This window comes from Rana temporaria, chromosome 8 (assembly GCF_905171775.1).
Source record: "Rana temporaria chromosome 8, aRanTem1.1, whole genome shotgun sequence".
In the NCBI taxonomy this organism is placed as follows: domain Eukaryota; kingdom Metazoa; phylum Chordata; class Amphibia; order Anura; family Ranidae; genus Rana; species Rana temporaria.
This window is the reverse complement of record NC_053496.1, coordinates 11828786-11972964: the sequence shown is the minus strand read 5'-3', so window position 1 is coordinate 11972964 and position 144179 is coordinate 11828786. Positions and strand designations below refer to the sequence as shown.

Sequence of the window (144179 nt, the reverse complement as noted above, 5' to 3'; positions counted from 1 at the left end):
TTTTAAGTGTTTAAACTTTTTTCAGAAATCTGAAATAAAGTTTCATGGATGGAAAAAATATTTAGAAAGGTATTACTAACTAAAAGTAATTGTTTAAAAAAAAAAAAAAACACGTGGATTCTGCACCATTTGTTTTAAAGAACTAAGGTGTTATTTTTAAACATGAGGGTGTCTACACAAGGCTTTGATTAAGCTTTTGTCTATAGTGACAACTGGATGTAAAAAGTAAGGTCAGTTGAAGCTAAAATTATGCAGTGTAATAAGCCACAATTATGCAAGTTAATTATGCAAAAGTTACTTTATCAATTTTTCAGTGGATATTTATTGGGAAGAATCCATTTAGATCTATATACAGTATATTTATGTATATTTATATTGGCACAGATGAAACTTTCTGAGTATCTGTCTACACTGAAAAAATGATCTTAAGACTTGTTTGTTTAGCAGTCAGAGTGACAGGGCATGTGGTTAAATTAACCATACTGTGTAAGTTGGTTCAGAAAAAATACTTAAACATGATTTAAGTTTCTTTCTGAAAAAAGATATTTAGGATACCCAACCTAAATGTTCTTTTGCAAAATTAAAGCTATTATAAGTAAAGTATAGTAAAGAAAAATACAATAATCTGATAAAAATATTACTTTTACAAAATATAATTAGTCACAGAATAAAAAGGGGGACGATGAAAATGTTGTCTCAGTACAGACTGATAATGAAGATAAAATTCATTGTAAAAATAATTGATTCCAACAAAAATGGATAGAATTATTTTTAAATGAAAATATTTATTTTTGCATATCCAGATACCTGACAGATTGACTTGACAAATTGATTAATTGATTTTTTGTTTGAGCTAATGAAAGAAATTTTGAACTACTCATTATTAGAGCATTTTTGTCATCAAACTTCTTGAATATTGCTTTATTATGTTTATAGAGCAATTCAAAGGCAAAGAGTGATCTGATACTATAAAGTATTGAGAGATTTGCAATCTATGTAGATTGAGTATATTAGATTTTTTTCACCTGCTGAAGGAGTATACAAGTATGTTTTTTCCTTTTTAGTTAATTTTTTTGATAAAAAATAATTGAGGTAATTCTAGGAAAAAATAATATATTTTTAATGAAAGCTAAGTTATGAACTTTGTCACATTCCATTGGGGATTGTTTTCAAACCATGGAATCAGATAATGATTTTTTTCATTTTTATAGGACAGATGATGGACATGTATGCAATTTTAGTATTTGATAAAGTTATTGTTTCTTATCATCTTTAGTACCCAGATATTATAGAATGCTACAATAGTATTTTAAAGTCTAAATAGGGTAAGATATTTAAGAAAAGGTAAATACTAAGTGACTTATTTACCTGTTGTATTTTTGGTTTTAATACCTTTTCTAAAGTAAGGATTGGTTACATTTTTTGAGTTAATGACAGGATGAAGAATGTCTGTTCTTCTATGTTTTTTTAAAATTAGCATATGTAGTTATTTGCAATCTGTTGAATAGGACAAAGTACAAGTATAGGAATTTCAGAAGTTTGTTCACAAAATATGGCTAGGCCTTTGCTAAATTTGAACAGAAATTATGTTTTGAATAAGATTTCTACTTTTTATGAGGATGTTTCATAATTTATTCCAGTAGCAAAAGTTATGGTTAGGAATCATAGATTTAAAGGTACCACGGATTCCAATAGGAATGCCAACTGAAATATCAGATTTCAATTGGGAAGGTAATTTTATTTTTTGGATACTTTCATGACCATGAAACAAGCACAACTTTTTCAAAATCATGTTATCAAGGATCATCATTTTTGGATGAACTTCAATGATTTATTCATATGGACTTACATCAAAAGTGACATATTGATCGATTGATCATTATGTAAGGGGGAGTTGGAATGTAGTTCTAATATAGGAATTTTTGAATTTTTTGAAATATGGAAAAATAGTTGTTATATTTTGGTTTCTAAATCTTTTATAAGAATACATATTGATACACATAGAATAATTAATTTTTATTCATTTTTACAGAACACATAGTTTGGGAATATTGGATGGATAGTTTGTTATTACAAGAATGTATAACAAAGTATACATTTGAAGTAATAATATAGTTAAAAAAAACATACAAATTTGTGTGGAAGAAAAGGATTTTAAAGTATGTAAACAGAATTATAGTTGAATTAAATAATATGGAACATTGAAAAATAAATAAAAGAAAGAGTTGCTTGCTGGTCATGGATAGATAAATAAATTATATAGATGGATAAATAAATAAATAAAATATAAATAAATAGATTAAAAAGATAGAAATATAAATAGAAAGAAAGATAGAATATATAAAAATATGACAATCAAATAATGGGAAAGTTATGTTTTTATGTATCCACAAACAAATAGATTACGTATTATGTTTATAATTGTTCAGTGTCTAGGATAGTGTATAAAAAACTTATACTGAAGAAATTTGGTTATTGAAATTTCAAAAGAAATGAAAAAAATTGTATTTATTAATTATTAATTAATATTATAGAGTAATATAATTTGATACATCAAATATATTTTTTTCTTCTTTATGATAAAATAGTTATATGATATGGTTGAAGTTATAAGAAGTAAAATTTATGAAGGTAAAGGAAGAAACATTTTAATATTACATCATTTAGATGGAGAATAAATTAAAAATTAACTAATAATATAATAATTTATAATTTCTTAAAGGAATGAAATGGTTAAATATTTCACAGGAATATCTCCGAATTTTGGAAAAAGTTTATGTACAATATCTGAAATGTTAAATTGTATTGTTTGTATTGGAAAAAAGTGAATCAGAAACCTTTATTTAAGATGAATGCACTTATTTTATTTGTTAATTACAGTGCATTAAGGGGGAATTGTTAGATTTTAAATGTATTGATATTATGTTTTAAAGGTCTCTGAATCATTTTGGTTTAGACATGGTAGCTTTGAGGGCAAACAAGGTCAGTTACATCTGTTGTAGGCCATATCTATTCTTAAAAGTCCTATGTCAAGGATATGGGAGGAGATGTTACTTAAATATACATAGTGGGCGTTAAAGCTCATCGCGACCTTGTTTGGAAACGAGCCAATTGTGCTTAGTTAGCTGTTAAACTTGTATAAGCATGTGTATAACATGCTGAGCATAGTAAGTTGGGATCTCCAGGGTCACCCCTGGACGGAAGCCTCAGGGTCTTCGGACTGATGAGAGATGGGGGAGAGAGGACCCTCTCCCAAGGGAGATCAAATCATCTTAACATCTATTTCCTCCTTCTGTAACTTTGTGATGCCTACCTGCCATGATGTTTGACTAAGCTGTAACAACGTAAGCATTAATCTGTTTGCTGTCATATCGTTGGAAGAATAAAACATCGTAATAATGAAGTAATCCAATGTCTGAATATTTTGGAAGCAACGCCTGGATAGGAAGAGGTTTTTGACACTTTGCATGACACATGTTAGAGGCATATGTCCTATGTCCTATCTGTTCTATCTCTGTCACCTCTTCCCCGTGCCCCCCGGCATCTAACAAGCGGAAGATGTTTGCTGTTTAGGGTATTAGTGGAAATGAACTCTATCAACGGTGAGAGAAGCTGCGATTTTGGACCCGGTGGTCTATAGCAGAGTAGAATATGGACGGTTTCCTGGGAATTGGTTTGCAGTTGCAGAGTGAGAGTTTCCATGAATGGAAGAGGGTTTTGAAGGACTGGTTTAGTGATCGTGAGGTATGTCTTGTGGATCACCGCCAGGCCGCCTCCTCTTTGCCCCACTCTGTTTTCAGTTATAATACGATAGTTTTCAGGCACCAGTTCTCCCAGAATGGTGTTACAGTCGGCTGTAAGCCAGCTTTCTGTGATAAAGAGGCAGTCTAAATCGTATTGTATGATGAAATCATGGATTTCTAGTCGGTGTTTTACTGCCGATCTTGTGTTGATCAAAGCACATGATATGTACTTAGGCTGGGGTAAGTGGCTGCAATTTTTGACAGTTGATCGTCGATCGATTCTCAACAGTTGCTCAATTCTTAGGCCCCGTACACACGGCCGAGGAACTCGACGTGCCAAACACATCGAGTTCCTCGGCCAGTTCAGTCCTGGAGCCGCCGAGGACCTCGGCGGGCCGAGTTCTCCCATAGAACAACGAGGAAATAGAGAACATGTTCTCTATTTCCTCGCCGAGGTCCTCGTCGGCTTCCTCGGCCGAAAGTGTACACACGGACGGGTTTCTCGGCAGAATTCAGCCAGAAACTCGGTCGGAAGCTGAATTCTGCCGAGGAAACTGGTCGTGTGTACGGGGCCTTAGAGCTTTTTTGGTGACGGCTGGCAAATTTTGCGGCAAATGGCTTTAGACCCCAAATGATTTCTGCAGAGTATCTCAGATTAATCATGGTCGCCAAACGCCGAGGGGGGGGGGGCAGATGCTTTATTGGGGGGGGTCTTTACTGGCGATGGAAAGGAAGATTAGCTAATCCTCTCTCCCTGGTTGATCCAGAGGAGGGCATCCCAGGTGTTGTGTATATATATTTATACACTGTATTCAGTTTAGCTAGATCCGTTCCTGTATGCTCTGATATTCTTTTTAATTGTTTTTTGTATGCCCCCCCTCAGTCTTCATCTCGTTGATGAATATGATTTGACTAGGTGTCTCCCTTGATCCCTCCTACCTTGAGTGGATATTATTTTGGAAAGAGGGAGTTAGTAGGACATGTGTAAATTGAATGCATTCATTTCTATCTGGTGATATATAGAATATGAGGATATGCTTATTTTATGTGGTCGATTTATTCCCTCGGATCCCTATATGATGTTGTTATTTGGCTCTCTGTATAAATGTATAAATAAAAAAAGTGGAAAAAAGATTTAATATAGCCGCCCAGGTGATCAGAGTGCAGTCTGATCACCTGGGCGGCTCTCCTATTCCTCTCCTCGGCAGCACAGGACGATTTCCATACATCAAACCCCAACGACTTCACCTGTAATGTGATTTTGCTACCTGTATCTCCAGACAACAATGAACAGGTGTGTTGACACTTTCCTAATGACTCCAGATAACAGAGGCCAGCAAAATTTCACTGAGATTATCTAGACGGACAGGGTATTGGGAGACCATACTTCCCACAGGCTCCATGAGACTGATGCAAAGCAGTCTTCTCCTTCGGTAAGCAGGCAATCCTATCACACGGGTGTACTGTTGAAATCGATCTCACTAACAGCAACCAGGAGTTCATCACATTGTTTGAATAGCAGCCTTTTTTCACAAGAAATGATGCTGGACTAAGTCACTTGATTCTTTTACTTCACGGCTTTTGAGGACTTATTTCTTTAATACACCAAATTTTCTCTTATCCTTCTTGCTTTCAATTTTCATTCCAGAACGAACTTTTTATTTATTAATTTCATTTAATTTTTATGAATCCTACATTTATCATTTATTAGCGCTGCACTGTTCTCCGTTTTTACTGTTTATTTAAGAGATAATTCCCATACCCTTTGGTGGTGTGTCAGCATACCCGAGTTATACCGTGCGGTGGAACCGGGTGATCTTTTCCCGTGAAGGATGGCCAGGACGGGTGTATACGCCGGGTGTCCCGGTTTGTCACAAATCAAGGATCTATAGCGCTGCATTCCCGACATGTGGAAGTGATACATGTGGGATTTTGTCAGGGTTTTTTACCACCCCGTTGTCATGTAACCTAAAAAAAACGGCCCACTAGCATGAAAAGCACCACTAAAGCCCTGCAAAAATGACCGGAACCTTAGGACTGTTTTAGCGGTGCTGCAGTGTGAAAGGGGTCTGTATGAGCCCAAAATGTTACTTACCAAGAATGGTATAACTAAGTATCATAAGGGGGGGGGGGGGGCCTGGATCCTGCAAATGCTGGTCTGAGAGACTACCCTAAAATACAAATAAAGCAAGTGATATAGGTATTCCTATAAACAAAAGAGACATTACCAATCAACTGACAACCCCTGTAGATGTTTATTATGTACCTCCGGTAACGAAATACATTAGAGGTACACCATATGTTAAACCAATAACAACCGCTAAACACAATGATAAATGGCAAACCCTCTTATCAAAAAATCCAGTTACAGCTGACAGGAAAAAAACCTCCATGCTCAGGCGTCCAATTACTGCAGTGAAATGGCCACCACTCCCCTTCCTGTTATGTACCCCTCTCACCCCGTTCGCACGTGACATTATTTCTGGGATGTGGACCCATGCTACTGTGCATGTGAAAAACACTTCTTCTAGGACGGCTTCTAAGATGTTGCCCGGTGTGTTGTCACATTTCGGTCCCTATCACAGATTGCTCCGGAAGTGACGTTTTGTCGCCGCCATCTTGTTACACCTGCTACACACTCCTGCACAGTAATGATAGCGTGAGAAAGGGGCAAGCGGACATCTTGTTACACCCACCGGAGTTTTAGATTTCAGTTATTTTCAACACAAAACGGAGCTTATATGCTTACATACAGTGTTTGGAAATCCGACGGACTGTTTAAATGTTAAATTTTAAAAGCAGCAGCAAACCTGCTGACCTTACATGGTTGCTAATGTGACAGAACATCCCAAACACAGGGACAAACTGCTGGGGAAGGGATCACCGCTCCAGGTGGATGTGTGTAAATGGCACTCTCCTCAAGGTGGAAGCAACAGGTGCAGGCTAAGCATATAGCAATTAGAAGAGGGAAGGTCTGGACAGTCGCACTCCAATAAAAAGGCCTTTATTGTGCAAAATAACAAAGGTACAAACCACAGTAGAGTACAGGATAAAAAAACTGACGTGTTTCACACTCTCAAAAGTGCTTAGTCGTAGCTATACAACCACAAAACTTTGCTACAAATATATACTAGTGCATATTAAACATGTGATCAATTGTGTAATTAATTGAAACTAATCAATTATTTAAATGAAATTTGGTTAATAACAAACATGTGTGGTTGGGTGTGGGGCACATATGTGTATCCAGGTGAAGAAAATTAAAGTGAACCTTAAACTTATAAATAAAATTATGGTGAACCAAAAGAGGAAATAGCTCACAGTGAAAAAACATAAAAACATCACACCAAAGACTTACATATACTAGTGTCACAGCTGACACTGGCAAAGCGCACTCTCTTGTCTTACCAGACCATCTCCAGCCCCATCATCAGACCGTGAGTTTGGCATGCATGATGACATCACGACCACTGCCCCTCCCTACGCATTTCATCATCCAATGTCGTCCAAGGGTTGCCCTTGAAAAACAACCTACATCCCTGCGGGGAGTCTCCCGTGCCTGTGAACGTACAGAGCGTCTTCCCGCAGGGATGTAGTCACAAGGGAGGGGGCGAGCACGCTGACTAACCCCCAGCAAGAATGGCACGGATGATGGGGTATTTTTTTTGTTATTGCCTTGTAAATGGTGTGGTTTTCCTCTGAAGTGCTTCTTTTCCAGGCGGCTTCCGCTCTTATGCGCTCTTGCTTCAGCAACGACAGCTGGTCGTTAAACCAGCTGACGTTGTTTTTCCGGATGCAGGTTTTGCGTTTTGGCGCTACTAAGTCGGATGATTGTAGTAGAGCTGTGTTGATGGCATCCAGAGTTTCTGTGGCGGTTTGATGTAGTTGGATTGTTTTTATTTTTTCCCTAATGTGGTTTTGAAGAGTTGTGAATGGAGCTTCTTCAGAGATCTGGTCCAGTGCGTTGTCACCGGTTTTAATCTTTTAGTTAAGGGGGCGTTTTTGGTAATTATGAATTTAATTACATGGTGGTCAGTCCATGGTAACGGCTCATTTTTCAGATTGTTTATTTCCAGATCTTGTCTGAAAATAAGATCGAACGTATGCCCTGACGCATGTGTGGGCCCACTTACTAGTTGTTGCAGCCCTAATCGTTCCAAATGGTCCATTCAGGCGTCGGCAACGGGATCCTGTGAGGAGTTGGCCCAGAGGTTGAAATCCTCGAGCAGCGGAAGATGTTTGCTGTTTAGGGTATTAGTGGAAATGAACTCTATCAACGGTGAGAGAAGCTGCGATTTTGGACCCGGTGGTCTATAGCAGAGTAGAATATGGACGGTTTCCTGGGGATTGGTTTGCAGTTGCAGAGTGAGAGTTTCCATGAATGGAAGAGGGTTTTGAAGGACTGGTTTAGTGATCGCGAGGTGAGTCTTGTGGATCACCGCCAGGCCGCCTCCTCTTTGCCCCACTCTGTTTTCAGTTATAATACGATAGTTTTCAGGCACCAGTTCTCCCAGAATGGTGTTACAGTCGGCTGTAAGCCAGCTTTCTGTGATAAAGAGGCAGTCTAAATCGTATTGTATGATGAAATCATGGATTTCTAGTCGGTGTTTTACTGCCGATCTTGTGTTGATCAAAGCACATGATATGTGCTTAGGCTGGGGTAAGTGGCTGCAATTTTTGACAGTTGATCGTCGATCGATTCTCAACAGTTGCTCAATTCTTAGGCCCCGTACACACGGCCGAGGAACTCGACGTGCCAAACACATCGAGTTCCTCGGCCAGTTCAGTCCTGGAGCCGCCGAGGACCTCGGCGGGCCGAGTTCTCCCGTAGAACAACGAGGAAATAGAGAACATGTTCTCTATTTCCTCGCCGAGGTCCTCGTCGGCTTCCTCGGCCGAAAGTGTACACACGGCCGGGTTTCTCGGCAGAATTCAGCCAGAAACTCGGTCGGAAGCTGAATTCTGCCGAGGAAACTGGTCGTGTGTACGGGGCCTTAGAGCTTTTTTGGTGACGGCTGGCAAATTTTGCGGCAAATGGCTTTAGACCCCAAATGATTTCTGCAGAGTATCTCAGATTAATCATGGTCGCCAAACGCCGAGGGGGGGGCAGATGCTTTATTGGGGGGGGGGGTCTTTACTGGCGATGGGAAGGAAGATTAGCTAATCCTCTCTCCCTGGTTGATCCAGAGGAAGGCATCCCAGGTGTTGTGTATATATATTTATACACTGTATTCAGTTTAGCTAGATCCGTTCCTGTATGCTCTGATATTCTTTTTAATTGTTTTTTGTATGCCCCCCCTCAGTCTTCATCTCGTTGATGAATATGATTTGACTAGGTGTCTCCCTTGATCCCTCCTACCTTGAGTGGATATTATTTTGGAAAGAGGGAGTTAGTAGGACATGTGTAAATTGAATGCATTCATTTCTATCTGGTGATATATAGAATATGAGGATATGCTTATTTTATGTGGTCGATTTATTCCCTCGGATCCCTATATGATGTTGTTATTTGGCTCTCTCTATAAATGTATAAATAAAAAAAGTGGAAAAAAGATTTAATATAGCCGCCCAGGTGATCAGAGTGCAGTCTGATCACCTGGGCGGCTCTCCTATTCCTCTCCTCGGCAGCACAGGACGATTTCCATACATCAAACCCCAACAACTTCACCTGTAATGTGATTTTACTACCTGTATCTCCAGACAACAATGAACAGGTGTGTTGACACTTTCCTAATGACTCCAGATAACAGAGGCCAGCAAAATTTCACTGAGATTATCTAGACGGAAGGGTATTGGGAGACCATACTTCCCACAGGCTCCATGAGACTGATGCAAAGCAGTCTTCTCCTTCGGTAAGCAGGCAATCCTATCACACGGGTGTACTGTTGAAATCGATCTCACTAACAGCAACCAGGAGTTCATCACATTGTTTGAATAGCAGCCTTTTTTCACAAGAAATGATGCTGGACTAAGTCACTTGATTCTTTTACTTCACGGCTTTTGAGGACTTATTTCTTTAATACACCAATTTTTCTCTTATCCTTCTGGCTTTCAATTTTCATTCCAGAACGAACTTTTTATTTATTAATTTCATTTAATTTTTATGAATCCTACATTTATCATTTATTAGCGCTGCACTGTTCTCCGTTTTTACTGTTTATTTAAGAGATAATTCCCATACCCTTTGGTGGTGTGTCAGCATACCCGAGTTATACCGTGCGGTGGAACCGGGTGATCTTTTCCCGTGAAGGATGGCCAGGACGGGTGTATACGCCGGGTGTCCCGGTTTGTCACAAATCAAGGATCTATAGCGCTGCATTCCCGACATGTGGAAGTGATACATGTGGGATTTTGTCAGGGTTTTTTACCACCCCGTTGTCATGTAACCTAAAAAAAACAGCCCACTAGCATGAAAAGCACCACTAAAGCCCTGCAAAAATGACCGGAACCTTAGGACTGTTTTAGCGGTGCTGCAGTGTGAAAGGGGTCTGTATGAGCCCAAAATGTTACTTACCAAGAATGGTATAACTAAGTATCATAAGGGGGGGGGGGCGCCTGGATCCTGCAAATGCTGGTCTGAGAGACTACCCTAAAATACAAATAAAGCAAGTGATATAGGTATTCCTATAAACAAAAGAGACATTACCAATCAACTGACAACCCCTGTAGATGTTTATTATGTACCTCCGGTAACGAAATACATTAGAGGTACACCATATGTTAAACCAATAACAACCGCTAAACACAATGATAAATGGCAAACCCTCTTATCAAAAAATCCAGTTACAGCTGACAGGAAAAAAACCTCCATACTCAGGCGTCCAATTACTCCAGTAAAATGGCCACCACTCCCCTTCCTGTTATGTACCCCTCTCACCCCATTCGCACGTGACATTATTTTTGGGATGTGGACCCATGCTACTGTGCATGTGAAAAACACTTCTTCTAGGACGGCTTCTAAGATGTTTCCCGGTGTGTTGTCACATTTCGGTCCCTATCACAGATTGCTCCGGAAGTGACGTTTTGTCGCCGCCATCTTGTTACACCTGCTACACACTCCTGCACAGTAATGATAGCGTGAGAAAGGGGCAAGCGGACATCATGTTACACCCACCAGAGTTTTAGATTTCAGTTATTTTCAACACAAAACGGAGCTTATATGCTTACATACAGTGTTTGGAAATCCGACGGACTGTTTAAATGTTAAATTTTAAAAGCAGCAGCAAACCTGCTGACCTTACATGGTTGCTAATGTGACAGAACATCCCAAACACAGGGACAAATTGCTGGGGAAGGGATCACCGCTCCAGGTGGAAGTGTGTAAATGGCACTCTCCTCAAGGTGGAAGCAACAGGTGCAGGTTAAGCATATAGCAATTAGAAGAGGGAAGGTCTGGACAGTCGCACTCCAATAAAAAGGCCTTTATTGTGCAAAATAACAAAGGTACAAACCACAGTAGAGTACAGGATAAAAAAACTGACGTGTTTCACACTCTCAAAAGTGCTTAGTCGTAGCTATACAACCACAAAACTTTGCTACAAATATATACTAGTGCATATTAAACATGTGATCAATTGTGTAATTAATTGAAACTAATCAATTATTTAAATGAAATTTGGTTAATAACAAACATGTGTGGTTGGGTGTGGGGCACATATGTGTATCCAGGTGAAGAAACTTAAACTGAACCTTAAACTTATAAAAAAAATTATGGTGAACCAAAAGAGGAAATAGCTCACAGTGAAAAACCATAAAAACATCACACCAAAGACTTACATATACTAGTGTCACAGCTGACACTGGCAAAGCGCACTCTCTTGTCTTACCAGACCATCTCCAGCCCCATCATCAGACCGTGAGTTTGGCATGCATGATGACATCACGACCACTGCCCCTCCCTACGCATTTCATCATCCAATGTCGTCCAAGGGTTGCCCTTGAAAAACAACCTACATCCCTGCGGGGAGTCTCCCGTGCCTGTGAACGTACAGAGCGTCTTCCCGCAAGGATGTAGTCCCAAGGGAGGGGGCGAGCACGCTGACTAACCCCCAGCAAGAACGGCACGGATGATGGGGGCAAACTTAGGAACAGGAAGTGAGAAATTCAGACAAAGAAAAAAACATTTTGAAGGGAAATTAAAGGAAAGATTAAGTGAACCAACAATGCACTAGATTAATGGAACCTATTTAGAAAATAAAAAACCTTTACAACCCCTTGAACTCCTTCGCGCCTAAGGGTAAAACAAAATTTTCCAACTTTGGCATGTGTTAGTAAGCCGTACATATCATCACAAATACTTTGTGCATCCAGGTGGATTATACCGCATTGTTTTCAGGACAAACTGGGATTTCATTGGGTGGTAAATGGTAATGGAAATCTGCTAATTCTTTTTTTATTATCAAAGGAAAACTGTCCCAAAATAGTAAAAAAATAAAAAAATGTTAAATGTAGCTGTATATTTATTGATACTACCATAACCTTTCTCCAAAGAACAGCACAAAATAAATTCTCCTATGTAATGCCTTGTACACACGATCGGAGTTTCCGATTTCCGATCGAATATTCCGACCGTGTGTGGGCCCCATCGGACTTTTTTCCATCGGAATTTAGGAAGAGAACATGTTCTCTTTTTTTCTCGATGGATAAAATCCCTTTCGGAAATTACGTTCGTCTGTAGGGAACTCCGACGGAGAAAAAAACACGCATGCTCAGAATCAAGTCGACGCATGCTCGGAAGCATTGAACTTAATTTTTCTCGGCTGGTCATAGTGTTGTACGTCACCGCGTTATTGGCGGTCGGAATTTGGTGTGACAGTGTATGCAAGACAGCTTGAATGGAATTCCGTCGGAAAAATCCATTGGAGTTTATCCAGACGGAAAATCCTACCTAAAACACATTGGGGTTGATTTACTAAAGGAATATAGACTGTACACTTTGCAAAGTGCAATTGCTTCAGAGCTTAGTAAATAAGCAGAAGCTCTGCTGACTTCCATCATCCAATCATGTGTAAGTAAAAATGTTATTTTTTTTTTTTCCTTGCATGTGATTGGGTATTTTTTGCAAATTAAAGCTTTACCTCATTTACTAATTTACTAAGCTCTGGAGCAACTGCAAACTGCACTGTCTAGTTGCCTTTAGTAAATCAACCCCATTGACACTAACTGACCCTGATACTAATAAAAAAAAAATCCTGTCCAAAAAAATCCTGACCCTGATCTTTGACCCAAACACTAACCCTGGCACTGACCTAGATCAAGCCTTATGCTGGCCATACACTATACGAAAAATCGGCCCAAATTCGGTCGTTCAGACAGTTTGTTCGTTTTTCGAACAGTTAATGGGCACAAAATCGATAATCGTTGGGACATTTTTGAGCCAAAAAACGAAGGACAAGTTTGGAAATTTTCTGCCGAACGAACGATAAATCGGAAGGTTAATGTGTTTCCCGTCCGAACTTTCTGCACTAGGTATATGTAAAAAAAAAGAGGAACCAATTTTTTTTATTTATGTCCACTGTACGATTCATCGGTCATTACATGATGGCAATATCGTTTGCGCTCACGGCCGAACGTTCGTTTCTCAAAAGTTTGTTCGGTTGATTTTTCGTAGAGTGTATGGCCAGCATTAATCTACAGTAGGTATTTTTTTGTTGTTTTGTTTATTTATTTATTTTTTATTATTATTTATTTTTATTTTATTTTTCTCTGCAAGGAGAGATAGAGAGAGATACGATGTATCTCTCTCCTCCGTTTACAGAGAGAGAAAGCATGGGGGTGGGCTTGACAGTGACTGATCACTATAATAGCCAATCAGAGGATATCACAGAGATCAGGTGACCTGGAACAGGGAGTTCTGGGTCCCGATCATTAGTAAAGGGCCCGAGACTCTCTGTGAGACCTGGTCTCTGTGCTGGGAGCGTGTTGTGCTCAGGGCCGTTATTAAGACAGGAAAAAAGGGGGCCCAGTCATTGTTGTGGGGCCCAAAGCAGCTGTCCTTTGAGCCCACACTGCCCATAAATAGTTGATAATTGGAATCAGGAGGGCCCAAAAAAATGTTTGGCCAGGGTCCAATCAATATTAAAGATGGCCCTGGCTGTGCAAACCCACAGACAAAGGCCCAGTGCAGTGGGGCCGCATATTTGGGTACAGTCGGCACCAAGGGGTAAAGAAAGATGGTGTTCGTCTTCTCTATGCACTTTTCTTTTCCATAGGCCAGATACAAGATACGACAGCGTATCTCCTGATACGCCGTCGTATCTCTAAGTGCGGGAGGTCGTATCTATGCGCCTGATTCAGAGAATCGGTTACGCATAGATTCCCCTAAGATCTGACAGGTGTAAGTGTCTTACACCGTCGTATCTTAGGCTGCATTTTCAGGCTGGCCGCTAGCTGGCACTTCTGTATGTTTACGCAAGGAATATGCTAATTGGGTAGATACAGCGATTCAGAAACGTACGTCCCGCCGGCGCATTTTTTTACGCAGTTTACGTTCGGCTTTTTTCGGCGTAAAGTTACCCCTGCTATATGAGGCGTAGCTAATGTTAAGTATGGCCGTCGTTCCCGTGCCGAGTTTTGCGAATACGGCTTTGAGTCATTTACGTTCACGTCGAATCCAATACGTCCTTGCAGCGTATTTTGGAGCAATGCACACTGGGATATTTTACGGACGGCGCATGCGCCGTTCAAAAAATACGTCAAAAACGCGGGGTCAAGTACAATTTAAATAAAACACGCCCCCAATTAGGCGGCCTTACGCCGCAACACATACGTTACGCCGCCGTAACTAAGGGCGCAAGTTCTTTCTGAATACAGAACTTGCGCCCAAAGTTACAGCGGCGTAACGTATCTGAGATACGTTACGCCCGACGCAAAGATACTCCAATTTATCTGAATCCGGGCCCATGTCTTTTTGGGTGTGTTTTTGTTGCTCTGCTTTAAAATCTAATAAAGTCTACATAAATATTAACATTTTAAGGACCACCCCATGTACATTTACTGCGGCAGGGCAGCCCTTAAGCACAAAATCACATACCTGTACATTATTTTTTTCCAGGGCTCTGGGGCACCCCCGCTCCTGCTGTGATTGGACACAGCAGGAGCCAATCAACAGGTCCGGCAGACCTGATGTCCTCTGGAAATCTGGCGATCATTCGGAGAGAGGAGGAACGGTGGTCTGCTTGTAAGGAAGATGGAGATTTAGGGCTAGATTCAGGTAGGGGCGCGCATTGTTACGGCGGCGCAGCGTATCGTATTTACGCTACGCCGCCGCAAGTTAGAGAGGCAAGTGCTGTATTCACAAAGCACTTGCCTCCTAAGTTACGGCGACGTAGTGTAAATGGGGCCGGCGTAAGCGCGCGTAATTCAAATGAGGATGAGGGGCGTGTTTTATGTTAATTCTTGGTGACCCGACGTGATTGACGTTTTTCCCGAACGGCGCATGCGCCGTCCGTGGAATTTCCCAGTGTGCATTGCTCCAAAGTACGCCGCGAGGATGTCATTGGTTTCGACGTGAACGTAAATTACTTAACATTGCGTGCGCCTCATAGAAGCAGGAGCAACGTTACGCCGGGAAAGCCTTACGCAAACGACGTAAAAAATTTCGTCGGGAGCACGCACGTTTGTGAATCGGCGTATCTAGGTAATTTGCATATTCTACGCCGAAAACGACGGAAGCGCCACCTAGCGGCCAGCGTAAAATACGACGGTGTAAGAGACTTACGCCAGTCGGATCTTAGCCTAATTCCGGCGTATCTTGCTTTCTGAATACAGAAAGAAGATACGCCGGCGCAGTTTTGAATTTACGTGGCGTATCTATAGATACGCTGGCGTAATTCAAAGCTGAATCTAGCCCCTTGTGTTTTTGCTAAGCAGGAACACAGATCTCTGTCTTCCTACAGTGCAACCATCCCCCACATAGTTAGCATGCACTCCCAGGGAACACATTTATCCATTTGATCGCCCCTGATGTTAACCCCTTCCCTGCCAGTGTCATTAGTACAGTGACAGTGCATTTTTTTAGCACTGATCACTATATTGGTGTCACTGGTCCCCAAAAAGTGTCATTGAGGGGGTTATTTATGAAAGGCAAATCCACTTTGCACTACAAGTGCAAAATTCAAGTGCAAGGGGCACTTGAAATTGCACAGTAAGTGCATTTGGAAGTGCAGTCGCTGTAAATCTGATGGGTAGATCTAAAATGAGGGGAAGCTCTGCTGATTTTATCATCCAACCATGTGCAAGCTAAAATGCTGTTTTTTATTTTCCTTGCATGTCCCCCTTGGATCTACAGCGACTGCACTTCCAAGTGCACTTGTAGTGCAAAGTGGATTTACCTTTAGTAAATAACCCCCTTAGTGTCAGATTTGTCTGCCACAATGTCGCAGTCACAGGGAAAAAAAACGCTGATTGCCGCCATTACCAGTAAAAATAAATACAAAATAAATATAAAAGTCCATAAATCTATCCCATAGTTTGTAGACGCTATAACTATTGTGTAAACCAATCCATATACGCTTATTGGGATTTTTTTTTTTTACCAAAAATATGTAGCTGAATATGAATTGGCCTAAATTAATAAAGAAATTCGATTTTTTTTACATTTTTTTATTGGATATGTTTTTTTAGCAGAAAGTAAAAAATGTATTTATTTTTTTCAAAATTGACTGTCTTTGATTTTTTTGTTTATAGCACAAAAATGTAAAACTGCAGAGATGATTAAATACCACCAGAAGAAAGCTCTACATGTCAGGAAGGGGTAAAACCTTCCAGAGCTGAAGTGGTTAATCTGTTTAGATGACTGTAGCTGCTTACATAGGAAGAGCGTTCTTCTCTTCCTCTCAATCTTCTGTTTTCAGCATTTCATTTCAAAACTCATTGGAGGAAAAGCAAACGGATCTGTCCTGGCGTTGTTCCAAGTTTCGTTTTACAAGAAATCAGTGTGAAGGGAGGAATCAGTAAGCGAAACTAGAATTACAGGGAGTGAGAATAGATTATAACTTAAAAGGAGGAGATGGATCACTATGGGACGATAGTTAATAAGGCGGGCGAGTCAGTTAGCTTCAGTTACAGTGTGTAGAGGATATATATGAGTGAGTGAAAAACGTATATAGCGCTGCACATGTGAACTAAATCGCCTCTGGGCGCTCGTTTGTCCATTTCTCCTTTGAATTCAAAAGAGATGGGTTTTGATCTTTCTCCTAAAGGTCAAGTGATTCTCCTCCAACCGAATGCTGGTTGGTAAAGCGTTCCATAGACTGGGGCCCTGGAGCGCAAATCTTCGTTCTTCTTTGGACTTGTATCTGGTTGTTGGTATTTGGAGTAGATTTTGATTGGTGGATCGCAGAACGCGATTGGAGTTGTAAGCTTTTCGTTTTTCGCATAGATATTGGGGGGCATTTCCTTGAACACATTTGTGCGTCAGACAGAGTGCTTTGAAAGTGATTCTGTCTTTTACTGGCAAACAATGGAGGGTTCTCAGCGAAGGAGAGATTGATTCCCAAGGTTTTTTCCCAGTCACCAGTCTAGCAGCCGTATTTTGAACGACTTGCAGGCGGGTGATTTGGTACTTTGGGAGTCCAAGATAGAGGGCATTTGCATAGTCCAGACTGGAGTTAACAATTGTTCCCACCACGACTGCTATGTCCTCTTTGGGAATAAATGGAATAAGTCTGCGTAGTAGGCGCAGCAGATGGTGCGATCCGCTGACTACTGACCCTATTTGTCCATCCATTGTCATGTAGGTGTCGAAGATGACTCCGAGACTTTTGACTTTGGTGCTAGGGGTGATGATTTGGCCCAGAATGGGCGGGGGGGTCCAAGTTGTTGCCAGTTGATTCTTTCGAAGTTCTGTTTTCGATCCGTTGAGTTTAAGATAACTCTTTGTCATCCAGTTTTCTATCAAAGAGGGGGATTTCTCTAGCCCTAGATGATGATCCTTTTTGTTGCAGATGCGAAAGTACAGTTGTGTGTCATCAGCATACGAGTGGTAGAGTAGCTCTTGGCTGCTGATGATTTCAAAGAGAGGGCGGAGGTAGATGTTGAACAGAACCGGCGACAGGGGGGATCCTTGCGGGACCCCTCATGACACCGTGCATTTTTCAGAAGTGAAAGGTCCCAATTTCACTATTTGTGATCGGTTTTCCAAAAAGGAGGAGAACCAGGATAGATCACATTTGGCGACCCTGGCTACTTCAGCTAGCCGAGTTAGTAGTATTTTGTAGTCTACCGTGTCGAATGCTGCGCTTAGGTCCAACAGTACCAGAAGACAAGATTCTCCTTCGTCTGTGGCCTCGAGAACATCATCCCATATTTTAAGCAGTGCTGTTTCTGTCCCGTGACCGGGCCGGAAACCCGATTGAAAGGGATCGAGCAAATTATGGGTATCTAGATGCTGTTGCAGCTGTTGTGCCACTACTTTCTCCATTACCTTGGAGAAGACGTTTAGGCCTGTTATGGGACGACGATGTTTTGGGTCTTTGGGGTCAAGGGTGGGTTTCTTTAAGATGGGTTTTATTATGCCCTGTTTCAATTGGGAGGGCACCCTGCCTTCCTTGAAGGACTGGTTTATAAGCTGCGTGATAGGAGGTGCTAGGATATTGGCACATTCCTTCAGCAGTTTGGTGGGGATGATATCATTAGGCGCTGTGCTGTCTCGCAGAGTACCGATGATATTGTTGGTGGCCTCAATGGGGATGATTTTAAGCGTGAACTTTGTTGATTGCGGCGAGTTTATGTGGGTATTGGGCGAGTGATTGAGGGGGGGGGTTAAAGGGAGTACTGTTTCGCTGAATGCTTTCACCGATTTCTTCAATTTTGTTAACGAAGTAATCCGATAATTCATTGCAAAATTCTTGGGAATCAGAATTGGGGGCTTCAAGTGACCAGGGTGACCAATTGGGTGACCAGCTTGAAGAGTTCAAGGGGTCAGTTTAGGGCGTTGGTGAAGTCATTGGAAAAATGCATTTTTTTGGCTTTAAAGATTTCTTTGTGATATTTTTTTGTTATTGCCTTGTAAATGGTGTGGTTTTCCTCTGAAGTGCTTCTTTTCCAGGCGGCTTCTGCTCTTATGCGCTCTTGCTTCAGCAACGACAGCTGGTCGTTAAACCAGCTGGCATTGTTTTTCCGGATGCAGGTTTTGCGTTTTGGCGCTACTAAGTCGGATGACTGTAGTAGAGCTGTGTTGATGGCATCCAGAGGTTCTGTGGCGGTTTGATGTAGTTGGATTGTTTTTATTTTTTTCCCTAATGTGGTTTTGAAGAGTTCTGAATGGAGCTTCTTCAGACATCTGGTCCAGTGCGTTGTCACCGGTTTTAGGGGGCATTTTTGGTAATTATGAATTTAATTACATGGTGGTCAGTCCATGGTAACGGCTCATTTTTCAGATTGTTTATTTCCAGATCTTGTCTGAAAATAAGATCGAACGTATGCCCAGACGCATGTGTGGGCCCACTTACTAGTTGTTGCAGCCCTAATCGTTCCAAATGGTCGATTCAGGCGTCGGCAACGGGATCCTGTGAGGAGTTGGCCCAGAGGTTGAAATCCCCGAGCAGAAGATGTTTGCTGTTTAGGGTATAAGTGGAAATGAACTCTGTCAACGGTGAGAGAAGCTGCGATTTTGGACCCGGTGGTCTATAGCAGAGTAGACTATGGACGGTTTCCTGGGGATTGGTTTGCAGTTGCAGAGTGAGAGTTTCCATGAATGGAAGAGGGTTTTGAAGGACTGGTTTAGTGATCGCGAGGTGAGTCTTGTGGATCACCGCCAGGCCGCCTCCTCTTTGCCCCACTCTGTTTTCAGTTATAATACGATAGTTTTCAGGCCCCAGTTCTCCCAGAATGGTGTTACAGTCGGCTGTAAGCCAGATTTCTGTGATAAAGAGGCAGTCTAAATCGTATTGTAGGATGAAATCATGGATTTCTAGTCAGTGTTTTACTGCCGATCTTGTGTTGATCAAAGCACATGATATGTGCTTAGGCTGGGGTAAGTGGCTACAATTTTTGACAGTTGATCGTCGATCGATTCTCAACAGTTGCTTAATTCTTAGAGCTTTTTTGGTGACGGCTGGCAATATTGTGGCAAATGGCTTTAGACCCCAAATGATTTCTGCAGAGTATCTCAGATTAATCATGGTCGCCAAACGCCAAGGGGGGGGGGAAAGATGCTTTATTGGGGGGGTCTTTACTGGCGATGGGAAGGAAGATTAGCTAATCCTCTCTCCCTGGTTGATCCAGAGGAAGGCATCCCAGGTGTTGTGTATATATATTTATACACTGTATTCAGTTTAGCTAGATCCGTTCCTGTATGCTCTGATATCCTTTTAATTGTTTTCTGTATGCCCCCCCTCAGTCTTCATCTCGTTGATGAATATGATTTGACTAGGTGTCTCACTTGATCCCTCCTACCTTAAGTGGATATTATTTTGGAAAGAGGGAGTTAGTAGGACATGTGTGAATTGAATGCATTCATTTCTATCTGGTGATATATAGAATATGAGGATATGCTTATTTTATGTGGTTGATTTATTCCCTCGGATCCCAATATGATGTTGTTATTTGGCTCTCTGTATAAATGTATAAATGGAAAAGTGGAAATAAAAAGATTTAATTTAGTCTGTAAGACAAAATAGAGCATATATGGGTCTATTAGGGATGAGCCGAACACCCCCCGTTCGTTTCGCACCAGAACCTTCGAAAAGACCGAACGTTCGCGCAAACTTTAGAACCCCATTGAAGTCTATGGGACTCGAACGTTCGAAATCAAAAGTGCTAATTTTAAAGGCTAATATGCAAGTTATTGTTCTAAAACGGGTTTGGGGACCCGGGTCTTGCCCCAGGGAACATGTATCAATGCAAAAAAAGTTTTAAAAACTAACGTTGTTTTGGGAGCAGTAATTTTAATGATGCTTAAAGTGAAAAATAAATATTTGAAATATTCTTTTAAATATCGTACCTGCTGGGTGTCTATAGTATGCCTGAGAAGTGGCACATGTTTAGAACTGTCCCTGCACAAAATGACATTACTATAGGAAAAATGTCATTTTAAACTGTCTTGGTTCCCTCTAGAATCTCATCCCTGTCAGCATTATCTATAGGGCCTACGTCCAGCTCCCACACAGTTTTGGCCCTGTGGGTAATAGCAACTACCCTCTTTTAGTGGGGTCGTCCTCCAGAACTATATTCAGTACTGGGGGGATTCCAGCCCTATATCTAGATTTAGTAGCTGGGTTCTGAGTGCGTGACGGAGCTGCAGGTATTTGAAAGTCAGTTGGTGTGGAAGGGAGAACTCCTCTTTAAGGGCCTGAAACTGCTTGAGCTTGGAATTAGTCAGGACCTGGTGTAGATACAGAATTCCATATCTAGCCCAGACTACTGAATCTGGAATTGTTTCCAGTTCCGGCATATGGTTAAGCCAGAGTGGGGTGTGGGAGTGAAATTTACCCACATTCTGTTTTTTTAAGAGATAATTCCCATACCCTACCATATGGTGTGTCAGCATACCCGAGTTATACCGTGCGGTGGAACCGGGTGATCTTTTCCCGCGAAGGATGGCCACGATGGGTGTATACGCCGGGTGTCCCGGTTTGTCACAAATCAAGGATCTATAGCGGCAAACCCTCTGATCAAACAATCCACTTACAGCTCACAGGAAAAAAACCTCCATGCTCAGGCGTCCAATTACTCCAGTGAAATGGCCACCACTCCCCTTCCTGTTATGTACCCCTCTCACCCCATTCGCACGTGACATTTTTTTTGGGATGTGGACCCATGCTACTGTGCATGTGAAAAACACTTCTTCTAGGACGGCTTCTAAGATGTTGCCCGGAAATGATAGGCGGACCTCTGGCTGATCACCAAGCAACTCCCCTCACACTCAGCACTAGCAAGGCCGAGGGGGGGAGAATTATCCTAAATACACAAATGTACTAATTCCCCCCCTAGTGGGGAACCAGGAGGAGACAGGCTCCAAGGAGTCCCATAGGGCAAACCCTCCCTCGCCAGGCATCCCAAACACAGGGACAAACTGCTGGGGAAAGGATCACCGCTCCAAGTGGATGTGTGTAAATGGCACTCTCCTCAAGGTGGAAGCAACAGGTGCAGGCTAAGCATATAGCAATTAGAAGAGGGAAGGTCTGGACAGCCGCACTCCAATAAAAAGGCCTTTATTGTGCAAAAAAACAAAAGTACAAACCACAGTAGAGTACAGGATAAAAACTGACGCGTTTCACACTCTCAAAAGTGCTTAGTCATAGCTATACAACCACAAAACTTTGCTACAAAAATATACTAGTGCATATTAAACATGTGATCAATTGTGTAATTAATTGAAACTAATCAATTATTTAAATGAAATTTGGTTTATAACAAACATGTGTGGTTGGGTGTGGGGCACACATGTGTATCCAGGTGAAGAAAATTAAAGTGAACCTTAAACTTATAAATACAATTAAAGTGAACCTTAAACTTATAAATAAAATTAAGGTGAACCTTAAACTTATAAATAAAATTATGGTGAACCAAAAGAGGAAATAGCTCACAGTGAAAAAACATAAAAACATCACACCAAACACTTACATATACTAGTGTCACAGCTGACACTGGCAAAGCGCACTCTCTTGTCTTACCAGACCATCTCCAGCCCCATCATCAGACCGCGAGTTTGGCATGCATGATGACATCACGACCACTGCCCCTCCCTACGCATTTCATCATCCAATGTCGTCCAAGGGTTGCCCTTGAAAAACAACCTACATCCCTGCGGGGAGTCTTCCGTGCCTGTGAACGTACAGAGCGTCTTCCCGCAGGGATGTAGTCCCAAGGGAGGGGGCGAGCACGCTGACTAACCCCCAGCAAGAACGTCTTGGATGATGGGGGCAAATTTACTGAGGAGGAACAGGAAGTGAGAAATTCAGACAAAGAAAAAAAAAATTTAGAAGGGAAATTGAAGGAAAAGATAAGTGAACCAACAATGTACTAGCTTAAAGGAACCTATTTAGAAAATAAAAAAACAAACCTTTACAACCCCTTTAACTACTTTGCGCCTAAGGGTAAAACAAAGCAATGCCTAAGCACAATTTTCCAACTTTGGCATGTGTTAGTAAGCCGTAGGCCCCGTACACACGACCAGTTTCCTCGGCAGAATTCAGCTTCCGACCGAGTTTCTGGCTGAATTCTGCCGAGGAAACTGGTCGTGTGTACACTTTCGGCCGAGGAAGCCGACGAGGAGCTCGGCGAGGAAATAGAGAACATGTTCTCTATTTCCTCGTTGTTCTATGGGAGCTCTCGTCCCGCCGAGCTCCTCGGCGGCTTCAGTGCTGAACTGGCCGAGGAACTCGATGTGTTTGGCACGTCGAGTTCCTCGGCCGTGTGTACGAGGCCGTACATATCATTACAACTACTTTGTGCATCCAGGTGGATTATACCGCATTGTTTTCAGGACAAACTGGGCTTTCATTGGGTGGTAAATGGTGATGGAAATCTACTGATTCTTTTTTTATTATCAAAGGAAAACTGTCCCAAAATAGTAAAAAAAAATTTTTTAATGAAGCTGTATATTTCTTGCTACTACCATATCCTTTCTCCAAAGAACAGCACAAAATAAATTCTCCTGCGCCTAACGATCGCAGCGATACCACATACGTGTATGTTAGTTGTTTTATGTACCTGTAGTACAGCCCAGAAACAATAGTGCGCATTTAGATTTTTTTTTTTATCCTACCTAAAAACATGGGGGTTGATTTACTAAAGGGAAATAGTCTGTGCACTTTGCAAAGTGCAATTGCTTCAGAGCTTAGTAAATGAGCAGACGCTCTGCTGACTTCCATCATCCAATCATGTGTAAGCAAAAATGCTATTTTTTTTCCTTGCATGTGATTGGGTATTTTTTGCATATTAAAGCTTTACCTCATTTACTAAGCTCTGGAGCAACGGCAAACTGCACTGTCTAGTTGCCTTTAGTAAATCAACCCCATTGACACTAACTGACCCTGATACTAATAAAAAAAAAATCCTGTCCAAAAAAATACTGACCCTGACCTTTGACCCGAACACTAACCCTGGCACTGACCTAGATCAAACTTTGATTTATGTATTTTTTTGTTTTGTTTTTTATTTTTATTATTATTATTATTATTATTTTTCTCTGCAAGGAGAGAGACATATGATGTATCTCTCTCCTCCATTTACAGAGAGAAAGCATGGGGGTTGCTTGACAGTGACTGATCACTATAATAGCCAATCAGAGGATATCACAGAGATCAGGTGACCTGGAATAGGGAGTTCTGGGTCCTGATCATTAGTAAAGGGCCTGAGACTCTCTGTGAGACCTCGGACTCTGTGCTGGGAGCATTCTGTGCGCAGGGCTGTTATTAACACAGGGGAGAAGGAGGCGCTGCCCCAGTCATTGTTGTGGGGCCCAAAGCAGCTGTCCTTTGAGCCCACACTGCCCATGAATAGTTGATAAGTGGAATCAGGAGGGCCCAAGAAAATGTTTTCCCAGGGTCCAATCAATATTAAAGATGCTTGTTGTGCGGCATGCTCCCTGCACAAAGGGAGATTAGAGAATATCTGGACCCACAGAAAAAGGCCCAGTGCAGTGGGGTCGCATATTTGGGTACAGTCGGCGCCAAGGGGATAAACAAAGATGGTGTTCGTCTTCTCTATGCAATTTTCTTCTCCATGTCTTTTGTGGGTGTATTTTTGTTGCTCTGCTTTAAAATCTAATAAAGTCTACATAAATATTAATATTTTAAGGACCACCCCATGAACATTTACTGCGGCAAAATCACATACCTGTACATAATTTTTTTCCAGGGCTCTGGGGCACCCCAACTCCTGCTGTGATTGGACCCAGCGGGAGCCAATGAACAAGTCCGGCAGACCTGATGTCCTCTGGAAATCTGGCGATCATTGGGAACGGCGGTCTGCTTGTAAGGAAGATGGAGATCTTGTGTTTTTGCTAGGCAGGAACACAGATCTCTGTCTTCCTACAGTGCAACCATCCCCCACATAGTTGGTAAGCACTCCCAGGGAACACATTTATCCATTTGATAGCCCCTGATGTTAACCCCTTCCCTGCCAGTGTCATTAGTACAGTGACAGTGCATTTTTTTAGCACTGATCACTATATTGGTGTCACTGGTCCCCAAAAAGTGTCATTGAGGGGGTTATTTATGAAAGGCAAATCCACTTTGCACTACAAGTGCAAAATACAAGTGCAAAGGGCACTTGCAATTGCACAGTATGTGCACTTGGAAGTACAGTCGCTGTAAATCTGAGGGGTAGATCTGAAATGAGGGGAAGCTCTGCTGATTTTATCATCTAATCACGTGCAAGCTAAAATACTGTTTTTTATTTTCCTTGCATGTCCCCCTCGGATCTACAGCGACTGCACTTCCAAGTGCACTTGTAGTGCAAAGTGGAGTTACCTTTAGTAAATAACCCCCTTAGTGTCAAATTTGTCTGGCACAATGTCGCAGTCCCGGAAAAAAACAAAACCGCTGATTGCCGCCATTACCAGTAAAAATAAATAAAAAATAAATAAATAAAAAGTCCATAAATCTATCCCATAATTTGTAGACGCTATGGGCTAGATTCACATAGAATTGCCCAGGCGCAGCGTATCAGAGATACGCTACGCCGCCGTATCTTACCTGGCTCTAAGTCGAATCCAGGAAGATTTTGCGCTGTAAGTTACGGCGGCGTAGTGTATCTCTCGGCACGTAATTCAAATCAACGGGTAGGGGGCGTGATTCATTTAAATGAAGCGCGTCCCCGCGCCGATTGAACTGCGCACTGACGTCATTTTTTTAACTTAGACGTGAGTTACGTCCTTTCCTATTCACGGACGACTTACGCAAAAAAATAAATAAATTTAAATTAGACGCGGGAACGACGGCCATACTTTAGCATGGCAAGTCTATCTATACGCCCCAAAATAGCAGCTTTAACTATACGCCGGGAAAAGCCGACTAGCGACTAGCGACGATGTAAGAGAATGCGACGGCCGCGCGTACGTTCGTGGATCGACGGAAAAAGCTAATTAGCATACCCGACTCGGAAAACGACGCAAACTCCACCCAGCGGGCGCTGAAGTATTGCACCTGCGATCCGAATTTTTTTTTACCAAAAATATGTAGCTGAATATGAATTGGCCTAAATTGATAAAGAAATTTGATTTTTTAAATTTTTTTATTGGATATGTTTTTTTAGTAGAAAGTAAAAAATGTATTTATTTTTTTCAAAATTGACGGTCTTTTATTTTTTGTTTATAGCACAAAAATGTAAAACCGCAGAGATGATTAAATACCACCAGAAGAAAGCTCTACTTGTCAGGAAGGGGTAAAACCTTCCAGAGCTGAAGTGGTTAATCTGTTTACATGACTGTAGCTGCTTACATAGGAAGAGCGTTCTTCTCTTCTCAATCTTCTGTTTTCAGTATTTCATTTCAAAACCTCATTGAGCCAAAGGAAGGTAAGCATCATGGTAAATGTCATGGCATTGTTCCAAGTTTCGTTTTACAAGAAATAACTGTGAAGGGAAACTAGAAAATTAGGGTTTGAGGGGGAGGAGGGGTAAAGTACGGGGAGTGAAAATGGATTATAACTTAAAGGGGTTGTAAAGGTTCATTTTTTATTTTCTAAACAGGTTCCTTTAAGCTAGTGCATTGTTGGTTCACTTACCTTTTCCTTCCATTTCCCTTCTAAATGTTTTTTTCTTTGTTTTCTTAGTCTGAATTTCTCACTTCCTGTTCCTCCTCAGTAAGCTGTTCAGTAAGCTGTTCTAAATGACTTTCCACCAATCGGATGATGGTGGAAAGCTTACTGAGGAGAAACAGGAAGTGAGAAATTCAAGAAAAAAAAACATTTAGAAGGGAAATCGAAGGAAGAGGTAAGTGAACCAACAATGCACAAGCTTAAAGGAACCTATTTAGAACATAAAAGACGAACCTTTATAACCCCTTTAAAAGGAGGAGATGGATCACTATGGGACAATAGTCAATAAGAAGGGCTATGGGGTAGCGTTGTCTTTATCTCAAATATGGGGGAAAGATACAAGGGGGGGAGGGGGGAGACATGAGGGGAGGGATATTCTATTCTTAGTTATTATTTTTAATTGTTTTCTGTATGCCCCCCCCCCCCTCAGTCTTCATCTCGTTGATGAATATGATTTGACTAGGTGTCTCACTTGATCCCTCCTACCTTAACCTCCCTGGCGGTGTGATTCTTTCTGAAAAAACATGATGAAAGCGGTACCATTATTTGCAAGGAAATTTGGCGTTTTATACTGTAGGCCTGTGATTTTTAGGAATAACTCACTTAAATCTGACCAAACAAGAGTCTAATAGGCATCCCGGGTATGACATTTTTTTAAAAACAAAATTTTAAATTATAATATAATAAATAATTATAAATAATTATAACAAATAATAATATAATTATAATAAAAATTATTCAATAATGTAATCAACTCAAAATCACTGAAATTTCCTCAGTTGCAGAATTGTTGCTGTCATTATTTTTTTTTTTTTTATGACGAATTTCCCCACAAATCGCTATCGCACAATTCTGCAAGTGATTATAATTTATTATCGCTGTTTTCTAGCTGCTCTAAAACCATTTTTGACATAAAGGGACACTTTTGGTTGCTATGGACAATATACAGTTTGCAGGGAGAAAGAAACGTTTTTATTATATAAAAGTACATGTAGGGCACAGGACAGACCACTAGGGACAAGGGGGGGGGGTGTTTTTTACATACAGTACTGTAATCTATAAGATTACAGTATACTGTATGTATAGTGTTTGTTTACTTTTTTGAATTTGGCGCCGATCTCCGCTCCCGTGCGTCGTAACGTCGCAGGGAACGGAGATCGGCGGCACAGGAGGACGCTGTGTGAATCGAGCGAGGTCCCGCTCGCTCACACAGCGCGGTGACATCGCTGGATCCAGGAGAAGGTAAGCCAGCGCACGCTGCAGGCTCTGCATAGCTACCCCGAGCGTGACTCGGGGTTACCGATTTTGGTAGAAAAAATCAACCCCGAGTCACGCTCGGGGATACCGCCAGGAGGGTTAAGTGGATATTATTTTGGAAATAGGGAGTTAGTAGGACATGTGTAAATTGAATGCATTCATTTCTATCTGGTGATATATAGAATATGAGGATATGCTTATTTTATGTGGTTGATTTATTCCCTCGGATATGATGTTGTTATTTGGCTCTCTGTATAAATGGAAAAGTGAAAAATAAAGAAATTGGAAAAAATAAATAAAAAGATTTAATATATAGTCTGTAAGACAAAATAGAGCATATATGTGTCTATAGTATAGGGAGCCCAAAAGAAAAAACAGCTGCAGGAGACGCTCCTTATGGTGTGTGGTCCAGTCGACATATATAGCAGCTCTGGGTCTCCCGAGGATCCTGCTCCTCAGCATGTCCACCCAAAGCAGATCCTCCCCTATATAACCAGTTTAGACAGGGGAGAATCCACAGGGTACTGGGCGGGTCCTCTCTCATTAGGTCAGGCTGTATCAGCAGACAACAACGGCGCCAAAATTTGCAATAATAGGCATTCAGTGGCGCTGCATTCATCTACAGTGCAAGCCCCCCAAAAAAGCCACAAGATGTCTACTGCACATGGAGAAATCCACATGCATAAGAATATTTAGGTATTATAATGATGTAAGCAATTTTCCAGCAGCAACCCGATTCTTCCAGAGAGAGAACTTTATTTTGACTTCCAACACAGAACAAAGTCCAATACTTGCAACAGATGACAAAAATCCAACAGAGTAAATATGACAATGAATACCCGCCTTCAGAGTCCCATCTTTTCCTGAACTCCAGATTGAATGTCCTCTCAAATACCGGTCTGAAACTGAGTGGGGGGGTTTCTGCCAGGTCAACCAAACGTTTCCCATGAATACCCCCTCAAATCGAATTACCATCGATAAATACTTCTTCTATGGTCCTTGTAACGGAACGTCATACACTCCGCTTGAGTGCTTTCGTCATATACCACTTCCTATCAGTCTGGAGATAGATATCAGATATTCCAGCTGCTCTCAACACACAACGAGACGATACTTGTTTGTCTGCTGAACATGGAGGGGCAGATCCACAGAGATCTGCACCGGCGCAGCTTATGGGAGATACGCTACGCCGCTGTAACTTACTTTGCCAGACTTTGAATCCTCTAAGATTTCACGCCGTAAGTTACGGCGGCGTAGTCTATCTCTGGCGGCGTAACGGCGCGATTAGGGAGCGTGTTTCATTTAAATGAAGCGCGTCCCTACGCCAAATTAACTGTGCATGCGCCGTCCCGAAATTTCCCGCCGTGCATTGCGCTAAATGACGTCGCTAGGACGTCATTTTTTTTAACATAGACGTGAATTACATCCATCCCGATTCACGGACGACTTGCGCAAAAAAAAAAAAAAATCTAATTAAACGCGGGAACGACGGCCATACTTAACATGGCAAATCTAACTATACGCCGCAAAATAGCAGCTTTAACTATACGCCGGGAAAAGCCGACTAGAGACGACGTAAAAGAATGCGACGGCCACGCGTACGTTTGTGGATCGTCGGAAATAGCTAATTTGCATACCCAACGCAGAAAACTTTGCGAACTCCACCCAGCGGACGCTGAAGTATTGCATCTACGATCCGAAGCCGTATGCCTGTCGGATCTAACCCAGATGCCGTCGTATCTTGTTTTGAGAATTCAAACTAAAGATACGACGCGGGTAATTTGAAAGTACGCCGGCGTATTAGTAGATACGCCGGCGTACTCGCTCTGTGGATCTGCCCCGGAGTGTTTATTAGAACCAAAATTAAGTCTTATATACAGTAACAGAGGAGGTAACCAGAACATAAATTAACATGAGCTAATTAAATAAATAATTTAGACAGCCGAGGTGACTTATAGATATGACCTTTCAGGGTAGGCATCACGTCTCTTCGCTCACCTGCTATACAATACACATTATCATTAGACATGTACATTTTGTTTCGTTACGAATTTGAATTCGGACAAATTTTTCATTATTCGGAAATTCGTATGCATCCGAATTTCCGAATTACAAAATTAACGAATTTAAACAAATTTGAAAAAACGCGAACGAAATTCGAATTCGAATCGAATTTGAATTGAATTCGAAAACAAATTCGAATCGAATTAGAAAAAATAGAAATCGATTTTCTAAAAACTACAATAAAATAGAATATAAAAACAATAAAGCAATAGAATCAAAAAGAATAGAATAGAAGTTAATAGAATGTAATAAAATAGAACATGACAGTCTTCCGAAATTCGAATAGTATAAATTTGAATTCTATGGAAACTAAAATATAAAAGAATAGAAAAACAATAGAACAGAATAGAATCAATTATAATATATACTAGCTGAATACCCTTTGTTAAAGGGGTCTTCCAGATTCTGATAAGCCCCCCGCCCGCAGACCCCCACAACCACCGGGCAAGGGTTGTGGGGATGAGGCCCTTGTCCTCATCAACATGGGGACATCCTCCCCATGTTGAGGGCATGTGGCCTGGTGCGGTTCAGGAGAGGGGGGGCCGCACTCTGTCCCCCCCTCTTTTCTGCGGCCGGCCAGGTTAACGTGCTCGGATAAGGGTCTGGTGTGGATATTTGGGGGGAACTCCACGTCATTTTTTTTTAAGTTGACGGCGGGGTTTCCCTTAATATCCATATCAGACGTGAAGGGCCTGTTAATGGAATTTGGGGGGACCCCCAGCTTTTTTATTTTTATTTTTTATGAATGAATCATCTCTGTAATTGCCAGAGCCCACAATTCATTAGAGCCGCAAAGCCGGTTTTAAATGCCTTTTTTCCTTTCAGAAATGACACTTTGTGCAGGGACAGTTCTATGTACGGGAAACATGTGCTTTTTCACATGCTGACTTTACACCCCCCCTAGGTATGAAATTTAAAGTAATATTACACTTTTATTGTTTCACTTTTAGCATTATTAAATTTACTGCTCCTGAAAAAACTTCAGTTTTTAACCACTTGCTTACTGGGCACATAAACCCCCTTCATTCCCAGGCGAAATTTCAGCTTCCGGCACTGCGTCGCTTTAACTGACAATTGCGTGGTCGTGCGACATGGCTCCCGAACAAAATTGGCGTCCTTTTTTCCCCACAAATAGAGCTTTATTTTGGTGGTATTTGATCACCTCTGCGGTTTTTATTTTTTGCGCTATAAACAAAAAAAGAGCGACAATTTAAAAAAATATATATATTTTTTTACTTGTTGCTATAATAAATATCCCATTTTTTTTTAAAAAAAACTATTTTTTTTCTCAGTTTAGGCCGATACGTATTTTTGTAAAAAATAAAAAAAAATCGCAATAAGCGACTGGTTTGCGCAAAAGTTATAGTGCCTACGAAATGGGGGATAGATTTATGTTTTTTTTTGTTTTGTTTTTTTTACTAGTAATGGCGGCGATTTGCGATTTTTTTGTCAGGGCTGCGATATTGTGACGGACGTATCGGACACTTTTGACACAATTTTGGGACCATTCACATTTATACAGCGATCAGTGCTATAAAAATGCACTAATTACTGTATAAATGTGACTGGCAGTGAAGGGGTTAACACTAGGGGGTGAGGAAGGGGTTAAATGTATTCCCTACATAGTGTTCTTACTGTGTGGGGGGAGGGGGGTGACCGATGCTGTGTCCCTATGTAAAGGGACACAGATCGGTCTCCTCTCTCCCTGACAGCACGTGGAGCTCTGTGTTTACACACAGAGCTCCACGTCCTGCTGTGTTACCGGCTGTGTTCCCGACGATCGCGAGTGTCTGGCGGACATCGCGGCCGCCAGGCACTCGCAACGGCTCCCGAGCGATGCGCCGGGCACGTTGTTTCCCCGCTGCGCACCCCCAGCGGCGCGCACAGGGAACAACAACAGCAGGACGTCTATGGACGTCCACCCGGCACTTGAGAGCCACGCTGTGGACGTCTTTCGACCATAGCGCGGATCTCAAGTGGTTGAAACTTTTTTATGTGTATGTGTAATGGGCTCATCCGGTCTGATTTCCGCTGTGCTCGGTGTTGTGGCTGATGATGGATCGGTGATCTGTGCACAAATCTGACAGGTGCTCCATGTATATAACCAGCTATGATAGATATTAAAGGAATAGTCCACCCGAAATAAACAATGGACACAATGTACTGGGGGAGGTCAGATCTGGAGTGGATGGGGGCATCAAATCTGGAGTGGAAGGAGGTTGGGAGTGTCAGATCTGGAGTGGAGGGGGGTCAGTGATTGTGTATGTAGGTCAGTGTAGTGAGGTCACAGGTCAGTGTAGTGAGGTCACAGGTCAGTGTAGTCAGGTCACAGGTCAGTGTAGTCAGGTCACAGGTCAGTGTAGTCAGGTCACTGGTCAGTGTAGTCAGGTCACTGTAGTCAGGTTACTGGTCAGTGTAGTCAGGTCACTGTAGTCAGGTCACTGGTCACTGTAGTCAGGTCACAGGTCAGTGTAGTCAGGTTACAGGTCAGTGTAGTCAGGTCACTGTAGTCAGGTCACTGATCAGTGTAGTCAGGTCACTGGTCAGTGTAGCCAGGTCACTGGTCAGTGTAGTCAGGTCACTGGTCAGTGTAGTCAGGTCAGTGGCCAGTGTAGTCAGGTCACAGGTTAGTGTATGCAGGTTATGTCAGTGTGTGTGACACACTCATGTAGGTCACCCTGCGCCGCGCCACTCCACCAACCGTGCGTGCGCACCCCCCCCCCCCCGGGTTCCTGGCTCGGCTTCGGGCTGAAGCCCCAGGTCTTCTTGGCACCTAGCAACGCCCCTGGAGGTGGGACAGTAGAAAAGACAGGGGTAGTTAAATGTAGTGCCCCCTTTAAGGAAAGGGGGTGTCCAGGGCTAGGGAAGTTTTTGTGTGGAGGAGGAAGCGAAGAGGAGTCAGTCGGGAGCTGGGAGAGAGTAGCTTCCCACCTACAGCCTACTGTAGGCTGTCAGGACAGCCTGGCAGTGGTGGGTGTCTGGGGGAGGAGAAAAAAGGCTGGAATATATTAAAATAGTTGGGACCCATCTGTGGTATGGGTAAAATGTAGGTCACTGTGGATTATGTGTATTGTATCTGAGTCTGTGTCTTGCGACTGGAGGCCTAAGTTCAAAAGAAGTTTGTCCCAGGGACCAAGTTGTGTGTTGTTGCCCTCCAAGACCACCAAGGTATAAAAAGTTTGGCTGATGTTATTTAAAATTGTTGTTTATTTTAAGCTTCGTACTTGTTAAATAAAAGGCCGCAAGGGATTGATATCGCGGGCGCCTAGGACAGGTAAGTGTGCTTATTAAAAGTCAGCAGCTACAGTGTTTGTAGCTGCTGACTTAAAAAAATAAAAAAATTAGGTAGGAATCTGCAACAAAGTTTGGTAAAATCCCTGCAATATACATAGATCACCTGGGGGGGGTTACACTTTAACGTGGTTCTAAAGATTCCACCAAAAAAAATAATAATAGAACAAAAAGTGTAGCGGCTAACTCTTAAAGGAACACTAAAGGCAGAAATATTTTTTTTTTTTTAAATAACAAATATGTTACACTTAGACCTTAGACGCCTGACAAGTCGCGTCCCATTCTAGTGAATAGAACCGTTCTAATAGGAGCGACGCAAGTCGCACCGACTTAGAAAAAGGTTCTTGTACTACTTCGGGGGCGACTCGGGGCGACCTGTATTTACTTCTATACAGAAGTCATTTTGCAAGTTGCCTTAGATGTCGTCTTCATGTCGCCTGGCCGAGTCGCCCCCGAAGTCGTGCCGCCCCTGTGTGAACCAGCTCTTACCTCCACTGTGCAGCTCGTTTTGCACAGAGTGACCCGGATCCGTGTCTTCTGGGGTCCCTCGGCGGCTGTCTCGGCTCCTCCTTGCAAAAGCTTTCCACGTTCATGCGAGCTCCCTCACATGATGGAAAGCTTTTGCGAGCGCGCTCCCGTGATACATCGGCGTCCATAGCCGCCGACTGTATCACTCGGCCCCGCCCCCCGCGTCATCCGCTGTGATTGACAGCAGCGCCAGCCAATGGCTGCGCTGCTATCAATCCGCCCAGCCTAGCCAATCAACGGCCAGGCTGGGAACCGAACAAGTTGACAAGCAAACGCCCGGGACTTTCGAACGGTGAACTCCTCCCCACAGACCCTCCCATTTTTTTACTTGAGCCCAATCCGATCCAGCGATGTGCTGGAGTGCAGCGGCTCCAGCTGCTGTCTCTTTCCTCAATGGGCAGATTGGACAGGAGACAGCGTTGGGGTAAGATCATCCAGTGCCCAGGGAAAATATGGCAAATTGTGCCTCCCCCTTCACTTCATGATGTATGATAATCTTATAAGGAGGAGGGGGAGAGAGAGCACAGCCTGCACCTCCTCCCGGATCTCTCCTGCTCTCCTTGCTTCTTCCAGGGCTGGGATGACAGAAGTAGTAATACCGCTGTCACTACTCCTATCAGTCTTATAGGAATTGGCAGCGCCCCCATCACTACAATACACGCTGCACCCAGTGCAGCAGCTCCCTTCTGTCCACCCCTTGTCCTGGCTCTGGCAGGAGCCATTGGCTCCCGCTGCTGTCAATAAAATCCTATGACACTGGAGCGGGGCCGAGTACTGCTGTCTCATTGACACACTTGCCCCAATGGGAAGCGTCTTTCCCTGGGGCATGCAATGAAGAAGAGGGGCCTGGAGTCCCGACGTGGGGACCCCAGAAGAAGAGGATCGAGGCTTCTCTGTGCAAAACCTTTACACAAAGCAGGTAAGTATAACATGTTTGTTATTTTTATTTAAAAAAATGAATGGTTTATAATCACTTTAAATTAAATAACTACCCTAACTACATACTCAGAAAAAAAAAAGAAAAAAAATATTTACCAGTTCTGCAAAGAAAATTGAGAGTTTATGCTTTGGCAACATGTTTCTCACATTTTTCTATTTTAATTCAAGGTGTGAAATTGAATCTTGGGAGAAAGCTGTGTGAAAGAAAAAAAAAAGAGCTCTTTTTTTCTCTTTTTGTTTCCCTTTGCACTCACTTTGCTGTGTTTTTAGTATATTTCTCTCCATTTCTATGACACTCCTACAGGGTGGAGTTTGTTTCACCAACTCCTATTACACAGACACACTGTGCCTCAGAGACCGACTACATTCTGTACGCTGTACATCAACCATTAAGATGGGATTTGGAAAACACCAGCCAAAGTCTGATGACCAGGCAGAAGAGAAGGGTAAGCAACAAAGTACCAATTCTAATACATTACATTGCACTGAGCTGAAGCAGAATCCGAATACAAATGCTCCAACATAAAAAATAGGTTTACACGGTCTTAACTGGACTAGTGCAAACAACAGTGCAGTTCATTTTTTCATTTAGTGTTCTTTGTATTTGATCATTATTTGTTCTGTTATACATTTTTGTATTTTTTTTAGTGTTCCTTGTATATACCGTCACATGTTCCCCCCCTTTGTGTAGTTGATCGCTATTTGTGTTCTGCTGCATACCTTCCAAATCTCCGAAATGGAAAAACCTAATACACTTAACAGCCAAAAGTATGCAGTTGAGAGCTATATTGTAGCTATATTTTGATTTTATTTTATTTTTTTTATGCAAAAACAAACATCATTTTTTTTTTAACTGGATTCTTAGTGTAGTTTGTTTTGCGTCCTGTTGCTATATAATTATTATTATTTTATTTTTTTTAAACTAAATTATCAGTTTCGTTAATTTTTTACATTTGTGTTGTTTTTTTGTTTCACAAAAGATGTATTGAATTTTTCCAAGTAACGAACTTGCACATGTACTGTGAAATACTGTGAGCATATGGTTAATATAAAGAACACAAGGTACAATCCATTAGCCACAGAGCTTTTTTTCTCAGAAAATAGGTGCAGGAACTCAACCATGACCCGTTCAGATTTCACAAACCATAGGGTCTTAAAGGGGCATTAAATACCAGAATTGCATTACATACAGAGTGCAGAGTTCAGGGGGTTACAAAGCTGTCACTTGTAAACACAGAAACCAGACTTCTGTATTTACAAGTGATTGTGGTGAGCAGGCACCAAAGGGTCTGAGCCAAAGGTGGTGGAACTGAGTTCCCCCAAGTTCCTCCTGAAAAAAAGCCCTGATTAGCCATGTATTTAAAAAGAGTGTAAATGCAAAGGCAAATAATGCTCACAGTTTAGTGTGCTGACATGCACACTGGACTAAAAATCGGGGCTTTGACATGAGTTTAGTGTTCTGCCTGTAGAAGCAACTCAATGTTATCCTATGTGTCCATGCAAATTAGGACGATTAGAGACATATTTTAAGGCAGAAAAAAAATAGATTTGGAGCTTTCTGGCATAAAACATGCTCTCCTAAACTTTTCTAAACTATGTACAAAAAAACGGGGGGAACTGTCATCTTTTTGTAAGCCCAGTGGAGCCTAATGCCGCGTACAGACGGTCGTTTTTTGTGATGAAAAAAAACAACGTTTTTGAAAACATCATTTAAAATGACCGTGTGTGGGGAAAACGTCGTTTTATGTCTTCTGAAAAACGACAAAAAAAATAAAATTCGAACATGCTCGAATTTTTTGTGTCGTTTTTCAAAACGTCATTTTTTGTGTCAACGAAATTGATAGTGTGTGGGCAAAACAACGTTTCAAAACGACGTTTTTTGAACCCGCGCATGCTCAGAAGCAAGTTATGAAGCTAGCTTCAATGGAAAAGAGTGCTGAACGTAACAGCGCTTTGCTAGAGCATTTTGAAAAAACGATGGTGTGTATGAATACAGTTTCAAAAAACGTTGTTTTATTTCATGATTCAAAACTTCATTTTTTTTTCATCACAAAAAACGACCGTTTGTACGCGGCATAAGGCTTCATGTACATGGGACGTTTTTACAACCTCGCCTGAACTATTTAACGTGACTGCTAGTAAACCACGTTTAAAATGTTTTTTTCCCGCGTTTGCGTTTAGAAGTGTTATAAAACGCCTATACACGAAACGCAGCTAAATGCGATTGGCGTCTGAAACTTCGGAAACTTCGGCGTCTGTACTCATTTTTTTTGCCTTAAAAAAAAGGCCTATAAACGCAACTGCCTAAAAACGATAGTAAACAAACCTGTATACATGTACACATAAGATAACATTGAATGAGTTCATGGGCAGTTGAAAAAAGTGTCCAACTGCCCCTGAACATCTGTTTAGCAGCAGCAGTGTACATGGGGCCTAACGACCGTTTTTCTTGTTCTAGAAAAAAATACATTTTTCTGAACGTGATTCTTATCTAGCCTGCCTTGCCCACACACGATCGAGAAAAAAAAATGCTCGAGCAAAGCGCGGTGACGTACAACACGTACGACGGCACTATAAAGGGGAAGTTCCATTCGGATGGCGCCACCCTTGGGGCTGCTTTTGCTGATTTCGTGTTAGTAAAAGTTTGGTGAGAGACGATTCGCGCTTTTCAGTCTTCGTGCTTTTCAGTCTGTTACAGTGTGATGAATGTGCTATCTCCATTACAAACGCTACTTTTACCAGAACAAGTTCTCCTGTCTCATAACTTGCTTCTGAGCATGCGTGTTTTTTTCCCGTTGTTAATGCCTACACACGATCATTTTTTACGACGTGAAAAACGACAATGTGAAAAACGATGCGAAAATTTAGAGCATGTTCTAAATTTTTAATGGCCGTTTTTCACGTCGCGAAAAATACTCTGGAGCCCACACACGATCGTTTTTAATGACATAAAAATAAAAAGATGTTTTTCACGTCATGAAAAACGGTCGTGTGTACGCGGCATAATAGTTTGCATGTAAAAGGCATGGGTGGTGAGTTTCTAGTCCTTTGGGTATTCTGTAGTCCAATAAATATTACTATGTGGTTGGAGGGAATGTGTAGTTAGGCAGATCATTGAGGTGGTATCAACATAACAAAACGGAGAAAGTTGATCAAAGGACATTGGCGAAGAGGGAAAAGAGTAGGTACTAGGAAGATAAGAGTGGAAAGGGCTAGGGGAATGAGGGGGAAAGGATAAGGGCCCTTTCACACGTACGGACAAACGGTCTGTTTTTTACAAGTCCGTAAACGGACTTGTAATGCTTCCCTATAGGATTGCAGACGTTAGCGGATGATGAATCCGCTAACGTCGGCAAAGATCCGCGTCCGCAAAGATTCGCTTTTGCGGACGGAAGAAAACCCTATTTTTCTTCCGTCTGGCGGAACAGATCGGATGAATACGGACACACGGTCCGTATTCATCCGATTCCCCATAGGGGAGAGCGGAGGAAAGACGGGCGGTCTCTGCACAGTGTGCGGGGACCGCCCTGTCCGCCGACAGCTCAGCGGGGATTTACGGATGATCCCCGCTGAGCCGACGGACACACATGGGATGGATCAATACGGATCCGCTCCGCGTGAAAGGGCCCTACGTGTTGGAGATCCCACAAGGCCCAGCCTATATCAGCATCAGTGTAGCTCCCAGTTGGAGCTCTCTAGGTGCACGTGCCCATTGTAGTCCAACCATGACCTTCAAATCTTACAGTATTTTGCACGAGTATCAGTGAGTATGGAGGTTAGCTTGTGTGTGTGTGTGTGTGTGTTGTTGTTTTTTTGTTTGTTTTTTTATTTCCTTTTTTTTTATTTGACTGTCATCTGTGTTCAGTTGCTTTTAACTTAACCTTTTTAGCACAGAGGAACCCTTATAATACCTTTTCGAGCTCAGGGAACCATTACTAACAATCGCTATACGTTCAAACAAGTGCTGATCAGGGGCGTTGCTAGGTGGCAAAAAGACCAGGGGCTTTAGCCCGAGGTCGAAGACCAGAAGCGAGACCAGTGGGACGTCCATCATAGGCGTTGCCCAGGCTCCAGAGGGCGGGACCTGCTTTGAAACTCATCGAGTCGGCAGGACTCGGCCACATTCGGCTCGGGTCTGGTCCGGTTTCAGCTTGGTCCCGGCGATACGGCCGAGTGCGGCGCTCGGGATCAGATCGGTCCCGGCATTCGCCGCTCGGGGCTAATTATGGAGACCTAAATGCCGGATACTCTGGGCTTTTCAGGGACCCATTTGGGGCTCCAACCTCCCAAGCCCGGGTCTCCTGACGCCCCTGGTGCTGATAGTCAAATGTTGTTCTTAAAATTGTCCATAAAGTGTTCCCTCAACGCATTGTACAATAGCCTTGATGTCCATAGACTTTAATTGCTTCCAAGGTTTTGTTGTCTAGAGCTAGGAAATAAGAGACCAGTGATAAGGGCCACTGATAAGCCAGTACAACTGGCCCTGTTGTACCGGGCCTGTCCAGCAGGGGGGTCCGGTAATATAAACAGTGAATTAAGGAATGCAAAGTAATAAAAAAAAAAAAAGTGTAGCCCTCCCCTTCTCCAGCCCGCTCACATTTGACTGTAAACAGTGCTGAAGTGGGGCAGAATGGGGGAGCCAGGAGGGAGATGCAAAAAGGTATGACTACAACAAGTTCTGCAGGAAACAACAGGAAGCACAGTAACATGTTGCTGCCGACTGCAGTGTCTTCCAGATATCAATGTCGGTGCGCAGGTTAAGATCAGCCTCCCCTCTCTTTTGTCTCCCTGGTTACTTTTTTTTTTTTTATCTGCCTAACCTGACCTGTACATTGCCTGATTACACTGATACGATCTCTGGAAGACTCTACAGCAGCTGTTAAAGTGGTTGTAAACCCCTTTGGACTACTTGTACCTATAGGTAAACCTAGAATAAGGCTTACCTATAGGTAGTGGAAACATCTCCTAAACATGCGCCGTTTAGGAGATATTTCACTTGTAGTCCGCCAAAAATCCCAACGGTGCATGCGCAGGGAAGAAACAAAACTAAGTGCAGTTTCTTCCCCAGCCTGTGCCATGAATGACGGCTCCCGTGCGCGGCTCAGGTGAATACAGTGTAGGAGTCAGCGGCCCAGAAGGGACTCTTATCTTATCTTCTGTGATTTATATTTCAACCACTGTCAGATGGTTCCCCGTCTAATTAGTGAACTTACAATGAACTATCTTAATACATTTTCGAGAACACCTGTGTACACTTGTTATGAAGCAGAGGTCATCTAAACTTCAACACTTAAAATGAACACGTTCCAAACAATAACTATGAATTAGAAGACAACAGACAAAATGGAGTTACAGTTGATCATATACTCTATAACAATTATAATCAAAAATAACAAAAATATGTTTTTTTACCTTAATATCTACATTAAATCACATTGCTATTTGCCTAGCGTACTTGTTTGTAGCCTAAATACTAAAATTTGCACCTAAAAATTTCATTTAGTAACTTTTCTGAAATGCCAGTAAAAACGTGGCTGCGCCAGAGGCGTTGCTAGGGGGGTGCGGTCCGCACCGTGTGACACCCGCTAGAGGGGTGACCCCATCCCGTTGCTGACATGCCCAGCCTGCCCTGTGCAATCTCAGCCTGCCCTGTACCACCCCAGCCTGCTCTGTGCCACCCCAGCCTGCCCTGTACTACCCCAGCCTGCCCTGTATCACCCAGCCTGCCCTGTACCATCCCAGCCTGCCCTGTACCACCCCAAACAGCCCTATACCACCCCAGCCTGCCCTGTACCACCCCAGCCTGCCCTGTACCACCCCAAACTTTCCCATGCCACCCTAACTTGCCCTGTGCCACCCTAACTTGCCCTGTACCACCCCAATCTGCCCTATGCCACCATAACTTGCCCTATACCACCCCAACCTGCCCAATGCCACCCTAACTTGCCCTGTACCACCCCAACCTTTCCCATGCCATCCCAACTTGTCCTATGCCACCATAACTTGCACTATACCACCCCAACCTGCCCTGTACCACCCTAACTTGCCCTATACCACCCCAACCTGCCCTATGCAACCCTAACTTGCCCTATACCACCCCAAACTACCCTATATCACCCCAACATGCCCTATACCACCTTAACCTGCCCTATACCACCCCACTACACCAACCTGCCACTATACCACTCTATACCACCCTAACCTGCCACTATACTGCCCTATACTATCATTTACAGGAGCTGGTTTGGGGTGCGCCCCTGTGCCCGTGCGCTGCCTGCTTGGTGCTGGGCAGCCTAGACAGAGGGGGGGGTGACACCATGTTTTACCGCACCGGGTGACACCAACCCTAGTGACGCCACTGGAGCCTCTGCGCCAGTAAATTTCAGGTGTTGTGCCAGTAAATGTCAATCTGGTAGGTTGGCAACACTGCTTTCAGCGATTATTTAAATAGAGGGGATAAGCCCTGTAATACTATATACCGTATTTATCGGTGTATAACACGCACAAAATCTTGGGGAAATCCTGGGTGCGTGTTATACACCGATCCCAACTGTCTCTGGGAGCAAGAGGAGCGCCGCCGACATTGACTGAGCTGAGCTGAGTGTACTGTGTACTCGGCTAAGTTCGGCTCCACTCGCAGCGTTTACATCCCGCCATTGGACCGGTGTTGTGTCCATCATAGGAGCTGGGCCAAGGGACAGGGCAGGACTGCGAGACGAGACGAGAGGAGACGAATACCCAGGACATCCGGCGGCGCTAAATTTAAAAACACACATCATGCTGCAATTTTGGGCAAGGCTGCAGATGGACACTGATAAGGCTGCATTGATGGGCATTTCAAATTTAAGTTTTTTTCCTCAAACTTCCCTCCTAAACTTGGGGTGCGTGTTATACGTCGATAAATATGGTACTTGTACACTGGGTTCAGCTATAAACGCAGTCTCCGACCATGTGAATCAAGTCTGGGATCTCTGTACTATGTACCCTGTACTATGTCTGCAGTCTCTGACCATCTCCCGCACCATGTCTGCAGTCTCTGACCGTCTCCTGTACTGTGTCTGCAGTCTCTGACCGTCTCCTGTACTGTGTCTGCAGTCTCTGACCAGGGGTGGGGCTGAAGGAGGGACAATGGGCATGGCCAGGGGTGGGGCTGAAGGAGGGACCAGGGGTTGGGCTGAAGGAGGGGCCAGGGAGGACCAGGGTGAGGCTGAAGGGGCCCCCGTCGGGTAGGCTATACGGGTCGCCATGATTTCTATCAGCGGCCCTGCCAGTGATACCATATGGTGTATTATTATTTTGCTAAGAGTAATGTCATAGAAAAAAAACACTCTTGTTTCTTCCTTGCATTGTCTCTTCTACCCTGTATGCCAAAATGTGTCACATGCCTGCTGACAAAGTTTAAAGCTGAACCCCAGCAACAAAGTTTTCCTTTCAGTTAATTTCTTAATAACCAGAAAAGGATATAAATCCACTTTGTGTGCATCTAATGTCTTTACACATCCAGATATTACTTTGTAAAAGTAGCAGTGATATTATTTCTGTGCTGTACGTGGCCTAGAGAGCAGAACGTTGATGATCTCCTTATACTAGTTACAGTTGTAATTATAACCAGAAATTTCAAAAGTTCTCTGGTCATAATCTGGTTTTAGATGTTAAAAGTTATTTTTATGATGGAGTCCTTTTGTAAATAAGAGGACTTGTCTTGTGATTTGTCAGCACGGCATACTAGACATCCTATTCATTACTCACAAAACTTCCCCAGGGCGCGATGGTTGTTATTCACCATTCAGCCTCTTGGGTGTGCTGTAGAGCTCTATTGAACAACAGTTTCAATGTTGACCAGTGGTCTCCAAACTGTGACCCGGGAGCCAGATGTGGCCCTTTGCTTTACTTTATCCGGCCCTTGGGGCACTACTTCTCCAACTGAGACCAATGATGGGACACTATTCCTCCCACTTACACCAATGATGGAGCACTATTCCTCCCACCGACACCAATGATGGGACACTATTCCTCCCACCGACACCAATGATTGGGCACTATTCCTTCCACTGATACCAATGATGGGGCACTATTCCTCCTACCGACACCAATGATGGGGCACTATTCCTCCCACTGATACCAATGATGGGACACTATTGATCTTTTATTGAAAAGAATCAAGCAACCAATTTTATACAAAAGTAAAAAACATAACTATAGTACAAAACTTCAAACATAAATCCAAGGAATACACATCCGGGTTCAGAATATATACAATATATACAATATATACACCACCACCAAAACATTACTACAAAACTATTTACACAAAGCAGCAGAGAGGGCCTAAGAGGCACAACCCGTCACCTATGTACGCAGCCATTTATCAAAAATGTATCAAAAATAATAATCTAGGGTGATAAGAGACAGACAGCCACACCCGGGAAAGAGACTCCTGGCAGTCAGGGAGGCTTGAAACCCCTCCACGCCTTCAGCCAAGCCCCCTGACCCCGCTTGTCTCTCTCAAGCCCCCGAATCTTCCCCACCTCATGCACAATGTCATACACCACCACCTCAACAGGAAGGATTTTTTGCCGAATGCTGACCTGACACCGTGCGTTCCAGGTGAAATAACGGACCACTAGGCTAACTAAAAAAAGTGTATCCAAACAAAAACCTCCACCGGTACTGAATGCTCCGTACACCCACTCGGCATAACCCAGCCTGGAGAGGAAAGGAACACCGAGCGCCCGCCCCACCTGTTTGTACACTTCTATGTTAAAAGGGCAACGAAGCAGAAAATGGTCCATAGTCTCCTCCTCACCTGCACACTCCTCCCGAGGACAGCTACGATCCACCCCACTGCGGAATTTCAAATTGCCCCGAACATAGAGCCTCCCATGGAAGCACAACCAGGCCAGATCCCTAAATTTAGGAGGTATTCTATCCAAATTAATTAGTCTCAACCCCGCCCTCAAAACTGGGCCTGGGCAATCCCTTAAGGCCAGTGGGTCATGAAAGACTTCGCTCAAGACTCGACTCATAAGGTCTTTCCTCGGAACCGATCTGAGATCTTCAGCCGACAATCGCCACTGCCGCAGTAACTTCAGGCACGGAGCTACATAGGCTGGTAGCTGACCACGATGACCCCTGCGATTCTTCACTTGGCCACCTTCTTCCCAAAGTCGCAGAAAAGGACTAAACCAAGATCTAAATATGCCTGCCCATCCAGGAGGTTCCACTGCAAGCATACTACCAATGTTAAACTTGAGAAAAAGCAGTGAAAAGAAAAGAACTGGGTTGACCATACCTAAGCCACCCTCCCTCCTGGATAGGTAGGTGACATTCCTCTTGATGGGGTTCAGTCTGTTCCCCCACAGCATCTGGAAGAACACACTACTGACCCTAGCATAGAGAGACACTGGCAAGATGCAGACAAAGCTGACATACAAGAAGATCGGAATCAGGTAGGTCTTAATCAGATCAACCCTTTCCCTCATAGATAACTTCCATCTCTTCCAGTTGACCACCTTAGCATTGGCAATTTCCAGTCTGCCTTCCCAGTTTTTGAGGCCATAATCGCCGGGTCCAAATTCAATGCCTAGTATCTTAATTCTTTCCCGGGGCACTGGAAAGGTGTCCGGGAGATCAAACCCCTCACCTTCCTTTCCCATCCAGAAAACTTCGCTCTTTTCCTGATTGATCTTGGAGCCTGATGCTTCAGAATACCGTGATGTCAGAGAGACCACCTCCTCCGCCTCATCCGTCCCAGTGACAATCACCGATACATCGTCCGCATAAGCAACAACCCTCAATGGCGGCTCACCCGGGAGACCCACTGGTACCCCACACAACATGCCGCTCTCTAGCCTCCTGATGAAGGGGTCGATTGCAAACACATAGAGCAGGGGACTCAGGGGACAACCCTGGCGCACCCCGGAGCCAACCTCAAAGGACTGCCCAACCCAACCATTAACAAGAGGGAAGCTTTCTGCCCCCTTATACAAGACTTTCAGCCAATCAACAAAACCACCCGGCAGACCGTACTTACTAAGGAGCAACCACAGGTACTCATGGTTAACACGATCAAAAGCCTTTGCCTGATCCAATGTCAGCAAGTACTTTCCCCAGCCTGCAGCCCTGCACCGCTCCAAGGCCTCCCGGACAGCTAACACCGCTGTGAAGGTGCTCCTACCCTGGACCGAACAGTGCTGATGGCGAGAAAGCAAAGACTCTGCTACTGACGACAGGCGCCAGAAAAATATCTTCGCCAGTATCTTTCTATCGACATTAAGAAGGCTGATGGGGCGCCAATTCTCAATCATCGAAGGATCTTTACCCTTTGACAGAAGAATCACAGCCGAATGCCTCATGGAAGGGGATAGCACCCCCTCAGCAAGACAACTGTTAAAAACCTCTACCAAATGTGGGGCCAGAATAGACTTAAAGGCTTTGTAGAACTCAGCCGTCAAGCCATCCGGTCCGGGTGACTTTTTGATGGCAAGCTGTTCAATTGCCCTCATCACCTCTTCAACTGTGATCTCCTCTGTCAAATTCATCAATGGAACATCTCCACCATTTAGACCTGGAGTAGAGTCCAAAAAGCTTTCCATCTTGTCACGGTCAAGCTCTTTCCTTCCAAGAAGGTCAGCATAAAAGGACCTCACGACCTCCAGAATCCCTGACCTGGACTTTGTCACGGAACCTGTACTGTCCTTAAGGCCAACGACCGCTTTAACAGCTACACCTTGTTTGCAGTTCTGGTAAGGGTCAGGCGAGTGGTACTTCCCATAGTCCCTCTCCAGAACCAAAGAGGCATGCCGGTCATATTGACACTTCCTGAGAAGGAGTTTCACTTCAGAGATTGCCCCAGGATCTCCTCCTCTCGAGACAAGAATATCCAGCTTCCTCCGCAAACGTTGGTAGGTCATGTATTTATTAAACTGTGTTCTATTGGCTAGGCCCCTGAAGAATCCAGCGATCCTCTTTTTGGTCAGCTCCCACCACTCAGCCTTGCTGCTACAAAAGTCCAGGAGGGTCACCTGTGCCTGAAAGAATTCCTCAAAGGATTGTCTAACATGTTCTTCCTTGAGTAGAGTCGAATTCAATCTCCAGATGCCCTTTCCTCTCTGAGGGGCGTCTGAAGCATTCAGGGCCACAGATAGCATACAGTGATCAGAGAACTCTACTGCCTGCACCACTGGGGGTGAGAAAGCAGAGGCCTCCTTCAAAAAAAACCTGTCTATCCTACTCTGACTATTACCACGATGAAAGGTGAACCCGGTGTCATCCGGGAGGTGCGCAATGTGCACATCCACAAGACCAGCATCCCTAACCATACTATTTAAAAAAACGCTATCATATCCCAGCCTGTCCTTGAAGTCCTTCCTGTCCTTGGGCCTAGTTACTGTATTAAAGTCACCTCCAAAGACCACTTGCCGGGATGTAAAAAGAAATGGCTTGATCCTTGTAAAAAGGCATTTCCTGTCCCACTTTGTGTGCGGCCCATAGATATTAATTAGGCGCAGGTCCTGCCCTCCCACAAGGACGTCTAAGACCATACATCTCCCAATCTCCACCTCAATAACCCGCCGGACAGTTACCATGCCGGTTTTAAACAACACCGCCACACCGCCGTAAGGCTCGGCCGCAAGAGACCAGTAAGATGGACCATACCTCCACTCTCTCTTGGCCATATGAATATCTGCCAAGGAGGTGAGCCTAGTCTCTTGCAAAAATAAAATTTCAGCATCTAATTGGCTGAACAAAAAGAAGGCCATAGAACGAGCTCTCACTGACTTAATGCTGGCGACATTTATTGTCGCCACTTTTAACGGAGGGGGAACCGCCATTTGGGTTATTGGGTGGATTGCTTCTTAGCTCCCCTCTGCTGCTCATCACCAGAAGCCTCCCTCTTTCTTGAGGCCGCCTCCAACTCCATCTCTGAATCAGAGCTCAGCTCTGAAGAAGCGCCAGATGAGGAAATGTCCCACCTAGCGGACCTACGACGGGTGGAGACAGGCACCAGAGCTTCCCGCCCCCGTTCCGTCCTCACCGCCTGCTTCTTCCGCCGCCCAACCTTCCTTCTCTCTTCCAGGTACTTGAGGTCAGCCTCAGAGATGCCCTCATCCCTTGTTTTTTTCTTTGAAGCGACCTTTTTAGTACCCGCAACCACTCCTGATGGGGGGGGTAAATCCGACTTAGGAGGGATAGACTTCTGGGGGGTAACTGACTCAGGGGGCACAGACTTGGAAGGTTCTGACACAAGAGGAGCGGGTACAGTAGGCTGGGGGGACACAGATACAGAAGGAGTACTTACAGACACAGAAGGGGTGGTCACAGGAACTGGGGAGGAAACTGGGGAGGGATCCTGAGCAGGACCAGGGGGGTCGGTCACCGCAGCGGAGGATGGTACACCAGGGGCCTCCCCCTCCATCCTGTCCAGCCTTGACATCTCATCCACTACCTCCTTCTCCATATTGTGCCAGGCCTCAGGGCATCTGCTATAAGGGTGGCCAAGTCGCAGGCACAGGTTGCACCTGATCTTCTGGGTGCAGTCCTTGGCCATATGACCCTGACCCCGACACACTGAGCATATCAAGGCCGAACAGGAGGAGCTAAGGTGCCCCCTCTCTCCACAGCGGTGGCACAGCTTCGGCTGACCAGGGTAGAAGACGGTCATCCTATCCCTCCCTATGAAAGCCGAGGAGGGCAGGTGACGGACAACATTTCCATCCCTGGCCAGCCTGACTGTCACCGACCATCCCCCAGTCCAGATGTTACGCTCATCTAATATTTTAACGGGTTTGGTCAAAACTTCCCCGTAGTTCCTCAACCAGACCTCCAGATCCCTGGCAGGGACGCTCTCATTGGTGAGGATGATAGTGATCTTTTTTACTGTTGACTGCTGCGAAATCGCAACTGGGGCCAGACTTTCCCATTCGGGTCTTGACCTGCACCGGGCCTCATATCGTTCCCAGAACAGGTCAAGACCCTCTGGCTTGGTGAAACTGACTGTATAATCCCGCGTCCCTGACACATGAATAAAAGCGTAGAGATCGTTAACCCCAAAACCCATTTCTAGAATTAAATCCACCACTGCACGCCTTGCAGGGGGGATTGCACCACCTTCCCATTTCAAGATGACAACATTACGTCTTGGGCCCCCAGCAGAAGCCAGAGACCCAAGACCAAATCCTGGGGGGCTCGAGGTGGTAGCTCGCAGGGGAAAACCCTGCTTGGGGGCGGAGCTACCAGGGGCAGAACGCACCACCTGAGCGAAAGTGGGTTTATTGGGGCCAAGACCCCACACTGAAGTCACTTTATCTGCATGAACAGAGTTAGTATTGTCCATGCCACCTGAAATGGGACCATTGTCCATCCCACCTGAAATGGGACCATTGTCCATCCCACCTGAACTGGGATGATTATTATCAGTCACACACACATTCCCATCAGGTATAATTATAGTTTCTGTTGCAGTACCGGCCGTCGCCTGATGCTGCGCTGTGGAGTCCTGAGCAGCAGTGGGGCAATCAGCTCTGGTCTCAGCATCAGGAGGGTTAATGGGTTCTGCTGGGACTTGCAGTTCCTTCACAGAAATGTCATTTTCTGAACGTGTCTCTTGCTGCATTGCAGCCTCAGCAGGCACATTATTACTGCATACAGGACTGGCAGTCTTATTATTAGGCACATTATCAGTCATTGATGGTACATACACAGTCTTATTCACAACATGGGGCTTAGCTGGCTTCACTTTATCAGGTACACCATCTGCAATATCTTCATCATTAAAGACCATCTGATCCCCCCGCACAGGAGACTCCATTACCTGGATCACCCTCAGCATGCCTCCTGAGTCCTGGGAAGGCATTGGGGTGCTTACCTCTCCCTGGGGGGGCAGGGGGTCAGAACTGGGGGTCTCCTCCTCCTCCACCTCCATCTTTGTCACCTTTGCAAACCTCCTTTCGTTGGAGAACTTTTCCTTGAAAGGACCATCCCTTCCTTCCATCATGGCCACGATGGTCTCCTGGTGGTCCACACGGACCTTGGCCAATTGGATCTCTGGATCCATGGATCCGCGTTTCAGACTATGCAAGCCTTCACGTTGCCTTCGCAGGCGCTTCAGCTCCGCACGTAGCTTATACAGCTTATCCCTCTCCCGGTTTAGGACTTTTATGCCGGCCACCACTCGCTCCCGAATGGCCTCCGAGCCTTCATCCACACCAGGGGCAGAGAGATCACCAGCTGAGGCTTGTAGAGGGGCAGACATGTCAGCAGATGGCCCAGGAGATGGCTGAGAGCCTCCAGCAGGAGAGGCCCCACTGCCCTCCATGGCTTCCCCAGAAAGGGGCCAGGAGAGCTGGGAGAGATTTCCAGGCAACTCCCTTCTCACACAGCAGCTTCTCACACACCTTCCTCCTCACACACCTGTGCTCCAATGGTGGATGAGACACTATTCCTCCCACTGACACCAATGATTGGGCACTATTCCTTCCACTGATACCAATGATGGGGCACTATTCCTCCTACCGACACCAATGATGGGGCACTATTCCTCCCACTGATACCAATGATGGGGCACTATTCCTCCCACTGATACCAATGATGGGACACTATTCCTCCCACTGACACCAATGATGGGGCACTATTCCTCCCACTGATACCAATGATGGGGCACTATTCCTCCCACGGATACCAATGATGGGACACTATTCCTCCCACTGACACCAATGATGGGGCACTATTCCTCCCACTGATACCAATGATGGGGCACTATTCCTCCCACGGATACCAATGATGGGACACTATTCCTCCCAATGATACCAATGATGGGGCACTATTCCTCCCACTGATACCAATGATGGGGCACTATTCCTTCCACTGACACCAATGATGGGACACTATTCCTCCCACTGATACCAATGATGGGGCACTATTCCTCCCACTAATACCAATGATGGGGCACTATTCCTCCCACTGGCACCAATGAAGGGACACTATTCCTCCCACTGATACCAATGATGGGGCACTATTCCTTCCACTGACACCAATGATGGGGCACTATTCCTCCCACTGACACCAATGATGGGGCACTATTCCTCCCACTGATACCAATGATGGGGCACTATTCCTTCCACTGACACCAATGATGGGGCACTATTCCTCCCACTGGCACCAATGAAGGGACACTATTCCTCCCACTGATACCAATGATGGGGCACTATTCCTTCCACTGACACCAATGATGGGGCACTATTCCTCCCACTGGCACCAATGAAGGGACAATATTCCTCCCACTGATACCAATGATGGGACACTATTCCTTCCACTGATACCAATGATGGGGCACTATTCCTTCCACTGATACCAATGATGGGACACTATTCCTCCCACTGACACCAATGATTGGGCACTATTCCTTCCACTGATACCAATGATGTTCTTCTCTGTGGCAGTGACACTGATCGTCTGTTCCCTGATATAGGGAACGACAATAAGTGACGTCACGCCTACAGCCACGCCCCCCACACAGTAAAAATCACTCCCTTAGGACACACTTAACCCCTTAGCGCCCCCTAGTGGTTAACCCCTTCACTGCCAGTGTCATTTTCACAGTAATCAGTGCATATTTATAGCACTGATCGCTGTATAAATGACAATGGTCCCAAAAATGTGTCTAAAGTGTCCGATGTGTCCACCATAATGTCGCAGTCACGAAAAACAAAACAAATCGCTGATTGCCGCCATTACTAGTAACAAAAAAATATTAATAAAAATGCAATAAACTATCTCCTATTTTTTAAACGCTATACATTTTGTGCAAACTGATCAATAAACACTTATTGTGAATTTTTACCCAAAAATAGGTAGAAGAATACGTATCGGCTTAAACTGAGGAATAAATATGTTTTTTTTATATATTTTTGGGGGATATTTATTATAACAAAAAGTAAAAAATATTAAAAAATTTTCAAAATTGTCGCTCTATTTTTGTTTATAGAGCAAAAAATAAAAACCGCAGAGGTGATCAAATACCAGCAAAAGAAAGCTCTATTTGTGAGGGAAAAAGGGCGCCAAATTTTGTTTGGGAGCCACGTCGCACGGCCGCGCAATTGTCATTTAAAGCGACGCAGTGCGGAATCGCAAAAGGAGCAAGGTCCTTAACCTGCATATTGGTCTGGGTCTTAAGTGGTTAATCCCTGCACCCGGCAGATGGCAAGATTATACTCTGAGGGAGACATTTACTAAAACTGGATCACTCAGAATCTGGTGCAGCTGTGCATGGGAGCCAATCAGCTTCTAACTTCAACTTGTTCAGTTAAGCTTTGACAATAAAGCCTGGAAGCTGATTGGTTTCTATGCAGAGCTGCACCAGATTCCACACTCTCCAGGTTTAGTAAATAACCCCATCGTGGATCTATAGCACAGAGTACACAAAAGGAGGAGATAGAAAACAGGAAGGTAAAACGTTTTTATTGCAGAAGACATGTGATTCAGTAATAACAAACGTCCTGGTTACAATTTAAAAAAAAAAAACACAGCTAGCATTGGGCTACAAAAGAATGAACTTTGAATCACCCCGGCGCTGTTTTTGTTCAAGTGTATGAAGAAGATCCGGCTTGTGTGGTTTGTAACATGAAATTCAGAAACAGACACAGAATGAGTAAACAGAAAACTGAAGAGCTGCCGTAACCACTTCCTTACTGGTCACATACACCCCCTTCCTGCCCAGGCGAAATTCCAGCTTTCGGCACTGTCACTATTTAACTGACAATTGCGCGGTCGTGCGACGTGGCTCCCAAACAAAATTGGCGTCCTTTCTTCCCCACAAATAGAACTTTCTTTTGGTGGTATTTGATCACCTCTGCAGGTTTTTATTTTTTGCGCTATAAACAAAAATAGAGCGACAATTTTGAAAGAAAAAACACAATATTTTTCACTTTTTGCTATAATAAATATCCCATTTTTTTTATTATTTTTTTATTTTTCTCAGTTTAGGCCGATACGTATTCTTTTACATATTTTTGGTAAAAAAAAAAATCGCAATAAGCGTATAGTGATTGGTTTGCGCAAAAGTTATAGCGCCTACAAAATAGGGGATAGAATTCTGACATTTTTGTTTTTATTATTATTATTTTTTTACTAGTAATGGTGGCTATCTGCGATTTTTGTCAGGACTGTGATATTGCGGCGTACACATCGGACACTTTTGACACATTTTTGGGACCATTCACAATTATACAGCGAACAGTGCTATAAAATGCACTGATTATTGTATAAATGTGACTGGCAGGGGAGGGGTTAACACTAGGGGGCGAGGAAGGGGTTAAATGTGTACCCTGGGAGTGAATCCTACTGTGGGGGGAGGGGACTGACTGGGGGGAGGTGACCGATCAGTGTCCCTATGTACAAGGGTTGTACAGTGGTGTTGTGGGCATTGTAGTCTATGTCCCACCTACAGCAATAGAGTTTCTGTCTCTCCGTACTACAATGTCCATCATGCATTGTTCCTGTTATAGCTTTACCTTAACAAATTGCAGCAGTACAAGATAACGGACTCCAAAGGAGGTTAAAGCGGGATTCCACCCGCAAATTTAATTTTTTTTAAAGTTAGCAGCTACTAACACTTTTAATAAGGACACTTACCTGTCCTACTCACCCACGCTGATGGCCCCTCCAATCCCAATCCCTCGATCGGTGCAGGTCCCGCGCCGCCATCCACACAAAAGGAAACGGGCAGTGAAGCCTTACCTATTGCGCATGCACGAGTCTCGCGCCGACTTGTGAATGGGCGGCTGCTCTCTGGGATTACACACAGTTCCCAGAAAGCAGCGCGCCCCATTCACTAGAAGAGGATGAAGAAGAAGACAGACCGCGGTTACAGAAGAGGCAGATTACGGACTTCCGCATAGCAACAGGTATTTCGGGTGAGTATAAAAAAATATATATATATACATTTTTTTAGGATTTTTTGGCAAAAAAAAAATTCTGGGTGGAACTCCACTTTACAGTTTGTGCCTAATAAGAACTTAGGGCCAGATTCACAAAGGACTTACGCTAAGGTGACCAGATTTTTTAAATGAAATCCGGGGACATATTTTTTTTGTTTTACTAGTAATGGCAGCAATCAGCGACTCTCTGCCCATCGCTGCCCGCCTCACAACCTGTCAAGTCTTACTTTTGGGACCCCGGGTAGATCACTTCGCCAGGGATGTTAAAGGGTCACTAAAGGAAAAAAAATGTTTTGCTGAAATGACTGTTTACAGGGTATAGAGACATAAACGTTAACTGATTCCTTTTAAAAATGATTAAAAATAGATTAAATTCTATCATATAATGTACCTGGAGTTTCACTTTCGGTTTTAAACTGGTTTCATGTTTCTGTGAAGTAAAGAGACCCACAGAACAAAAAACAAACAAATCCAGGGCAGTGTTTTGTTTTTAAAATGAATCTGATTGGTTCTGAGGAGTTTTAGACACACAGCTTAGACCACAGTGAGGCCTCGTACACACGACAGAGTTTCTCGGCAGAATTCGGCGAGAAACTCGGTCAGAGCCGGATTCTGCCGAGAAACTCTGTCGTGTGTACACTTTCGGCCCGATGGAGCCGCCGAGGAACTCGTCGAGAAAATAGAGAACATGTTCTCTATTTTCTCGTTGTTCTATGGGAGCTCTCGGCCCGCCGAGCTCCTCGGCGGCTTCAGGGCTGAACTGGCCGAGGAACTCGATGTGTTTGGCACTTCGAGTTCCTCGGCCGTGTGTACGGGGCCTGAGAAGCTCCCATGAGTTTTTTCATAAGGAGCCAGACAAGCAGGAAGTGTGGAGATCAGAGCAGAATTACAGCAACTTCAAAGCAAAAACGAACAATAAGGACATGAATCCAGGACTGCAGTAAGGTAAAGGAAGCTATTTAGATAAAAAAAAAATGTCCTTTAGTGATCCTTTAAGGAAATAAGCAGGCAGGCGGCTGGCCGGGACTTGAGCGAAGGCAGAAGAACATGCGAGCGGAGATGAATGGGCACCCGAAACTGAAGAAATATTCCCTCCACTCTGACCAGCACATGATTATTGGAGAGGGGCACAGATAATGGGAAAAAATACAACCCCCTAAGCTAGTAGGAGCGGGGGGGTGTAATTCAGATTTTTTTTATTTTTTATTCTGCACTGATTGTCTTTGAAATTGCCCCAGCCTCTGTTCAAATCCAATCCGGGGACAAAACTGGGGACAGATTTGGGGTGGGGACAGTGTCCTCAATCCGGGGACTGTCCCCTGAAACCGGGGATGTCTGGTCAACCTACCCTAGTGGTCTGCCCAGTGCCCTACATGTACTTTTATATAATAAAAACTGTTCTTTCTGCCTGGAAACTGTAGATTGTCCATAGCAACCAAAAAGTGTCCCTTTATGTCAAAAGTGGTTTTAGAGCAGCTAAAAAACAGCGATAATAAATTATAATCACTTGCAGAATTGAGCGATAGCGATTTGTGGGGAAATTCGTCATAAAAAAATAAAAGTAATGACAGCGACAATTCTGCAACTGAGCAAATTTCAGTGATTTTGATTTGATTAGATTATTGAATAATTTTTATTATAATTATATTATTATTTGTAATAATTATTTATAGTTATTTATTATATTATAATTTATGATTTTGTTTTTCAAACTTTATCATACCCGGTAGTGAGTTATTCCTAAGAATTACAGGCCTACAATGTAAAACGCCAAGTTTCCATGCAAAATAATGGTACCACTTTCAGCACCTAAAATCTGAAATAATCATACCGCCAGGGAGGTTAAACTTCATGGAAGCAAAGGACATATATAATACAAATATGAGTGAGGCACAGTGGAGATCTGGAAGGGGCATGCCAGGGAGATCTGGGAGGGAATCTGTCCTGAAATGGTCATGGAAAGGTTTCCTGGAACAGGAGCTGGGTGTAGAGCCAGAGGAGGGACTGTGAAGTTTATGTCAAATCGATGCTGGGCGCAGGATTTGCAAGGCGGGACCGCTGGAAAAGGTAGTCCATCATCAAATATTTTCCTCAAGTAATATCCATGGCCACAAAAAGGGGTACTGCAGGCCCCTGGCCTATTCAGGATCATCAATTGAAACTACTAGGACTTATCCAGAGTGAGGCCTAGTGGGCTGAAGATGGCGGGACAGGAGTGCTAATCTGTGACAGGAAAGTGATGTACAGGAGAAGTGTCCTGAGGTAAAGATCTGCAGGGAGAGTGCAGAGGCGGGAAAGTTCTGAGGTGAAAAGTCTGTAAGGATTAGGGTCCGCCATTTTATCCCATCTAAGGTAGGGTGACCAGACATCCCCAGTTTCAGGGGACAATCCCCTGATTGAGGACACTGTCCCCGGACCAAGTCTGTCCCTGTCCCCAGATTGGGTTTAATAGGGGGCAGGGGCAACTTCAAAAACAGTCGGTGCAGAATTAAAGTAAAAAAATTTGAATTACACACCCCGCTCCGCTGTGCCTTCTAGCATAGGGGGGTTGTATTTTCCCCATTATCTGTGCCCCTTTCTGATGATCATGTGCTGGTCGGAGCGGAGGGAATATTTCTTTAGTTTCAGGCGCATGCCCATTCAGCTCCATGTTCTTCTGCCCTGGCTCAAATCCTGGCCAGCCGCCTGCCTATCTCCTTTCCTTCCTTGGTGGAGTGATCTTCCTCCGCTCCCCATCCAGTAGTAGCCGGGGCCCGAAGAGTAAGACTTGAGAGGCTGTGAGGCGGGCAGCGACGGGCAGAGAGTCGCTGATTGTTGCCATTACTAGTAAAGAGAAATCTAGTCACCTTAAAGCGGGGGTTCACCCTATTAATATTTTTTTTTTTACTACCATTACATTCGGCATCGTAGCGCGAGCTACAGTATGCCGGTCTTAAATTTTGTATCCCCGTACTCACTGTGCTATGGATCATTGAAGATTCCGGGGAATGGGCGTTCCTATGGTGAGAGAAGGTGATTGACGGCCGGCCCTGGCACGTCACGCTTCTCCGGAAATAGCCGAAATAGGCTTGGCTCTTCACGGCGCCTGCGCATAGCCTGTGAGCAGGCGCCGTGAAGAGCCGAGACCTACTCCGGCTGTCTTCGGGGAGCGTGACGTGCCAGAGCCGGCCGTCAATCATCCTCCCTCTCCATAGGCACGCCCATTCCCCGCGGGAGTCGGATTCTTCAATGATCCATAGCACAGTGAGTACAGGGATTAAAAATTTAAGACCGGCATACTGTAGCTCGCGCTACGATGCCGAATTTAATGCTATAATCATGTTAAGGAGGGTGAACCACCGCTTTAATCTAAGGGGTGTAAAGTATAATTCGCTATATTGTTTGTAAAGATAATGAGAAAATCATTTGTCCATGTAAAGCTGGATCCGCTCTAACATGGCAAATACCAATTTGTTCTATGGATATCCCATATCCCTTTCCCCATACCAAGTTCAATCCCCCAAATAAAACAACAAAACAAAGCAAAAGACTTTTCATTGTCTACAAGTGTGACATATGGACGTCTGACAGCAGGGTGAATATGCGTGGATGTTAGTAACTCGTAGCAACACACGGCTACATTAGTATAATACGTAGCCACTGACATCAATAATCATATTAGCAATCTGTAAGGAGCGATTTTAGTTACTGACCACAAATGTAAAGGGGGATTTATCCTACTGACCATCACACTTTTGTACCATGAGCTGTAGATAAGGTAGTTATTAGCAGGGGTTACCAGAGACCAAAAGGTGATTTCAAGGGTCCCCCTGTTTTAAAGAGGTTAATAAAGGGTCCTCTAGATAAACTAAAGCCTCATACACACGATCAGTCCATCCAATGAAAACGGTCTGATGGACCGTTTTCATCGGTCAAAACCGATCGTGTGTAGGCCCCATCGGTTATTTAACCACTTATTTATTTAGCCCCGGACCAAAAATGCAGCTAAAGGACCAGGCCCCTTTTTGCGATTCGGCACGGCGTCACTTTATCTGACAATTGCGCGGTCGTGCGACGTGGCTCCCAAACAAAATTAGCGTCCTTTTTTCCCCACAAATAGAGCTTTCTTTTGGTGGTATTTGATCACCTCTGCGGTTTTTATTTTTTGTGCTATAAACAAAAATAGAGCGTCAATTTTGAAAAAAATGCAATATTTTTTACTTTTTGCTATAATAAATATCCCCCAAAAATATATAAAAAAAAATTGTTTTCCTCAGTTTAGGCCGATACGTATTCTTCTACATATTTTTGGTAAAAAAAAAATCACAATAAGCGTTTATCGGTTGGTTTGCACAAAATTTATAGCGTTTACAAATAGGGGATAGTTTTATGCATTTTTTTTTTTTTTTTTTTTACTACTAGTGGCGGCGATCAGCGATTTTTTTTTTCGTGACTGCGACATTATGGTGGACCCTTCAGACAATTTTGACACATTTTTGGGACCATTGTCATTTTCACAGCAAAAAATGCATTTAAAATGCATTGTTTATTGTGGAAATGACAGTTGCAGTTTGGGAATTAACCACAGGGGGCGCTGAAGGGATTATGTTTCACCTAGTGTGTGTTTACAACTGTAGGGGGGTGTGACTGTAGGAGTGACATCATCGATTGTGTCTCCCTATAAAGGGGATTGATGATCGATGCAGCCACCACAGTGAAGCACGGGGAAGCCATGTTTACACGCGGCTCTCCCCGTTTTTCAGTTATGGGGACCGATCGCGGGACCCTAGCGGTGATCGGGGTCCGCGGGTCCCGCGCGCCCGCGACCCACGGCTGGGTAGATGTACAGGACGTGCCAGTACGTCCATCTGCCCAGCCGTGCCATTCTGCCGACGTATATGTACAGGCGGCGGTCCTTAAGTGGTTAACCTTCGGTCAAAAAAATAGGAACTTGCTTTAAAATTGAACCAATAGATGCCTAACCGATAGGTCAAAACCGATCGTTGGTATGCAAAAGCATCGGTTAAAAACCCGCACATGCTCAGAATCAAGTCGACGCATGATTGGAAGCATTGAACTTCGTTTTTTTCAGCACGTCGTTGTGTTTTACATCACCGCGTTCTGACACGATCGGTTATTTAAAGCGGAAGTAAACCCATCGATTTAACAGTTTCAAAAAGCAGTTACATTTCCGGCATGCCGGGATTGCTAACTGTCCCATTGGTTGTGCTCTCAACCAAACGGTCAAACCATCCAATGGCTGGTGTCATAACTGATCACATGTGCAGCACCATGGCAGTTGAAGATTAAATATAGGCCAAGATGGCAGCTTCCTTGGCTGAAAATGATAGGTGGGTTTACTTACACTTTAACCTATGGTGTGTAGACACATCAGACCATCAGTCAGCTTCATTGGTTAACCGATGACAATGGTCCTTCGGACCATTCTCATCGGATGGACTGATCGTGTGTACGAGGCCTAAATGACCAGATGACTGTGGACACCCGACCATCATTCCTGTATGAGCTTGTTGGAAATCCCATGGGATTTAAGGCAGGATGCCTGGACATACTAAAATAAAACACCATCAAACCATATTCCTTAAATAAAATTATTTTATTTATTAATACATACATATAACCAGAATTCCATAAATATATATATTTTATTATTATTATTATTTTTTTTTTGGATAAAATTTGGCCGCGGCATATACTATTGGTTTACTAACATCATCATAACTTATTAAAATATATTTATAACTCCACCAAAATATGACAATAAGGGCCCTTTTACACTGGTGCGTTTTTGCCGCGTTTTTGCGGTAAAAATAGCGCTATTAAAATGCTCATAAAACGCTCCCCATGCCCCATCCATTGAAATTAATTAAAAACCGCTGTAAAAACGCAGTAAAAACACGGTAAAAACGGAGCGTTAAAATCGCGTTAAAACACAGCGATTTTACCGCGATTTTACAGCATTTTTACTGCGTTTTTTAATTCATTTCAATGGAGAGGGGCATGGGGAGCGTTTTAATAGCGCTAATTTTACCGCGAAAAAAGCAGCAAAAACGCACCAGTGTGAAAGGGCCCTAAATCCAGCTCAGCCACTACGACTCGAGCTGACAATAAACTGATTTTAAATGTAAATCATACCAAAACTGTCCCCCTTTGCCAAATGACAAAATGGACTTCCCCACATAGTATAGCCGTGACAAAGGGAAGGGGGGGGGGGGTGGGAAGTTCCGCTGAATGATCCTCTTCAGGACGACTGGCCCCGGACTACCTGAACTGACCCCTTAAATAGGGACCCCTCAAAGTTCTGGAAGGTTCTATGGGGTCAGCTGACCCCAATTGACCTATCACATGGCCAGGAGACCCTAAAATTTTGCACAGTAACCAAATCAGAACAACCAATCCCCAGCTTTCCCGCTTGAATAACCTAAATGACCTATCCTAAGATCAGGAAATGTTCCCTAGCAACTACCTAACCCACCAATCCCAGATCTTCATGCTTTTTTAAACTAAAGGGGAGCGTGGAAACTGCTCCTGCCAACAATCCCATAAGGAAAATGGGGCAAAAAAAAATGTTATCCTTTAGTGACCCTTTAACCACTTCACTAAAAAGACCAGAACGCAATCATTTATAGGGGTGTCCACAAACATTTGGCCATATTGTGTAGCTGTACACTTTATGTGCTGCTCCTATACTGTACATTGATATATTGGTGTCCAAATAATAGATGTATAAAAAGTTATGTTTTTTCTCTCTGTACAGAACATTTAACACCCCTCACAGACTCGGACTCTGAAAAGACTGCAGATAATCCTAAAGAACATATGAAAAAACATAAAGGTATGAAAAAACATATGTATGTAGGACTGTGTACTGTACTGAGCTGTATTGCTGTTCCTTTATTGTATGTTTTACAGCTTGAGTTGGTGTTTGAACTCGCCCAGGTATTTGCATTGACAGCTTGTAATTTAGAAATCAAATTTTACCGGTATAAACCCGTCCCAGAGACATGTAAAGCAATATATCGCGTGATCGCATCTCTCTCCGTGATAATGAAAAAAAAGCAATTGCCAAATAATTAGCATTTTAAGTTATGGCTCATCACATCACTTAGTACTGTAAATTTCTGCCTGGCCATTGGAAACGTCTGTACTACAGCTCAGCCTGAGCCTCAGAAAGTGCATCAACAGGTTGGAATGGAGGGCTTGTATGTGGAATAATTCAGCTATGGTGTCTGATGCACTTTTGCACAGTAGACTACTCATGGTAGTTTTGCTTTTACATGCGCTGCTCAAGAAGCATGAGCATTTTGGATTGCAGTGAACATAATGAGCCGAGCACAAAAAGATGTCAGCAATAGGGATGAGCCGAACATACACGGGTTCCGTTCGCACCAGAACGTTCGAACAGACCGCGAGTTCGCGCGAACATTTAGAACCCCATTGAAGTCTATGGGACTCGAACGTTCAAATTCAAAAACGCTCATTTTAAAGACCAATATTCAATTTAATGTTGGAAAAAGTCTTTCAGAACCCGGGTCTTGCCCCAGGGAACATGTATCAATGGAAAAAAATGTTTTAAAAACTGACGTTTTTCCGGAGCAGCGATTTTAATGATGCTTAAAGTGAAAAAAAAAAAGAAAAATTCCTTTAAATATTACACCTGGTGTGTGTCTCTAGTAGTGGCACGTGTTTAGAAATGTCCCTGCACAACATGAAATTATTATAAGAACAAATTAATTTAATACTGCTTGCGCACGTGCTGTGTGGCAACAATACCTCGATTATTTTAGGGGTGGTGGGGGTGGGCATTATTTTTTTGTGAAAGCAAAATTGTAGAAAAAAGGGCGCCCCTCAAACATACTGTAATTGGAGCGCAACAAAGAGCCACGTGCAAAGTATTGCATCAAAAATTGTTATTAGGCGCCCCTGTTACACAGGGGCACAAAAATTTGTCCGTAGGCACAACACTGCAACCCCTCCCAATATCTTTAATTGGAGTGCAACAAGGAGCCACGTGCAAAGTATTGCATCAAAATGTTTTATTAGGCGCCCCTGTTAAACATGGGCAGAAAAATTAGGCCTTAGGCACTGGTGGCGGAGCACAGAAACACAAAATTTCTTACTAGCTATCAGCAAGAAAAGTGAGGAGGAGAAGGATATTCCATCAGCAGCACAACAGGACAGTCACTCAGCATCAGCAGTCTGAAAGGGATCTGACATTTCAACAAAAAATTCTTATTCAGTAACATCAGCATCAGGTGCTTGGTATAATGAAAGAAACAACAAGAAGCAGGCGCCACTTAGTAAACTGTAAAACTTTTACTTATATGTGTAATAAAAGCACTCACATGTTGTTTTGAAGATTCAGGCATATGGATGTTGTCCTGCGATTCGTCTTAGCCCAGCCAGTAGATGTGGATGTCCCTTTGGTCTCTGTCACATCGCTTGTGTTGTGCTGTGTAGCGGATGTTGTCTTGCTTGGTCCATGCGGTGTGGTGTGAAGATGGAGGCGCACAGATGTGCTAGCAGAGATGCCGGAGCACACGTTGGAGCGCACGCTTAGGGACGCTATGGTTGCGGTGGAGGAGATGACGTCATCGCCGGGGACAGCAATTGTGCGACGCGTTTCCGTGCATGTGCTGTGGTTCGATGGGAAAACAAACTCACAGCGCGCACCTTTGTCAAGCTGGCTGTAGGGGTCACTACAGCTCGTTTTTATATGCCTCTCCTAGGTTGCCATCTTATGGCCAAATAGTATAATGTCCTCTATGTTGAGGAATTAATACTATAAGAGATTTTTATTTTACCAATGGAAAAAAGGGGAGGGGAGGGACAAGGGAAATGCCGGACTCATTGGCTATACAATACATACATAAATAAATAGCGCGCCCAAAATACACAAAATTCAATACATCTTATAATAAAAAAAGGAGGAAAGGGTAAATTTTAATATGTGGGTCGATTAAAAATGGAACTAGCTATAATCTTTAATTTTAAAAAAGGTGGGACATAAAATAAAAAGGAAAATTAAATCTGAAGATAAAAGTAAAAATAAAAATAAATATAAAAATAAAAATAAAATAAAGATAAAAATAAAAATAAAAGTAGATGTAAAAACATGATTGGTGTAAAAAGGTGTAAAAAAAGGTGATTCAGAAGAAAAGTAGTATATATATAAATATGTAAATATGCTTTTGTATGTTGGTGCACATGTATTTATGTTGGGGCATTAGTACTGTATATACATTGAGCTTATGTATATATGTTATTTTAGTACACGTGGTGGTCCAATATTCACAGAAAAAACAGCAATAATATATGGTGGAATATTATGTAAAAAAATAAATCATGGTGAATTTTATATAAAAAAATATATATAAAAAAATGGAAGGAATAAGACTGAAAATTCAATCTATAAAATTGTGGAGACTTCTAAATCTTCATTTAGGCCTCCTGGCCTAAGGGCATCGAGGGAGTATATCCAAAAGTTTCTCTTTCGCATAGGCGATGGAATCTTTCAGCCTCAGTTAATTTATTAGATATTTTCTCTATTATCCACACTTTCAGACCCTCAGAGGATTTGTTGTGGCATTCTAAAAAGTGGCGTGGGACGCTATGTTTGTCCCTACCTGCCTCAATTTTCCTTCTGTGTTCGCCAAAACGTTGGCGCAATGGCCGTATGGTTCGACCAACATAAAGGATTTCGCAAGGACAGGTCAAAGCATAGACCACAAATTCTGACCCGCAGTTGTAGAATTCTTTAGATGTATATGTTTTTCCCTTACTGGAAAACATTTTTTGCCCATGATTGACAAATTTGCAAGTTTTGCAAGTGGGCTTTTTGCATTGGTACATCCCTAGTAAAGAGATCATAGGGATGAATTATTGTGCAGGTGTTTTCTTCAATTTACTCGGAGCAATTTTGTTTTTTATATTTGTGGCCCGTCGGTAGGTGGTGGTAGGAACATCTGATAATACCGTTTTCAAATGCACATCCTCTAATAAAATAGGCCAGTGCCTCTTGAGGATTGCTTCCATGTCTTCGTGACTTGTATGGAATTTGGTTATGAACCGGGTGTGTTGTATTGGTGCTTTTTTTTGGAGGGCTGTGGATGGTTTAGGATCACGATAATAATCGCATGCTTGGTTAACAAGGGAAGCTGGGTATTTTTTGTCAAATAATTTTTTCTTCATAAAAACACTCTGTTCAACGTAGTCTTTGTGTTGTGTGCAATTGCACCTAAGACGACAGAATTGGCCCTTTGGAATGTTGTCAATCCATTTCTTGAAATGACAGCTGTTGTAATGGAGCAGTGAGTTGCCTGCAGTTGGTTTAAAATGTGTTTTAGCCTCGATTTTTCCATTTTGGTGGTATAGTTCGAGATCTAATAAGAACACAAAAAAACTAGAGGGCGATCTAATTTTTAGCAAACTTGGTAAATTTAGACGTGACATCAAGGACTATACAAGCAATAGAGTTTTTAGTTGGATGGACAAACATTCCAATACCATTACCCCAACTTCTCAACAACACCCAGCCCAAGTTTTATCACAACCCAGCAGCCCTCCCACCACAACATCATGTCCACCTTATCCACCACCTTTAAGGTCGTTAAATCTTAGGTGTCCAACTCACTCCATACAAAATTCCAAATCAATACCCAAACAAATACCCATCCCTCCAAAAACACCTTCGTCTAAAAAACTTTTGAATACCAAGTCATCTCAAAATCAATTGATAGCAAAACTGGGTTATTTTTACAATCGTGACCAAGCCAAATGCACACAGAGAAAATGCAAGGTTCCAAGACAGATTGTGACAATGTCCAACCTTGTCACATGATCATGGGTTCCCCCAACACAAACGATCCCATAAGCATTGACCCAGCTCATAATACACCATTGAGCACCAATAATATAGCCCCCCATATCCCTTGCTTTGTAACATCTCCTATTCCATCCACATCCGATTCCACCTCAGGCATGACCAACGCACCGATGGTTTTTGGTGGGGACAATCTCCCAACTGTTTCTGTTCCTCTCCTGCCTCAAAAAGCAAAAGAAAGTTTGCAGAAGAGGCTGCAGAGGGGGCCGAAATAGACACAGAGGAGAAACTACCCAAATATCCAAAAACGGTCAAAATCTTCAATTTGTCTAAACACAACCTCACCACAGCTGAAACCTCCTTACTCAATCGAGGATTAAACTTTGCACCGTCCAACAAGCCTGACCCTTTCATATTATTCAAAGACCTCAACAGATTTGTGCGCAACCTCACTCTTAAGAGATTCTTCTTGATCAAAAAACTCCAAAGACACAGTGGCTGAAGATGAACGTCTATTTTTGGGTCTATCTGACACATCTACCGAAAGTGTGGACATAGATTTTGACCTCGATCTCATAGATCAACTAGAAGTTTTAACTCAGCATGATTCCGAAAACACGTTGGACCTTTTTACTCAACATTTTCACCCTTCGCCACCCATCATTCACACCACTCTAAAACCCAGATCGAACTTCTATCCTTACCACTCCAAAGGACCTCACCTGACCACATTTTACAATATGGTGTTCTCAGATATCAAAAAAATGTGCACCAACTCTTCCCTCCAATCTTCACACCTGGGTCACCTCACAGCCCAAAAGACCAGAGCTTTACAATCTCTTTCAAAAAACGACAGTATAATCATCAAGACCGCCGATAAAGGCGGAGGTATAGTTATACAGGACCGCGCTGATTACATATCGGAAGCTGTACGCTTGTTAGATGACGCATCTACATACAAAAAACTCAACCAAGATCCCCTCCCACTGTTCTGTATCATTAAGGACGAGTTAGTAAAAACTGCCTTAAGGGACAATATCATTTCAAAAAAGGAGGCCTCCTTTATGATTAAAGATTTTTATAACACACCCTATTTTTATCACATCCCCAAAATACATAAAAATACCACACACCCCCCTGGCAGACCCATAATTGCCGCCATAGACACTATAACTTCAGGCCTCTCACAATACATAGATTGCCACCTACAGCCTCTGGCGCAGGGCTTGCGTTCTTATATTCGAGATGGTGCACACCTTTTGGAGTCACTAAAAACGTATGTTTGGGAGAAAAAGTATACATGGATGTCGCTAGACGTAGCGTCGTTATATACTTCGATCCCCCATGAGTTTGGCCTAGCGGCCACCTACCATTTCCTAGCAGAGAATCCTTATATGAGCAATGCTCAAGCAAGATTTATTATGGATGCACCCAGTTCTGCTTAACCCACAACTACTTTTCATTCAATGAAGATTTTTACCTACAGATCATGGGTACAGCTCCCTTCATACGCCAATCTGGCCATGGGTATGTGGGAGGAAGGTTATATTTGGTCCAACAATCCCCACCTGCAACATCTAATATACTATGGCAGGTTCATAGATGATATCATCATCATTTGGGACGGTGACACAGAAGATATCCAAACATTTGTAGACCATTGCAATAACAACCCACACGGCCTATCATTCTCATCCGTCTACGATCAAGATAAATTAACATTCTTAGATCTCGAACTATACCACCAAAATGGAAAAATCGAGGCTAAAACCCATTTTAAACCAACTGCTCCATTACAACAGCTGTCATTACAAGAAATGGATTGACAACATTCCAAAGGGCCAATTCTGTCGTCTTAGGCGCAATTGCACACAACACAAAGACTACGTTGAACAGAGTGTTTTTATGAAGAAAAAATTATTTGACAAAAAATACCCAGCTTCCCTTGTTAACCAAGCATGTGATTATTATTGTGATCCTAAACCATCCACAGCCCTCCAAAAAAAAGCACCAATACAAGACACCCGTTTCATAACCAAATTCCATACAAGTCACAAAGACATGGAAGCAATCCTCAAGAGGCACTGGCCTATTTTATTAGAGGATGTGCATTTGAAAACGGTATTATCAGATGTTCCTACCACCACCTACCGACGGGCCACAAATATAAAAAACAAAATTGCTCCGAGTAAATTGAAGAAAACACCTGCACAATAATTCATCCCTATGATCTCTTTACTAGGGATGTACCAATGCAAAAAGCCCACTTGCAAAACTTGCAAATTTGTCAATCATGGGCAAAAAATGTTTTCCAGTAAGGGAAAAACATATACATCTAAATAATTCTACAACTGCGGGTCAGAATTTGTGGTCTATGCCTTGACCTGTCCTTGCAAACTCCTTTATGTTGGTCGAACCATACGGCCATTGCGCCAACGTTTTGGCGAACACAGAAGGAAAATTGAGGCAGGTAGGGACAAACATAGCGTCCCACGCCACTTTTTAGAATGCCACAACAAATCCACTGAGGGTCTGAAAGTGTGGATAATAGAGCAAATATCTAATAAATTAACTGAGGCTGAAAGATTCCATCGCCTATGCGAAAGAGAAACTTTTTGGATATACTCCCTCGATGCCCTTAGGCCAGGAGGCCTAAATGAAGATTTAGAAGTCTCCACAATTTTATAGATTGAATTTTCAGTCTTATTCCTTCCATTTTTTTATATATATTTTTTTTTATATAAAATTCACCATGATTAATTTTTTTACATAATATTCCACCATATATCATCGCTGTTTTTTCTGTGAATATTGGACCACCACGTGTACTAAAATAACCTATATACATAAGCTCAATGTATATACTAATGCCCCAACATAAATACATGTGCACCAACATACAAAAGCATATTTACATATTTATATATATACTACTTTTCTTCTGAATCACCTTTTTTTACAACTTTTTACACCAATCATGTTTTTACATCTACTTTTATTTTTATTTTTATCTTTATTTTATTTTTATTTTTATTTTTATTTTTATTTTTACTTTTATCTTCAGATTTAATTTTCCTTTTTATTTTATGTCCCACCTTTTTTAAAATTAAAGATTATAGCTAGTTCCATTTTTAATCGACCCACATATTAAAATTTACCCTTTCCTCCTTTTTTTATTATAAGATGTATCGAATTTTGTGTATTTTGGGCGCACTATTTATGTATGTATTGTATAGCCAATGAGTCCGGCATTTCCCTTGTCCCTCCCCTCCCCTTTTTTTCATTGGTAAAATAAAAATCTCTTATAGGTGTCCGTTTATGAAGCAGTGAAGAGCGGTGATCCCAGCCCATAAACAGTTTATGAAACAGTGATAATCGGGGGGAGAAGTGTTTGAACTTGTTCTCCCGCAGATTATCTCTACACACAGTGAAGTCTCATAGACTGACACAGAAACGGCCAGTTTATGAAGCTGTGATCTGAGCTCTTCACTGGCGATCTGTGTCAGAATTCACACTCCCCGATTCACCATCTCAGAGCTGGTGAAGCGGGGAGTGAAGAGGGAATCCCGGGGGTTCTGAGGAGGAAGGAGGAAGATTTTTAACTTCCTTCTACCTCGTTCAGACCCCCCAACACTGTAACCATGTCCCCCTGTAATATTTATGTGTATACATATATATACATAAATATATATAATGTATACATGTACATATATATATATAATGTGTGTGTATATACATGTATATACAATGTGTGTGTGTGTATACATATATATATTATGCAGGGAGACTTGTTATTTTAATTACATTAACCACGTGTCTTTCAGTGAACTGAGCGGTGATAATTTATCACTGCTCAATAAACTGACATCTCTGTATTTCTGTGAATTTCTGGTCCGTTCTCCACTGTTTGAAGCATTGGAAGATCACTTCACTTCTCCAAGGGTGAAGCGATCTTCTCCGCTTCATAAACAGGCACACAGAGGAGAAAAATCTTCACCGTGAATGCCGGAGAAAGAAGCAGTGAATAGATTTCACTGCTTCATAAACGGACACCATAGTATTAATTCCTCAACATAGAGGACATTATAATATTTGGCCATAAGATGGCAACCTAGGAGAGGCATATAAAAACGAGCTGTAGTGACCCCTACAGCCAGCTTGACAAAGGTGCGCGCTGTGAGTTTGTTTTCCCATCGAACCACAGCACATGCACGGAAACGCGTCGCACAATTGCTGTCCCCGGCGATGACGTCATCTCCTCCACCGCAACCATAGCGTCCCTAAGCGTGCGCTCCAACGTGCGCTCCGGCATCTCTGCTAGCACATCTGTGCGCCTCCATCTTCACACCACACCGCATGGACCAAGCAAGACAACATCCGCTACACAGCACAACACAAGCGCTGTGACAGAGACCAAAGGGACATCCACATCTACTGGCTGGGCTAAGACGAATCGCAGGACAACATCCATATGCCTGAATCTTCAAAACAACATGTGAGTGCTTTTATTACACATTTAAGTAAAAGTTTTACAGTTTACTAAGTGGCGCCTGCTTCTTGTTGTTTCTTTCATTATATGTACCTGGAGTGCCGCTTCAGCTCCCTTTGCATGGCTGCCCGGAACCACAAACTGTAACTCATGTTTAAAGCTCACTTAGCTTACAGGACTTCTATTGAGGACTCTTTTTTTATCCACACGGTACACCACATGCGCTTTATTGCATATATTTGTCTTCAGGTGCTTGGTAGCTGGTGTTGATCCAAGCCTGATTCATTTTGATGAAGGTCAGTCGATCAACAGAGTCGGTGGAGAGGCGCACCCTGTGATCGGTCACAAAGCCTCCAGCAGCACTGAATGTGCGTTCTGAAAGAATGCTGGATGAAGGGCAAGCTAGTAGCTCAATTGCGTACTGTGCAAGCTCTGGCCAGTGATCCATCCTCAAGACCCAGTAAGCCAGAGGATTTTCCGTGGGGATGGTGTCCAAGTCAGATCTTGCCGCTAGGTATTTCCGGACCATGTAAACCAGACGCTGGCGATGGTTGCTGGAACCGGTCAGACCTTGGGGCGGCGGACTAAAAAAATGTCTGAACGCATCGGTCAGACGGCCACCTTCTCCACCGCTCCTTCTCTGACTCACCGAAGCCTCAGCAAGACGTTGGCCAGGTTTTGGTAATCCCCCTGGTTCTAGGAACGCATTGCACAGACCCTTCTGCAAGGCCTCCCGCAGAAGTTTCATCTTCTGCTCCCTCTGCGATGGCAACATAAGGTCCGCTACCTTACTCTTGTAACGTGGATCAAGGAGAGTTGCCAGCCAGTAATGATCCCTCTCCTTGATAGCACGTACACGAGGATCCTTACGCAGGCTTTGCAGGATCAGGGAGGCCATGCAGCGTAGGTTTGCAGAGGCATTCGGGGCAGAGTCCTCTGGGTCACTGAGGACGACAGGATCCGCAGCCACCTCATCCCAGCCACGTAAAAGTCCACGTGTTCCTTGGGACTGTAAATGATCCCTTGAAGACTGCTGCTGTTGATGCTGTGTGCTATGCTCCACCTCCATGCTGCCGATACAATCATCATCCTCCTCCTCTTCCTCCTCCTCTTCCTGTGTTCTAGGTGGGCAAGCAGGAACAGTGTCTGGATAAAGGGGGCCTTGAGAGGTAAGGAAGTCCTCCTCTTCCTCCCTCTGTTCTGCCTCAAGGGCCCTGTCCATTATTCCACGTAGGGTGTGCTCCAACATGTGAATAAGCGGGACAGTCTCACTGATGCATGCACTGTCACTGCTCACCATCCTTGTGGCCTCCTCAAATGGTGACAGGACAGTGCATGCATCCCTGATCAAGGCCCACTGGCGTGGTGAAAAAAACCCAAGCTCCCCTGAGCCAGTTCTGCTGCCATATTGGCACAGGTACTCATTGATGGCCCTCTGCTGCGTGTGCAGCCGCTGCAGCATGGCCAACGTAGAGTTCCATCTTGTGGGCATGTCACAGATTAGGCGGTTCTTGGGCAGGTTGTATTCCCTCTGGAGGTCTGTCAGCCGAGCAGTGGCATTATATGACCTCCGGAAATGCACACAGACTTTCCTGGCCTGCTTCAGGACATCCTGTAAGCCCGGGTACCTGCCCAAGAACCGCTGCACCACCAAATTGAGAACATGCGCAAAACAGGGCACATGGGTGAGTTTTCCCTGTCGCAGGGCAGAGAGGAGGTTGGTGCCATTATCGCTGACCACCATTCCAGGCTTCAGCTGGCGTGGCGTCAACCACCTCTGATCCTGCCCCTGCAAAGCTGAAAGAACCTCTTCCCCAGTGTGGCTCCTGTCTCCCAAGCACACCAGCTCTAGCACCGCATGGCATCTCTTGGCCTGCATTCCTGCGTAGCCCCTCGTACGCCTACGGAGCACGGCTGGTTCTGAGGAAACATCACCACAGGAAGAGGCCACAGAGGAAGAAGAAGAGGAGGGGGTGGAGGAGAGAGGTGTGTCACAAGCAGTAGTAGTGTTTTGGAGGCGTGGTGGCGGAACAACCTCCAAAACTACTGTACCTTGCCCTGCGTCCTTCCCAGCTGCCAGCAGAGTCACCCAATGGGCCGTAAAAGACAGGTAACGTCCCTGTCCATGCCTGCTGGACCATGAGTCAGCGGTAAGATGCAACTTACCACTGACCGCCCTGTCCAGCAAAGCATGGACATTGCCTTCCACATGCCGGTAGAGAGCCGGAATCGCCTTCCGTGAGAAAAAGTGGCGTTTGGGTACTTGCCACTGAGGTACTGCACATTCCACAAACTCACGGAAGGGGGCAGAATCTACCAACTGAAAAGGTAACAGTTGAAGTGCTAGTAATTTTGCTAAGCTAGCATTCAACCACTGGGCATGAGGATGGCTGGGAGTGTACTTTTTTCAGCGCTGCAGCAGCTGGGGCAGGGAAATTTGTCTGGTACTATCAGTAGATTGCCCGCATGTACTACCACTACTAGGTTGTGACACACCTATTTCTACAACTTCAGTGCAGGCTTCAGAGAGGACTGGGGGTCTAGTGGGGTTGGAGGTCACAGAAGGGCAAGGGGAGGTACGCTTTGGCGTGGGTCTTTCTGGTATGCTTGCCAACGAGCTGCATGGCAGCTCGACATATGTCTGGACAAGCATGTGGTGCCCAAGCGGGTGATGTTTTGGCCACGCGAGATACGCTTGAGACATATGTTGCAAACAGCAAAGGTACGATCTGATGGACATGTTTCAAAAAAGGCCCACACCAAAGAACTTTTGCTGTACCGTTGAGACACAGCAGTGCCACGTAATGCAGTTGGTGTGTTGCCCTTAAGCTGACCCCTGGAGGGCATCCTGCCTCTTTGGAGATGTGCCTCGTCCTCCTCGTCCTCCTCCTCCTCCTCCTCTCTCCTATCAGGCACCCAGGTAGAGTCAGTGACCTCATTATCCCCTCCCTCCTCATCATCACTGTCGACAACCTGGCAGTATGCTCCAGCTAGGGGAACATCACTCCCAGATTGTTGTCCCTCTCGGCCACCCCCTCTCCCTGGGCTCACATCAATGCCTTCCTATATCTGTGTTCCGTCATCGGAGTCTTCAAAACGCTGCGCATCTTCATGCAGCATGTACCCAACACTGTGTTGGAACAGTTCGGGGGACTCCTCAGGAGGACACGGTGGGACTAGGGAAGGATTGTGTGATGCCATTGTGCAGAGGGTAGAGGACGCCTTGGCAGCTGCTTTCCCAGACAAACTATGATCAGTCTGTGTGAGAGAGGATGAGGAGGATGAGGACGGCTTGGTCATCCACTCCACTAATTTCTCTGCATGTTGAGGCTCAACACGGCCAGCTCCCGAAAAGAAGGACGAGCGGCCACGTGCTGAATAGGATGCACCACATCCACCACCAGCGTTACCTCTAGATGCAGAGCCTGGTTGCCCTCGTGACTCTCTGCCTCTCTTTGTCCTTCCAGCCATATTTATGCGTTCAGGTGCTATGTAACAAAATAGACGCAGTCACACCAACTGCGTTCAGGTGTTAGTAAACTGCACACACGCAGTAAGAGCGACTGCGTTCAGGTGCTATGTAACAAAATAGTAACAAAATAGTCGCAGTGACACCGACTACGTTCAGGTGTTAGTAAACTGCACACACGCAGTAAGAGCGGCTGCGTTCAGGTGCTATGTAACAAAATAGTCGCAGTCCCACCGACTGCGTTCAGGTGTTTAGTAAACTGCACACACGCAGTAGGAGCGACTGCGTTCAGGTGCTATGTAACAAAATAGTCGCAGTCACACCAACTGCGTTCAGGTGTTAGTAGACTGCACACATGCAGTAAGAGCGACTGCGTTCAGGTGCTATGTAACAAAATAGTCGCAGTCACACCGACTGCGTTCAGGTGTTAGTAAACTGCACACAAGTAGTAAGAGCGACTGCGTTCAGGTGCTATGTAACAAAACAGGCGCAGTCACACCAACTGCGTTCAGGTGTTAGTAAACTGCACACACGCAGTAAGAGTGACTGCGTTCAGGTGCTATATAACAAAATAGTCGCAGTCACACCGACTGCGTTCAGGTGTTAGTAAACTGCACACACGCAGTAAGAGCGACTGCGTTCAGGTGCTATGTAACAAAATAGTCGCAGTGACACCGACTACGTTCAGGTGTTAGTAAACTGCACACACGCAGTAAGAGCGACTGCGTTTAGGTGCTATGTAACAAAATAGTCGCAGTCCCACCGACTGCGTTCAGGTGTTTAGTAAACTGCACACACGCAGTAAGAGCGACTGCGTTCAGGTGCTATGTAACAAAATAGTCGCAGTGACACCGACTACGTTCAGGTGTTAGTAAACTGCACACATGCAGTAAGAGCGACTGCGTTCAGGTGCTATGTAACAAAATAGTCGCAGTCACACCGACTGCGTTCAGGTGTTGGTAAACTAAACACATGCAGTAAGAGCGACTGCGTTCAGGTGCTATGTAACAAAATAGTCGCAGTCACACCAACTGCGTTCAGGTGTTAGTAGACTGCACACATGCAGTAAGAGCAACTGCGTTCAGGTGCTATGTAACAAAATAGTCGCAGTCACACCGACTGCATTCAGGTGTTAGTAAACTGCACACAAGTAGTAAGAGCGACTGCGTTCAGGTGCTATGTAACAAAACAGGCGCAGTCACACCAACTGCGTTCAGGTGTTAGTAAACTGCACACACGCAGTAAGAGCGACTGCGTTCAGGTGCTATATAACAAAATAGTCGCAGTCACACCGACTGCGTTCAGGTGTTAGTAAACTGCACACACGCAGTAAGAGCGACTGCGTTCAGGTGCTATGTAACAAAACAGGCGCAGTCACACCAACTGCGTTCAGGTGTTAGTAAACTGCACACACGCAGTAAGAGCGACTGCGTTCAGGTTTTATGTAACAAAATAGTCGCAGTCACACCGACTGCGTTCAGGTGTTAGTAAACTGCACACAAGCAGTAAGAGCGACTGCGTTCAGGTGCTATGTAACAAAACAGGCGCAGTCACACCAACTGCGTTCAGGTGTTAGTAAACTGCACACACCCAGTAAGAGCGACTGCGTTCAGGTGCTATATAACAAAATAGTCGCAGTCACACCGACTGCCTTCAGGTGTTAGTAAACTGCACACACGCAGTAAGAGCGACTGCGTTCAGGTGCTATGTAACAAAATAGTCGCAGTCACACCGACTGCGTTCAGGTGTTGATAAACTGCACACACGCAGTAAGAGCGACTGCGTTCAGGTGCTATGTAACAAAACAGGCGCAGTCACACCAACTGCGTTCAGGTGTTAGTAAACGGCAGACACGCAGTAAGAGCGACTGCGTTCAGGTGCTATGTAACAAAATAGTCGCAGTCCCACCGACTGCGTTCAGGTGTTAGTAAACTGCACACACGCAGTAAGAGCGACTGCGTTCAGGTGCTATGTAACAGCACACACGCAGTGACACCAACTGCGTTTAGTTGCTATTAAACAGCACACACGCAGTAAGAGCGACTGCGTTTCTGTGCAATTCAATAGTCCACTTGCATTAACAACGACTGCGTTTCTGTGCAAATAAATTGCACACGTGCAGTAACAGGTAATGCGTGTATGTGCAATTAACTAGCACACCTTGAATAACATGGAGTTCTACGTTTAAGCTAATCCCTAATGCAGGCAATACAACACGTTAGAGCGTTGCATGAAGAACAATCTCCTGCCTGACAGATACTAATAGCAGATTTAGCTGAGCTATACAGTTTATAAATATATTGACAACTCCATGGGAAGGCTCCGCAATATCTTTGCGACAAGATAGAACCTCACAATTCGAATCGCGTTCTGCGATCCACCGACCAAAATCTGGTCAGGGTACCAAAAACCAAATACAAGTCCAAAGGAGAAAGAAGGTTTGCTTTTCAGGGTCCTAGACTATGGAACGCTTTACCAACCAGCATTCGGTTGGAGGAAAACCACCTGACTTTCAGAAGACAGATCAAAACTCTGCTCTTTTGATGTCATGAGACACGAACAACTAGCGCCCAGAAGCGATTCAGTTCGCATGCGCCGCGCTTTATAAGTTTTTCATTCATTCAATATATGCTCTACAAACTGTAGATTAAACTATACTGACTAGCTTTCCTGCTCTATCTATCTATCTGGTAGAAAAGACACTGTGGGGCTGATTTACTATGCTCTGTGCGCTGCGCTGGTTCATGCCTTAATTAGTGCGCCGGGTGGAGGCTTAATTAGGCGCATGAACCAGCGTAGCAGCCGGCGCATTGAAAGTAATATGTAAAGCCGCGCCCTGAACTCCCTATAGAAGTCTATGGGAGAAATCAAAAGTGTTCATTTTAAAGGCTAATCTGCAAGTTTTGTCCTAAAAAGTGTTTGGGGACCTCAGTCCTGTCCCAGGGAACATGTATCAATGTTTTTTTTATTTTTTAAAACGGCCGTTTTTTCGGGAGCAGTGAAATGAATAATTCTTAAAGTGAAACAATAAAAGTGAAATATTCCTTTAAATTTCGTACCTGGGGGGGTGTAATGTCAGCATGTGAAATAGCGCATTTTTCCCGCACTTAGAACTGCCCCTGCACAAAATGACATTCAGAAGGAAAAAAGTCATTTAAAAATTCACACGCAGCAATAATGAATTGTCGGCTCTGACAATTCTAAAGGGATTCATTCATAAAACAAACAACAAAATGTGTAGGGGTTCCCCCAAATTAAATTACCAGGCCCTTCAGGTCTGGAATGGATATTAAGGGGAACCCCGCCGTAAAAACCCCCAAAAAAAAGACGTGCGGTTCCCGTCAAATATCCATTCCAGGCCCTTCAGGTCTGGTGTGGATTTTAAGGGGAACTCCACCCCAAATTTAAAAAAAAAATGGCGTGGAGTCCCCCTAAAAATCCACACCAGACCCTTATCCGAGCACGTTGACCTGGCCGGCCGCAGAAAAGAGGGGGGGACAGAGTGCGGCCCCCCCCTCTCCTGAACCGCACCAGGCCACATGCCCTCAACATGGGGAGGATGTCCCCATGTTGATGGGGACAAGGGCCTCATCCCCACAACCCTTGCCCGGTGGTTGTGGGGGTCTGCGGGAAGGGGGCTTATCAGAATCTGGAAGACCCCTTTAACAAAGGGGACCCCCAGATCCTGCCCCCCCCCTATGTGAAATGGTAATGGAGTACATTGTACCTCTACCATTTCACCCCAAAAAAAATGTCAAAAGTGTTAAAAATTACAGTATGGATCTATAATTTAATTATATGCATTTCTCATGAGATATATCTTTACTTGTATACAATGTATAATGTAAATGACTCTCACTTGTTCATTTTTTTTACCACTGGTAAATACTTATACTATGACCTTATTCATCAATAAAAACGTTTGTAAACAAAAAAAAAAAATGACAGTAGCCGGTTTTTGACAAATCTTTTAATAAAATCTTCTTTTCTTCTTTCCTTCGGGTTTCTTCCGCTGCTTCTTTCTTGGGTCTTCTCGTCCACATCTTGCCCGACGTGTTCTTCTATCTTCTCCGTCCGTCCTTCAGCCTTCTGGTCCCGCATCTTGCCCGTTGTCTTCTCCTGTCTTCTTCTCCGTCCGTCCGCCAGCCTTCTCGTCCACCTCTTAATTCTTCCCCGGACGCCGCGCTTGAATTTGATTTGGCCGCCGCGTTGCGCTCCTGGGACCCGCCCCCCTCTGACGCCACAAGTAAACTCCTTAGAAGGTCATGTGCGTCAGAGGGGGGCGGGGTCACAGAGCGTCACACGGCGGGGGAATTCAATTTCAAGCGCGCCGCCCGGAGAAGAAGATGCCGCCGCTTCCAATTGAAGTTCCCGCCGTGTCACACTCATGACTCTTGACAGAAAGTTCTCCGAATGGGTGAAATTAGATATCCAGATGATTTTGTGAATCTGTATAGCAGATGACAGAATCCTCCACCACTTATGTTCTAACTGCTTACCAAAGCAAGAAATTAGTCAGGCATATAAACATATAAGCCACTTTAAGGGATCCGGGATATGCTGTCAATCTCTCTCCAATTTCACCAGTCTTCTACATCAGACTCATCTCTCTCCATAAATATGACCCAGAGGAGAAAAACACTAATATAGCGTAATAACGTTTTAAAAGGTTTTAATGATAAAAGGTATTGCACTCACATGTATGCAGATTAAAAAGTGCGTGTATCGATAATAGCCGGCCGGCTCTACTGTCCGCTCGTCCTTCCGGGTAGACAGCGTGGTACGAATCGTGGTGACGTCAGCACGTCGCTCCTCCCTACGCCGTTTCGTCACAACAATGACTTCTTCCAGGGGCAGTTAGAACATAAGTGGTGGAGGATTCTGTCATCTGCTATACAGATTCACAAAATCATCTGGATATCTAATTTCACCCATTCGGAGAACTTTCTGTCACATTTGTGAATTTTCTGCGATACATCCTTCTTATGGACTTTTGCACATATTTTTTCACTTGCTTTTTCATATTGCACTGGTGTTTTGTGTGCATCACATACAGCATAATTGATATTTATGTTGATTCATGTTACAGCGCAGCTTTACCTTTTTTATTTACTATTTTATGTTTATCTGACATATGAGCTGCAGCAGTGTTTTTATTATTTTTATTATTTCTTTATTTTTTTAGCATTATTATAGTCTCATCACTATTCACTTGTCTTTGGACCTGCGCAGTATTTTCTTGTATACAATTGCGCGGTCATACAACACTGTACCCAAACAAAATTGGCGTCCTTTTCCCCCCACAAATAGAGCTTTCTTTTGGTGGTATTTGATCACCTCTGCGATTTTTTTTTCCGCAACAACTAAAAAAAGACTGCAAATTTTGAAAAAAAAAAGTTTTTATTTTTTTCTGTTAATTTTTTTGTAAATAAGTTTTTCTCTTTCAATTACGGGCACTGATATGGCGGCACTGATGGGCACCGATGAGATGGCACTGATGGACATCGATGAGGTAGTACTGACGGGCACAGATGAGGTGGCATTGATTGGCGGCGCTGGTATGCGGCACTGATAGGCACTCATAGGCGGCACTGATGGGCACTCATGGGCGGCACAGATGGGCACTCATGGGCGGCACTTATGGGTGGCACTGATGGATACTTATGGGTGGCACAGGTGGGCACTGATAGGTGGGCACTGTGCATGGATGGGCACTGTGGGGTGGCACTGATGGACACTTTGGGGTGGCACTGATGGACACTGTGGGGTGGCACTGATTTTCCCAGGTTGCCAGTCAGTGCCCATTTGTGGGCACTGATTGGCATCTTTTTTCTTTTTTTTTAATGCTTTTTTTTTTTTGCCCACCCTGGTGGTCCAGGGTGGGCATCCCTGGTGGTCCAGTGTGGTGATCTGAGGGGGGGCTGCGCTGATAAACAATCAGCGTGAACCCCCCCTGTCAGGAGAGCCGCCGATCGGCTCTCCTATACTCGCGTCTGACGCGAGTGAGGAAGAGCAATCGATGGCTCTTCCTGTTTACATCGTGATCAGCCGTGATTGGACACGGCTGATCACGTGGTAAAGAGTCTCCGTCTCCGTGAGAGACTCTTTACCGAGATCGGAGATGCAGGGTGTCAGACTGACACCCCGCATCACCGATCGCCGCGCTGCGTGCCCCCACAGGCGCGCGCGGCATGAAATCCTGCAGGACGTCCTGTCAGGATTGTGTAACCACTTCCCGGACGTAAATCGGCCATAGGCTGGGCGGGAAGTGGTTAATTTGCATAGTTTTTCTCTCCCTTCCTGTTTGGCTATGGGGCAGGAAGTGAAGGCAAATCTCCCCAATTGGACACAGATAATACAAAATAAACTGACAGGGCCTATAACCCTCCCTCACTCTATCCAAAATTAAAGAAAATAAAACGTGTTGATTATAGTTCTAGTCAGGGGCGGACTGACCATTGAGTCACTCGGGCACTGCCCGAGGGTCCCATGCCACTAGGGGGCCCCATCCGGGTTGCCAGGCTCAGTAAAACCAGGGACAGTATGTAAAAATCTGTGTTTTTTTTAGATCTGTCCCTGATATGTCCGAAAATGACATGCTTTTAATGTGAATATCCCAAGATTTTAGCTGCCCTGCCTCTGCACTACCTCCTGGCGTGGTGGCCATCTGTAAGCCAGAGGGGCCCCATACTCTTCTATTGCCCGGGGGCCCCATGAGTTGTCAGTCCGCCCCTGGTTCTAGTTTAAGCACAAATTTCATAGAGTTTTATTGAGAGGCCTAAGAAAATATAGCCATGCCAATAGGCCAGGATACAGCGTGGCTAATATGTATGAATGTGTGTGTTAGAGCACCCCACCCAATGTTAACTAAAAAATTATTAATTTGCAAATAAGTATTATCTGCTCATTTTTTTGGGGATGTCTGCACCCCCGATAGTGAGAACATTTGTGAGGTGTCTTCACCCTTTATAATTCAAATTCATTCACTTCCTGTCACATAGCCAAACAGGAAGTGAGGGTAAAACCTTACTAATATCTTTTCTTGGGGACACAGAGATCAATCTAAATAGTTTCCCATTATGTAAATTGCACTCTAGTATTTTGCTGTGTACACCCCACATTATTAGGGATCTTGGACTTTGGGGTCCATTTACTAAAGGCAAATCCACTTTGCACTACAAGTGCAAAGCAAGGAAGAAAGAAAACAAAACAACTTTGCTTCTACAGGATTGGATGTTAAAACCATCAGTGCTTCCTCTCTGATTTTCAGCAACTATGCTTGTACTGCAGAGTGGCTTTGCCTTTACTAAACCCCAAACTAAATAATCATTTGGGGCAGGGATCCTCAAACTACGGCCCTCCAGCTGTTGTAGAACTACACATCCCATGAGGCCTTGTAATGCACTGACATTCACAGACATGACTAGGCATGATGGGAATTGTAGTTCCTGAACAACTGGAGGGCCGTAGTTTGAAGACCCATGATTTGGGGTGTACACAGCAGTGCTGGAGTGCAATTTGCTTAATGGGGACACTAGTTAGATTGACCTGTGTCCCCAAGAAAAGACACTGGTAGGGTTTTAACCTCACTTCCTGTTCAGCTGTGTGACAGGAAGTGAAGCCAATTTTAAGAAAAGGGACACAAAGCTCAACCCAAAAAAAAAAAACACAAGCAGGGGTTCTAACACTCACTTGGCTTCCCTCAAACACCCACAATTAGAATAGTATTGCCTTGCCCTAGATTTAAGCACAGTGCTGTAAATCAGCACTTCAAGCCTGTCCACCAATAGCAACCCCCCCCCCCCCCCACAAGCCATGTTTGCAGGTTTTCCTTCATCTTGCACATGTGCTTTAAAAGACAGTCTGGACAGCAATTCTTGATAAGAGAAATCCACAAAACATGTCCTGTCGGGGGTACTTGAGGGCTGAGGACCACTACAGTTAAAAGAAAATACTTACCAGTTTGTCTTTAAAGTCATGGGGAATAAACATGGCAAACATTTCATGATTACACACCAGGAAAGAAGCTTAGACAAAAATCACACCTAATTTGTTAGGCCCAAACCTATTTCAGCTGCAGCTGTCAAAATATGTTGCATGAAAAAGTAACAAAAAACAAACTTCAAAATTTTAAAGTAATTTTTATTGGTCAACAAAACAAGGAAAGAAAAAAACAAACAAACACACACAAACAAAAATACATTTCAAAACTCAAAATAAACAGATTTAAAGTCGCAACATCTTCACAATTTTTCATAAAATAAGGCAGCAGAGACAAATACATCAAAGTGAACATCATTTAAAAATAAACAAAAACCATTGGCAAAATAAAAACCCATGCAACAAACCACATTTGTGTTCCACAACAGCATTTCTGCCTGCCCCTATGAGGGCAGCTGAGGACTGATCGATGCACGGTTTTTATAACATGTGCTAGTAATGAAGCAATTGAAATCACATGAACAAATTGCAGTCTCTAGTGTGGGTGAGCTTACACCTGGTTAATTAACCCAACCCACGCTCTATGACCATCCAAGTGATTTTCACCTTTTAAAAAGAAAGGATTTTTTCTAAGGCCGGGTACACACGGACAAACATGTATGGTGAAAGCGGTCCGTCGGACCGTTTCCACCATACATGTCTGCCAGAGGGCTTCTGTACGATGGTTGTACACACCATCGTACAGAAGTCCGCGCGTAAACAATACGCGGGGCGTGTCCGCGGTGTCGCCGCGTCGATGACGCGGTGTCGCCGCGACAATGACGCGGCGACGTGGGCGGCCCGCCTTTAAAATGCTTCCACGCATGCGTCGAAGTCATTCGACGCATGCGAGGGACGGCGGGCGCCTGGACATGTACGGTAGGTCTGTACTGACGACCGTACATGTCCGAGCGGGCTGAATTCCAGCGGACTGTTTTAAAACAAGTCCAGGAATATTTGTCTGCTGGGAAAAGGCCCGGCGGGCAAATGTTTGCTGGAATTCGGCCCGCTCGCGCCCACACACGACCAAACATGTCTGCTGAAACTGGCCTGCGGGCCAGTTTCAGCAGACATGTTTGCTCGTGAGTATGGGGCCTAAGTGTTTGAGCAGACTCAGTTCATCACACATGTAGGAACCAAGCTGCAATGGCATGAGAGTTTTTTTTTTTTTTTTTCCCTGATCTCATGCTTTCCAGCCTGGCCCGGTCATTGACCAGCAATATGGTCCAGGGCTCAAGTGGTTAAAAATGAACAAAACACAAAAGTTAGCCCAATTTTTGGGGATAATGTGAAAGATGATGTTACACCGAGTAAATAGATACCTTACATGTCACGCTTTACTATTGGAAACACTCCTGCAATGGGGCCAAAATTAATTCCGTGAATATCCCCATAGGCGACCTCACATGTGTGGTTTGAACGATGTTTATATATGTGGGCGGGACTTGCGTAAGTCCCGCCCACATATGTAAACACCGTTCAAACCACACATGTGAGGTATTGACGCGTGCGTTAGAGCGAGAGCAATACTTTTAGCACTAGACCTTCTTTGTAACTATAAACTGGTAACCTGGAAAAAAAAGAAAAAGGTCGCCTATGGGGATATTCACGAAATGAATTTTGGCCCCATTGCAGGAGTGTTTCCAATAGTAAAGCGTGACATGTAAGGTATCTATTTACTCGGTGTAACATCATCTCTTACATTATCCCCAAAAATTGGGCTAACTTTAGTGTTTTGTTAATTTTTAACCACTTGAGCCCCGGACCATATTGCTGGTCAACGACCGGGCCAGTTTTTGTGATTCGGCACGGCGTCGCTTTAACTGACAATTGCGCAGTCGTGCGACGTGGCTCCCAAACAAAATTGGCAACCTTTTTTTTTTCCCACAAAGAGAGCTTTATTTTGGTGGTATTTGATCACTTCTGCGTTTTTTTTTTTTTTTTTAGAGCTCTAACCAAAAATAGAGCGACAATTTTAAAAAATAAAGAATTATTTTTACTTTTTGCTATAATAAATATCCCCAAAAATATATATTCTAAAAAATAAAAAAACCCTCAGTTTAGGCCGATACGTATTCTACATCTTTTTGGTTCCAAAAAATCGCAAATAGCGTTTAGTGTTTGGTTTTGGCAAAAGTTATAGCGTCTACAAAATATGGCTTTTTTTTGTTTTAACTAGTTATTGCGGCGATCAGCGATTTTTATCGGTACTGCGACATTATGGCGGACACATCGGACACTTTTTTGGAACCATTGGCATTTTTCTAGCGATCAGTGCTGTAAAAATGCATTGCTTACTATAAAAATGCCACTGGCAGGGAAGGGGTTAACACTAGGTGCGAGGGAGGGGTTAAATATGTTCCCTGGGTGTGTTCTAACTGAAGGGGGGGTGGGACTGACATGTGTAAATGACAGATCGCTGTTCATGAAGGGAAACTCCAGACCCCCAAAAAAAATAACGTGGGTTCCCTCCAGGTGCATACCAGGCTCTTAGGCTTGGTCTGGAACATAAGGGGTTAAACCCGCGCAAAAGAAACAGCGCGGGGTCGTCCCCCCCAAGATCCAGACCAAGCTCTTATCCCAGGCACGCAGTCTGGCCAGACAGGAATGGGGGTGGGGACGAGCGAGCGCCCCCCCCTCCTGAGCCGTACCAGACCACATGCCCTCAACATGGGGGAGTGTGTGCTGTGGGGGAGGGGGGCACTGCCCCCCCACCCCAAAGCACTCTTGTCCCCATGTCGATAGGGACAAGAGCCTCTTCCCGACAACCCTGGCCGTTGGTTGTCGGGGTATGCGGGCGGAGGGCTTATCAGAATCTGTGAGGCCCCTTTAATAAAGGGGCCCCCAGATTCCGGCCCCCCACCCTATGTGAATGAGTATGGGGTACATTGTACCCCTACCCATTCACCTGGGGAAAAAAAATGGAAAAAAATAATACACCACACACATTTAAAAATTAATTTATTAGTCAGCCGGGGGTCTTCTGCCGGGGCCCCCCACCACCACCGCATTAGGCCCCGGGCTTCGCCATCTTCTGCCGGAACCCCCTTCACCAGTGAGGCTCCTGCCTTTGGGGGAGGGTCCCGGGCTTCGACGGTTTCTGCGGGGGGGGGGTGCACTCCACCCCCGTCTTCAGCGCCGTAATTCACCGGGACCCCCTTCACCAGTGAGGCTCCTGCCTTTGGGGGAGGGTCCCGGGCTTCTACGGTGTTTTCCGCCGGGGGGCGACACCCGCGGGCTTCTGCGATGCCTTCCGCCTTCCGCTTCCGCGGAGCACAGGGCTTGTCTCCGCTGTCTTCTCCCTTCTCTTCCATTCGATGTTGACACGACGAGGTCCGGCGCTGGAATGCTGTCTGAGCAGCGGGCATGGACTTATATAGGGCAATGCCACCATGTGACCTCAACCCATGTGACATCACATTCCCATCATGCCCAGGGAATGTGATGTCACATGGGTTGAGGTCACATGGTGGCATTACCCTATATAAGTCCATGCCTGCCGCTGACACGGCATGTCAGCGCGGAACCTCGTCGTGTCAACATCCAATGGAAGAGAAGGGAGAAGACAGCGCAGACAAGCCCTGTGTTCCCGGAGGAGACAGGCAGAAGAAGGAAGAGAGACGGAAGAAGACGGAAGAAAGCCCTGGCTCCGCGGGGGAGCCAGGCAGAAGAGGGAGCAGAGAAGACAGAAGAGAAAAGACCGGGGAGTTGGCGCACCCCTGGCAGAAGACCAGGAAGACCGGAACCCTGGCGGAAGGCACCGGAAAGACCGGGGGATAGGCGCCATCCCCCGGCAGAAGACCCCGAAGTCCGGATGCCCCCCCTAATGTAAAAGAGCTTAAATGGGGTGGGGGCATACGGCGATAGGCGCCGGAGAGGACCGAGGGATGGCGCCCTCCCCCGCCAGAAATCACCGAAGCCCAGGGTCCCGGCAGAAGATCGGGAGAGAAGAAACCCCCCCTTGTAAGAGAGCTAAAGAAGAAAGGGGGGCTCCGGAGCTGATTAATAAAATATTTTATTGTGTGGTGTTTTATTTTACTTTACACTTTCCCCCATGTGAATGGGTAGAGGTACGATGTACCCCATACTCATTCACATAGGGTGGGGGGCCGGTATCTGGGGGCCCCCTTATTAAAGGGAGCTCGCAAATTCCGATTAGCCCCGCCCGCATACCCCGACAACCAATGGCAAGGGTTGTCGGGAAGAGGCTCTTGTCCCTATCGACATGGGGACAAGAGTGCTGTGGGGTGGGGGGGCAGTGCCCCCCTCCCCCACAGCACACACTCCCCCATGTTGAGGGCATGCGGTCTGGTACGGCTCAGGAGGGGGGGGGCGCTCGCTCGTCCCCACCCCCATTCCTGTCCGGGCCAGACTGCGTGCTTGGGATGAGGGTTGGTTTGGATCTGGGGGGGACCCCTCACATTCCGGACCAAGCCTAAGAGCCTAATGTAGCCCTGAGGGGGGACCCGCGCCGATTTCAAGTTTGAAATTTGGCGCGGAGTTCCCCTTCATGGCTGAAAACAGCTCGGAGATTCCCGTGCGCCACGTCACGCAGCACATTCACGGGTACGCCGCTTGGTATTTACCAAGATTTTCACGGCGTACTGACAAGGCGCACGGGAAGCGCCGAAATTTCTCTCTGCGCATGCCCAGTATGCAAATGAACCTCTCGAGGTTCAGGCGCACTGTGCAAGCGTACGGGGATCTGTTTTCAAAAAACACTTTCCCTTTCAATTCGGCCCGCCAAACACTTTCAAACACATGTCACTTCACTTCCCCTGCATCCCCCCACCTCCCCCCCTAATAAACTCCCGCCCGAACCCCCGCAATTTACAGTTCAATGTGCCATGCGCCAGGTCTGTACTGGTGCACAATGCACCCTCTCCTGGGCGCACGGAGCACATTAGTAACTAGGGAAATACACTGCACTAGCAGCGTATTTCTTTAGTAAATGACCAAACGGCTGCTACTCCTGCTTTTACTCCATGAGTCATGGAGTAAAGGCTTGGTAAATCAGCCCCTGTGTCTCTATCTATCTCTCTCTCTCTCTAACTGTCTGACTGACTTCTCTAACAAAAGCCGGAACACACTACACGAGGCCGCCGTGCAGGCTGCCTTTTATAGTGTGGGGCGTGTACTAATCCCCCTGAGCCATAATTGGCCAAAGCCACCCTGGCTTTGGCCAATTATGGCTCTTCGTTTTTTGCGAGGTGTGATTGGCCAAGCATGCGGGACATACAGCATGCTTGGCCAATCATCAGCGCTCAACGCCGCAGTGAATTATGGAACGTTTTGCGTCATTCGAATTTGGCGCGAACGACCCGTTTTGTTCGAGTTTCGACGAACGATCGAACGACCGATGTTCGAGTCGAACATACGTTCGTATCGAACGCGAAGCTCATCCCTAGTCAGCAACAATATCACTTTGTTTGATTAAAACAAAGCATTCACTCTCATCAAGGATAACCAGCATCATGATTAACAGGAATCAGAAATTTTCAGTATGTCACATGGAGAATTGGGAAAAGGTCCAGGATACAGAGCAGCACACCAGCTCAGCCTTGAACCGGTGTGAGTGTGCAACCATTAATAACAACATATGTATCACACAGAGAGCTAGGAAGATGTTGGAGAGGGGTCATAATGCGACAACAGCAATAGGTTTTTGGACATCAAGACCCTTTCTTAAACATGGAGAGGATTTAAACTCTAAATATCAGGAAAATCTGGAGAATTGGCGGCCAGATCACCAATGAGGGGAAAAAAATGAACATTTTGTAAAATATATATGTAGAAAATACAAAAAAGGAATGAGTGATGTAAAATGGAACTTATGAAGATTAGCAAGTTATAAAAATCACTAAATGTACAGTATGTATCCTGGGTCTTAGAAACAGTATACCAACAATACAAACTGCATTAATACATGTTCACCAGCAGAGGGAGTGCAAGAACATTGACAGCAATATGCCAGATAGATACATTGGGCCTGATTTACTAAGCTATGTGCGCTGCGCTGGTTCATGCATTAATTAGTACTCCGGGTGGAGGCTTAATCAGGCGCATGAACCAGCGTAGCAGCCGGCGCATTGAAACTAATATGTAAAGCCGCGCCGAACTCCCTATAGAAGTCTATGGGAGAAATCAAAAGTGTTCATTTTAAAGGCTAATCTGCAAGTTTTGTCCTAAAAAGTGTTTGGGGACCTCAGTCCTGCCCCAGGGAACATGTATCAATGCTTTTTTTATTTTTTAAAACGGCCGTTTTTTCGGGAGCAGTGAAATTAATAATTCTTAAAGTGAAACAATAAAAGTGAAATATTCCTTTAAATTTCGTACCTAGGGGGGGTGTAATGTCAGCATGTGAAATAGCGCATTTTTCCCGCACTTAGAACTCCCCCTGCACAAAGTGACATTCTGAAGGAAAAAAGTCATTTAAAAATTCACACGCGGCTATAATGAATTGTCGGCTCTGACAATTCTAAAGGGATTCATTCATAAAACAAACAAAAAAATGTGTAGGGGTTCCCCCAAATTAAATTACCAGGCCCTTCAGGTCTGGAATGGATATTAAGGTGAACCCCGCCGTAAAAACCAAAAAAAAAAAAGACGTGCGGTTCCCGGCAAATATCCATTCCAGACCCTTCAGGTCTGGTGTGGATTTTAAGGGGAACTCCACCCCAAATTGAAAAAAAAAATGGCGTGGAGTCCCCCTAAAAATCCACACCAGACCCTTATCCGAGCACGTTGACCTGGCCGGCCGCAGAAAAGAGGGGGGGACAGAGTGCGGCCCCCCCCCTCTCCTGAACCGCACCAGGCCACATGCCCTCAACATGGGGAGGATGTCCCCATGTTGATGGGGACAAGGGTCTCATCCCCACAACCCTTGCCCGGTGGTTGTGGGGGTATGCGGGCGGGAGGTTTATCAGAATCTGGAAGACCCCTTTAACAAAGGGGACCCCCAGATCCTGACCCCCCCCCCTGTGTGAAATGGTAATGGGGTACATTGTACCTCTACCATTTCACCCAAAAAAAAATGTCAAAGTGATAAAAATGACAGTAGCCGGTTTTTGACAAATCTTTTAATAAAGTCTTCTTTTCTTCTTTCCTTCGGGGTTCTTCCGCTGCTTCTTCTCGTCCACATCTTGCCCGACGTCTTCTTCTATCTTCTCAGTCCGTCCTTCCGCCTTCTGGTCCCGCATCTTGCCCGTTGTCTTCTCCGTCCGCCTCCTCGTCCGCATCTTGGGTCTTCTGCGGTCTTCTTCTCGGTCCGCCGCCTTCTCGTCCCCTGCGTTTGAATTGTAATTGGCCGCCGTTTTCCCGCTCCTGGGACCCGCCCCCCTCTGACGCCACAAGTAAACTCCTTAGAAGGTCATGTGCGTCAGAGGGGGGCGGGGTCACATGAGTGTGACACGGCGGGAACTTCTTCTCCGGGCGGCGCGATTGAAATTGAATTCCCCCGCTGTGTGACGCTCTGCGACCCCGCCCCCCTCTGACGCACATGACCTTCTAAGGAGTTTACTTGTGGCGTCAGAGGGGGGCGGGTCCCAGGAGCGGGAAAACGGCGGCCAATTACAATTCAAACGCAGGGGACGAGAAGGCGGCGGACCGAGAAGAAGACCGCAGAAGACCCAAGATGCGGACGAGGAGGCGGACGGAGAAGACAACGGGCAAGATGCGGGACCAGAAGGCGGAAGGACGGACTGAGAAGATAGAAGAAGACGTCGGGCAAGATGTGGACGAGAAGAAGCAGCGGAAGAACCCCGAAGGAAAGAAGAAAAGAAGACTTTATTAAAAGATTTGTCAAAAACCGGCTACTGTCATTTTTATCACTTTGACATTTTTTTTTGGGTGAAATGGTAGAGGTACAATGTACCCCATTACCATTTCACACAGGGGGGGGGTCAGGATCTGGGGGTCCCCTTTGTTAAAGGGGTCTTCCAGATTCTGATAAACCTCCCGCCCGCATACCCCCACAACCACCGGGCAAGGGTTGTGGGGATGAGACCCTTGTCCCCATCAACATGGGGACATCCTCCCCATGTTGAGGGCATGTGGCCTGGTGCGGTTCAGGAGAGGGGGGGGGGCCGCACTCTGTCCCCCCCTCTTTTCTGCGGCCGGCCAGGTCAACGTGCTCGGATAAGGGTCTGGTGTGGATTTTTAGGGGGACTCCACGCCGTTTTTTTTTCAATTTGGGGTGGAGTTCCCCTTAAAATCCACACCAGACCTGAAGGGTCTGGAATGGATATTTGCCGGGAACCGCACGTCTTTTTTTTTGGGGTTTTTACGGCGGGGTTCCCCTTAATATCCATTCCAGACCTGAAGGGCCTGGTAATTTAATTTGGAGGGACCCCCTTTTTTTTTTTTTTTTTTTAATGAGCAATGACTCTATTCTTTATAGCCATGAGTACTTTAACCACTTGCCCACCGGGTTAATTCTGGCACTTCTCTCCTTCATGTGAAAATCACAATTTTTTGGCTAGAAAATTAATCAGAACCCCCAAACATTATATATTTTTTTTTAGCAGACATCCTAGGGAATAAAATGGCAGTCATTGCAATACTTTTTGTCACACCGTATTTGCGCAGCGGTCTTACAAGCGCACTTTTTTTGGATAAAAATCACTTTTTTGAATTAAAAAATAAGACAACAATACATTTTGCCCAATTTTTTTATATATTGTGAAAGATAATGTTACGCCGAGTAAAATGATACCCAACATGTCACGCTTAAAAATTGCGCCCGCTCGTGGCATGGCGTCAAACTTTTACCCTTTAAAAAACTCGATAGGCGACGTTTAAAAAATTCTACAGGTTGCATTTTTTGAGTTGCAGAGTAGGTCTAGGGCTAGAATTATTGCTCTCACTCTAACGATCGCGGCGATACCTCACTTGGGTGGTTTGAATACTGTTTTCATATGCGGGCGCTACTCGCGTATGCGTTTGCTTCTGTGCGCGAGCTCGTCGCGACGGGGCGCTTTAAAATTTTTTTGGGGGGTTTTCTTATTTATTTTTATTTAGTTTTATAATGTTTTACACTGAAATAAAAAAATAAAAAAAAAATGATCAGTTTTCTTCCTATTACAAGGAATGTAAACATCCCTTGTAATAGGACTAGTGTGTGACAGGTCCTCTTTATGGAGAGAGGCGGGGTCAATAAGGCTGGAAAGCATGGTATTGAAAAAAAAAAAAAAAGATCTCATGCTTTCAGCTGCAATCATGTTCGTTCACCACAGTGGTGTAGTGTATAGCACTTTGACCTAGCAGCAAAAGAGTCGTTGGTTCGAATCCCGCCCGTGACAGCATCTGCATGGAGTTTGCATGTTCTCCCTGTGCCTGCGTGGGTTTCCTCCCACAATATAAAAACACGCTGTAAATCGGTTCCGGTCTAAATAAGCCCTAATATGCAGTAGTATATTAAGGTTTGGTTCTGCCCTAGGCCTGACTACATATCTGCACCTCCTAATAGAAAAATGACCCACCCCTTCCTGTCAAGGTCACACCCTGTTTTTGTATAACCCCGCCCAGTAATTTTCAGGGGACCCACACACTAGTTCTGGGGGGGCACTGGATTCCCTTAACCACTTCCATACCAGGCACTTACGCACCTTCCCGCCCAAGCCAATTTTCAGCTTTCAACACTGTCGCACTTTGAATGGCAATTGCGCGGTCATACAACACTGTACCCAAACAAAATTGGCGTCCTTTTTTCCCCACAAATAGAGCTTTCTTTTGTTGTTATTTGATCACCTCTGCGTTTTTTTTTTTGCGCAACAACTAAAAAAAGACTGCAAATTTTGAAACAAAAAAACCTTTTTCTTTTTTTAGGTTAATTTTTTTGTAAATAAGTTTTTCTCTTTCAATTACGGGCACTGATATGGCGGCACTGATGGGCCCCGATGAGATGGCACTGATGGACATCGATGAGGTAGTACTGACGGCACAGATGAGGTGGCATTGATTGGCGGCGCTGCTATGCGGCACTGATGGGCACTCATAGGCGGCACTGATGGGCGGCACAGATGGGCGGCACTTATGGGTGGCACTGATGGATACTTATGGGCGGCACTTATGGGTGGCACTGATGGATACTTATGGGTGGCACAGGTGGGCACTGATAGGTGGGCACTGTGCATGGATGGGCACTGTGGGGTGGCACTGATTTTCCCAGTCAGTGCCCATTTGTGGGCACTGATTGGCATCTTTTTTCTTATTTTTTAATGCTTTTTGTTTTTTTGTTCTATATTTTTTTTGTTTTTGCACACCCTGGTGGTCCAGGGTGGGCATCCCTGGTGGTCCAGTGTGGTGATCCGAGGGGGGGCTGCGCTGATAAACAATCAGCGCGAACGCCCCCTGTCAGGAGAGCCGCCGATCGGCTCTCCTATACTCGCGTCTGTAAGACGCGAGTGAGGAAGAGCCATCGATGGCTCTTCCTGTTTACATCGTGATCAGCCGTGATTGGACACGGCTGATCACGTGGTAAAGAGTCTCCGTCTCCGTGAGAGACTCTTTACCGAGATCGGAGATGCAGGGTGTCAGACTGACACCCCGCATCACCGATCGCCGCGCTGCGTGCCCCCACAGGCGCGTGCGGCATGAAATCCTGCAGGACGTCCTGTCAGGATTGTGTAACCACTTCCCGGACGTAAATCGGCCATAGGCTGGGCGGGAAGTGGTTAATTTGCATAGTTTTTCTCTCACTTCCTGTTTGGCTATGGGGCAGGAAGTGAAGGCAAATCTCCCCAATTGGACACAGATAATCCAAAATAAACTGACAGGGCCTATAACCCTCCCTCACTCTATCCAAAATGAAAGAAAATAAAACTTGTTGATTATAGTTCTTGTCAGGGGCGGACTGACCATTGAGTCACTCGGGCACTGCCCGAGGGCCCCATGCCACTAGGGGGCCCCATCCGGGTTGCCAGGCTCAGTAAAACCAGGGACAGTATGTAAAAATCTGTGTTTTTTTTAGATCTGTCCCTGATATGTCCGAAAATGACATGCTTTTAATGTGAATATCCCAAGATTTTAGCTGCCCGCCTCTGCACTACCTCCTGGCGTGGTGGTCATCTGTAAGCCAGAGGGGCCCCATAATCTTCTATTGCCCAGGGGCCCCATGAGTTGTCAGTCCGCCCCTGGTTCTAGTTTAAGCACAAATTTCATAGAGTTTTATTGAGAGCCCTAAGAAAATATAACCATGCCAATAGGCCAGGATAGAGCGTTGCTAATATGTAGGAATGTGTGCGTTAGAGCACCCCACCCAATGTTAACTAAAAAATTATTAATTTGCAAATAAGTATTATCTGCTCATTTTTTTGGGGATGTCTGCACCCCTGATAGTGACAACATTTGTGAGGTGTCTTCACCCTTTCTAATTCATTCACTTCCTGTCACATAGCCAAACAGGAAGTGAGGGTAAAACCTTACTAATATATTTTCTTGTGGACACAGAGATCAAGCTAAATAGTTTCCCATTATGTAAATTGCACTCTAGCATTTTGCTGTGTACACCCCAAATTATTAGGGATCTTGGACTTTGGGGTCCATTTACTAAAGGCAAATCCACTCCTACAAGTGCAAAGCAAGGAAGAAAACAAAACAACTTTGCTTCTACAGGATTGGATGTTAAAACCATCAGTGCTTCCTCTCTGATTTTCAGCAACTATGCTTGTACTGCAGAGTGGCTTTGCCTTTACTAAACCCCAAACTAAATAATCATTTGGGGCAGGGATCCTCAAACTACGGCCCTCCAGCTGTTGTAGAACTACACATCCCATGAGGCCTTGTAATGCACTGACATTCACAGACATGACTAGGCATGATGGGAATTGTAGTTCCTGAACAACTGGAGGGCCGTAGTTTGAAGACCCATGATTTGGGGTGTACACAGCAGTGCTGGAGTGCAATTTGCTTAATGGGGACACTAGTTAGATTGACCGGTGTCCCCAAGAAATGACACTGGTAGGGTTTTAACCTCACTTCCTGTTCAGCTGTGTGACAGGAAGTGAAGCCAATTTTAAGAAAAGGGACACAAAGCTCAACACAAAAATAAAAAAAACACAAAGCAGGGGTTCTAACACTCACTTGGCTTCCCTCAAACACCCACAATTTGAATAGGATTGCCTTGCGCTAGATTTAAGCACAGTGCTGTAAATCAGCACGTCAAGCCTGTCCACCAATAGCAAACCCCCCCCCCACAGGCCAGGTTTGCAGGTTTTCCTTCATCTTGCACATGTGCTTTAAAATAGTCTGGACAGCAATTCTTGATAAGAGAAATCCCCAAAACATGTCCTGTCGGGGGTACTTGAGGGCTGAGGACCACTGCAGAATAAATAAAATACTTACCAGTTTTTGTCTTTAAAGTCATGGAGAATAAACATGGCAAACATTTCATGATTACACACCAGGAAAGAAGCTTAGACAAAAATCACACATAATTTGTTAGGCCCAAACCTAGTTCAGCTGCAGCTGTCAACATATGTAGCATGAAAAAGTAACAAAAGACAAACTTAACAATTTTAAAGTAATTTTTATTGGTCAACAAAACAAGGAAAGCAAAAAAAGACAAACAAACAAAAATACATTTCAAAATTCTAATTAACCATAGCTTTACACATTTTTCATAAAATAAGGCCACATAGACAAATACATCAAAGTGAACATCATTTAAAAATAAACCAAAACCATTGGCAAAATAAAACAAAACCCATGCAACAAACCACATTTGTGTTTAGCAACAGCATTTCTGCCAGCCTGCCCCTTCTGAGGGCAGCTGAGGACTGATCGATCCAAGCTTTTTATAACAGTGCTAGTAATGAATCAATTGAAATCACATGAACAAATTGCAGTCTCTAGTTTGGGTGAGCTTGTAATTGGGCACACCTGCAATTAATCCAAACCACGCTCTATGAGCATCCAATGAGTGTTTTTCACCTTTTAAAAAGAAAGGATATTTTTTTTCTAAGTGTTTGAGCATGCTCAGTTCATCACACATGTAGGAACCAAGCTGCAATGGAATGAGAGCTTTTTTTTTTTGGTTTCCCCTGATCTGATGCTTTCCAGCCTGAAGGGGAGGTGTTAAAGACAGAAGTAAACACGCACATTTAATAATCTATTTGTGTGAAAAAAAAGGTTGCCAATTTTGTTTGGGAGCCACGTCGCACGACTGCGCAATTGTCAGTTAAAGCGACGCCGCGCCGAATCACAAAAACTTGCCCGGTCATTGACCAGAAATATGGTCCGGGCTCAAGTGGTTAAAAATTAACAAAACACAAAAGTGAGCCCAATTTTTGGGGATAATGTGAAAGATGATGTTACACTGAGTAAATAGATACCTTACATGTCACGCTTTACTATTGGAAACACTCCTGCAATGGGGCCAAAATGAATTCCGTGAATATCCCCATAGGCGACCTTTTTCTTTTTTTTCCAGGTTACCAGTTTATAGTTACAAAGAAGGTCTAGTGGTAAAAGTATTGCTCTCGCTCTAACGCACGCGTCAATACCTCACATGTGTGGTTTGAACGATGTTTATATATGTGGGCGGGACTTGCGTAAGTCCCGCCCACATATGTAAAAATTATTTTTTCTTTTTGCTATAATAAATATCCCCAAAAATATATATTCTAAAAACTAAAAAACCCCTCAGTTTAGGCCGATACGTATTCTACATCTTTTTGGTTCCAAAAAATCGCAAATAGCGTTTAGTGTTTGGTTTTTGCAAAAGTTATAGCGTCTACAAATTTTTTTTGGTTGTTGTTTTAACTAGTTATTGGGGCGATCAGCGATTTTTATCGGTACTGCGACATTATGGCGGACACATCGAACACTTTTTTGGAACCATTGGCATTTTTCTAGCGATCAGTGCTGTAAAAAATGCATTGCTTACTCAAAAAATGCCACTGGCAGGGAAGGGGTCAACACTAGGTGCGAGGGAGGGGTTAAATATGTTCCCTGGGTGTGTTCTAACTGTAGGGGGGGGGGTGGGACTGACATGTGTAAATGACAGATCGCTGTTCATGAAGGGGAACTCCAGACCCCCCCCCAAAAAAAATAAGGTGGGTTCCCTCCAGGTGCATACCAGGCTCTTAGGCTTGGTCTGGAACATAAGGGGTTAAACCGGGGCCCAAAAAAATAGCGTGGGGTCCCCCCCAAGATCCAAACCAAGCCCTTATCCCAGGCACGCAGTCTGGTCAGACAGGAATGGGGGTGGGGACGAGCGAGCGCCCCCCTCCCTCCTGAGCCATACCAGACCACATGCCCTCAACATGGGGGAGTGTGTGCTGTGGGGGAGGGGGGCACTGCCCCCCCACCCCAAAGCACTCTTGCCCCCATGTCGATAGGGACAAGAGCCTCTTCCCGACAACCCTGGCCGTTGGTTGTCGGGGTATGCGGGCGGAGAGCTTATCAGAATCTGAGAGACCCCTTTAATAAAGGGGTCCCCAGATTCCGGCCCCCCACCCTATGTGAATGAGTATGGGGTACATCGTACCTCTACCCATTCACATGGGGGAAATGTAAAGTAAAAAAAAAACACCACACAGAATAAAATATTTTATTAATCTGCTCCGGAGCCCCCCCTTTCTTCTTTAGCTCTCTTAGAAGGGGGGGTTTCTTCTCTCCCGATGGGACCCTGGGCTTCGGTGATTTCTGCCGGGGGAGGGCGCCATCCCTCGGTCCTCTCCGGAGCCTTCCGCCGGATGCCCCCACCCCATTTAAGCTCTTTTTCATTAGGGAGGGGCATCCGGACTTCGGGGTCTTCTGCCGGGGGATGGCGCCTATCCCCCGGTCTTTCCGGTGCCTTCCGCCAGGGTTCCGGTCTTCTGCCGGGGGTGCGCCAACTCCCCGGTCTTTTCTCTTCTGTCTTCTCTGCTCCCTCTTCTGCCTGGCTCCCCCGCGGAGCCAGGGCTTTCTTCCGTCTTCTTTCTTCTCTCTTCCTTCTTCTGCCTGTCTCCTCCGGGAGCCCAGGGCTTGTCTCCGCTGTCTTCTTCCTTCTCTTCCATTCGATGTTGACACGACGAGGTTCCGCGCTGACATGCCGTGTCAGCGGCGGGCATGGACTTATATAGGGTAATGCCACCATGTGACCTCAACCCATGTGACATCACATTCCCTGGGCATGATGGGAATGTGATGTCACATGGGTTGAGGTCACATGGTGGCATTGCCCTATATAAGTCCATGCCCACTGCTCAGACGGCATTCCAGCGCCGGACCTCGTCGTGTCAACATCCAATGGAAGAGAAGGAAGAAGACAGCGGAGACAAGCCCTGGGCTCCCGGAGGAGACAGGCAGAAGAAGGAAGAGAGAAGAAAGAAGACGGAAGAAAGCCCTGGCTCCGCGGGGGAGCCAGGCAGAAGAGGGAGCAGAGAAGACAGAAGAGAAAAGACCGGGGAGTTGGCGCACCCCCGGCAGAAGACCGGAACCCTGGCGGAAGGCACCGGAAAGACCGGGGGATAGGCGCCATCCCCCGGCAGAAGACCCCGAAGTCCGGATGCCCCTCCCTAATGAAAAAGAGCTTAAATGGGGTGGGGGCATCCGGCGGAAGGCTCCGGAGAGGACCGAGGGATGGCGCCCTCCCCCGGCAGAAATCACCGAAGCCCAGGGTCCCGGCGGAAGATCGGGAGAGAAGAAACCCCCCCTTCTAAGAGAGCTAAAGAAGAAAGGGGGGGCTCCGGAGCAGATTAATAAAATATTTTATTCTGTGTGGTGTGTTTTTTTTACTTTACATTTCCCCCATGTGAATGGGTAGAGGTACGATGTACCCCATACTCATTCACATAGGGTGGGGGGCCGGCATCTGGGGGCCCCCTTATTAAAGGGAGCTCGCAGATTCCGATTAGCCCCGCCCGCATACCCCGACAACCAATGGCAAGGGTTGTCGGGAAGAGGCTCTTGTCCCTATCGACATGGGGGCAAGAGTGCTGTGGGGTGGGGGGGCAGTGCCCCCCTCCCCCACAGCACACACTCCCCCATGTTGAGGGCATGCGGTCTGGTACGGCTCAGGAGGGGGGGGGGCCGCTCGCTCGTCCCCTCACCCATTCCTGTCCGGGCCAGACTGCATGCTTGGGATGAGGGCTTGGTTTGGATCTGGGGGGGACCCCCGCGCCAAATCGGCGCGGGTTTAACCCCTCACGTTCCGGACCAAGCCTAAGAGCCTAATGTAGCCCTGAAGGGGGACCCGCGCCGATTTCAAGTTTGAAATTTGGCGCCGAGTTCCCCTTCAGGGCTGAAAACAGCTCGGAGATTCCCGTGCGCCGCGTCACGCAGCGCAATCACGGGTACGCCGCTTGGTATTTACCAAGATTCTCACGGCGTACTGACAAGGCGCACGGGAATCCCTGACTTTTCTCTCTGCGCATGCCCAGTATGCAAATGAACCTCCCGAGGTTCAGGCGCACTGTGCAAGCGTACGGGGATCTGTTTTCAAAAAACACTTTCACTTTCAATTCGGCCCGCCAAACACTTTAAAACACATGTCACTTCACTTCCCCTGCATCCCCCCACCTCCCCCCCTAATAAACTCCCGCCCAAACCCCCGCAATTTACAGTTCAATGTGCCGTGCGCCAGGTCTGTACTGGTGCACAATGCACCCTCTCCTGGGCGCACGGAGCACATTAGTAACTAGGGAAATACACTGCACTAGCAGCGTATTTCTTTAGTAAATGGCCAAACGGCTGCTACTCCTGCTTTTACTCCATGAGTCATGGAGTAAAGGCTTGGTAAATCAGGCCCATTGTATCAATAAGTAGGGTTGTCACGATACCACTTTTTTAAAACCGAGTACAAGTACCGATACTTTTTTTCAAGTACTCGCCGATACCGAATACCGATACTTTTTTTTAATGTCATGTGACAATTTGAATAATGGGCACTGACGGATGGATGGCACTGACAGGGAGCACTGACGGATGGATGGCACTGACAGGGAGCACTGACGGATGGATGGCACTGATAGGGAGCACTGACGGATGGATGGCACTGACAGGGGGCACTGACGGATAACTGTGACCAAGTCTTTCTGAGACGAAACGTCGGGAGGAGACGTGCTGACGTCACCGCGATTGAGGACAACTCGTTCTGTTACCGGACGGATTTTTATGCTGTTTTTTATCATCGAATTTGTAAGTGTGCTACTGTTTTACTCATTAAATGCTCCAAACGTTATTATGCCATTGTGAGTTTTCTTCTTCATGATCTGTGACTGCATGGTGAGTCCGAGGACCGCTCTGTGAGAAGATCCTTTTATCTGCTGTTTACATCCCCTCTGCCACTTCTGATCCTTATGGATCCAGGGCTCTGGTAAGGGTCAGTGTGTACTCTGGTGGTGGTTTTTATATGTCACACTGTTCGTTTACCAGTCACTGGGGGCACGGGCGTAGGAACCGGGGGGGACGGGGGGGACGCATCCCCCCCAGGAAATAATGCGGGGGGGACATGTATGGTAAAATCCCCCCCAGATGTGACTGCGCTCACTATACTGTGTGCCCGCTGGCGCCGACTCACTGGCTGCCGCGTGCGCTCCTGGCTGGCTCCCTTTCCTCCGGTGCATCTCCTCGCCCCCCCCCCATGGAGGATGATTTGGTTCATTCCATTTCCACCGCCGTGCGCCGCGTGACGTCACGCCGGCGGCCGGAGGTGAGAGAGGGAGGAGGGAGGAGGGAGCGAGAGTGACTGTCGGCGCCAGTCAGAGTACAAGCTGTGACTCACGGTCACGAGGAGCCTGCTGCTGCGCCTGGGCCTGGCCTGCCGTACTAATTCTGATTACAGTAAAAACTGTCTGCAAGAAGACAGAACCTTCATTAAAAGTAAGAAAGTATTGGGGAGGGAGGGAGGGGGGGGGGTGTTGGACTGAGCTGAGGACCTCAATGTTTTTTTTTTTTCTTAAGTCAGAGAAGGCAAGCTCAAAATAACAAACATTTTTTTAAACTGCTATATTTAAAAAATTATGGTCACCTTAGCCTGAGGTGACCATAATTTTTTAAATAAAAAATAGCAGTTTAAAAAAATGTTTGTTATTTTGAGCTTGCCTTCTCTGACTAAAGAAAAAAAAAAAACATTAATTGCAGCCTCACTGTGCCACCAAACGCAGTCACTGTGCCATCACATGCAGCCACTGTGCCATCACATGCAGCCACTGTGCCCATCAAACGTAGCCACTGTGCCCATCAATTGTCGCCACTGTGCTCATCACACGCAGCCACTGTGCCATCACACGCAGCCACTGTGCCATCACATGCAGCCACTGTGCCTGTCAATTGTCGCCACTGTGCTCATCACACGCAGCCACTGTGCCATCACATGCAGCCACTGTGCCCATCAAACGTAGCCACTGTGCCCATCAATTGTCGCCACTGTGCTCATCACACGCAGCCACTGTGCCCATCAAACGTAGCCACTGTGCCCATCAAACGTAGCCACTGTGCCCATCACACGCAGCCACTGTGCCATCACATGCAGCCACTGTGCCCATCAAATGTAGCCACTGTGCCCATCAATTGTCGCCACTGTGCTCATCACACGCAGCCACTGTGCCATTACATGCAGCCACTGTGCCCATCAAACGTAGCCACTGTGCCCATCAATTGTCGCCAATGTGCTCATCACACACAGCCACTGTGCCCATCAATTGTCGCCACTGTGCCCATCAATTGTCGCCACTGTGCTCATCACACGCAGCCACTGTGCCCATCAAACGTAGCCACTGTGCCCATCAATTGTCGCCACTGTGCCCATCAATTGTCGCCACTGTGCCCATCAAACGCAGCCACTGTGCCCATCAATTGTCACCACTGTGCTCATCACACGCAGCCACTGTGCCCATCAAATGTAGCCACTGTGCCCATCAATTGTCGCCACTGTGCTCATCACACGCAGCCACTGTGCCATCACATGCAGCCACTGTGCCCATCAAACGTAGCCACTGTGCCCATCAATTGTCGCCACTGTGCCCATCACATGCAGCCACTGTGCCACCATTTTTACTGATGCCATGTGGGTTAATTTTTTAAATAAAAAATAGCAGTTTAAAAAAATGTTTGTTATTTTGAGCTTGCCTTCTCTAAAGAAAAAAAAAACATTAATTGCAGCCTCACTGTGCCACCAAACGCAGTCACTGTGCCATCACATGCAGCCACTGTGCCCATCAAAAGCAGCCACTGTGCCCATCAATTGTCGCCACTGTGCCCAAACGCATCCACTGTGCCAATCACACACAGCCACTGTGCCCATCAAACGCAGCCACTGTGCCCATCAATTGTCGCCACTGTGCCACTGTGCCACCATTTTTACTTATGCCATGTGGGTTGATTTTTAGTAATGCCATGTGGGTTAATTTTTACTGATGCCATGTGGGTTGATTTTTAGTAATGCCACGTGGGTTAATTTTTACTGATGCCATGTGGGTTGATTTTTACTGATGCCATGTGGGTTGGTTTTTACTTATGCCATGTGGGTTGATTTTTAGTAATGCCATGTGGGTTGATTTTTGCTAATGCCATGTGGGTTAATTTTTACTGATGCCATGTGGGTTAATTTTTACTAATGCCATGTGGGTTGATTTTTAGTAATGCCATGTGGGTTAATTTTTACTGATGCCATGTGGGTTGGTTTTTACTGATGCCATGTGGGTTAATTTTTACTGATGCCATGTGGGTTAATTTTTACTGATGCCATGTGGGTTGATTTTTACTGATGCCATGTGGGTTGATTTTTACTAATGCCATGTGGGTTGATTTTTACTAATGCTATACCGGTTGATTTTTACTGATGCCATGTGTTTTACTAATGCTATGATGGTTTATTTTTTTATTGCTGCATATTGCTCTTCGCATTACCCTCTCTGGATTGCTTAAGGGCTCTTTCACGCGTCCATTCCGTTCGTCCGTTTTTTGGACGTCCGTTAACGGACCGCAATGCTTCCCTATGGGCTAGCGTCCGTTAGCGGATGAGCATCCGCTAACGTCCGTTAGCATCCGTCTGCGTTCAGTTCCGTTTTTTTGGACGGAAGAAAACCCTATTTTTCTTCCGTCTAATAAACGGAACGGACGAAAAACGGACGTTAACGGATGATCCGTTTATCATCCGTTCCGCTAACATCCGTTTTTCTATGTAAAAAGCCACAAAAAAAACAAAAAAAAATGGATGGAAAAACTGATGCAAAAACTGATGAAAAACTGACGAAAAACTGATGGAAAAACGGATCAACTGATGAAAAAAAAACTGATCTGAAAAACTGAACAGACGTGTGAGGCTGGGTTCACACTACGGTTTTCCCGTCCGTCAGCCGCATACGATTTATATGAAAAACCGTATGCGGCTGAAACGGACGGGAACGTATGGAACCGCACATATGTACGTTTTCCATTGACATTAATGTTAAAGGAAAACGTATGCGGTTGCCATACTGTTTTAAAAACGACCGCAAAACCGTGGTTGAACACGGTTTTGCGTACGTTTAAAAAACGTTTTGCCAGCAAATCGTACGCACCCGGATGCATCTGAGTGCATACGATTTGCAATGCATTCTCTATCTATACGTTTTCCCGTCCGGGCCCGTACGTTTTCAATACTGAAATCGTATGCGGCTGACGGACGGGAAAACCGTAGTGTGAACCCAGCCTGAAAGAGCCCTTAATAGTTTGATCTATTGGCTTGAGATACGAATATACCTGGCGAGTAAAAATGCTGTCCCCCCCAGATTTGTAAGGGTTCCTACACCCATGACTGGGGGATGTCCTGTGTATAGGTGTTATACAGTATTACACTATCTTAGTTTATTTGTTTTTCTGGATACTCCGCTCGTGGACTATTGGGAGGATCGTATCAAGACTCTGATCCCCTGTGCAGCCCAGGTGTTTGGCTACTCGCTCGGCTTGATCCATTAGGATCTTATAATTCGGTAAGGGTCAGCATTTTCAGGGAGCTGTGATCCAGATTTCCTTCACTTGTGTGATAGTTCCCCACTACATGGAATTTGATTATCATGGGACTTCATTTTTATTTTTATCTTTATTTTTTCACTAGAATTATTTGATATTTTTTTGGACTTTCACATTCATTTATACATTGTTTATGACCTAATAAGTCATACTTATTCACTCATTTATCTATTTTGTTTAGCGCAACTCCACCCCTTTGACCATACTTTCCTAAATGTACAGAATATAACTGAGTACTGACATTTGTAGGTAGAGTTGATCCGGAGAATATCCCATTGCCTCTCGGGGGATCAGGAAGGATTTTTTTCCCCTGCTGTAGCAAATTGGATCATGCTCTGCTGGGTTTTTTTTTCACCTTCCTCTGGATCAACTGTGGGTATAGAATTGGGTATATGGGATTGTATGATATTATTTTATTTTTATTTATTTTTTATGGTTAAACTGGATGTACTTGTGTCTTTTTTCAACCTGACTAACTATGTAACTATGTGCTCTGATGTGCCCCATGTACCCTGGTGTGCCCTGATGTGCCCCATGTGCTTTGATGTGCCCCATGTGCTTTGATGTGCCCCATGTGCTTTGATGTTCCCCATGTGCTTTGATGTTCCCCATGTGCCCTGATGTGCCCCATGTGCCCTGATGTGCCCCATGTACCTTCATGTTTCCTATGTGCTTTGATTGCCCCATGTGCTTTGATGTGCCCCATGTACCCTGATGTGCCCCATGGACTCGGTTTTCCCCTATGTGCTTTGATGTGCCTGATGTACCCTCATGTGCCCTGATGTGCCTCATGTACCCTGATGTGCCTCATGTACCCTGATGTTCCCTGATGTGCTATACCCTGATGTGATGTGCCCTGATGTGCTGGGCTCTGTTCCCTGATGTGCTGGGCTCTGTACCCTGATGTGCTGTACCCTGATGTGCACTGTGCCCTTATGTGCTGGGCTCTGTACCCTGATGTGTTGTACCCTGATGTGCCATGTGCCCTGATGCGCTGAGTCCTGATGTGCCATGTCCTGTACCCAGATGTGCCATGTGCCCTGTCCTGATGTGCCGTGCCCTGTACCCTGGTGTGGCCTGTTGTGCTGATGTGTTGGGCTCTGTACCCTGATGTGCTGTGTCCTGTACCCTGATCGCTGGGCTCTGTACCCTGTGTTGTGCCCTGGGCCGGCCTGGATAAAGTCCAGGGCCACATTTTTGTCCCAGTCCAGCCCTGGTTAGGGACCTTAGATTGTAAGCTCCTTGGGGGGGGGATGATGTGAATGTACAATATATGTGAAGTGTTTGTTGTGTAAATTGACAGCGCAATATAAGTACCTATAATAATAATAATAATAATAATAATAATAAAAAAAAATGTATGTATATATTTTTGCTATTTTCTGCTTATAGTAGATGATGCCTAGAAAAAATATATACTTCAGACCATTACCACAGTAAAGGAGTCGCTTCATCCTGATTGAACTAATACCTCTCAGGTGAACACTCCAGGGTGACCCAGGGCTTAGTGTCACTTCATTAACATCTTATAAAAAAAGAGAGAAATTGGCCGGCTATAAGGGGAATGGAGGAGGCCGGACTAATTTTTAAAATAAACAATATCCTTATTTTTCAGTAAAAATTCATAATCATCCATTAGTTAATGGTACTCCTACAGATTAGGGTTACCACTTGTCCGGGATTCACCCGGACAGTTCGGGCTTTGAATCATATGTCCAGGTTTTAGTCCACCTGAAACCCGGACACAATATTCAGACAGGAATGTGGCTAGGGTGACCATGTGTCCTGGATTGCCCGGGACAGTCCCGCATTTTGCAGGTCTGTCCTGGGTACCTTTATTCGAGGACAATACAGTGTCCCAGAATTAAACTGACACAGCCACCCCCCCCCGGGCCGATCTGATGGCCCCAAAAAAGGCCGCCGCATCACCGCTTTACTCACTGACAGTACTTGTCCTGGCTGGGAATGCCTGGAGGAGCACAGTCCCTCCCCCTGCTTGTGATTGGAGAAATCATAAATCCTGCCTCTTGTGTCCAATCACTGTGCTGTGATTCGTTACAGCACAAGCTGATTTTTGGGAAGGGGGGTGTCCCTGAATGGTAGTTTGGAAATGTGGTCCCCTTAAATGTGGCTCAGAACAGGGCCTGATAGGAGGGTGAAGGAGCATGCACACCACATTGCTATGAGACTGTAGGACACACACACACCAGCACCCATCTTAATAACCTATTATAACTGGTAAATAAAAGAAACATACACCATTTAACTCTTTTGGCAAATATAATGGCCGCGGTACCTTTATTGGTTTTAATCATCATAACAAAAAAACACTTTATTTATTAAACTCATCTTTCAATTTCTCAATAAACACCAGCATCCTGCCCAGTTATTCAAAACTCGGGCAGACAGTAAACACCATTTTATTTAACAACAAATAGTCCCCACCAGGCGGGCTTGCTTCAAGCCCGGCCCACCCCCACCACCGCAGCCATTTCAATACCGGATTGCAAACCCAGATTAAACAGGTCCAAACCTATTTCCGAAAGGTGAACCCCATCAGATCTGTAGAAACCGGGAACACCGCCTTCCAGATCAATATGCCGATAAGATAGCCCACCTATGGTGGGCATGTATTTCTCCATGGCCCTATTCACCCTTTTCCTCATCCGCTCCATTACCCTCCTCATATTAGAGGAGAGCCATGCCAGGCGAGGAACTATTTCCGAAAATATGATGACCGTATTTGGGGAAACAGCATGAAATCTACAAAGATCCCGTTTGATAAAACCTAAAAGATCCACAGTTCTGAGATTCCCTAAATCGTTACCTCCTAAGTGCATCACCAAGATAGAGGGAGGTGGCCAAACCTGCAATAAACGTGACAAATGAAAATATAACTGATGCCATTGGAGGCCACACACTCCTTTCCAAAGCAACCTGTAGGATTCTGGCAGTAGTGATAAATTTACCGTATATGGACGATGAGCCGCTCTGTTATGAGCCCAGTGTATGAACGAGTGTCCCAGAATCCAAACAGTGCGATGTAAATCTGAAAATTAAACAAACAATTTAGGTCTTATGTACAGTTAAAACAATCCGACCTCCATCTCCCCATTTCCCTAATAGCAGACTCTTCCATACCCCTCCTAGCTGCTTCCGAAGATGCACCTATCCGGAAAGAATGTGAAGAAAATGTTAAACCTTGTAAACCCAACAAACCCAGGCATTTGTTGAAAACAAAATTAAATTGGTATCTGGATAAAGGTGCTAAATTAGGGCCAGATCCACAAAGCAGATGCGCCGACTTAACTCGAGATACGCGGCGTAATTGAAATTTACACCGCGCGTATTTTTGCGCCTGATCCTCAAAACGAGATACGCCTTAAAACCAGGTTTTTCCGTCCTACCTAAAATAATTACACCGGCGCTTCTTAGCACGCAAAATACGCTAGACACGCCGCTGTTTTGATAGGCAAAGATGCAAATGAGGGAGATAAGGCGATCTACAAAATTAAGTGTGTGCGGCGTAGATTACGCCCTGTGCGCTTCTGTTAGTTTCATGGTGTAAAATTACACTTTATAAAAGCACCCCTAATTTTACACCTGCCGTGTAAATGTCAGCTAAAGCAACACCATTAAGGAAGAGCTGAGCACACACACTTGCAGGACAACAATCTGTCTGCCAACATGCCAGGGGCATCCATGCGCATAGCTAGACTAGTGAATTTAGTAACCGAGGGTACCCCCTCTTCTGAGGGAACAGCAGTCAGGAGACGCCTCGCAGAATGCATCTTTGCACAGTAAACACACACATTAATCATGTCACAATGAGAATGCATGAATGCACACCCACTGTGGTCCCTAGCACAGACACATCACATGCACATCTAATTGGATTAGATCCAAGTACCCCCCCAATGGTACTTGGGAGCAGTAACGCCCCGCCACGGCTCCAATTATGTCACTGTGCATTCATACACCATTCACGGACCTGGGATCACTTCTCCCTGGTCCTGGGGATCCCTACTCCACCAAAACTGAGGGTGACACCCTTATTTAATCAGGAATGCCACCCCCACATTCACACATCATTCACACACATTAAACAAATCATAAGTACAGTATACAAAACAAAATCATAAACATAAAAAAACAAAAGTACCCTGCAAAATTAACGGCGGCGGCGATTGCTACGCCTGGGCCACCCACGGGCACGGCCACGGCCAACCAGAGGAGCCCCCTGGGGGGGGTGTGAGCAGGGGAAGGAGGATCTTCATGGGGGGGGTGTGAGCAGGGGAAGGAGGATCATCCTGGGAGGTGGGTGAGCACGGGAAGGAGGAGCCTCCCCTGGTGTCTGTCCTCTTGCTGGCCTGCCCTCCAAGGCCACTGCTATCCTGGTCAGACAGTTTGTGAGGGCAGCCGTATTGGCCTGGCCAGCCCGGGTATTGTCCTGGACAGCCTGGGTCAGGGCAGTCACCTCCTGGGCCACGCCTGTTGTGGCGGTCTGCAGGTCACACAAGCATGTGATGACCGCCAAGGAGTTTGTGGCCCCATCAGTGATTGCCTCCTTAATTGTACCCAGGCTAGCTTCCATCTGGCTCAGAGTCTCTTTGATCTGAGCCAGATTGCGGGTCTGCCGGGCATTGTCCCTCTGCAGACTGGTCGGCAGACGCTCGGCCACCCCCCTGGTCTCCTGGGTCGCCATCCTGCCTGCAGCTGAGGCTTGTGGCCCTGGAGGAGGGGAGAGAGAGACCCTTGTGGGTTGAGGCCTGTTGTGGGAGGAGTGGGAGGGGCTACCCCTGATGGTGGCCTGACTGCTGCCAGCCTCAGGGGTAGCCTCAGGGGTAAACACATCTGAGGCCAAAAGGACTTCCCTGCCAATCTCCATATCTTCAGCCTCCACCCCCTCATCCTCCTCCCCCTCAACCTCCTCATGAGGGGAGGTGTGGCCACTCCCCCCCCTGGGGAATCCTGCCCTTCTTGGGACTCCTCAGCAGCCTCTTGTCCTGGGGATGGTGTAGCAGCCTGGCCTGATGGCCCAGCAACCTCCTGGTCATCTGTGGAGGACACAAAACAATCACAGGTTGGAGGATCCACACACTTGGCACATCTTCCCTTCCCCCACCCACACATGCTAATCACCAGATAGAAAAACCCCAAAAATTACCTGTCCTCACAGGAACATCAGATTGATAGCCACGCAGACCCACCACCTGCTGTGGGTGGAAACACCGGGCCACTGCCCATTCCTCCTCACTCAGCCTGACGGGGCAGGGTCCGCCTCCTCCAGTGCCCGTGGCATGGGCATTGATCCTGGCCATCTTGTCATGGACCAGGCTCTTAAGATCGTTGATCTTCTTTTGTATGCCACTGGTGGTCCTCGTCTCCCCCCCCCCCCCCCGCCGCATTGATCTGATCCGTTATTTTTTGGATGATCGCCTTCCTCTGGGCCGGGGAGGTGTTCCGGCTCTCAGGGCCATGTAAATAACGCCCATATTGGACGATGGCCCTAGCAAGTATTTGCTTCTCGATGGTAGAAAAATTAAGCTTCCTACGCTTCGGTGCCATCACACCCACCACTCAGCACCAAAAAAAAACAAACACAACAAACAAACAAAAATACACACAACAAACAAACAAAAAAACTCACACAACAAACAAACAAAAATACTCACAGAAGAAACACACACAAAAATCTAAACACACAAGCAGACAGCTACTACAAATTCAAAAACAAACACGCAAAAAACAAACAGAAAATACACTCAGAAAAAAAACAATTATAAAAAACAACCAGAAAATACACTTAGGAAAAAAAAAACACCAACTACAATCTACTACTCCTCCAAAACTTTTATCTCACACAAAACTCACCAACACACACCAACAAACGACAGAGCAGAAGCAACTTGCTCTAGGAAGGGTAACACAGGGATATACTTTTGCAAGGGAAGTGTGTTTGTCTGGGGCTTTTTATACACAGGGCGATCCTCAAACTAAGTACGCTTGCCCTTTTTCCTATCTCACTGATTGCGCCGAGCCAACTTCTGCACATGCCCAGTGAGGGGCAAATTAGTGCGCGCATGCGCAGTACGGCCGGCCCTTCATTTGCATGGGGTCACGGCTCATTACAATAAAGCACGCCCACTTCCTTCCCACTTGCAATAACCCCGCCTTACGTCTCGGAATTTAAGTTACACTTGCGCAATTTTGGACGCAAATGCACTGTGGATACGGCACTTACGACACAAAATTAGGGCGCCGTAACTTAAATGACATAAGTTTTGAGTAACTTAATTTGCGCCGCTGTTTGTGGATCTGGCCCTTATTGTGTATAAGCAATTGACCATTACCTTGCGGTCTTACCTTTAAAAATTGATGAACCAAGGATACCGGACATACCACCTCATTGATCTAAGCCTGCAAGGTAATCCAAGAACCTCTACCACACTGATCGCTGCAGCCAAATGCGTCTTTGATCGCTGCAGCCAAATGCGCACCACAGAACCTTCCACCACCACATGCTCCGAGCGGATGCCCGAGCCACCATATTTGGAATCCGGTACTAATTCTGAAATCCGGAACACACCAAAAAATGCTAAAACAAAAGCGGTTTTGAAAAGCAGTGCTTCATAATCTGAAAAACACACCATGTTGGTCCCGGCACACAAGCCAGACAGTATTTCAAGTGAGATAGGCCTCCTGTCATGCGCTACAAAGGTTCTCCTTCTGTACTCTTAATTGCCTGCTTGATTGAAAAATATGACATGCAAGATGGCAGACCTTTCAGCCGACAGAAAAATGAAATACCCGCTAATGATCTTACTAAATGACTGCAAGAAAAAACATCCTCCATGAGATAAGCCACAAAAGCCAGTAGCCCGCCTTCCGACGGCGTACTGCCATTGAAACCTGAATTATTAGCAAAAACCGTCCAATCCCTCCAGGAGGCCGAATAGCCTGCCCATGTCTTAGGCGCCACGGAACTCTTTATCGCCTCGGCCGCCAAGCTCATACTTTCGACCATAGGTGATCTGGGCACCTGGCACCCACCTCGTCTGCCTCTGGCAGCAAGCACCGAAAGCGGTCCATCTGAAAACGCGACAGAGAGTCAGCGATTGTGTTAAGTACACCAGGGGTGCATTTGGCTTTTAGCCAAATGTTATATTTTAAACAAAGAAAAACTATTTGGTGTAAAGCTTTTACCACCCATAACGAGCTAGATGAAAGACAATTTACCGCAAATAACACGCCTTTGTTGTCCGTTTCCACCAAAATACGCTGATTTGCAAACGACTCGCCCCATAATTCCACTGCCACTAAAACCGGGAAAAGCTCAAGCAGAACTATATTTTTAGTAGCACCCAGTTGTATCCAGGAATCTGGCCAAGTTTCACAACACCAATGGGATCCCCAAATAGCTCCAAAACCCTTGGAACCTGCTGCATCTGTAAATAACTTAAAATCAGGGGCAAACACAAAATCCTTTTGAAAAAACGATCTCCCATTGTAAGATTCCAGAAATCTCGACCACACACGCAGGTCCTCCTTCAGAGAAACCGTTAAACAAATGTGAGCGAACAGGGATTTCAAACCTGACGTGGCCAATGAAAGCCTCCGAGAGAAGATGCGCCCCATCGGCATTATCCTGCACGCAAAAGCCAAAATGCCTAATAAGGACTGCAGTTTCTTTAACAATACCTTTTTTCTTCTGCATAAAACGTGCCAACAAGAACCTCAATTTTTTAATTTTCGCCTCAGGCAGGCTGAACTCCATCTTCACTGTGTCAATATGTATACCCAAGAATTCTAAAGAAGAAACTGGTGCGCATGTTTTTTCCTCCGCCAGTGGTATGCCAAAAGTCTGCGCCAAGGACTGAAAAGTACCCAACAAGTTCGCACAACGCGAAACATCCGCTGGCCCAATAAATAAGAAGTCATCCAAATAGTGCACCACACTGTGTGCCCCTTCTTTGGAACAAACTACCCACTGCAAAAATGTGGAAAAAACTTCAAAATAAGCACATGATAATGAACAGCCCATTGGAAGACATTTATCAAAAAAGAAACAGTCATCAAACTGAAAACCTAAAGAGTTAAATGCCCCAGGGGAAATGGGCAACAGACGGAATGCTGACTTTATATCTGCCTTAGCTAGCAGAGCCCCTGGACCACAAGACCTGATTTTCTCCATTGCTTCCTCAAATGTAGCGTAAGAAACTGAACATAAAGACGCGTCTATATCATCATTCAAAGATTGCCCTTTCGGGAAGGATAAGTGATGGATTAGGCGAAAAGAATTAGGAACTACCCCCAGCGGAGACAATCGGAAATTTTCAAAAGGGGAACCCCAAAAGGACCTTCCACCCGCCCCTCACTAATTTCCTTCCAGATCTTATCTCTTGCCACTTGGGGATAGGCCGAAACTGATTTTAGGTTTCCTACCATCCCTTAAAGGTAGGTATCTGAAAACCCTGGGAAAAACCTTCAATGAGAACATGGGCCTTCTCCCTGTCTGGATACTGTTCCAGCCATGGGCGCATTTTTTCCAGCCTCACTGGAGTGCAGGCCTTTGGGAAAAATATCCCTCTGTCCAGGTGTGGGTACAGCGGCATTCTTTTTAAAACATTTCGCCACCGGATGCGCACCAGCACAAAATGAACACTCGTTCCTATATTTGCAAGAGGCATTCCAACGACATTGCTGTTCGTTAAAAGCAAAACAGCAACCCTTCCTATAGTTGGCTGATGTTTGGGGAACGGCCATACCCTGCCTAGGGGCATGCTGCTTTTGGGACACCATTAAGTTGAGCCATAGGCCCACGTCCTTCATGCCCCACCTGAGAGAAGTGTGGATAGCCAGTTTTTGATGAAATGCTTCGTCATAAAAGAACCATCCTAAACCCCCAACATTTCTATATGCTTCCAGTATGTGGTCTAAATGCTGGAACAACCCACCGCATACACCTGGGTTTTTTTCAGCCATCACACCTGAATAAATAAAAAATGCCTGGAGCCAATTGTGAAAAGATCTGGGAGCCTGCCTGCGACTATCCTCCTCCTGCTTCTCCTCCCGCCTTTCAGTTTTAGAAAACAGCTCTTTTTGCATGGACAAAATTTCTATGAAATCACCTTTCCAGATTTTCTCTTTTACCTGCCTAATCAGGTGGTAGCCTAAGGGAGAAAATTCACATGGCATAACATCTTTCATAAGAGTTTCAGGCAGCCTCTGCTCCATTACAACCATTGTATTGTTACTATTAGAAACATTATCCGGCTGATGTGACAGAGAATTAGAAAAGCCAGAGATATTAGCAAGAGAAGCAGATACTGCAGCAGTAGAGGGAGCAGCAGTGACAGAGTTAACAGGAGGAGAGAGAGATTTTACCAAGGAAGACAGGGAATCCATAATAACCTGCAGTGCCTGTGCTTGATTACACTCACCAGCCACTGGGGGTCCTCCTGCTCCCTTTCTTGCGACGCTCTATCCAGCAACACGCTCTGCACTGTGTCCATGGAGTTCTGCAGCTTGTTAGCCTGGCTAACTGCTGGCTGCTGATCCCTGTCAGCGCTGAGAGGCCTGGAGACTTTAAAAGGGGATGGCCCCCCCTTTCCAGCCTGATTCGCGGGCTTCTTCGGTCCGCCCCGCTGTCCGCCGCTTGCTGGTGACCGCGAACTGGTGCCCCTTTTACCGCCTGCCCGGCCGCCCGACTGGCCGCCGCCGACCTCCGTTGCCATGTTCTCCTCCACCGCCACGTCCTCCGTCCCTGCGGCAGCTGGGCTGGATCTCCTGGTCGCCATTCCGTGCCTCGGATGGCGCTCTTCTGTCGGCTCGTCCACCCACTGACCCGTGCTTCTCCTCTGCGACGTGGAGCAACCTGCTTCCTCTTCATCCTCGCTTGCGGTGGCAGGTTTAAGGCATCGACGCAGCCAGGCTTCACCTCCCTCTTCACTGGCCCTGTTCAAGAGCAGCTTCACCAGGGACTCCGTTATTCAGGTAGGATGGGTGTTGAAAAATCCGGCAGCACTTCGCCTGTTGATCTGGTCCAGGGGGAAGAGGATGAGCCCCACAGCAGCTTGATCTTTTTATAGGCCTACCTGAGGGCTTCCAGTACCTTTCCTGGGTTCCTATTGGGTCAAACACACCTGTAAGGTAAACTGTACATAATTAAGCAGCCTAGCTATCGCTTAATAACTACAGGTGTGTGCTGGCCACACTCTGAAGCAGGAGGGCCCCAATTAGTGCCCTCCTTTTACATTCCTTCAGGATAACAAAAGGTAGAAATCTGCTTCAAAGTTTGTTATAATCCTTGCAATGTACATAGATGACTCAGAGGGGAATGTTTTTTTCTCAACAAAAGTGGAGTTACGCTTTAAATGTTTCTGTACCTCTAGTTGTTGACTGCATGCCCAGATTTTGTTTATAGATGTGTTGATAAGTTTGAATGTACCTGTGCCTGATGTGATTGGATGTAAAGTTCATCCCACCCTGTGTCTCTATGCCAACAAGGAGGGGAATTGTCCTTGTTGGCATAAAGCCTTATGCTGTTGTTCACCCTACACTGATGTCTCGACAAGTGACTGGGTGAGCTGAGAGATCTTGGATCGTGCTGGGCAAGCAAAGCTTTTATGGCAGACGTACTTCTTGGGAGTACGGGGTTCGTCACTCCGGTAATTTTTTTTTTTTTTAAATAGCATGGGGTCCCCCCTGAAATCCATACCAGACCCTTATCCGAAAATGCAGCCCAGAAGGCCAGGAAAGGGGGTGGCAAGCTAAAAATGTTGTCAAAAAGTGTAGCTGCTGACTTTTATTAATCGGAACACTTACCTGTCCCAGGGTCCAGCGATGCGGGCACTCAAAGCCCCGCTTCTCTCCCCCTCCTCTCCACGGCGCCGGAATTCTTACTGTGGGCACCCAGCTGTGGCTTCACAGCCAGGCACACACTACGCATGCGCGAGCCGCTCTGCACGTTGTGAATGGCCGGGCAATCTTCTTGGACCTGTAATGTGTCCCAGAAGAATGCATGGAGGGAGGGGGGAGAGGTGAACTTCCTTCCGGCGCTGCTGAGCCCCGGGAGGAAGTGGGAACTAAATGGCTCTAAAAAGAGGGTTTCCACTCCCCCCCCCACCAAAAAAAAATGTCATGCCAAATGTGTTCCATTTTTGGGTGGAACTTTGCTTTAAAGGGGTTGTAAAGGTTCGTCTTTTATTTTCTAAATAGGTTCCTTTAAGCTAGTGCATTGTTGGTTCACTTACCTTTTCTTTCGATTTTCCTTCTAAATGTTTTTTTTCTTTGTTTGAATTTCTCACTTCCTGTTCCTCCTCAGTAAGCTTTCCACCATCATCCGAGCGGTGGAAAGTCATTTAGAACAGCTTACTGAACACCTTACTGAGGAGGAACAGGAAGTGAGAAATTCAGACAAAGAAAAAAACATTTAGAAGGGAAATGGAAGGAAAAGGTAAGTGAACCAACAATGCACTAGCTATAAGGAACCTATTTAGAAAATAAAAAACAAACCTTTACAACCCCTTTAAGTTTCTTCTACATGTAACTTACAAGCAGTGGACAGTGACTTCCATTCACTCTGAGATCTTCTACAAGAACCATATGATGTGTTCATCTGTGACTCCATTATGTTCTGTCTCTCTGATTTCTACAATAATGATAAATGTCAGATTTTTGGCCCTCTAATGTCTGATCTCTGTATTGTTTTTAGGAACTTGGCAGAAACTAAAATCACCCAGAGTTCCAAGGCTCTATGTTTTAATTGGATCAGCACTATCAGTAACTTTGATCACTATCTTTATTGCTCTTCTGTTTGTAAGAGGTAAGTCTTATTTTCTATCAGCTCTACAGAATTTTTATCAATAGGAAATCAAAGCAGAATCTGACAAAAGAGAAACCAATGTTTCAAAGAGCAGTTCCAATCCTTAAAGCCGCGTACACACGATGAGAATACCAGACAAATGATCGTCATTTTTTTTTTCTTCTGTATGAAGGTACGACAGAATACAACTTTGGAAGTTGTGTAATGTGTTGCATTGTAATGTAATCTTTCGAATCCGAGGATCCGAATTTTTTTCAACGAATATTGTACTGATTAACCACTTGTCTACCGCCCGCCGTCATATGATGGTGGGATGAAGACTCTCTTGTTCTGGGGGGACGTCATATGACGTCCTCGCCTTCCCGAGCCACTAGGGGGCACGTGCGTGTCGCTGGCATCACTGGGAACCCGATGCGCGCACCCAGCGGCCGCGATGTCCGCCGGGCAACCGTGATTGCCCAGTAACTGAGCAGGACCGTGGATCTCTGTGTGTAAACACACAGAGATCCACATCCTGCCAGGGAGAGGAGACCGATGGTGTGTCCCTTGTCCATAGGGACACCGATCGGTCACCTCCCCCAGTCAGTCCCCTCCCCCCACAGTAAGAATCACTCCCTTGGGAACACATTAACCCCTTGATCGCCCCCTAGTGTTAACCCCTTCCCTGCCAGTCATATTTATACAATAATCAGTGCATTTTTATAGCACTGATCGCTGTATAAATGTGAATGGTCCCAAAAAATGTGTCAAAAGTGTCCGATGTGTCCGCCGCAATATCGCAGTCACGATAAAAATTGCAGATCGACACCATTACTAGTAAAAAATAAATAAATAATGAAAAAGGTTTAAAGCTATCCCCTATTTTGTAGCCGCTATAACTTTTGTGCAAACCAATCAACATACGCTTATATGTAGAAGAATACATATTGGCCAAAACTGAGGAAAAAAATTAGTTTAAAAAAAAAAAAGGATATTTATTATATTGTGTTTTTTTCAAACTTGTCCCTCTTTTTTTGTTTATAGCGCAATAAATAAAAACCACAGAGGTGATCAAATGCCACCAAAAGAAATCTCTATTTATGGGGAAAAAATGATAAATGATAAACATTTCATTTGGGTACAGCGTTGCATGACCGCGCAATTGTCATTCAAAGTGTGACAGCGCTGAAAGCTGAAAAATGGCCTGGGCATGAAGGGGGTGAAAGCGCCCTGTAGGCAAGTGGTTAAGGGAAAATTGTACGTTTTGATATTGTACAAGAAAAAAATTGTATTTGTTCCTTTGAAAATTTTGGATGAACTGTCGTGATCAGCTCTTGAAAGTTGTGTAATAAGAATCATATTATTGTATGGTATTTGACGTACGATTTGATGATCGTGTGTACCAGGCTTTACAAAATTAATTAATAGTTAATAGTACAATGTGTGAAAGATAAGGAAAGGCTATATCCGAATAAAGTTGTCTCAATTGTGCAGGGAAGTCGGCAGATTTTGTCACCTTTTTCATTTTTACTAGCTTGGAGGTCTTAAAGTGGTTTCAAACCCACTTTTTTCACTTTTACCTACAGGTAAGCCTATAATAAGGCTTACCTGTAGGTATAGAGAATATCTCCTAAACCTGCACGGTTTAGGAGATATTCCCCTCGCAATGTGCCGCTGATTGCAGCGGCACATGCACAGGGGGAATCTACGGCGAAAGGACCGGCCGCCGCCGGACCTTGCCGAATTTAAATCTCCCGCACGCATGTGCGGGAGTGACGTCATCGCCGCTCCAGCCAATCACAGCGCTGGAGCGGCGATAGCCGGAAGACACGCCGAGTCAAGATGATATCTCGCTCGACGTGGACCAGGTAAGTTCTCTTCTCCTCGTTCCGAGGTAAGTATTTCATAATGAGCTAATATGCGGTGCATACTAGCTCATTATGACTTTTGCCTTGCAGGAGAAAAAAAATAAAAAAATGTTGATGCGGGTTTACAACCGCTTTAACCAATTCAGCACCGGAAGGATTTGCCCCTAAATGACAGAGCATTGTCTGGAGCATTGTCTAGAGCTCTGAGGGTGGAGTCGTGATGTCAGTAGACTCCCCACCCACCTCTACACTCCCCTTGTCAACATGCATTTTTTCCTATGTATTCCTTACACTGAATTCTGCTATGATCACTAACATCCAGTCAAATTCCAGAAAAGTAACCACATGACTTCAGAAAAGGAGTGGGGGTGGGAATTAAAAAATAATGCCTGTCTGAAGCTAGTGCATGAGATATGTAAATAACCTGTCACTCACAGCAAGGGGGGCGGAACGGACCAAGGTTTTTCTCTGCAAGTCCGTTTTATTTCACTGAACAATAAAAGAGGATCGCTCAGAGCCGGATTAACTCTGTGTGGCAAGACTGGGCACAGATGATAGGAAATCGTATACTCTACATTGTGACATAAAAAAAAAAATAATAATTCAGGGTTACATTAAATTTAAGTGGTTAAATAGGTGCCAGTAGCATGTGCCAAGTCAGTTATGTCCATGTGACCTTTTATTAAGCCAATTCATTGTAATTGCTATGGACTTTAGCTATATTTGATATGTGTCACGCTCCCATAGGTGGGTGAGGCAAATTAATTGCTCCCCCACTTTCCATTCTTCCCTGCCGTCAGAATACACAGGTCAGCACTGCAGTCTATTGCCTTTCATCGAGCGAAAAAAAAAAGCCATAAGGGTGGTTAAACAGAAGTCAGTCAATAGATAGATCAACATCTGTTCAACCACAGTGACCATGTATGGATCAAAATTCATCCAGTGCTGAACCAGCTGAATGTCGATGAATGTATGGCCAGCTTATGGAGAGGACCTTGCAGCTTGACCTTGGGCTGACATTTTTGCATGGAGAAAATAATTCCCTCTGGGGACAACTCAATTACGCATTTCCCGAAATTTCTGCCCAAGTAACAATGTCCCCGGGACAAACTGACAAGGTGAATCTCCCCACCAGGGATATAGATAGCAATACAAATGTAGCACTTTTTCCATCTCCTTGCAATTCTACCTCTAATTAAATTTTTTTTTGTTGGGATCTACCTATCTAGCTATCTAAATAAAAATACAATTTTTACTGGAGGTGACACAGCCCTTTATCAGTATTGCCATTACTACTTCCTGATAGGACCTTTCACCTCTACACACTGAGGAAGCCCAGTTAACATTTTTTTATACAATGACATTTGTTAACCAGTTCATGTACTGCGGCAGAATGGCTCCCCTGGGCGAAACCCCGTACGGGTACGTCCTTATCATTTTTTGGCCACCAGAGGGCGCACACCATCGGAGGCACGCGCACACTGTGCAGCGGGTAACCTGATGCACGTGGCCGGCAGGCACGATCGCCCCCGGCCACGTGCGATTGCGTGCACGAGCGCCAGCACAGGGATTTGTGTGTGTAAACACACAAATCCCTGTGCTGTCAGGGAAGAGGAAACATATCGTTTGTTCCTACTAAATAGGAAAAATTATATATCTCCTCTCCTAGTCACTCCCATCCCCACACAGTTAGAACACACTGAGGGAACACACATTTAACTCATTGATCTCCGCCTAGTGTGAACCCCTTCCCTGCCAGTGACATTTACACAGTAATCAGTGCATTTTTATAGCACTGAACGCAGTAAAATGTGTCCAATTTGTCCGTCGCAATGTCGCAGTACTGCTAAAAATCGCAGATCGCCGCTATTACTAATAAAAAAAAACATAAACCTTTCCTATAGTTTGTAGACGCTATAACTTGTGCGCAAACCAATCAATATACGCTTATTGCGTTTTTTTTTAACAAAAATATGTAAAAGAATATATATTGTCCCAAACTGATGAAGATTTTTTTTTTATTTTAGGGGTATTTATTATAGCAAAAAGCCAAAAATATATATATTTTTTTCAAAATTGTCGCTCTTTTTTTGTTTATAGCACAAAAAATAAAACCGCAGAGGTGATCAAATACCACCAAAAGAAAACTCTATCTGTGGGGCAAAAAGGACGCCAATTTTATTTGGTTACAACATCACACGACCGCGCAATTGTCAGTTAAAGCGACGCAGTACCAAATTGTAAAAAGTGCTCTGCTCAGGAAGGGGGTAACATTTTCTGGGACTGAAGTGGTTAATATTCTTTGTATTTTTGTAATATCTTTATTTTTATTTATTTTTTTGTCAATTTCTAAAAGAAAATGTCTACTTGTTAATAAGTAAATTGATTTGTTAAAAAAAACTCCCATCTATTTGTAGAAAAGACACCTGAAACAAGAGTGGTAGAGAGTCCAATATGTGTTCAGTGTGAGGATGACTGGATCTTATACAGAGGAAAATGTTACTATTTATCAGACCAGATTGATACATGGACGGACAGCCAGGACTTCTGCAAATCACACAATTCATCCCTGGCAATTATTGATAATGAAAAAGAAAAGGTGAGTAATAATAAATCCATTTCCACCCATCACCCGACACTCACCATGATCAATATACAAATCTGTTATCCATTATATCAGAATAGAACATTACACTCTTAAAGTGGATGTAAACCCAATTTTTTTTTTTTTTTATGTCACAATGTAGAGTATAAGATTTCCTATCATCTGTGCCCAGTCTTGCCACAAAGAGTTAATCCAGCTCTGAGCAATCCTCTTTTATTGTTCAGTGAAAATTAACAGACTTCCAGATAAAAACCTGGTTCACACTGCTGCGATTCGGTAACCCTGCAAATCCACTGCGGGTTCCCACATCGCACCCGACTCGCACGGCAGTTCACACTGCCATATGCGAACTGCTGGGGAGTGTCATACAATGGTAATGTCACCCCCAATTCAGGTCGCATATCGCACTGCAAACTGACAGTTAGGACATTAATCGGATCGCATGGGTGTGAACACCTATGCGATTCTGGTGCAGACCAAAAAAAAGGGTCCTGTGATTGTTTGGTCCAAATGAGATGCGATTTCAGCCATACAGTTTGTATGGCTGAAATCGCATTGCACAGACATTGCATGTGATCTGAACAGCAGTGCGGTGCGAATCATTTGCGATCTCCCACAGCGCACTAATGTGAACCGGCCCTAAGTTCATTCAGCCTTACTGGGTGTAAGTATAAAAAGTGAGAAATCCACCCCTCCCCCACATAACACATCCTGGTAATATACAATGAACTGTGGATCACCTCATATTATGATAAACATAACATATGATAAACATGTCCAAGCTAATGCACGAGATATGTAAATAACCTGTCACTCAAAGCAAGGAGGGAGGAAAGGACTTTTTATTTATTTTTTATCTGGAAGTCTGTTAATTAAAGCGGAGGTTCCGTGGGTTTTGCTTTTTTTTTTTTCTCCAATGCATGGTAATATAGCTAGCAGGTTACTACTCACCTGCTAGCCGCTCGTACGCTCCGTTTTGCAAAAAAGAATACCTTATAAAAAATAGTCCTGGCCTTTTTCATCTTGCTTGTGGGCATTTTGAATCCCACAAGCAAACACTTCCTGGATTCCTAGTCACATGACGCGCTTTGCGAATCATGTGACCCGCTTCCCGCGTCACGTGACACTCGAGCTAGCACGAGAATACACGCCTAGCTATTTCGGATGGTCTCTGTGAGTGTTGAAACGTCAATCCCAGGAGACCTTGCGCACAGCTTCCAACTACGCCACGTCGGGGAAAAGGAGCGACACGCTCACTCCCCGCAGGGAAGAAGACCCGAAAGTGAGGCTGAAGACAGGTAAAGGTTCAGATAGGAAAAAAACGCTAGAGGCATTTATTAAGGCTGCAGACATGATTGTTATAAAGTTAAGTTTGAGGGTGAACCTCCGCTTTAAGAGGATTGCTCAGATTACTCTTTGTGGCAAGACTGGGCACAGATGATAGGAAATCTTATTCTCTACATTGTGACATCAAAAAAAAATGTTTTGGGTTTACATCCACTTTAAGCCTCGTCCACACACTCGGAATTTCCAACAACAAATGTTCGATGGGAGCTCCATCGGACATTTTCTGACGGAATTTCCGACAACAAAAATTTGAGAGATAGTTCTCAAATTTTCCGACAACAAAATCATGTGTGGACAATTCCGAAGCACACAATTCCACGCATGCTCTGAATCAAGTACGAGATGGAAGCGATCGGTCTGGTACAACTAGCATTCGTAATGGAGATAGCACATTTGTCACGCTGTAACGGACTGAAAAGCACGAGGCTCAAAAAGCGTGAATCGTTTCTCACCAAACTGCTACTAACACGACTGGTATTGAACGTCTCGTTTCTAGTGCCGTCATACGTGTTGTATGTCACCACGTTCTTGGCGTTCGGAGTTTCCCACAACATATGTGCGACCGTGTGTATGCAAGGCAAGTTTGAGCCAACATCCACGGTTTTGTCGTCGGAATGTCCGATCATCTGTAAAACGGTAATAGGGTGCTTTCACAAACACAAAAAAGAAAACACATTAAAAATGCATGTGTGTTTTAATGCATTTCCAGTGTGTTTTCTGGTTGGCATGCACCCGTGAAACATGATCATGACTCAAAAAAATGCACCAAAAATGTGACTGTTTTGAAAAGCGCACCAAAAATGCAGCATAGTCCCATAAAATTTAAAGAGAAATATTTTTATTGTGTTTTTCTTGCATTTTTAGCAAGGTAAAAATGCAGCAAAAACACATCAGTATGAAAGGGTCCTTAACCTCCCTGGCGGTATGATTAGTTCAGATTTTTGGTGCTGAAAGCAGTACAATTGTTTTGCATGGAAATTTGGCGTTTTACATTGTAGGCCTGTAATTCTTAGGAATGACTCACTTAAATCTGTCCAAACAAGAGTCTAGTAGACATCCCGTGTATGATAAAGTTTGAAAAACAAAATCATAAATTATAATATTATTATAATTATTTATAATTATTTATAAGTATAATAATTATATAATAGTAATGTAATAATAAAAATTATTCAATAATGTAATCAAATCAAAAACACTGAAATTTGCTCAGTTGCAGAAATGTCGCTGTCATTACTTTTATTTTTTTATGACGAATTTCCCCACAAATCGCTATCGCTCAATTCTGCAAGTGATTCTAATTTATTTTCGCTGTTTTCTAGCTGCTCTAAAATCACTTTTGACATAAAGGGACACTTTTTGATTGCTATGGACAATCTACAGTTTCCAGGCAGAAAAAAATATTTTTATTATATAAAACTGCATACAGGACACTGGACAGACCACTAGGGACAAAGGGGATGTGTAATTATTTGATACAGTACTGTAATAATCTGTAAGATTACTGTATGTGTATTGTGTTTTTTACTTTTTGAATTTGCCGATGAACTCCACCCCCGTGCGTCGCAATGCTCGCAGGGAACGGAGCTCGGCGGCACTCGGCAGTCACCAGTGTGTGAATCGAGCGAGGAGACACAGCGGGGACACATCACAGGATCCAGGGGACAAGGTAAGTAACTTTCCCTGTATCCTGCAATGCGATTCCGAGTCTGGCTCGGGGTTACCACTTTTAGTATGTAAAATTCATCCCAAGCCAGACTCGGAATTACCGCCAGGGAGGTTAATATAAACGACCACTGGACATGATCGTACAATTCTATTACACTCCATAAATATAACTCAATTCTGACCAACCGCTGAAGATCATCCCATAGTTATAATAAATAAAATACTAAGGGTGCACTAGCAGCAGGGCCGCCATCAGGGGGGTACAGGCATTACACCTGTAAGGGGCCCGGAGGTCCCCAGGGGCCCGGATGGCAACCCCCTTAAAAAAAAATTTTTTTTTTTTTTTTTAAATTTTTTTTTTTAGGGCAATTTTTTTTTTTTAGAGGTCCGGAGGTCCCCAGGGGCCCGGAGGCCCCGGGATTGCAACCCCCCTTTTTTATTTATTTTTTATAAAAAAAAATATTTTTTATATATATTTTTATTTTATTTTTTAATAAAGAGCCATTTTTTTTTTAGAGGTCTGGAGGTCCCCATATATATATATTATTATTATTATTATTATTATTATTAAAGGGCCCATAGGTCCCCAGGGCCCCGGATGGCAACCCCCCTTTTTTTATAAAAAATATATATTTTTTTTATATATATTTTTTTATATATATATTTTTTTTCTTTATATATATTTTTATATATATATATATATTATTAAAGGGCTCAGAGGTCCCCAGGGCCCCATGTGTGGCAAACCCCCCCTTTTTTTTAATAAATGTTTATTTTTTTATTTTTGTTTATATATATATATATATATATATATATATATATATATATATATATATATATATATATATTTTTATTATTATTAAAGGGCCCTGAGGTCCCCAGGGCCCTGGATGGCAACCCCCCTTTTTTTTCATAAATGTTTATTTTTAATTTTATATATATATATATATATATATATATATATATTTTTTTTTTTTTATTATTATTAAAGGGCCCAGAGGTCCTGGATGGCAACCCCCCTTTTTTGCAATTTCTTTATATATATATATATATATATATATATATATATATATATATATATACACACACACACACACACACATACATTTATATATATATATATATATATATATATATATATATATTATTATTAAAGGGCCCAGAGGTCCCCAGGGCCCCAGATGGCAACCCCCTTTTTTAAAAAAAATATATATATTTTTTTATATATATTCGGATGGCTATATTTTTTTCTTTATTTCTTCGTTTTTTGTGTAAAGGCCCCCCCCGCTTCTCAATCCGCGGCAGCCCCCCCCCCGCGCTTCTCAATTTATGGCGGCAGCACCCCCCCCGGTTCTCTGCTCCAGGGGGCCCATGCCTGAAGCTGTGTAAGGGGCCCCATAATTCCTGATGGCGGCCCTGACTAGCAGCAAACAGTGTGTTTGTTTCAAAGAGATTCCAGCCCCTCACGCATGGTAATCCAGCTCTATTAAAGTGGTTGTAAACATTTGTTTTGTTTTATAACAAACATGTCATACTTACCTGCTCTGCGTAATGTTTTTTCAGCCATGATCCTTTTCTTCTGGAGTCCCCTGCCAGCAGAGGGGTATCTAGTGAAAATGGCGCCTATGGCAAGCACTGAAACTGCGCCCCTGTGAAAAAAAAAACAGCTAACAAAACTACAAGTCAAGCTAGTGCCTGATGGGTCAGTCCGCCCCTGCTCATTAAACAGTCTACATTCAGTTAAAGCGGAGTTCCGCCAAAAAAAATATATATTAAAAGTCAGCAGCTATAAACTTTTAATATTTGGACACCTTACCAGGAAAGGTTTAATCTAAACATTTAACAGTGGGTCTGCGGATAGTGTATATTTGCACAAAGACCTACCTGGCCAGGCTCACCTCCCGCTCTCAGAAGTCAGGGGGCGGAGCTTTCGGCGGTAGGGGGGCGGGGATTTTCATGGTCCAGGGCGGGCTCTCAGTAGTCAAGGAGAGAAGATCTCCGCGCTCCCACTCTGCTCAGAGAGTCTGAGCACAACAGCACATACACTACATGGGCGGAGCAATGGCCAGAGCGATAGTGGAGCTCCCGGTCCCACCCCTCCCTGCTGACAGAGCGTGCTTCAGCCTAGCCGAGCCCAACAGCTTGGGCGGGCGCCGGGCGGCTATCTGACATGAACACCGGCGCCGTGCTCCAGCAGGCTGGCCGCGGCGGCGTTGACCATATTAATCTGGGAGGCGGCCGCGGGGGGACGTTTTTTTTTTTGTGCGTAGGGCGGCTTTTTTGCCACCTCCCACCCCCTTGGCGCCCATGGCACTTGCCATGGCCACCATACCGTAGATACGCCACTGCCTGCCAGTGCTCCAGGCCCCTCCTCTTTATTAGGTATCCCCACAGAAAGCCGCTTTCCATGGGGACACTTGTGCGAGCTTGCTCCTGAGTCCCAGTCTGTGCCTATTGGCACAGACAGCAGGACTCAGTCCCCACTCCCATGTCACAGGTTTTGATTGACAGCAGTGGGAGCCAATGGCTCCTGCTGCTATCAATCTGTCCAATGAGGAGTGCGACAGCAGCTGGAGCCATTGCACTTGTGCACATTGCTGGATCGGATGGGCTCAAGTAGGAAAAGGGGGGCTCTGCTGGGAAGCTACAGCACAGAAGGTTTATCACCTTAATGCATAGAACGAAGCTGCAAGGCTTCAGTGTAGGTTTCCCTTACCGGCTATGGCTGGGAGGCCAACATCGCTGGATTCCAGGACAGGCAAGTGTCCTATTATTAAAAGTCAGCAGCTAAAGCCAGGGCCATCTGTAACGAGACCCTTGCTCACTCGCTTCCGCTCTCCAGACACTCCTCTGCTACTATTGAGTCCGCTTGCAGATCGCAACGTCTGATGGTTCGGTCATCCAAGGCTCCGGGATCCGAACTACAGTTATGTGCCGTTCGGAATCCATTAGAACAAACACCAGGCAGGCTGTATGTATGTTCAAACAGGAAGACTTTTATTGGAAGCACACAACACACTTTTATACAGAATTTGGAACATCCCGCCCCCAACAACCGCTTTCCTATTGGTCAATTGTAAAGTACATGTAGTTCTCCTTCGGGACCTCCTAGCCATGCAAATGAGGACTTGAAAATGGGTTCAGCAGGGATTGGTCCGATAGCTTGAATAGAGGGACTGTTATGTGCAATGGCGCCATTGAGACAGAAGCCCCAGGGGGCAATCAATGTACACAATAGCCAGACACAGAACAATGGAGCCGTCTGGAGCCTTAAGACATAGCAGAAGACTCCCCACTGTGTAACAGATTTCAAGGAGGAACACTTCTGCACTCCAAGGTCCATGACAATACTTCCCCTGGGAAACAGTCCAAAAGCCACAGTGGGGCCCCGAACGGGTCAACTCGAGGATGTTGGAAAAGTAGTCTTAAGGTTCCAGGTCTGTCTGCCGGGATAACCCCTCCCCTCAGTGCCAGCATGTCCCGGGTCCCCAGTATCTTTTCTGGCCCATAGTCTGTCGGTAGGAGACCCGCCCCCAGTCCCTTCCAAAACACACAGTGACAGTGAGTTCTGTCACACCATCTTAATAGCATCGTTGGCCCCCGGGCAAAGTAATGCTCTGGGGCCCCTACAATGGAGACAGTGCAGGTAAACAGTATGTAGGAGGCCGACAAGTGGAGCTTCATCTCCTGCTCCTACCTCGCAGCCTTCGAGTCCAGAGCATTCAAGCTGCATGGGGCGGGGTCAGAGCATCACTGGCGCTCCGGCCCTGCCCCTTCCTGCTGGCTGTGAAATAATAGGTATCGTTCTGCACAGCATGGCGAGCCGCTGCCAGCCTGCCGCCCCTGTGTATCCATCACTCTCAGTGCCATCATGGGGCCCCCAATTTTGGGGAAGTGTGGACTCAAGGACCAACTGCTTTGGGGAAAGTGCAGGGGCCCCCAATGCAGATGGGGCCCCTGGGCAGTGCCCAGGTGTACCCTCTCATTAAGAAAGCCCTGGCTAAAGCAGTGGTTCTCAACTCCTGTTCTCAGGGCTCACTAACAGGCCAGATTTTAAAGGGGCTGTAAAGGTAAAAAAATAATTCCCTAAATATCTTCCTTTACCTTAGTGCAGTCCTCCTTCACTTACCTCATCCTTCCAATTTGCTTTTAAATGTCCTTATTTCTTCAGAGAAATCCTCACTTCCTGTTCTTCTGTCTGTAACTCCACACAGTAATGCAAGGCTTTCTCGCTGGTGTGAAGAAAGCCTCTTGAGGGGGGAGGGGGCGAGCAGGAGTGTCAGGACGCCAACTAACACTCAGACGGCGATTCTCTACATCATAAAAATGATCATAGAGGCTGTTCCGCCTCTTGATTGTTCTGACGGCAGGTGAGAGGGGACACCCCCCCCGCCACCTTCCGGTGCTTCTACCGACTCACCGCTACGATCAAAGCCAGGATCGTTTTTTTATTTTTTTATTTCAGGTTTCCCAGCCTAGAGGTGAGATGTGGGGTCTTATTGACCCCATATCTCACTGTAAAGAGGACCTGTCATGTCATATTCCTATTACAAGGGATGTTTACATTCCTTGTAATAGGAAAAAAGTGATCAAAACATTTATTTTTGGGGAAAAACGTGTCAAACTAAAATAAATAAAATAAACAATAAAAATTATATATTTTATTTAAAGCGCCCCTGTCCCTGTTTGCTCGCATACAGAAGCGAATGCATACGTAAGTCCCGCCCACATATAAAAAAAGGTTGTTCAAACCACACATGTGAGGTATTGCTGCGAACATTAGGCGTCGCCTATGGGGATTTTTAAGTAGGGAAGTTTGGCGCCATTGCACGAGCGTGTGCAATTTTGTAGGGTGACATGTCAGGTATCTATTTACTCGGCGTAACTTCATCTTTCACATTATGCAAAAATATTGGGCTAACTTTACTGTTTTTATTTTTTAAAGCACAAAACCGTTTTCTTCCCAAAAAAACACGGTCAAAATATTGCTGCGCAAATACAGTGTATAATAAAAAGTTGCAAAAACTGCCATTGTATTCTCTAGGGTCTTTGCTAAAAAAAATAAAATAATATATAATGTTTTGGTATTCTATGTAATTTTCAAGCAAATAAATGGTGATTTTTACATGTAGGAGAGAAATGTCAGAACTGGTCTGGGTGTTCCAGAACGCCTGATGGTGCTCCTTGCATGTTGGGCCTCTGTATGTGGCCACGCTGTGTAAAAGTCTCACACATGTGAAGGTGCTCCCTGCATGTTGGGCCTCTGTATGTGGCCACGCTGTGTAGAAGTCTCACACATGTGGTATCACCATACTCAGGAGGAATAGCAGAATGTGTTTTGGGGTGTAATTTGTGGTATGCATATGCTGTGTGTGAGAAATAACCTGCTAATATGACAAAAGAAAAGAAAAAAATCTTGATTGTGCAAAGAATTGTGGGGAAAAAATTACAACTTAAAAAAACTCACCATGCCTCTTTCTAAATACCTTGGAATGTCTTCTTTCGAAAAAGGGGTCATTTTGGGAGGAATTTGTACTTTTCTGGCATGTTATGCCACGTACAGACGGTCGTTTTTTGTGATGAAAAAAAAACATTTTTTTGTGATGAAAAAAAAATAAGTTTTTCAAACTTCATTTTAAAAAAAGACGTAGCATACACACCATCATTTTTTCCAACGTTCAGCACGTACGACGGCACTCTGTTCAATTCAAACTCGAGTCCTAACTTGCTTCTGAGCATGCGCGGGTTTAAAAACATTGTTTTAAACGTCGTTTTTGCTACACACGGTCATTTTAAATGACACAAAAAACAACGTTTTGAAAAACGACATAAAAAATTGAAGCATGTTCGAATTTTTTTTGGGGCGTTTTTCAGAAGACATAAAACTACGTTTTCCCCACACACGGTCATTTTAAATGACGGTTTTAAAAATGTCGTTTTTTTTTCATCATAAAAAACGACCGTCTGTACGTGGCATTAGGGTCTCAAGAAATGAGATGGGCCGTCAGTACTTCAGGTGTGATACATTTTCAGATATTGGCACCATATCTTGTGGATTTTCACAAAGACCAAATAATATCCACCAATTTGTACTTATTTTTACCAAAGATATGTAGCAGTATAAATTTTGGCCAAAATGTATGACGAAAAATTACTAATTTGCTAAATTTTATAACAGAAACAAAGAAAAAAAAATTTTTTTACAGAATTTTCAGTGTTTTTCTTTTATAGCGCGAAAAATAAAAAACCCAACGGTGATTAAATACCATCAAAAGAAAGCTCCATTTGAGTGAAAAAAAGGACGAAAATTGAATTTGGGTACAATGTTGTATGACTGAGTAATTGTCATTCAAACTGTGAGACCCCTGAAAGCTGAAAATTGGTCTGGTTATTAAGGGGGTTTAAGTGCCCAGTGGTCAAGTGGTTAAACACTAAACAAACAAAAAATGCAAAAAGGGCTCTGGCAGCAAGAAGGGTTTACATTTTATGGATGACCATAATGTATAAATAGCCCCTATGTGTAAAGTACCATAGGAATTGATTCCAGTTCAGTACCATTTTTAGGTAGTTCTTTTATGGGGAAAAAAATGTTATTTCAATAGATTTTATTTCTGTTTTGCAGAATTTTTTTAATCTCCTGAACTCTAATAATTACTGGATTGGACTGAGCAGGACACAAGATGACTCAGGCTGGGTCTGGACTGATGGAACATTCTACTCAGAAACAATGTAAGTTCCACACCTAAAATGTAAAGGACATCTTCACCTAAAACTGGTTTGGTTCTACATTATTTCATTGATTTATCCCTCCTTTTATTTCATGAAGACTCCAGTAGCTTTTTTTGCAATAGTTTGGAGTGTGGGCCAAGTCTTTGCTTAACTTCCCCAGTGCATTACTAAGTGATTAGTGGATCGAAATTCAAAGTCATTATTATTTTTTTTTTTAACAGAAAAGTTTTTATTGATATATAAAACAGCAGGACAACCTAAAGGGGGTTGTAAACCTTCATGTTTTTTCACCTTAATGCATCCTATGCATTAAGGTGAAAAAACATCCGCTACTTACTGGCCCTCCCGAGCCTCCGTTTACATACCTGAGCCCTTTGAAAGTCCTGCGTCGAGAACGCGCTTGCTTCTTGTCTCCTCTCGGCCTGCTCTTCATTGAGCGGGGGGGACCCCTATGATAAACAGGGACCTCCACCACCCTAAGTCCTGCCCTGGTTATCCTTGTGCTAGGTATAAGTTCATAAAAGTGCATTAAACTTATCATGAATTGACATGGCTGTGCAAATAAAGTCTGTACATATTAATTGTGCAAACACTGTGCAAAAAAAATCTATTATAAAAAATATATATATATATATAACTTATACCTAGCACAAGAATAGCGCACTTTTTATCACTTCATCCCTGGAAGGATTTGCCCCCATAATGACCAGGCCAATTTTTGCTATACGGCATTGCATCACTTTAACTGACAATTGCGCGGTCGTGCGACGTTGTACCCAAATAAAATTGATGTCCTTTTTTCCCATAAATAGAGCTTTCCTTTGGTGGTATTTGATCACCTGTGCGTTTTTTTTTTTTTTTTCTAAACAAAGAGTGACAATTAAAAAAAAAGGCCAATATGTATTCTTCCACATATTTTTGGTTAAAAAAAAATTGCAATAGGTGTATATTGATTGGTTTGCGCAAAGGTTATCACGTCTACAAAATAGGGGATAGATTTAGGGACTTTTATTTATTTTTTATTGTTTTTACTAATGACGGCGATCTGCGTTTTTTAGCGGAACTGTGACATTGTGGCGGACAAATCTGACCCCAAATGACTTTTTGGGGACCAGTGACATTATTACACCAGTGCTATAAAAATGCACTGATCAATGTAAAAATGACACTGGGGGTTAAGTGTGTTCCCTGGGCGTGTTCTAACTGTAGGGGGGTGGGCTACCAGTGACATGACAGAGATCACTGTTCCCGATCACCGGAATCAATAGATCTCTGACATGTCACTAGGCAGAGCAGGGAAATGCCTTGTTTACATCGGCAGTTCCCCGTTCTGCCTGTGTACAAGGCCATCGCAGGTCGCCAGCCGAGATTGAGTCCTCTCAACCCTCGGGCATGCTCCCGAATCGTGCCCGCAACAGCGCCTGCACGAGCCGCCGTACAATGACGCAGGAGAGCCAACCTGTCACCATATGACTGCAACGGCTGGTCGGCAACCAGTTGATTAATGTTTGGTTGGAGCTTGTTACACATCCTACTAGGATTGGTGATTTAGATGCTGCTGTCAGTTTGATTTAATTAAGTTTTTATTATATATTTTTTTGTCACTAAGGTTTACAGTTTTTTTGCAAGTGCACAAATATTATCTTGGGTTTAGTAATTATTATTAGACCTACTGGTCCTAGTCTGGCACTGGTAGCGAAGCACTTGTAAACGTGTGAAAATGACACTACAGCTCCACCTGTTGTTTTGTATGTTCATATAAAAAAAAACCTGACAGAAAAAAAATACTTTTTTTAATTTGTATTTTTTAGTACTGACTATAAAAAGTATAAAAATAAATCATATGTAAAACTACTAAATATATGTGATTATCTAATAACGGCAAACTTTTTATATAATGTTCTGTTTTGTTATTTTTTCCAGATTTTATATTGGTAGAAGGCCAATAGAACCTGGTGAATCAGAGAATGTTTACCTGAATGGTGAAGGTTTTAAGAGTGATAGTGGAAGATATCCAAGGAAATGGATTTGCAGCAAGAGTTTTTTAGGTCATTCTCCTGAATACCCTGGGATTATTTAAAAACATGTCTAATTACGTCTTCAGAGCATCCTAACAGCTATGTAGGATTCCTAAAACCTGGTGTGCAAACTGTAACTGGGGTTCCTCCTCTGTGTACTATGGAGAGCAAGAGATTATCTTCTCCAGATCTAGAGGACAAGAGAGTAAAGCCCTGTACACACGATCAGATATCTGATGGAATCTAATCCGATGGATTTTTTCGTCAGATATCCGATGAAGCTGACTTTCATCAGTCTTGCCTACACACCATGGGTCAAAAATCCGACCGTGCCAAAACGCTGTGACGTAAAACACTACGACATACTGAAAAAAATGAAGTTCAATGCTTCCGAGCATGCTTCGTCTTGATTCTGAGCATCCGTGGGTTTTTGACCGATGGACTTCCACACAGACGATCGTTTTTTTCTATCGTTTTTTTTTTCCATAGGAAGATTTTAAAATATGTTCTATTTTTTTTCACCGATCGAAAACAAACCAATGGGGCCCACACACAATCGGTTTGTCCGATGAAAACGGTCCATCGGTCTGTTTTCATCAGACAAACCGATCGTGTGTACAGGGCTTCAGAATATGTAAGACAATTTCAGGTCTAGAGAGCCATAAAGGAAGATATCAAGAGAGATCCAGGTATACCGGAGAGAGGAGAACATCTTATGCCTTGTACACACGATAGGAATTTCTGATGAAAAAAGTCTGATAGAGTTTTTTCATCAGAAATTCCTATCGTGTGTGGGCCCCATAGGATTTATTTCCACCTGAGTTTGGAAATAGAACACGTTTTATTTTTTTCTGATGGGAAAAAATCCTATGGGAAACTCTGATCGTCTGTGTGGAACTCCGACAGAGCAAAAACCACGCATGCTCAGAATCAAGTCGACGCATGCTCAGAAGAATTGAACTTAATTTTTCTCGGTCCATCATATAGCCAGATTCAGAAAGACTTACGCCGACGTATCTACTGATACGCCGCGTAAGTCCACGGATGCGCCGTTGTAGTGAGTGAGTGAGTGAGTGAGTGAAAAAAGTATATAGCGCTGCACATGCGAACTGAATCGCCTCTGGGCGCTTGTTTGACCATTTCTCCTTTGACCTCAAAAGAGATGGGTTTTGATCTTTTTCCTAAGGGTCAAGTGGTTCTCCTCCAACCGAATGGATGTTGGTAAAGTGTTCCAAAGTCGAGGGTCTTGGACAGCAAATCTTCTTTCTCCTTTGGACTTGTATCTGGTTTTGGGGATTTGGAGTAAATTTTGGTTGGTGGATCGCAGAACGCGATTGGGGTTGTAAGCTTTTATTTTTTCGCATAGATATTTGGGGGCATTTATGCGTCAGACAGAGTGCTTTGAAAGTGATTCTGTCTTTCACTGGCAGCCAGTGAAGGCTTTTCAGTGAGGGTGAGATTGATTCCCACGTTTTTTTCCCAGTCACAAGTCGCGCGGCCGTTTTCTAAACGACCTGCAGGCGAGTGATTTGGTACTTAGGGAGTCCGAGTTAACAATAGTTCCCACCACGACTGTTATGTCTTCTTTAGGAATAAATGGAATAAGTCTGCGTAGTAGGCGCAGCAGATGGTGCGATCCGCTGACTACTGACCCTATTTGTGCATCCATTGTCATGTAGGTGTCGAATATGACTCGGAGACTTTTGACTTTGGTGCTAGGGGTGATGATTTTTCCTAGAATGGGTGGAGGTGACCAGGTGGTTGCCAGTTGATTCTTCCAATTGGCATGAAACAGGAGAAGTTCTGTTTTCGAACCTTTAAGTTTGAGATAACTATTTGTCATCCAGTTCTCTATCAGAGAGAGGCATTTCTTTAGACCGAGATGATGATCCTTTTTGTTGCAGATGCAAAAATACAATTGTGTGTCATCCACATAAGAGTGGTAGAGCAGCTTTTGGCTGCTGATGATTTCAAAAAGAGGGCGGAGATAGATATTAAACAGCACCGGCGACAGAGGGGATCCTTGAGGGACTCCGCATGATACCGTGCGTTTTTCAGAAATGAACGGTCCTAGTTTCACTGCTTGTGATCAGTTTTCCAAAAAGGAGGAGAACCAGGATAGGTCACATTCCGCGACTTTGGCTACTTCCGCTAGCCGAGTCACTAATAGTTTGTGGTCTACCGTGTCATAAGCTGCGCTAAGGTCCAACAGTACTAGAAGACAAGGTTCTCCTTCGTCTGCGGCCTCGAGAGCATCATCCCATATTTTGAGCAATGCTGTTTCCGTCCCGTATCCTGGACGGAAACCCGATTGAAAAGGATCGAGCAAATTATGGGTGTCTGAATTCTGTTGCAGCTGTTGTACCACTACTTTCTCCATTACCTTGGAGAAGACGTTCAGGCCTGTTATGGGACGACGGTGTTTCGGGTCTTTGGGGTCAAGGGTGGGTTTCTTTAAAATGTGTCTGATTATACCTTGTTTAAACAGGGTGGGCACTATGCCTTCCCTGAATGACTGGTTAATCAGCTGCTTGATATGTGGTGCCAGAATGTCGGCACATTCCTTCAGCAATTTGGTGGGGATAATATCGTTAGGCGCTGTGCTATTTCGCAGGGCGCTGATGATATTTTTTGTGGCCTCGATGGAGATGGGTTATAGAGTAAACATTGTTGATTGGGCCTGTATCCTGTGGGGATTGGGCAGGTGACCGAGGGGGGGATTGAGGGGTGTACTGTTTTGCTGAATGCTTTCACGGATCCTATCGATTTTGTTAATGAAATGATCCGATAACTCATTGCAAAATTCTTGGGTATCAAAATTGGGGGCTTCAAGACAGGCTGGATTCATGGTCTGGGTGACCAGCTTGAAGAGTTCGCGGGGACGGTTTTGGGCATTGGTGATGATCTTGGAAAAATTATTTTTTTTGGCCTTGAAAATTTCTTTGTGGTATTTTTTTGTTATTTCCTTGTAGATGGCGTGGTTTTCGTCTGTAGTGCTTCTTTTCCAAGCTACTTCCGCTCTTCTGCGTTCTTGCTTAAACAGCAACAGCTGATCGTTAAACCAGCTGGAGTTGTATTTCCGCATGCAGGTTTTGCGTTTGGGCCCTACTAAGTCAGCTGACTGTAGCAGAGCTGTGTTAATGGCATCCAGGGTTTCAGTGGCTGATTGATGTGAATGGATTGTTTTTACTTTATTCCCTAATATTGTTTTGAAGAGTTCCGAATGGAGCTTCTTCTGAGATCTCGTCCAGTGCATTATCACTGGTTTTGGCGTTTTTGTTAAAGGGGCATTTTTGGTAATCATGAATTTGATTACATGGTGGTCTGTCCATGGTACCGGTTCATTTTCCAGAATTTCTACTTCCAGATCTTGTCTGAAAATAAGATCGAGCGTGTGCCCAAAAGCATGTGTGGGCCCACATACTAGTTGCTGCAGACCTAGTCCTTCCAAGTGGTCAATGCAAGCGTCGGCCACGGGATCCTGTGAGGAGTTGGCCCAAAGGTTAAGATCCCAAAGCAGCAAAAAATGTTTGCTGTTTAGTGTATAAGTGGACATGAACTCTGTCAATGATGGTAGAAGCTGCGATTTTGGACCCGGTGGTCTATAGCAGAGTAGGATATGGACGGTCTCCTGCGGATTTATTTGGAGCTGTAGAGAGATGGTTTCCATGAATGGAAGTGTGTTTTGAAGGACTGGTTTAGTGATCGAGAGGTGACTCTTATGGATCACTGCCAGGCCTCCTCCTCTTTGCCCCACTCTGTTTTCTGTTATTATGCGATAGTTCTCTGGCACCAGTTTGTCTAGAATTGTGTTACAGTCAGCTGTGAGCCAGCTTTCTGTAATAAAGAGGCAGTCTAGATCGCATTGTAGGATTAGATCATGAATTTCTACTCGGTGTCTTACTGCCGATCTTGTATTGACCAGAGCGCATGATATGCGCTTCGGTTTGGATAAGCAGGTGTAGTGTTTGACTGTCAATCGTCGATTTACTCTAAACAGTCGTTCAGTCCTTAATGCTTTTTTGGTGGCGGCTGGCAATATTGAGGCCAATGGCATTAGTCCCCAAATAGTTGCTGCCGAGTACCTCCGTTTAGTCATAGTGCTGACGCACTGGGGGCCGATGCCTATAAGGGTGGGTGGGGGATTTGATTTTCAGTAGTACTGGGAGTGACGATTCACTGAATCCTACCTCCCTGTTTGATCCAGAGGAAGGCGAAAAACCCCTGTCTGTGCTATGCCAATGTGCCGTGGCAGGGGAAAAAAATTCCTTCCTGACCCCCTGAGGGCGATCGGACGTGGCCCTGGATCAAATACTGAAAGGAGCCGTGGTGGTGACCTCGGAGGGAGAAAACGGGGCGGGGGGGTACCCAACTGGTTGTTATTAGGTTATGGATTGGGTCGGGGTGAGAGGTAGGGGTACCCCAATTACAGGGGTGTACCAAGATGGCCACCCACTGGAGGTTGGAGCCCCTAGCCGGGGGCTGTGCGGCTGGGGGGCTAGATCATGCGGGCAGGGGCTACACCAGGGGTGTCTGGTGATCGATGGGGGGTGGAGGGGGGATTGGTGTCCGGATTAGTTTTTTTGGGGGGGTTTCTGGAGGGGAAGGTGCGGCGGGCCACTAGGCCCCGGGTGAAGCCGCGGTCTTTCCTGAAATCGTGGCCGGCTGGGGGGCTGGATTGTGCAGGCGGGGGCTCCTCCAGGGATATCTGATGGTAGATGGGGGGTGGAGGGGGGATTTGTGTCCGCTTTGCAGGTTTTTGGGGGTTTCTGGAGGGCAGGTTTGGCGGGCCGCTAGGCCACGGGTGAAGCCGCGGTCCTTCCTAAAATTGCGGCCGCCGATTAGTTCCACGAGGTGGCTGAAAAACAGCCCTGTGCCAGGGGCTTACCTTGATGGCTTGCAGAGGAGAAAGGGAGCCGGGGGAGAGGCAGATGGCAGGACCTGGACCTGGAGCACACTGGAGGCTGACTGGGGGAGGAAAACCCTTCCTATCTGCATCCAGGAACTGCACGTCCTACTCCTAGATACGTGCGCCGATTACTGCTGGATGCAGTTCTAGCCCTGGGGAGGAGTCGCTCTTTCAGACTCTATCCTGAGAAGTTCAGGAGAAGCTGCGCTCGTATCTATGTGCTTGATTCTGCAAAGGAGATACACCTGAATTTTGGCTCCATCCTACCGACGTAAGTCTCCTAAGCCGTTGTATCTTGGGCGCATATTTACGCTGGCCGCAAGGGGCGCTTCCATTGTTTTATGCGTCAAATATGTAAATGAGCGAGATACGCCGATTCACAAACGTACTTACGCCCGTCGCAGTAATCTACGCCGTTTACGTAAGGCGTACATCCAGCGTATAGTTATTCCACCAAATAGGAGGCGCATCCCATGCAAAGGTATGGACGATGGAACAACTGTCATTTTTTACGTTGTTTACGTAAGTCGTACGTGAATGGGGCTGGGCGTAGGTTATGTTCACGTCGTAGGCACTGAGTTGTCGTATCTTAGGGAGTATATGCGCCGTTCGTTCGGCCCTTCATTTACATGGGGTCACGCTTCATTTTAATACAACACGCCCACTACCTTCCTACTTTGAATTAGGCGGGCTTATGCCGGCCCATTTACGCTATGCCGCCGTAACTTAGGGAGCAAATGCTTTGTGAATACTGTTCTTGCCTCTCTATGTTACGTCGGCGTAGCGCATATGAGATGTGCTACGCCCGCTCAAAGATACGCCGCTCTACATGAATCCGGGCCAAAGTGTTTTATGTCCCCGTGTTTTGGATGGTCTGCGTTTAGTCTGACAGTGTGTATGCAAGACTGATGGAAGACAGCTTGAACGGAATTCTGACAGAACATTCCATCAGATTATAGCCCATAGGAAATTCCTATCGTGTGTATGCGGCATAAGTGTGCTCCAGGTCTAAAGCCTCTTCACATGATCGGTGTGATCTGGTCTGCCTGTCCGTTTTTAAGTCAGACCCAATTTTACCCTCCATTCACTTAAAGTTGAGTTCCAGTCCACCAAACACTTTTTTTTTTAAGACTCCTCTGTATTTGTCTAAAAATATGCGTGACCATTTAGAACATGTCATATGTGTTGTAGTTTTGGTTTCTGTAAAAAAAGTTTATTAATAACCAGATCCTGGAAGCAGGCAGGTTCCATGTTAGCTGTGGGCATCTGAAATCCTCCTGTCTTCATTTATGGGATTTTCGTGCAGCTGAATATCCAGCAGGCAGGTTCCAATCTCGCACCTGAGCATTGAAGCCATTGAGTTTTCTCTCTTCCTGACAGGTTGCCATAGCAATGGCGGCATCGGTGGAAGTCCCTGCCCCGTTGCTAAAGCAACCGGTCAATCGTGACGTCTCGGGCTCTTCCAGCTCAGCCCTCCCATTTACAAACGCAGCTGGTATTGTTTTAAAGGCCAGCTTAGCCCCACCCACCGCTCTGTATACCATAAAGCAAAAGAGGAGAATAAATAAATAAATGTAATGTCCACAGATCTTGAAAATAAATCGCTTGATCCCAGGTGTATCTGGTCTCACAGAACTCTCACCTTGTCAATAGATACAATCGACATCAAGGAGATTGAATAGGTATATGGTATTATCAATGAGCCCCAAATAAGTCTGAAAGGTACCAGTGGAAGTGTGGAAAAGTGTGGAAACCGTATTTTATATGGAGGTGAAGTGCTCTATGATTATCTTTGATGCTGATTGTATCTATTGACAAGGTGAGAGTTCTGTGAGACCAGATACACCTGGGATCAAGCGATTTATTTTCAACATCTGTGGACATTACATTTATTTATTTATTTATTTATTTATTCTCCTCTTTTGCAGTATAGCTGCTTTAACACATATGGACTTCCTTTTTGTGTTTTGACACGTTATTGGTTTTGTATCACGTATCACTTTATTTATTCACACCTATTAGTGTGACACTATTAGTGTTTTAGTAAACACTACTAGTTTTTGCTGCATTTTCACTATTGTTCGATTTTTGGAGGCATTTATTACTCACAGAAGCGCGAAGGACATTATACATTAGACAGTGCGAATAGCTCTGATGCCGATACTAAGTCTGTCCTAGCCCCACCCACCGTCTTGCAAGCCATGCCCCTCCCAATCAGCCCTCCTATCTAACAACAAAGCTGGTATTGTTTTGAAGGCCGTCCCAGCCCCACACACTGCCCTGTAAACCACGCCCCTCCCGCTCAGCCCTCTTGGCCACAAACATAGCTGATATAGGTTTGAAGTCTGTTCTAGCCCCACCCACCGCCTTGCAAGCCACACCCCTCCTAATTAGCCCTCCCATCTACCAAGAAAGCTTGTATCGTTTTGAAGGTCATCTCAGCCCCACCCACTGCCCTGTTAACCATTCCTCTCCCGCTCAGGCACCCTCTTGGCCACAAACACAGCTGGTATAGGTTTGAAGGCTGTCCTAGCCCCACACACACAAAAAAGTGGGGAAATAACGTGAGATTTTATCACTAGGTGACTTGCAAGGACTCCTGGGATACATGACAGGAGCCCTTGCAAATTGCCTAGTGACATAATCGCCTAGGCGAGGGGCTGTCAGAAGTGCTGCTGAAAAAAGGTATTACACACAAAAAAAAAGAACTTCCATTGGGAAAAGCATGCTCAAGGGGGATACCATAGACAGTAAGTATAAAAAAATGGGTGGAACTCCACTTCAAAGGTAGGGTGATTAGAGCAGTGTTGAAGCACTAGCTCTGTGTGCTATATGCCATACTTACAGTATATACTTGTATATTGTGAATGTTGGGCAGCACAGTGGTTAGCACTTCCCATCCACGGCACTACCTACAAATAAGCAAATAAGAGAATAATCAGCTATACTGTACATCCTAGATGCATTGTTATCCCAGAGTAAGACAAAACTACCAATGCCAATATATATAATGCAATTGGTCGGCCCAGAGCCCACCTCCAACCAACTATAACCCCTCATTTTTTTTTATTCTGCAGAGAGGGGACAGGATGCAAAGGGACCCCCACTTTACCAGAATAGGATGAGGTCCCCTATTCCCTTAACTGATGGGATTCCTTTCCCCCTGGAATGGGACTACTCTCCCTACACCCCCTCCTCCCCCCAACACTGTGACAATGCTGCTTTTTCATTACAACCCTTTTCACAGCTGGCACTAGATATTATGAGGTTGACTTACTAAAACTGGAGAGTGCAGCACAGTGGTGTAGTGGCTAGCAGCACTAGGATTGTTGGTTCAAATACCAACCACGACACTACCTGCCTGGAGTTTGCATGTTCTCCCTGTGCCTACGTAGGTTTCCTCCGGGTTCTCCAGTTTCCTCATACACTCCAAAGCCATGCTGGTAGGTTAATTGGCTCCTGTCTAAATTGGCCCTAGTATGTGTATATATGAATGTGATTTAGGGGCCTTAGATTGTAAGCTCCTTGGGGGCAGGAACTGAATGTAAAATGTATATGTGTAAAGTGCTGTGTAAATTCAATAATAAATAAGTAACAATAAACTATAGAATCAATAGGTTTAAAAAAGAATGTACAGTGGATGTGAAAAGACAGAAAGAAAACTGTCACATATGTAATGTCCTGTAGTAATTTGTCACATTCAACTGGATTTGTTCTATAATGTTTAAGACTTTTTGAAGCTTATCTAAGCAACTTTTCTGAAACATACGCAGCATTTAAAACCATGTTAGGAAAAATGATGTATTTGCTTCTGTTGTACAAATTTGAAAATAAATAATCTCTCTTCATAAATTTAGGCCAAAATGTATTCTACTGTTTTTATTTGGTTAAAAAAAAATGGGTACATATTATATGGATTGCATCTTAAAGTCTACAAACTATTGTATACACAGTATAATTGAAAATTGGTCAATCCTGATGTTATGACTGCTTATATAATTTCTTGAAGCCCTAAAATACCAGGACAGTCCAAGGTATTTAGTAGGATGCATGGTGATTTTTTTGAAGTATACATATAATTACACCTCAAGGAACATTCACTACTCCTCTTGAGTATGGGGATAGGGATACCACATGTGTGAGACTTTTTCACAGCTTAGATCAGTGTTTCTCGAAATTTTTCAAGTCATGGCACCCTTGAAAATTATTTAGTTTAAAGTATGGTTGTCCCGTTACCACTTTTTTAAGACCGAGTACAAGTACCGATACTTTTTTCCAAGTACTCGCCGATACCGAATACCGATACTTTTTTTAATCTCTTCTGACAGCGGCACATGTGTCAGTATTTTTTTTTTTTTTTTTATCTTTAACAATTTGTTTTAAATTGTTTACATTTTTTATTTTTTTTATTTATAATGCTATCTTTTTTTTAAGGGGGGGGTGGACCGTGTCAGTGTGTTTTTTATTTTATTTTCTACAATAATTTTTTTTTATTCTTTTGTTTTTTTATTCTTTATTTTTTTTATTTTTTTTTTCAGCCCTGTTGGGGGGCTTTGGTGAGATATCAGGGGTCTTAACCTCTGAAATCTCCCCTTTGAGACAGAGAAAGGGACTAGGGTCACATGTTCCCCAGTCCCTTTCTCAGCAGCATCAGCTGCGCTGAAAATGAAAGGAAAGAAGACAGCCGCTTCTCTTCATTCAAAAACTGAAACATTGTAATCACTGTTTACGATGTTTCAGTTATGTGAATGGAAAGAGTCAGTGTTTACTAACTCTGTCCATTGGGAGCAGTAAGGAGCCGGATTTACCGGCTCCTACCCCGCTCTCCATTCTGACAATTCCAGGGGGTGGAGGAGGAGCACGGAAGGGGAGAGAAACACGGCGGGATACACGGCAGGATACACGGAGGGAGAGAGAAACACAGCAGGGGACATGGAGGGAGGGTGACAGACTGCAGCAAAACGGAGGGGAGCTGGAGGAGGACACGGGACAGTCAGCGGTGATAGTGTGTGGGGGAGTTACAAGCACCGATCACCGCTGATTTTAAAGCAGCTGAAAGCCGCACGGGGGAGGGGGGAAGAGAAGAGGAGAAATTACTTTTAAATCTATACAGCGGTGATCGGTGCTTGTAACTTCCCCATGCACTAATCACCGCTGACAGTACAAGTATCGGGTTAAGCATCGGGAGCATTTGCCCGAGTACAAATACTCGGGCAAATGCTTGGTATTGGTCCTGATACCGATACTAGTATCGGTATCGGGACAACCCTAATTTAAAGCCTCGTACACACGCTCGGTTTTCTCGGCAAGAACCAGCAAGAAAACTGCCGAGTATACCGAGCGTGTGTACGAGGCTTTCAGGTTTCTCGTCAAGAAAACTGCCTAAAATCTCAACAAGAAAAATAGAGAACCTGCTTTCTATTTTCTCGTTGTACACCCGGGCGGCAAGAGATTCTTGCCAAGAATCTCGTCAGGATAAACTAGGGTTTTTCCCTGACGACATTCTGGCCTGTGTGTACAGGGCTTAAGGTTTAGGCACCTGCCTAGTAGTGTCATATCCCTTAAATATTTGGACAGAAGAAAGTATTTGTATGTAAATGGGATTTTTGAGGCACAACACTTCTATTTAAAATATATTTGTTTCTTTTATTAAATTACTTAAAAAAAATATTAATCACTCATTTGTTAAAGACTGTATGAAACAAACATACTACAATAAAACAATACACTTTTATTATAAAACTTTCAGACCAGAGGACCATGCATTTTTGCCATCAAATCTTTAATTTCAGAAGCACATGGCTCAACGCATTTCTTGTAAGCAGTCCACTTCTTCAGGAGCCAGACGTGTTTACTTTTGAAATAACGCTTTCTAAACAAAATCCAAAACAGAAATTAAACTATACCAATCATGTCACCCAATATTCATGAATAAGAAAAGAAACAAAGTTGCAGGATAGGCAAGAGGAGGAGGGGCTCAGAATGAAAAACCCAAATGGGAAACCAAGCCAGCAGGGACAGCACCCACCCTAACCCATCTACACTCCCAAGAGTATTCACTTACTGTATTGTATGTGCTCAATATAAGAGAAACAGTTAGGCCCCGTACACACGACCGAGGAACTCGACGTGCCAAACACATCGAGTTCAGTGTGGAAGCCGCCGAGGAAATCGGCGGGCCGACTTTTGCCATTGAACAACGAGGAAATAGAGAACATGTTCTCTATTTCCTCGCCAAGGTCCTCGTCGGCTTCCTCGGCCGAAAGTGTACACACGGCCGGGTTTCTCGGCAGAATTCAGCTCTGAACCAAGTTTCTGGCTGAATTCTGCCGAGAAACTCAGTCGTGTGTACGGGGCCTTAGACACGAGTGATAAAGGGGGGTAGGGGCAATCTTTATGTTGTGTGAATTACCACTCCATCACTTCCACATTGCCACTATAATCATATTATACCCCAAAGGGATATATAAAAACTTAATATATATAGTTACCAGTGCATCTCCCTGTTTGTCCCCAGAATTAAATATAAATATCTGGTTTCCTCATACATCCAACCCGCTGCCACAGATTGAACTCAGAAACACAAGTATATTTAATAGGCATTTTGTATTGTAAAGCAAAGCCCATATAATGCAGAGAGTACACATATAGCTCTCCCCCATTAATTGTCTTCAATAATTTGCCCAAGGAGGAAATTATCTCCTGTATTTTTTTAGAAAAAAAAATTAACAAATCCAGAAACTGGATCTTCACAAATTCTCTCCCTCTAGCAGAGGTTAACCCTTCAGGGTTTGTTACTAACCAAACTATTTTCTACTGCATTGAGTCAATTTTGTGAGTTGCTATGTTAGGCTGCATTCACATCTGAGCGACAGCCGCGATCGCGTGTAGCGGCGTATTTTGCCGCGAGTACAAAACTTTCTCTTTTTTTTTTTTTCTCTCAAAGTCTTCCCATTGCTGTCAATGGGACAACGCCACTGTCGCCTGAAAAAAAGGGTCCGGGACTTTTTTTCAGGCGACAGGCGTTCGGCGTCTATGAGATGTGAACCATCTCCATAGACAGCAATGGGAATTCTCCCCTCGAGCGACAGAAGCGTCCGGCGTCGGGCGTTTTGTCGCTCAGGTGTGAATGGGGTCTTAAGCAGCAGGCAAAACCCTGTGAAAAGATTATCTATTCTGGCAATTAGCAGTCTCAGAGCTTTCCCAAGCAAAACAGGTTCTTCAAAAAAGAAGAAGTGGACAAACATGACTGTACAAATCTTGTGTTGTCCAAGCAACCAGAGATAAGGATGATACTGAACAGGTTGTCACCAGTGGCGGCTGGTGCTCAAAATTTTTGGAGGAGCGCAAACAAACTGAATAATTCTGAAAAAAAAACATAAATTGCAGCCTCACTCTGCCCATCAAACGCAGCCACTGTGCCATCAATTGCAGCCACTGTGCCCATCAAACGCTGCCATTGTGCCCATCAAACGCTGCCATTGTGCCTATCAAATGCTGCCACTGTGCCCTCAAACGCAGCCACTGTGCCCATCAAACGCAGCCACTGTGCCCATCAAACGCAGCTACTGTGCCATCAAATGCTGCCACTGTGCCCATCAAATGCTGCCACTGTGCCTCATCAAATGCTGCCACTGTGCTCATCAAATGCTGCCACTGTGCCCATCAAATAGTGCCACTGTGCCCCATCAAAAGCTGTCACTGTGCTCATCAAATGCTGCCACTGTGCCCATTAAATAGTGCCACTGTGCCCCATCAAATGCTGCCACTGTGCCCCATCAAATGCTGTCACTGTGCTCATCAAATTCTGCCGCTGTGCCATACAAATGCTGCCACTGTGCCCCATCAAATGCTGCCGCTGTGACCCCCTGCACGCTCCCCTTCTGCCCGGCATTTACCCTTTCTCGGTGGCAGGTCAGGCATGCGGGTGACCGCGGCGAGCGGTGGGACCTTACAGCATGTCAGACAGTATCTCCTGTGTCCTCCATGTGTCTCCTCCCCTCTTCCTGATAGGCATCCAACCCCAGCGCCTGTCCTTTCAGCAAGCAAGCTAGTCCATTTTGTTAAAATGTCATTGCAATAACTCAAAATGGTCCTCAGTAGTTTGTATGGCCCCCAAGTGCTTGTATGCATGCCTGACAACATCAGGGCATGCTCCTAATGAGATGACGGATGGTGTCCTTGGGTATTTACTCCCAGATCTGGACCAGAGCATCACTAAGCTCCTGAATAGACTGGTTGGGTCGGACGGACTAAAACATAATGTCCCAGAGGTGTTCTTTTGGATTTAGGTCAGGTGAGCGTGGGGGCCATTCAATGGTATCAAATTTCTTCATCCTCCAGGAACTGGTTGCATGCTCTCGCCACATGAGGCCGGGCATTGTCGTGCACCAGGAGGAACCCAGGACCCACTGTACCAGCGTAGGGTCTGACAATGGGTCCAAGGATTTCAAGGTGCCATTGTGTAGCCTGTAGAGGTCTGTGCGTCCCTCCATGGATATGCCTCCCCAGACCATCACTGACCCACCAAACCGGTCATGCTGAACGATGCTACAGGCAGCATAAAGTTCTCTGCGGCTTCTCCAGACCCTTTCATGTCTGTCACATACGGTCAGGGTGAACCTGCTCTCATCTGTGAAAAGCATGGGGAACCAGTGGCGGACCTGCCAATTCTGGTGTTCAATGGAAAATGCCAATCGAGCTCCACAGTGTCTGGCAGTGGGCACAGAGTACACTAGAGGACGTCAGGCCCTCAGGCCACCCCCATGAAGTCTGTTTCTGATTGTTTGGTCAGAGACATTCACACCAGTGGCCTGCTGGAGGTCATTTTGTAGGCTCTGGCATTGCTCATCCTGTTCCTCCTTGCACAAAGGAGCAGATACTGGTCCTGCTGATGGGTTAAGGACCTTCTACCGCTCTGTCCAGCTCTCCTAGAGTAACTGCCTGTCTCCTGGAATCTCCTCCATGCTCTTGAGCCTGTGCTGGGAGACGCGGCAAACCTTCTGGCAATGACACGTATTGATGTGCCATGCTGGAGGAGTTGGACTGCCTGTGTAACCTTTATAGGGTCCAAGTATCGCCTCGTAATACTAGTAGTGACACTGACCTTAGCCTAATGCAAAACTAGTGAAAAACAGTAAGAAAAGATGAGTAGGGAATAAAAATGTCAGACACCTCCACCTGAAAAAAACATTCCTGTTTTGGAGGTCTCATTGTTGCCCATAGTGCACCTGTTGTTAATTTCAATTAACAGCAAAGAAGCTGAAACTGATTAACAACCCTCTCTGTATACACCCCTCCCCCTCTGTATACACCCCTCCCCCCTCTGTATACACCCCCCCCCTTCTGCTACTTAACTGACCAGATCAATATCCCAGGAACTCTTATTTAAAAGTTTTCCTTATATATTGTATATCCTCTGAATAATAAAAAAAAAAGATTATTTTTTTGCAAACTAAATTGAGAGTTTTTGCTTTGGCTAAACACTTTCTCCCAGGTTTCATGCATCTGATGTTAAAGTGTTGTGGTGACTCAGAATGTCTCATCAATAAGGAAGTGTTTACAGGATGTCTATGTGTATTTTAAGTCTTGCTTGCACTACAGAGTTCCTGAGGTAATGTCATTACTGTGATTGCACTATGCAGTTAGGTAGGCTGCCCAGGTGGGAGGGGGTTAAGCCGGGTTGTGCCTCCACCCGGACTTTCTGGGCTCTTCCCTCTACCATGTGCTGCTAATAAAAAGGGGGAGGGCTCTGCTCTGGGGCCAAGAGCAGTGGCCTGCATGGACAAAAGGAAAGGCACAGCAGAGGTATGTAGGTCAACACAAGATCTAATGAGCAGGATCTTCTCCATAGCTATAGTAGACACCATCCCTTTATACAATTAAAAGTCTCTTGACAGCAGCAGACTTCCGACTTATACCCATCATAAAAACTGTATCATATAGTCATACATGCTCCAAATAGGTCCACCTGCATAATCCTGGTCATTAGACCTTGTGTTGACCTATACCTTTGAATCACTTTAAAATTGAAAATGGCGGTTCCCAGTTGTGTCATACCAAGGCACGCACCTATGGGAGAAATACCTCACCTGATGTGGTGTCCTGTGGATTGTATTGTTTCTCTTTTAAAGATCAACTGTGGGTGTCATCGTATTGATTTTATTTAAATGTACTCCTGAGGAAGATCAACTTGATTGAAACGCGTTGAGTTTACATGTATTGTTCTAGATCTATACATTATGAGAACCTCCAAACAGACACCATTATTATTGTTTTTATGTATTACAGCATTCATGTTGTATCTACATGTTCCACATAAAGTCCATGCCTGCCTAATATAAATTTCTTATAACACACTGATAGGGACATGTACATAAAGTGCACACGGCCTCGGTTTCAAATAATATATTGATATACAGTATGTTTAGTTAGTTAGGGGAGACTGTTATTGCAGGGTTGAGAATGCGCAATAATGTTCCATTAACCATTTCATGCCTGGTCTAAACCTACTGCAAAGGGGTGCATGGTGGTTAAAGGTGTATCACAAAGAACAGGACCTGTTAGACACACACACACACAGGGTGAAGAGGAGGACATGTAGTTGCTATGAGTAACCAGCACAAAAGAATGATATGTCAGCCAGACAACAGAAGGAATAGTAGGGGTGAGAGGTTCCCAGCATAGTGAGAGGGAGCAGATTTGGTAGGTTATCACTAAGAGACAAAATTTGGAAAAAAATATATATTGTATGAGCCTTTGTGAGTGCCAAAGTACACAATAACCATATTTACATAAAAAACTATTTTATTACATAAATATTTTTTACATATATCAATCACTTAAAAACCAGTGATAAATGGATAATGTGATACAGGAGAGTTAAACCAATAAGATATGTCCCATGTGGTATAGCAAAACTCCTTAATTTGTGGTTAAGCACGTATCACTCTTGCACTTCATCAGGAAACCACAAAAGAAAATATATATGAACACACTGAACCATATCATCACCAGTATTTGTGTGCAGGCTGGAAGTAACACATATCTGCTCTACCCGTCCCCATGA

The 144179-nt window shown here is 44.6% G+C and overlaps 1 protein-coding gene across 1 annotated transcript; it reads left to right on the top strand.

Moving 5' to 3' along the window:
- The first annotated feature begins 34803 nt into the window (after positions 1-34803).
- On the top strand, positions 34804-128480 carry LOC120946681 (C-type lectin domain family 2 member F-like). Its single transcript, XM_040361306.1, has 6 exons — positions 34804-34974; positions 59222-59299; positions 111878-111988; positions 116253-116434; positions 126078-126184; positions 128108-128480. The coding sequence occupies exons 1-6, from the start codon at positions 34818-34820 to the stop codon at positions 128262-128264; spliced, it is 792 nt and encodes a 263-aa protein (XP_040217240.1). The 5' UTR covers positions 34804-34817; the 3' UTR covers positions 128265-128480.
- The last annotated feature ends 15699 nt before the right edge of the window (positions 128481-144179 follow it).

Bases quoted from the DNA above. Each gene is read 5' to 3' on its own strand.
- LOC120946681 (XM_040361306.1), top strand. From the start codon at position 34,818: ATGACACTCCTACAGGGTGGAGTTTGTTTCACCAACTCCTATTACACA. The intron at 111,989-116,252 runs GTAAGTCTTATT...ATCTATTTGTAG, and splicing joins TGCTCTTCTGTTTGTAAGAG to AAAAGACACCTGAAACAAGA. The intron at 126,185-128,107 runs GTAAGTTCCACA...TATTTTTTCCAG, and splicing joins ACATTCTACTCAGAAACAAT to ATTTTATATTGGTAGAAGGC.